Here is a 144,179-nt window from a genome sequence, read left to right as displayed (position 1 = left end):
TACATCAAGGCCGTATATTGTCACCCTGCTTATTTAACTTATATGCAGAGTACATCATGAGAAATGCTGGAATGGATGAAGGACAAGCTGGAATCAAGATTGCCAGGAAAATATCAATAACCTCAGATATGCAGATGACACCACTATTATGGTAGAAAGCAAAGAAGAACTAAAGAGCTTCTTGATGAAAGTGAAAGAAGAGAGTGAAAAAGTTGGCTTAAAACTCAACATTCATAAAACTAGGATCATGGCATCTGTTCCTATCACTTCATGGCACATGGGGAAACAACAGAAACAGTAAGAGGTTTTATTTTGGGGGGGTCCAAAATCACTGCAGATGGTGACTGCAGCCATGAAATTAAAAGACGGTTGCTCCTTGGAATAAAAGTTATGACCAACCTAGACAGCACATTAAAAAGCAGAGACATAATTTTGCCAACAAAGGTCCCGTCTAGTCAAAGCTATGGTTTTTCCAGTAGTCACGTATGTATGTGAGAGTTGGACTATAAAAAATGCTGAGCACCAAAGAATTGATGCTTTTGAACTGTGGTGTTGGAGAAGACTTTTGAGAGTCCCTTTGAGCAAGGATATCCAACCAGTCCTTCCTAAAGGAAATCAGTCCTGAAAATTCATTGGCAGGAGTGAAGCTGAAACTCCAATACTTTGGCCACCTATTGCAAAGAACTGACTCATTTGAAAAGACTCTGATGCTGGGAAAGATTGAAGGTAGGAGGATAAGTGGCCAAAAGAGAATGAGATGGTTGGATGGCATCACTGACTCAATGGACATAAGTTTGAGTAAATATCTGGGAGTTGATGATGGACAGGGAAGCCTGGCATGATGCAGTCCATGGGGTCACAAAGAGTAGGATGGGTCTGAGTGACTGAACTGAACTGAGTTTATCAATTCTTCCTTTCATGGATTGTGCCTTTGGGGTTATATCTTAAAAGTTATTGCCATACCCAAGGTCATCTAGGTTTTCTCCTATGTTATCTTCTAGGAGTTTTATAGTTCTGTGTTTTACATTAAGGTCTCATTTTGTGCTAATTTTTATGAAGGATGTGAAGTCTGTGTCTAGATTTCTTTTTGTTTTTAAATGGATATTCAGTTTTTCTAGCCCTATTAGTTGAGAGAGACATTATATTGCCTTTGTTCTTTTGTCAAAGATGAGTTGACTGTTTTCATGTAGGTTCATTTTGGGGCTCTTTATTCTGTTCCATTGATCTATTTGTTCTTTCACCAATATCACGCTGTCTTGATACTGTACCTTCAAAGTAAATCTTCAAGTTGGGTAATAGTCCTTCAACTTTGTCCTCATTCAGTAAGGTAATAGATATTCTGGGTTTTTTGCCTCTTCATATACTGTCTCACACCGGTCAGAATGGCTGCTATCAAAAAGTCTACAAACAATAAAGGCTGGAGAGGGTATGGAGAAAAGAGAACCCTCTTACACTTGTGGGAATGCAAACTAGTACAGCCACTATGGATAAAAATGTGAAGATTCCTTAAAAAACTGGAAATAGAACTGCCATATGACCCAGCAATCCCACTGCTGGACATACACACCGAGGAAACCATAACTGAAAGAGACACATGTACACCAATGTTCATCATAGCACTGTTTACAATAGCCAGGACATGGAGGCAACCTAGATGTCCATTGGCAGATGAACAGATAAGAAAGTTGTGGTGCATAGACACAATGGAAAATTACTCAGCTATAGAAAAGAACGCCTTTGAGTGAGTTCTAATGAGGTAGATGAAACTGGAGTCTATTATACAAAGTGAAGTAAGTCAGAAAGAAAAACACCAATACAGTATATTAACACAGAGATATGGAATTTAAAAAGCTGGTAACGATGACCCTATATGCAAGACAGCAAAAGAGACACAGATGTAAAAAAAGACTTTTGGGCTCTATGGGAGAAGGCGAGAGTGGGATAATTTGAGAGAATAGCAAGGAAATATGTATATTACCATATGTGAAATAGATGATCAGTCCAAGTTCGATGCATGAAGCAGGGCACTCAAAGCTGGTGCGCTGGGACAGCCCAGAGGGATGGGATGGGGAGGAAGGTGGGAGGGGGGTTCAGGATGGGGGACACATGTACACCCATGGCTGATTCATGTCAATGTATGGCAAAAACCACCACAGTATCCTAAGTTATTAGCCTCCAATAAAAATAAATTAATTTTTTTTAAAGATAAAAAAAAATTTTAGAATCAATGTGACAATATCCATAAAATAACTTGCTGGAACTGTGATTGGAATTGCACTGAATTTCTACAGATTACATTGGGAAAAAACTAGTATTTTGGTAATACTGAGTAGTCCTATCATGAACATGCAATCTCTCTTGATTTATTTATTCTTTGATTTCATTTATCAGGGTTTTGTAGTTTTCCACCTATTGAGGAAAACAATAAAGGTTTTGTACATGGTTTTATTAGACTTATACTGAAGTTATTCATTTTTGGTGGTGCTAATGTAAACAGTGTTTTTTTAAATCTATTCCCTTGTTTATTTTTTGTATATAGAAAAGCAATTACACAATGGAGTATTACTCAGCCATTAAAAAGAATTCATTTGAATCAGTTCTAATGAGGTGGATGAAACTGGAGCCTATTATACAGAGTGAAGTAAGCCAGAAGGAAAAACACCAATACAGTATACTAACGCATATATATGGAATTTAGAAAGATGATAACAATAACCCTGTGTACGAGACAGCAAAAGAGACACTGATGTATGGAACAGTCTTATGGACTCTGTGGGAGAGGGAGAGGGTGGGAAGATTTGGGAAAATGGCATTGAAACATGTAAAATATCATGTATGAAACGAGATGCCAGTCCAGGTTCAATGCACGATACTGGATGCTTGGGGCTAGTGCACTGGGACGACCCAGAGGGATGGTATGGGGAGGGAGGAAGGAGGAGGGTTCAGGATGGGGAGCACATGTATACCTGTGATGGATTCATTTTGATATTTGGCAAAACTAATACAATTATGTAAAGTTTAAAAATAAAATAAAATAAAAAAAAAAAAGCAATTACCTTTCATATATTAACCTTTATCCCGCCGCCTTACCAACATCACTTATTAGTTCTAGGAGTTTTTTGGTCAACTCTTTATTTTCTATATCGATGATCATGTCATCTGTGAACAAGGACAGTTTTATGTCTTCCTTCACAATCTGTACACTTCTTATTTCCTTGCCTTGCCTTATTGCATTATCAAGGGCTTAAAACACAATATTGAAGTAATAATAATGCTGGACCATCCTTGCCTTTTTTTTAATCTTAGTGCAAAAACTTAGTTTCTCTCCATTAAGTATGACATTAGCTATCGATTTTTTATAGATAATCTTTAATAAGTTAAGAAAGTTCCTCTCTTTTCCTAGATTATTGAGATCCTAACAAATTTAAGCTATTAATTAGTCTTATTTAAGTGTGTTTTTTATACATGGATACACCACAGCAGACCTGAGAGAATGGATCATGAATGGTAAAGCCTGAACTTACACTTCTTTTTTTATATCTTAGTGATCCCATCACTCAATAAGTGTTTACAGTTTATGTTTTTTTTTTATTTTGATATAATTCATTATATTCATTCATTCAATAGATTCTACAGCAAAGAGAGATTTCTAAGGAGGTAGGGTGCATCAGTGGGGTTGCAGGTTATTATAAGAAAACTATGAGTGAGTAAGTGAAAGTCTCTCAGTTGTGTCCGACTCTGTGCAACCCCATGGACTATACAGTCCATGGAATTCTCCAGGTCAGAATACTGGAGCAGGTAGCCTTTCCCTTCTCCAGGGGATCTTCTCAACCCAGGGATCAAACCCAGGTCTCCTGCATTGCAGGCAGATTCTTTACCAGCTAAGCCATAAGGGAAGCCCAAGAATACTAGAGTGGGTAGACTACCCCTTCTCCAGCAGATCTCCCCCACCCAGGAATTGAACCAGGGTCTCCTGCATTGCAGGTAGATTCTTTACCAACTGAGCTATCTGGGAAGCCCAAGAAAAATGGAGAAGGTGATATTTGAGAAAAGACCTATAAAAGAGAATGGATGAGTAATGTAGATACTGAAGAGATCTGCAATTTAGGCAATGTGAATAGCAAGTGAAAATGTCTGCTACTGTATTTTTTTTTTTTTTCAACACCAAGGACTAAAGAGTACAAGTTGTTTGGAAAAGAGCAAGCAAGGAGAAGAGGTCGGAGAAATAAGTCCAAGTATATAATATGGAGGGTAATCATGCAGCGCCTTTCCAGCATTGTAAGAACTTCAGCTTCAACTTTGATGACAGGGAAAGACACTGAAGTCATGTAATTCATCTGATTTGGATTCTCAAAGTGTTCTCTGGCCACTATGTTAAGGACAGTTTTCAGGAGGATAACAATCAGGATGAGAGACAACGAAATCTTAATCCTGAGTGGTAATAATAGAAACAGTGAGAAATTGTCAAATTCTGGTTCTGTCTCTAAGATAGGGATGACATATCTTGCTTGTGTATTGGGCTGTGAAAGGAGAGAGAAAGAAAGAAAAAAAAAATCACAGATGAACCACATTTTGTAACTGAATACCAGGAAGAATGGAGCTGTCCTTTTCTGTTTTGGAAAGTCTACAGAAGAACATGAGTGATTATGTGTGTATTTGATTGGAAGTTTGGGATGTCTATTAAATAACAAGACAGAGGTATTCTGTTAAGTAACCAGGCTTGTCTGGTGGACCCAGCTCATAAAGGACACCTATAAACCTATCTAACCTGTTCAATTTGAAGACCCAAAAAAGACTATGGGGCATCCGTATGAAGAGGGTACGTGTGTGTGCCTGTGTTATTTGTTCTGACTCTGTGATTAGGCTAAAGTAGCACTTATTCAGGGCTTTCATCTTTGGCAACTTTTTCTTACCAAAAAGTATTTTTACTGGGTTGACACCAAATGAGTATTTGCCTGATTTCTTCATATCCATTGAACTATTTTCCTAGTTTGTACAGCCACAAATTTGGTTGGTATTTGTTAATTCCACTCTTGAATTTGTACACACAAATTGATGTACACCACATTGAAGATAGATTCCACCTGAGTGTGCTCAAAAGAGCATAAAAGGCTGTCCACGGGAAGGGTATGATCACAGGCTGATCACCGGTGTCAGTGCTGTAGGTGGACCTAATGGCAAAAACCTCCTGTTCTTACGCTTTCCTGCTCCTGATGATAGTCAATAACAGGCTCTGAATCACAACGGCTGAACCCAGCAGGAATAGTGTCCCACTATATAAGGCATGACTATGCCTGGGGGTGTATATCTTATCTAGCATTTATCTTCTTCTTTTATGCTACACAAATATAAGGACTGTCACTTTCCGAGAAAATAAATGCTCTCTGGCTATGACAGAGTCAAAGCAGATGACAACTTAGAAACATTTCTGAATTATGTGATTTGGGTTCCTTGACCATGAAAAAAACACTGTTTTTCTTTTTCTCTCCCCACATTTAAACAATATAAAATAGTCTAAACTATATGACCAAAAAATAGAACTACTAAATAACAGGTCCTTATCACTGTTTTGAGATAATGCTAATGACTACAAATAACTACCAGAATTTACTAATTATAATCCAAACATTAAGAAAATATGTGAACTCATTCATTTCTTACAATAATTCTATGAGATTGGTACCATTATTTATCACCACAGATGAAGAAACTCAGTTTCAGATGAAGAAAGTAAGGCACAGAGAGGTTAAAAGTAACCAACCCATAACTGTCCTAGTCACTGTGCTAGTCCACTTCATTGACTACTGTCACATTTATTTAATTGGATTTTACATTCCGATAATTTTTCCTGGTTGCAAGGAAGTCATTTCAAAAGTTCAGAATGCAATGCTTGAAAGGCAAGTCTGAGCCCAAATCTGAAAACCCTAAACCATGTGATCACTAGAAACACTGTGTATCCATTCTGAGGCTTATGAGTTAGCATTTTCTCGGAAAGTGACAGTCCTTATATTTGTGTAGCATAAAAGAAGAAGATAAATGCCAGATAAGATATACACCCCCAGGCATAGTCATGCCTTATATAGTGGGACACTATTCCTGCTGGGTTCAGCCGTTGTGATTCAGAGCCTGTTATTCTAGGAGGGAATCTGTTCAAAAGGCACTTTAAATTCCTTCAGTGGCAATGAAAAGGTGTCAAGGCATTTCCTGTAACATTAATTGAGCCAATTTGATTTTGGTGGCACTATATAAGTTTGTTTACAACAAACTTATTGAACTTTGTTTACAAAACTTAAACCTGAAATTACTTTGTAAACACCCTGTTATTACTCTATTCAAAGGTAGCCTTGTTATATCCTTTAACAAATAAGAATGGTTAAGATACAGTCTCAGTTAGTATGGTATAGATAAATCACTTGCAGTCTTGGGTAAACCTGTACCTTAATGACTGTTTTCAGTTTTGGGAAGACATGAATTCACAGTTGCCATTCTCTATGTATATTACTGCCATATAAACTAATTCCAGGAAGATAAAGCTATTGTTACATAGATCCTTTCATAAAATGATGGCATCACTCAGGAATACTTTATAACCTAAAATGACTGGACAGTCAGTAGTCAATGAACTATCCTAACACTGACTCATCTGAGAGGTCCTTTACTCAATGACTTTCCCTGCTATCCTTCTCTCTTTATTTTGGGATTAAGAACTATGCACAAAATCTTACTTAATCTTAGGTTTACCCTTTAATGGTTCTGTCATACAACTCATGACTTTCCCCTTCATATGCTGCTGCTGCTGCTGCTAAGTTGCTTCAGTCGTGTCTGACTCTGTGTGACCTCATAGATGGCAGCCCACTAGGCTTCCCCGTCCCTGGGATTCTCCAGGCAAGAATACTGGAGTGGGTTGCCATTTCTTTCTCCAGTGCATGAAAGTGAAAAGTGAAAGTGAAGTCGCTCAGTCATGTCCAACTCTTAGGGACCCCATGGACTGCAGCCTACCAGGTTCCTCCGCCCATGGGATTTTCCAGGCAAGAGTACTGGAGTAGGGTGCCATTGCCTTCTCCGCTTCATATGCTACCAAATGCCAAAAAGCACTTTGGGGTCATGGAACAGGTATTTCTAAAGAGATGAACAGCTGTTCAAAAATCACTAATTCTAGAATAAACATATGGGGAAATGAATTGGGGACATGACTGGAATCAACTGAACATATGAGGGGTCAGCAGGGCAGATATGTGTGTCTGTATGTGTCTTAAATAATAATGTTCTCTATGAGACACAAAGGCTATTATTGTTCCCAACTTTAATCCAATTAATATCTAGGAATATACTTCAAGACCACTTGTATATATGTGCATGTACATAATTTAGCATTGTATATTATTTGTATTATCTTCTCCCTTCTATTCATGGGAATATGTTGCCTTTAAAGTTTAACCTTTCTTGTTGATTCTATATATGGCTGAAGGTTCACACAGTAAGATAAGTTCTAGGATTTCTTTCTCCAATACCACTGATATGAATTCCTATTACTTAATTTCCTTTGGATGGATTTACAGATGACAGTCCAAGATAGTTCTGCCAATGGAAATCACAAGAGAACCAAATATGGAAAAGTCTTGGGGACACTTACAGTGTGTTTTCATGGTCTGCATCAGAATTCTACACAAGGCTTTTGGCTAAACTAGCAGTGAAATGAGAATGGAAAGTTAATGTATCAGTTACTTGGAGTTTGATATATATTTTTTTCTACTATGTATTAGAAATTACATAAAAATCAGGAGAAGATAAATGATTAAGAACAAAGTATAATTTTTCAAATTAAAGACATTTGGCACTTACCTAGAGTCACTGGTGCACAGAATGTAAGAGCTAGGTTGTGAGAACTAACCTTGTTCCAATTCCCTCATTTTATTGATGAAAAGCTTTGAGACTCAAAGAAGGAAGTGACCCTGCCAGAAGCATACCGTACATCAGGGATGAAAGGGAGACTTCTTGGCTTCTGTAAAGCCATGTCTCTGTGCACAGGGTACTAAAGAAGCATTATTTAAGTGCCCCTTTACCTCAAAACATGAAGCTTAATCACAGGGTTTGGAGTTCTTGTCTCTTTGTTTTGCCTTCTTATTTACATCCTCAGGGGTCTTAGTTGCTTTCTTGAACTAGATATATAAGACATTTATTTCCTTTAGCCCATATATTTATATATATATATATATATATATATTTTTTTTTTTTTTGGATTGGAGGTTGAATTTTTAATAAGTTGGGTAAGGATACTGAACTGCCAAAAGTTAACTGATCTTTGGCAAAGAAATAAAAATAATTATAATGCCAATTTAAATCCCTGGGTGTTCCCTATGTACTTTAGGGGTAAAAACAGTATTTGTGAGTTGATTTCAAAATGTACAAATATTGCCTATGGCATATAACCTACTGGTTAAGAGCACTGACTCTGAAATCATTTTGCCTGGATCTTTTCCCCAGCTACACCTCTTATTAGTCGTGGACTTTTAGGAGTATTTTTCTTTGAAAAACGGTAGGTTAAAAACCTCACCCATTTTATAGAGCTGGGGTATGGAATTAAATACATGTAGAGAGCTTAGAATTCTGTGCTGCTCTTCAGTCTTTTCAAATCAATCTATTATTGTTACGATTATTATTGCCCTATAAGCTGTCCTTGAAAAAAATTTCCAGTAGTTCTCTTTTGTTTTTCTTCTTGTTACATATTCTCTACATCCCACTTAAGTTTCTCACAAACCCTATGAGGCTGTTTTCAGATATCTTACACCTCTGTACCTGTTTGTCACAGCAAAAAGTGAAAGAGTGTGGATCACCTTGATCGGCAAATTAGGACTTTGATTTTCTCTCACTCATACACATTGGTGAAAAGACATGAACAGAATGACTCCATGGAGCTTTCAGTTTGGAGCCAAATATCCAGGCTCTGTGTAACTCTACACTATTACGGACAGATGTCGGTCCTTTAGGACCCAAAAGAATGTCAACTAAGCCATCATTATTTCAAGGATATAAAGTATGCTATTTGTGAAGGTGAACATACAAAAAAAAGAAAAGGGAGAGGTGTTTTGTATCACAACTTTCTGAGAAACGTTCATAGCTCTAAGATGTAGTTGACAAATACCCCATCAGGTAAAGCTGTCAAAGTTACCATATATTTCACCATAAATACATTTTTTTTCCCCCAGCAATGGCAATAATGCTGTAACTATACTGCTCAATCCCTCACAGCATCAGCACTGACTACATTAAGAGGGTAAATGAAAATATCTATCTGGTTGTTTCTGACATAACTTCAAGATTACTTTTATTTCTATACTCCTACACTCCCTCAATTATAATGCAGAACATGAAGACACATTATTTCTAAATACTAACAAGGGTTGTAGTAATAAGTGACAGACAATCAAGGTGAGTTTTACCATAGTAGCGTGCTAATTTTGTTATAAGCATGAATGCAAACCCAAAGGATGTAATTTAGAGAAATTCTGTCTGGACTATCCTCTAGGAACTAGAACAAGGAGACTGAGAGAAGATGATTCTAAGTAAATCAGTTTTTTGGGTTTTTTTGTTTGTTTTTTTCTCCTCCCTTCCCCCCGTCCCCAATTACAGCTGAATAACAAGGAGCAAACTCCCAGGCAAGGCAGTGATTTGTTTGAAGGCAACTAGGAGGGTGCCCTGGTGAGTGTCTTTTGTATACAGTTACTCGAGTACAGACTTGTTGATTACCTGTCAGGGATGCTACAGAAGGAAGAGTTTTGCCACAGCTATGAGACGCAACAAGATCACTTCCAACTCTAAAACCTACAAGTGCAATTTAATCACCAACCCTAGCCATCATTAAGAATGACCTCAAATAACTCCAAATCCATGCATTTACTCACACATTCTTTTCCCAGTCAACAGACCTTGAATGATGACTACATGCCAAACACTATTCTAAGACACAGAATAAAGGATAAAAAAGGTAACAACCTCTATCATTGTGGGGCTTTTGTTCTTTGGGAAGAAATTTATCTAAATACATATAGAAACCAGAGATAATATTCATTTTTATTTTTTTATTATTATTATTATGTGAAATAAATAAGGTAATCTGATAAAGTTAGGCTGGCAGGACAATCAAGGACCAAATATCTTTAAGAAGTGAGTGCCATAGAAAGGAATCATTTACAGAGAGTTTTTCTGGAAATGGTATTTCCAAAAAATGGGAACAGCAAATACAAATGGCCCTGAAGCAAGATGAAGCTTAGCTACTATCAAGGAACAAAAAGAAGCTAAAAGGTTAGGTCAGGAGATAACCACACAAATTGACACCAGCTGGTCCCTAACTTCATGTCTACATATATTCTTGAAATGAGTTATTTGTGTATATCATCCAAAAAAAAGTTGAACTGAAAATCACATTGGAAATTCTGAGTGAGATTCTGGACAAAGCCACAACCCTATTAAAGATCATAGCCATCATTCTCAAAAGGTTCACCCTGGCAATCACTTGCAGGCATTTAACAGAGGTGTTTAATATCCTCCCGAAAACCGTGGGCAGGAAGAACAAACCTTCCAGCATGCCTGCAATGTGAACCTCGTGTCTCACAACCGAAAACTGGCTTGAGCTTACCCTGCTGACTGCTTTGCCAGCAGTCCAGCGTTTAAAACCTCGAATTCCTGTCCGTTCATCTGTAGTTGTGTTTATGTCTCTCACTTAAGCAGTTTTCAACACACTTCTGTGGTTCTTTTGATATAGTGAATGTGCAGGTGTATGTCTGACTCTGCCAGGGACTGTGTCCAGATCTGGTCTTTATTGCTAAAACAGACATCTTTGAGTATTTGAATCACTGCATATGCCATATTTACTCTTGTGTAGGTAGGCCAATTTTCCTCCAGCTAAAGATATAATTTAAAATTATTTCTCCCTGCTTACTCCTCCACTTTCTCCCATTGCCTATGCTAAATAATTCAGCTCACTACTCCAAAAGTGCTGTGAGTCACCCAGCCCATCTATATTCTTTCAGGGTTATAGAGAAGGTCAAAACATGCAAAAAAAAAAAAAAAAAGAAGCCTATATGGAACAGACTTAGAGAAAAACTGGAAAAATCTCAACAGATCAAAGTAATCGCTTTGACTGAACCAAATTTCATTTTTATTTTGATCTCATTTCCTGGAAAAGTCACACAATTCAGGAAGACTAGTTGGGCAAGGGAGTGAAAAATTCATTGCAGCTAGCCTGCTTCTCCTCTGAAGCTCAAGTTTTGAAACCTTTGCAATTATGAACTGGAAATCCATGTGTTACATAATGCATTTCTGGAAAAATGCCCAAGATACATATATGCTCTACGAAGCTCTAATACTAACATTAATCTAATGAACGGTATATTAGAAAATGATTTGTGTACATCCTAATGGAAAGCATATTTTCTGAGTGAAGCTTGTAGACTGAAATGCAAAAAATAATCCATCCCCTAAACACAGCTTCCAGCTACCACATCAACCAATAAGATAAGTTGGTGCACCTTTGCAGAATGCTGAATGATTGCTCTGTTTTCTGTCACCCAGGGGAAAGCATTTTCCAAATCTCGTGCAGGTGTCTGAGAGAGACTACCTAAAAGGAAAGAAGCTGAATTCTCCTTTTTGAGCCCCTGGATGACTTTTTTCATATATAAGCTTATTTTTTTTAATATCAGTTCATTTTTCAAGTGCAGCAAAATCCAAGCCCCTGTTTATCCCAGGGGGTTAATTTGGTTAAACCTGATACATCATATTGTGACTGGCCTCATATTTTACTCGAAAAGGCATAGCATCTTTTATCTTTTATTTATAGTGATCTTCATATTCATTTCTCAACTGAGGCAGGTATTTCAGGGAGAGCTTGCATTGATCTCTAATCTTTTTTTCTCTCTCTTTTTGTAACATACACTTTTGGCCCTTAAGAAATAGCTCTGATAGAAGTTTGCATTTTTTTTTTTAAAGGAAAAGCAAGAGTTTGAGATCATGGATTTTTTTTAACCTGCTGAAGAGAGAATCAGACTTTGTCACCCAGTAGGTGATGTGGTTTTAAATAAAATCTGCATCCCACTATTTTTTTAAAGTGCATTTGTCTTCAAGAGATGGAGCTTGACTTGACTCTTTCATGTAGCTGACTTCTGATAATTAACAGGTGAGAGTGAGGCCAGGCTCTAAAGAGAGGCTTAAATGATATAGGAGATGAGAAATTAAATGCTCCTTGCCAACTACAAATGAATTCGTGGGTATAACCTAGAGTCAAGACCAATAGACTCATAAAGGCATTTTAAGGAATCTAAATCCCATCTAGTTGTCCTGAGAACCAGCCAAAAGGAATTGCAAATCAAGGCATATACCTAACTCAGCTGTCTGGCAATCACAACAGCCTCATTTCTCATGTCTCAAGTTGCCAGTGTGTGTGTGCATGCTCAGTCGCTCTGTCATGTCCAACTCTTTGTGACCTCATGGACTGTAGCCTGCCAGGCTCCTCTGTCCTTGGGATTTCCCAGACAAGAATACTGGAATGGGTTGCCAGGTCCTCCTCCAGGGGATCTTCCCGACGCAGGGATCGAACCATCTCTCCTGCATTGGCAGGCAGATTCTTTACCACTGAGCCACCCAGGAAGGTGCCAGTACTGGCAGAGTAAAGTTTAAAACTGGAAACCCTGGGGATTCAGAGTCACTTTGAGTTGAGCCATGCAGATTAGTGCACACAAATTGAGCATGAGAGCCAGCAGCTCAATTTAGACTTATAGATGCAAATAAAATTAACCCATGACTTTTCAACAGGTCGCTCCTCTTAGGGCCTTATTTTCTTGACAACTAGCATTATCCTAATTCAACTGGCAGGTTTTTTTTTCTTTCCCAAACTCCTTTCTGGACTCCACATATCTTTTTGAGTCTGATAATCTGTTCTGTTTGCTCTTCTCTAGGAGAAACATGGATAATGCCCTCTGTGAAGCTCCAGAATCAGAGATACTCTGAAAATGATATCTGTCAAATGTTATTGTCATGCTGCACATAGATCTCTGGTCTTGAGTGTATGTTAAGAAACACACTCGTCTTTTACTGCTTCTGGCACAAATTAGCACTCTTCTAAGGGAAGCCCTAGAGAGCACAAAAATGGGAGTTTTACGAAGAGACTTTATGATAGGAGATAGCTTGATAAAAAGGATTGAGCACAGGAACTGGGGTCCATTAGCAGCTCTGTTGCTGGCTAGCTGCAAATTTTTGAGCAAACCACTTAGCACTCTCATCCTCAGTCTCCTCATGTAAAATGAGATGTGTAGGGTTAAATAATTTCTGCAATCTCTTCTAGCCTTAAAACTCTACAACACAGAGACGAAAAGGAACACTGTTTTGTTAACTCTTGCTCTAGGAAGAGATCCTTCTCACATTCCAGCACCACCTCTTGTTCTCAGACTGGATTTGCAGCAGGGTGTTGGAAGGCCTGTACAGGGTTAATTTCTTCCTCTTATGGTTTAGATTCCTCTGGCACATTGTGTCCAGCCTTAATATTTTACACTGTTAGCCATATCATCTTTTATCTTTTATTTATAGTGATCCTCATATTAATTTCTCAATAGCAGCTGATGCGGCAGCAGGGACAAGTCATTGATCTTCCAATTTATCCGCTACTCTTACATATCCTGAGGTTGAGGCAGCCTGGGGAGATTGATGGAGCCCTGATACCTGCCCAGGAGCTGGGTGTTCCTCATGCATGAAAATCAACCACAGGAAACTGAAATTCAACAATCGGCAGCAATATCAGCCACCTCTCTAATAAATATAACAGGGCATTCTTTAGTCATTGAAAGGGGTGTCTGGGATTCGGTAATGAAAGCACTCCTGCACAAGAGTACCAGTGCAACTCTGGGCCAGCCAGGAGGTGGTAGATTTGGGTAGGGGGAGTGGACGTGGGGAAGCTGTTTGCAGATACCAGCTTCACACATGGCAAATATTCTTATTACTTGAGTCTCAAGCAAGTCACAAGTAAGCATATACTCCTTCACTTTTGTAAAGCCAGATATTTATGAAATTGTTTTTAATTCTGCAAGAAAAACAACAGATCCTCCTCAGATCATGTTAATGCCCAATGATGACAAATGAAATGGTCCATGGAGGTGCATACACTCCACTGGTCAGAGACCAGGTGAACAGTTGTGCCCAGAGCTCTGAGTCATTTGCAGGCCCTCATAGGGACAAATCACTAACTGATTCTTAAGGGAAGGTCTCCATTCCTTGACAGGGCTAAACAGTGGCTTCCAGCAAGTCTCCTTGTGGTCTCAGTTATCTTGAGCTGCTTACCTCTTGCCCCTGTCTGCTCCTCAGCTAACCTGTCCTGCTTGAGATCAGTGTTGCAGACTTATTCAATCATCAGCTTTGTGCCTGTCTAGATAAAATCCCATCCACTGAGGCTTGGCACTCTCTTTTACAATCTGTAGCTGGGGAAACAAGTACTAAATGTGGAAGCAAAGTTTCCCGTGTTAGGCCACACACATGATGCTGAGGAGGCAAGTCAGCAAGAAGTCAACAGGTGGGGCGGATGTGGAACTATGTACAAGCAGAGCGTGCCCATCACTAGCCTGTAAAAATATCCCATTCCCTTGGTTATTACTCAGCATGCATACTACATAGACACACATATTACCTCTGCATTTTTAAAAATAATAGAGTGACTAATAATGTCCTCCAGCGATAAACTGGAGTGTCAAGCTGCTCAGAAATTTCAGGCACAGAATTGCCAGAAACAATTTACTTCTAACAAACTGTGTTATGAAGATTTGGAGTATACATGGGGTTTGGGCAATGTAATGATTTTCACAGACAGAGCCTCGCAAAGGGCTTGCCTGGTGTGTACCTTTTCTTCCTCTGATTAAAAGAAGCTGAGTGGATTCTTTGAGTGTTGAAATCGTAATAAGTATATCCAATGACTTTGTCTCATACGGAACCACGTTTGATATAAATTCACAATAAAAAATATATATCTTCTAGCAGGTTTGAACACTTTATATGCTTTTTTTTCTTTGGATTCTCTTTGCTCCTTGAATTTAAATACAATTTTCCCTTTTGTTTATCTAATCAGGCTTTATAGTTATTTATTTTTGTTACTGTTGTGCTTAGTTGTGTCCAGCTCTTTGTGACCCAAGGACTATAGCCCACTAGGCTCCTCTGTCCATGCAATTTCCCAGGCAAGAATACTGGAGTGGGTTGCTATTGCCTTCTCTAGGAGATCTTCCTGACCCCAGGAATTGAACCCATGTCTCCTATGCCTCCCGTACTACAGGCGGATTCTTTACCTGCTCAACTACCAAGGAAGCCCAACAGTTATTTATCAGTATCAATAAATAAAAATTCAAGTGGAAACTGGTTCCTCAACAAAATATAAGATATATAAAATGTAATATCATCTTGTACAAAGCATGACAAACTCACTGAAAATGATGAGCATGTTTTATGGATAGCATCTCACCCGGTGTTATTATTAGCAGTATGGTAGAAACAGGAGTAAGAACAATACAATAGTAATAATGATATTGTGTGTTGCTGCCACATACAATCATCTTCAAAACGTCAGTAACTACACGGTTTCACTTGACCTTCAAAAAAATCCTACACGGTAGACAGGCCTGGTATTCTGATTCCCATTTTGTAGATGAGGAAACTAAATTCCAGAGATATTAACTGATTCACCCAACTAGGGAGACAAAGAGTCAGGCTTTCTAAGTACTAGTCTAGACCCTTCCCCAGGAACTGGTGAGACATAAAGTAACAACACTAATAATCAAAAAAGAAACCAAGAACAAAACATCCCCAGAACTCTCCTGGTAAGAAGAGTTTGAAAGTAGCTATTGTTACAAGGTAGCTATTGTTACCTAGAGCTTATCAGAAACCAAAGAGCTCTGGGGTTCAGCAAAATGTGTCAGTTCAGGAAGTGAAGTGTAGATAATTACAAAATGGAATCTGTAAAAAGTCACAGAATTTGACATTTGCCTGAAAAATAATTTATATTTGGGGAAGTAAAGGCCAGATATGACTTGAAACTGTTTAAAAATATAATCCCTAAAGAAGTATCCTGCTTACCTGTGTTTTATAGCCTTAGCTTCAGAGTTTATGTGAACTATTTCTTTGGCTGTTCCCATCTAAAATATTACTTTCTATGAGACAGGAGCACTGCAATATATGACGATTTTATGGAAGAAGAGTTCTAGAGGATTTGGGGTCCATACACAGGAAAATCACTTAATAGTAAGCACATGAATGAGGAATAATAAAATGTGGAGGGTCAGGATACTTGATTGCAGTCATGAGGAAGGGGGGCTTTTTTGGGTCATAACTCTCCCTGCTGGTAGACTCCGTAAATTTCTAGGTGCTTGTTCAACACTGGCTTTATGCAGTAAAGTTGAGTCCTGGTGGGGGCGGGGGGTGGTGGCGGGCAGGGAGGGAAGTCAGCCCCTTCTTTCCACCTCTGAGAATCAGGATTATCTGCTGAATGATTTAGGTAGCCAGGGGATTCTACAGTAAAAGTTCAACCATGTTAGCAAATCTTTGAAAAAAGTGACCAATAAAAATATATAAAATGGTTGTGCACACGTGTGCAAACAGTTCAAGCTTACTGCACAAATAATTATCTTTGTTTTTATCTACATGCCCTTAAGATGCAGCCTGATGTTACCAAATGAATAAACCTTAAATATAGCAAAGTAAATCAAGCCATATAGAAGAGACAAAAAAAGGGGGGGGGGGGCAAGAGACAATACAAATTTGAATAATGAAAAACAAGCTTGATACATCTTTAAAATAGCCAAGAAGTCCCTGAAGAAGAAAACAAATGAAGAATTCTAAGGCAGAACAGCAAGAAAGAGTATTTACCAACACTAAGAATATTAATAAGAACTTGCAACACTGGTTATTTAGGAACTCAGTAAATTTTCTTTGCTTTATCTGCACTAAAAGCCACCTAACATAAATCCCAGAACTGCTGAAAAACATGCTTGTCAAACTCTTTGCAACAGCTTGGGACTCTGCTATATAAACTTTGGGAGACTATTAAACTTGAAGTAGAAAGCCTTTTGAAAATACATGTCCTTATCTGTTCTGGCATATTCATCCCCTGTAGGAGAGTTGTGTGATTCAAAGAATAGTAAAAAAAAAAAAAAAAGCAGTTGAGAAAACACAGCACTTCAAAAGGCTTAAATCTGGAAGCATTTCAAATATGAGGTTTAGGATTGCCAGTACAGTTTGTTAATCTCCTAATTATTTGAGAATGAGGGCACTTTTATGTATCTCTCTGTTTGGAATCACTGGAAATATCAATTAAACATAATAAATTAAGAGAATATCCTTTGGGAAGTGAAATCATCTTATACACATCATGGCCTTCTGCTAGTGGTTAGTGATTCTTTAATCAATCCAGAGGGGTTTCCTAAACCCAAGAAATTTGGTAAAAATGATTTAGGGCTCACTTAGAGATGCTACTATCATTAGAACTACATTTATCTTTGGAAAAAGAGATGATTTCTATATATAAGCCATGTTCTTCATAGTAATACCAACAAGATCTCTCAACTTATATAGAGAACATCCAATTTTATTCCACTTCTGTTCTCGCTACCCTTTCATAGTCCTTCTGTGCATAAAACATTGAGAAGGCATCTCACCAGAGTCACAGCAGCCATATGCAAACCACTTATCACCAGATACCACTGTTGCCATTGGGTGTCATGGCAACCAGAGACATGTACTACAGCCTCTGTTGGGTAATAGTGAGGCTATGATCCTCAAGCATCCTCAGTAAAGCCACAGATGTTCTGGGTACATGCAGGGTAAATTTTGTTTTCTCCTTTTCTCTAATATGTTGCTAGAGAGATATCAAAAACTATTGCTGAAATTCAATGAATATGGTTTTATTACCTTTTATTAAGAGTCCAATCTCTTTCAAGAACTGGGATATATGTTTTGAGGGAGATAAACTATAGAAATATTCAACTGACAGAGATCATAATGGATTTAACTTTTCTGTTCTTTTGTACATTTTTGTTAAGACAAACTTCTGTTCTTGCCTTCTATTAAAGGTTCTATTAAAATAAAATCAACATGATAAACTGCACATACTTAAAGAACATAATTTGACTAAGTTCTGAAATACATATATATATATATACCCATGAAACTGTCAACACAATCAAAAAAAGGAACATACCCATCACTTGCAAAAGTGTCTCCATACCTCATTCATAATGCCCCTGTTTTCTTTCCACATTCCATCACCCCACAACCCCAGATGACCATTGATAAGCTTTCTATCATTATAGAGGTGTTTCCATTTTCTAAAAATTTATATAAATGGATTCACACAGTGTCCACTCTTCTGCCTGGCTTCTTATACTCAGTGTAATTATTTTGAAAGTAATCCATATGTTTGTGGATATAATAATGTGAATATAATAATGTTTTGCTGAGTGGTGTTTCATTGTATGAGTATACAACAGTATGTTTATTCATTAACCTGTTGAAGGATGCTTGACATTGTTACAATTGTATTAAAAATAAAGATGCTATGAAGATACATGTACAAGTCTTTGTATGAACAAATGCTTTTATTTTTCTTGAATAAATATCTAGTTATAAAAAGGCTGGATCATATGGTAAGCTCTTACCATCTTTAACTTTTAAAGAAATAGCCAAACTGATTTCTGAACTAACTGTACCAACTTTCCTGCCAGGCTGGATGAATTGCAAGCTGGAATCAAGACTGCCAAGAGAAATATCAACCATCTCAGATATGTAAATGATATCATTCTAAAGTTAGAAAGTGAAGAAGAACTAAAAAGTCTCTTAATGAGGGTGAAAGAAGAGAGTGAAAAAGCTGGCTTGAAACTTAACATTAAAAAAAAAAACTAAGATCATGGCATCCAGTCCCATCATTTCACAGCTAATAGAAGGGGAAAAAATAGAAAGTGACATTTTATTTTTCTGGACTCCAAAATCCCTGTGGATGGTGACTGCAACCATGAAATTAGAAGATGCTTATTCTTTGGAAGGAAAGCTATGACAAATCTAGACAGCATATTAAAAAGCAGAGACATCATTTTGCTGACAAAGGTCCATATAATCAAACCTATGGTTTTCCCAGTAGTCATGTACAAATGTGAGAGTTGGACCATAAAGAAGATTGAGCACTAAATAATTGATTGATTTCATATTGTGGTGCTGGAGAAGACTCTTGAGAGTCCCCTGGTCAGCAAGGAGATCAAACAAGTCAACCCTAAAGGAAATCAATTCTGAATATTCACTGGGCAGACTGATGCTGAAGCTGAAGCTCCAATACTTTGGCCACCTGATGCAAAGAGCTAACTCACTGTAAAAGACTCTGATGCTGGGAAAGACTAAGGGAAAAAGGAGAAGGAGGCAGAGAATGAGATGGTTAGATAGCATCACTGACTCAACAGACATGAATTTGAGCAAACTTCAGGAGATAGTGGAGGACAGAGTAGCCTGTCGTGCTAGAGTCCATGGGTTTACAAAGAGTTGAACATGACTTAGTGATTGAACAACAACAGCAACAACCAGCACTGTATAACACTTCCAATTTTTACACTGTCTCACCATACTTAGTGTGGTTGGACTTTAATTTTAGCCATTCAACAGGTGTGCAGTGGTATCTCCCGTGGTTTTTTCTTTTAGCTAATAATTGATTACATTGAGCAACTTCATGTGCTTATTTGACATCCATACGTCTCCTTGGCAGGATCTCTTTTTAAATATTTTTGCTCATTTTTCTTTTAAATTTTCTAATTACTGAGTTTTGAGTTCCATTTGTGTTACAGATACAAGTTTTTTCAATTTGTAATTTGAAAATGTTTTCTTCCAATCTGTAGCTTTTTTTCAAAGATGAAACTTAATTTATCAGTGTTTTTCTTTTATGGATCTTATCTTTGGTGTCATCTCTAGGAAATCTTTGCTTAACCAAGGTCAAACAGATTTTGTCCAAGTTTAACAGATTTATGTTTTGATCTATTTTTAGTTAATTCTTTATATGGTGTGAGGTAGGGATCAAAACTCACAGTCTTGCATATGGATATCTATGGATATTACCCTGTACTACATGTTTCCAGTGCCATTTGTCAAGAAGATGATCCTTTCTCTTCTAAACTGGCTTTGCACCTCTTCTGTAAGTTAATTGTCCTATATGTGTGGATATGTTTCTGGGATTGCTTGATTGACCCATGATATCTGCCTTTTGGTTATAATATATCCTTTTGCTGATTTCTTTTCACTTGCTCATTTAAATAGTCTCCCAGTAATAGAGCCTCACCATTTTACTGGACATACTTAGGTATATCTGAAATGCATTTGCTAAGTTGATGGAATTTGCACTCAAACTTGAGTGCAAAATTTCCAAAGGTATTTTTGAAACGCTGAGATGAAAAACTATGTATTCTACAGCCTTCCTAATTCAATCCAATGTATTCTAATCCATCCCTGGAAGCTATTTTTGCACATGTATGGGGCTGTAGAGTCTGGGGAGTATGTGAGTGGTATACGCAGGTTATCGTAAAGATCATTATAGGAGGCAAAGGGAATATTAGAGAAAATAGGTGGGGAAACTCTTATGCCAACTGTTAAAACATTTCAAGGTTTTGGGGTTTTTTTTAGTATTTCAGTTCAGTTCACTTGCTCAGTCGTGTCTGACTCTTTCCGACCCCATGAATCGCAGCATGTCAGGCCTCCCTGTCCATCACCAACTCCCAGAGTTCACCCAGACTCACATCCATCGAGTCAGTGATGCCATCCAGCAATCTCATACTCTGTCCTCCCCTTCTCCTTCTGCCGCCAATCCCTCCCAGCATCAGAGTCTTTTCCAATGAGTCAACTCATCGTATGAGGTGGCCAAAGTACTGGAGTTTCAGCTTTAGCATCATTCCTTCCAAAGAAATCCCAGGGCTGATCTCCTTAAGAATGGACTGGTTGGATCTCCTTGAAGTCCAAGAGACTCTCAAGAGTCTTCTCCAACACCACAGTTCAAAAGCATCAATTCTTCGGTGCTCAGCCTTCTTCACAGTTCAACTCTCACATCCACACATGACCACTGGAAAAACCATAGCCTCGACTAGAAGAAACTTTGTTGGCAAAGTAATGTCTCTGTTTTTGAATATGCTATCTAGGTTGGTCATAAATTTTCTTCCAAGGAGTAAGCGTCTTTTAATTTCATGGCTGCAGTCACCATCTGCAGTGATTTTGGAGCCCAGAAAAATAAAGTCTGACACTATTTCCACTGTTTCCCCATCTATTTCCCATGAAGTGATGGGACCAGATGCCATGATCTTTGTTTTCTGAATGTTGAACTTTAAGCCAACTTTTTCACTCTCTACTTTCACTTTTATCAAGAGGCTTTTTAGTTCCTCTTCACTTTCTGCCTTAAGGGTGGTGTCATCTGCATATCTGAGGTTATTGATATTTCTCCCGGCAATCTTGATTCCAGCTTGTGCTTCTTTAAGCCTAGAGTTTCTCATGATGTACCCTGTATAGAAGTTAAATAAGCAGGGTGACAATATACACCTTTGATGTACTCCTTTTTCTATTTGGAACCAGTCTGTTGTTCCATGTCCAGTTCTAACTGTTGCTTTCTGACCTGCGTATAGGTTTCTCAAGAGGCAGGTCAGGTGGTCTGGTATTCCCATCTCTTTCAGAATTTTCCACACTTTATTGTGATACACACAGTCAAAGGCTTTGGCATAGTCAATAAAGCAGAAATAGAGGTTTTTCTGAAACTCTCTTGCTTTTTTGATGATCCAGCGGATGTTGGCAATTTGATCTCTCGTTACTTTGCCTTTTCCAAATTCAGCTTGAACATCTGGAAGTTCACAGTTCACGTATTGCTGAAGCCTGGCTTGGAGAATTTTAAGCATTACTTTACTAGCGTGTGAGATGAGTGCAATTATGTGGTAGTTTGAGCATTCTTTGGCATTGCCTTTCTTTGGGATTAGAATGAAAACTGACCTTTTCTAGTCCTCTGGCCACTGCTGAGTGTTCCCAATTTGCTGGCATATTGAGTGCAGCACTTTCACAGCATCATCTTTCAGGATTTGAAATAGCTCAACTGGAATTCTATCACCTCCACTAGCTTTGTTTGTAGTGATGCTTTCTAAGGCCCACTTGACTTCACATTCCAGGATGTCTGGGGTCTACATGAGTGATCACACCATCGTGATTATCTGGGTTGTGAAGATCTTTTTTGTACAGTTCTTCTGTGTATTCTTGCCACCTCTTCTTAATATCTTCTGCTTCTGTTAGGTCCATACCATTTCTGTCCTTTATCAAGCCCATCTTTGCATGAAATGTTCCCTTGGTATCTCTAATTTTCTTGAAGAGATCTCTAGTCTTTCCCATTCTGTTGTTTTCCTCTATTTTTTGCATTGATCACTGAGGAAGGCTTTCTTATCTCTTCTTGCTGTTCTTTGGAACTCTGCATTCAGATGCTTGTATCTTTCCTTTTCTCCTTTGCTTTTCACTTCTCTTCTTTTCACAGCTATTTGTAAGGACTTCACACAGGCATTTTGCTTTTTTGCATTTCTTTTCCACAGGAATGGTCTTGATCCCTGTCTCTTGTACAATGTCACAAACCTCAGTCCATAGTTCTTCAGGCACTCTATCAGATCTAGTCCCTTAAATCTATTTCTCACTTCCACTGTATAATCATAAGGGATTGGATTTAGGTCATACCTGAATGGTCTAGTGGTTTTCCCTACTTTCTTCAATTTAAGTCTGAATTTGGCAATAAGGAGTTCATGATCTGAGCCACAATCAGCTCCTGATCTTGTTTTTGTTGACTGTATAGAGCTTCTCCATCTTTGGCTGCGAAGAATATAATCAATCTGATTTTGGTGTTGACCATCTGGTGATATCCATGTGTAGAGTCTTCTCTTGTGTTGTTGGAAAAGGGTGTTTGCTATGACCAGTGCATTTTCTTGGCAAAACTCTATTAGTCTTTGCCCTGCTTCATTCTGTATTCCAAGGCCAAATTTACCTGTTAACTCCAGGTGTTTCTTGACTTCCTACTTTTGCATTCCAGTCCCCTATAATGAAAAGGACATCTTTTTTGGGTGTTAGTTCTAAAAGGTCTTGTAGGTCTTCATAGAACCATTCAACTTCAGCTTCTTCAGTGTTACTGGTTGGGGCATAGACTTGGATTATTGTGATATTGAATGGTTTGCCTTGGAAATGAACAGAGATCATCTGTCGTTTTTGAGAATACATCCAAGTGCTGCATTTCAGACACTTTTGTTGACCATGATGGCTACCAATTTCTTCTAAGGGATTCCTGTCTGCAGTAGTAGATATAATGGTCATCTGAGTTAAATTCACCCATTCCAGTCCATTTTAGTTCATTGATTCCTAGAATGTCAACATTCACTCTTGCCATCTCTTGTTTGACCACTTTCAATTTGCCTTGATTCATGGACCTGACATTCCAGGTTCCTATGCAATATTGCTCTGTACAGCATCAGACCTTGCTTCTATCACCAGTCACATCCACAACTGGGTATTGTTTTGCTTTGGCTCCATCTCTTCATCCTTTCTGGAGTTATTTCTCCCCTGATCTCTAGTAGCATATTGGGCACCTGCTGACCTGGGGAGTTCCTTTTTCAGGTCCTATCATTTTGCCTTTTCATACTGTTCATGGGGCTCTCAAGGCAAGAATACTGAAGTGGTTTGCCATTCCCTTCTCCAGTGGACCACATTCTGTCAGCCCTTTCCACCATGACCCACCCATCTTGGGCGGCCCCACGGGCATGGCTTAGTTTCATTGAGTTAGACAAGGCTGTGGTCCTAGTGTGATTAGATTGACCAGTTTTCTGTGAGTATAGTTTCAGTGTGTCTGCCCTCTGATGCCCTCTTGCAACACCTACTGTCTTACTTGGGTTTCTCTTACCTTGGACGTGGGATATCTCTTCACGGCTGCTCCAGCAAAGTGCAGCCACTGCTCCTTACCTTGGACGAGTGGTATCTCCTCACCACCACCCCTCCTGTCCTTGAACATGGAATAGTGTAAATATTTTTTAATATTTACATTAAGATAAATAAGCAAATTATTATAAAATAAAACAAAAATTTAGATAACATTTCAACATGCTTATTTTGCCAAATACAACAAGATACCAGGAATAAACCAAAGAAATTTCTAGAACCATCCTGTCTTTTGTTTTTCATCACCATAGGGTGATTGGTTATATTTTATTCAGTGCATTGTACATGTGGGTGTGAATAAGATGGAACTTGTCTCAAAAAGAAATGAGCAAAGAATATATGTTGTCAACTTGTCTAAAACATTTTTCATGTTCTGACTCATTTTTCTTTGTATTGTCATTTCAAGATATTTTGATTTTTGTTTTTTAATTTGACTATTATAAAAATCTTGATAACTTAAGTAAAACCTCATGAGAATAATATAAACAACTGTAATGGAAAGTGAAAAGATGATAATAGCAATCAGCACTGCAATATTTCTTGTCAGAGTTCTTTATCACTAGAATAGTCACAAATCCCATATTAATTTGACTTTTTAACCTTTAGTTTTTACTTTGGTGGAAGAATTTCTTTAGAGAAGCAATTTCTTTCTCTTTGCTATTATTTATTTGCAATTAAAACAATTATTAGCCATACTTTGATATGATTATTTTAGAGTGGTATAGAGGAGGATAATTATGCAACTATTTATTAATCTATGGGTTCAATGAAGTTTAAAGACTTGATGTTCGAATCTTATGGAATGTAACCCCTTTTTCCAGAGGGAAATGAACATATTCACGCACTTATGTCATTTAAAATAAATCAACACAGGTTTGTAGAGGCACCTCCTATTCTAGGCATGGTCAGGTACAGGGAAGAGGAGCAAGAGATATACCCAACTAAGCCTGAATATACTGAGAATTAAGATGAAAGCCTAAGGGGGTTCTCTGGTGGCTCAGTGGTAAAGAATCTGCCTGCCAGTGTAGGGGACCTGGGTTTGATTCCTGTCTGGGAAGATCCCACATGCCATGAAGCAACTAAGCCCCTGAGCCACAACTACTGAGCCCGTGCTCTAGAGACTGGGAACCACAACTACTGAGCCCACACACCACAATGACTGAAGCCCACCCATCCTCGGGCTCATGCTCCACAACGTGAAAAACCACTGCAGTGAGAAGCCCACGCACTGCAAATAGAGAGCAACCTCTGCCTGCCACAGCTAAAGAAAAGCTTGCACAGAAATGAAGATCCAGTACAGCCAAAATATAAATACGATTATAAAAATTTTTAAATTAATGGTAAAATAATTTTATAAAAAGATGAAAACCTAAGATGGAAGTGAAAATGTCACCTAGAATTAAGGATACACTTAGGCGGAAAGTGAACATACTGAATCATGAATCAAAGCAAATTGGAAGTGGTCAAACAAGAGATGGCAAGAGTGAATGTCGACATTCTAGGAATTAGCGAACTGAAATGGACTGGAATGGGTGAATTTAACTCAGATGACCATTATATCTACTACTGCGGGCAGGAATCCCTCAGAAGAAATGGAGTAGCCATCATGGTCAACAAAGAGTCCAAAATGCAGCACTTGGATGCAATCTCAAAAACGACAGATGATCTCTGTTCATTTCCAAGGCAAACCATTCAATATCACAGTAATCCAAGTCTATGCCCCAACCAGTAACACTGAAGAAGCTGAAGTTGAACGGTTCTATGAAGACCTACAAGACCTTTTAGAACTAACACCCAAAAAAGATGTCCTTTTCATTATAGGGGACTGGAATGCAAAAGTAGGAAGTCAAGAAACACCTGGAGTAACAGGCAAATTTGGCCTTGGAATACAGAATGAAGCAGGGCAAAGACTAATAGAGTTTTGCCAAGAAAATGCACTGGTCATAGCAAACACCCTCTTCCAACAACACAAGAGAAGACTCTATACATGGACATCACCAGATGGTCAACACTGAAATCAGATGGATTATATTCTTTGCAGCCAAAGATGGAGAAGCTCTATACAGTCAGCAAAAACAAAACCAGGAGCTGACTGTGGCTCAGATCATGAACTCCTTATTGCCAAATTCAGACTTAAATTGAAGAAAGTAGGGAAAACCACTAGACCATTCAGGTATGACCTAAATCCAATCCCTTATGATTATACAGTGGAAGTGAGAAATAGATTTAAGGGCCTAGATCTGATAGATAGAGTGCTTGATGAACTATGGACTGAGGTTAGTGACACTGTACAGGAGACAGGGATCAAGACCATCCCCATGGAAAAGAAATGCATAATAGCAAAATGGCTGTCTGGGGAGGCCTGACAAATAGCTGTGAAAAGAAGAGAAGTGAAAAGCAAAGGAGAAAAGGAAAGATATAAACATCTGAATGCAGAGTTCCAAAGAATAGCAAGAAGAGATAAGAAAGCCTTCTTCAGCAATCAATGCAAAAAATAGAGGAAAACAACAGAATGGGAAAGACTAGAGATCTCTTCAAGAAAATCAGAGATACCAAAGGAACATTTCATGCAAAGTTGGGCTCGATAAAGGACAGAAATGGTATGGACCTAACAGAAGCAGTAGATATTAAGAAGAGATCTTCATGACCCAGATAATCACGATGGTGTGATCACTCACCTAGAGCCAGACATCCTGAAATGTGAAGTCAAGTGGGCCTTAGAAAGCATCACTATGAACAATGCTAGTGGAGGTGATAGAATTCCAGTTGAGCTATTTCAAATCCTGAAAGATGATGCTGTGAAAGTGTTGCACTCAATATGCCAGCAAATTTGGAAAACTCAGCAATGGCCACAGGAGTGGAAAAGGGCAGTTTTCATTCCAATCCCAAAGAAAGGCAATGTCAAAGAATGCTCAAACTACCGCACAATTGCACTCATCTCACACACTAGTAAAGTAATGCTCAAAATTCTTCAAGCCAGGCTTCAGCAATATGTGAACCGTGAACTTCCAGATGTTCAAGCTGCTTTTAGAAAGGGCAGAGGAACCAGAGATCAAATTGCCAACATCTGCTGTATCATGGAAAAAGCAAGAGAGTTCCAGAAAAACATCTATTTCTGCTTTATTGACTATGCCAAAGCCTTTGACTGTGTGGATCACAATAAAGTGTGGGAAATTCTGAAAGAGATGGGAATACCAGACCACCTGATCTGCCTCTTCAGAAATTTATATGCAGGTCAGGAAGCAACAGTTAGAACTGGACATGGAACAACAGACTGGTTCCAAATAGGAAAAGGAGTACATCAAGGCTGTATATTGTCACCCTGTTTATTTAACTTATATGCAGAGTACCTCATGAGAAACGCTGGACTGGAAGAAACACAAGCTGGAATCAAGATTGCCGGGAGAAATATCAATAACCTCAGATATGCAGATGACACCACCCTTAAGGCAGAAAGTGAAGAGGAACTCAAAAGCCTCTTGATGAAAGTGAAAGTGGAGAGTGAAAAAGTTGGCTTAAAGCTCAACATTCAGAAAACTAAGATCATGGCATCTGGTCCCATCACTTCATGGGTAATAGATGGGGAAACAGTGGAAACAGTGTCAGACTTTATTTTTCTGGGCTCCAAAATCACTGCAGATGGTGACTGCAGCCATGAAATTAAAAGACGCTTACTCCTTGGAAGGAAAGTTATGACCAACCTAGATAGCATATTCAAAAGCAGAGACATTACTTTGCCAACAAAGGTCTGTCTAGTCAAGGCTATGGTTTTTCCTGTGGTCATGTGTGGATGTGAGAGTTGGACTGTGAAGAAGGCTGAGCACTGAAGAATTGATGCTTTTGAACTGTGGTGTTGGAGAAGACTCTTGAGAGTCCCTTGGACTGCAAGGAGATCCAACCAGTCCATTCTGAAGGAGATCAGCCCGGGATTTCTTTGGAAGGAATGATGCTAAAGCTGAAACTCCAGTACTTTGGCCACCTCATGCGAAGAGTTGACTCATTGGAGAAGACTCGATGCTGGGAGGGATTGAGGGCAAGAGGAGAAGGGGAAGACAGAGGATGAGATTGCTGGATGGCATCACTGACTTGATGGATGTGAGTCTGGGTGAACTCCGGGAGTTGGTGATGGACACGGAGGCCTGGCGCGCTGCGAATCATGGGGTTGCAAAGAGTCGGACATGACTGAGCAACTGATCTGATCTGATCATACTGAAAAAAGATGCAGAAAATGGTAAAGATTTCACAAAAGAACTATTAGAACTAATAAACTTGGCGGTGTGTTTGCAGAATGCAAAATCAGCATACACACATTACTTGCACTTCTGTTCACAATCAACAATCTAAAAAAGAAATCAGGAGAACAATTTCATTTACAATAGTATCGAAAATAATAAAATATGAATAAACTTAACTAAAGGCATGAAAGACTTGCACACTTAAAACTACTAAATGTTATTGAAAGAAATTAAGGAAGACATAAATGGAACGATATCCCATTTTCATGAATTGGAAGACTTAATATGTTAAAATGTCCATATTATACAAAGCTATCTACATTTCCCCTAGTTTTTCAGAAATAGAAGAAATTAGTTAAAGTGTATATGTAACTGCAAAGAACCCTCAATAACCAAAGCAATCTTGAGAAAGGAAAACAAAGTTGAAGACCTCACTTTTTTTTTTTTTTTTAAATCAAGTGTCCTTGTTATGCTGGGTTAAAAATCTGAAGTCCTTAAATGTCCAGAAATAATCCTCCCAAATGTATGTTTTAATTCATTCTCAGTGGCAGGGCTTTCAGTGTCTCAGTGGACTGAGGGATCCTTCCATATCTACAGCTTGGACTTCTGCCGCTGACATTGGCCTGGTCTCTCAGGATCTTGGCTTTTCTATCAGTTTATCAGGTCTTTCATGAACCATGCTTTTAATGATTTTAAAGAGTTACTAAGATTCAATCTGAGATTATAGCATTATGCCCACAATTTTAAAAATCTCAAAAGCAAGCCAGTCCCCACTCCTAGAATAATGAAACAAGGTACATTTTCATTCCCAGAATCCAGTACAGAAATTATCAAAGAACATAGCTGAAACTCAATGGCATTTGAAAGAAAGATAAAGTCTCTCTGATTTTAGCCTCACTAGGATGTCCACTAGTCTGTACCATTTATCTGAAAGTCCTGACCTGCAAACTTAGAACCAGGAGGACGTTTCTGGCCTAACGTTGACTGGTCGCTATGAATTTGCCATGTGCAATGCACAGCCCTGAGCACCTATCACACATGGACCCTGGAGTTATCCTTCCTCTTTGATGATCTGTTCACACTGCAGTACTGACCTGATTATGGGTTCTATCCAGGAACATTATACCTCCAGTTATGATGTATAGATTCTATGGTCCTATGGAGCCATAGCCATTTCCACTGCCTCTGGCTATGGAACTGCATAGACCAAAGAAGCCTGCCTTTTAGAGAACAGTTCTTTCTCCAACGTAACTGACAAATTCCATGTCAGCTTGGGTCCACATATAAGGGGATTAACTTGAGCCTATGGTAACCAAATGTGTCAATGCTGACAAGTTCTGGAAAACATACTTTCCTCACAACTAAGTCTTTGTCTCAGTCAAGCCTGCTTGGGAAAAAACTACCTCAAGAGTAAGCCAAGGTGAGTAACTGCCTGAGTATTTCCTGCCCTGAAAACTCCTGCCCACCCCAAAGTTAAGAGCCAGGTAAAGTTCTCTTTATACTAAAGACCCTCCAGGTACCCTATTCATTCTGCTCCAGGCATTCGCTCAGCCACCTGCAATTCCCTAGGGCCCCTTTTCTTTATACCAGACCTTTACTTAAGTGGCTTGACAGAAACAGCCACTCTCCCATGCGGTAAACTACAGCCAACTGCAGAGTCTTATTGTTGGTGTAGTGGGTTGAATGATGACCCCCAAAAGGACACATTCATGTTCTAATTCTCAACTGTTACCTCACTTGGAAAAAAGGTCTTTGCAAGTTTCATTAAGGATCTTGAGATGGGATTTCCATATTAATCAGATGGGTTCTTAATATGATGACAATTGCCCTTATTAAACAGGAAGGGCAGAGGGCAATTTGGACCAGATGAAGAGAAGATACAGAAACACAAAGGGAGTGAAAACAGAGACTAAGTGATGTGGCCTCAAGCCAAGGAAGCTACTAACCACTGGAAGCTCAAAGATACAAGGAGTGGACTCTCCCCTAGAACACCTTTAGGGAGTGCAGCCCTACTGACACCTTGATATCAGACTTTTGACCTCTAGAACTCTGAGATAGTACATTTTTATTATGTTAAGACTCCAAGTTTATGCTGATTTGTTACAGCAGGTACTGGAAACTAATACCGCATACATTAAACCTTTTCTAGACTTCAGCAGTTAACAGCATTTAACTGCATAAGCCGAAGTATTTTCAAATAGTCAAAAGTCCCAACATCCCACCACACATTAAAGACCAAGGCACAAGACTACCTTGCATGGAAGCATGGAAACATTTCCACGTGGACATTTTCCTCTCCAAAAAGTCTGCTCCTTTCTTTTTATTTCTCAGTGTTTCCAGGTAACACACCAAATGATGCATTTGTGCAAGTACAACAGGTACAACACCTTAATTACATCTGGGTATAGAGTTAATTAAGAAACAAGATAACAGAGCGAAGATGGAGGTCAGAATATTCCTGGTACTGACCTAACCCTGGCTTAGAATCCAGTTTGAATGAAATCATCCCACAACTGAACCCCAGAAATTACTAGTCCATAACTGAACTAGTAATACACAGGATGACAGAAACAGAAGACACCAACTCCCACTCTCAAGGGACAGAACAGAATTAGTTAAGACAAACATGTCCACTTAATTCTTTTCAAGCTTCCTATATAAGTCACTTGATCACCCCGGGGTGGAGTAAGTAAAGAAGCAGGGCTGAAATTACCTTAAGATCTCTCTTGACAGGATTGAAACATCAAGATGGGAAAAGACCATTCCTTCACTCCCCACCACCACCACTCCCAGCATTAAAAAATAATAGCCTACATTTACAATGTAAAACAAATCAGAAACTACTTTAGTTCTGATTCACTCTTAGTATTATTAATAGCTAATCAGGAGCCTTGTGCAAAAACATCTTGATTAGTTGCTAATAAAACTCTTTAGAGGCAGAGCCCTCCATATGCCTCAAAGGGAAGATGTAGACCTCTTATGCGTCAGGATTTTCTCACCAAAAAGCCACACGTCTTTACTATTCCAGGCAAGTATAGCCTAGCCCTACCCTCATTCCTGCTTTACTTGGATTACCAATAAATATATAGATGGAAATAAAGAAGAGATATCAGGTAGAAATACATAAAATGGTAGGTAAAACATTGCAAGTGGAGTCAAGTACCACCACCATTCACTACAGTAGAAGTGAACATTTAGCACCAACAGTAATGTTTTTTCCTGTTATGTCTGGAAAGTGATAATAAGTCATATGTACCTACCTTTTTAAATTTATTCAGATCTCATTTTTGTATTAACTACTGCATACCAAGTAACATGCTAAGGCTGCATCAATGGATGAAGAAAAGGTAGTCCTTGGCCCCAAGGAATGTTGCCCAGAAGAAGCCCGAGATATGTAAAAAAATCCAACTACAATACAGTGTAGCAAGTGCAACAGTCAGGTATGTAAAAGTGTAATGAGAGCAAAAAGGAAAGAGTGATCACAACACTAAACAGAAGACAGCATAAAAGAGATAATATGTAAACTGAGTTTTGACAAATGAAGTGGGTTTTCCAGGTGCCCAAGAGGGCGGAGAGAATTCTTGGAGGAGGGAAAAGCATAATTCAAGATAGTGAATTGTTCATATAATCCTAGAAGAGAAGCAGGGAATAACAGAAGAAATACTTGGATACAGGCATCATGAATATTTGTATGTTTCATTTTGGCAAAACCATTCTAATGGAAATTTTGAAGATCAACTATAGACGGAATAAACAGAACTAGTAATTACTGCAGGAGACACTAGAACCAATCTCTACTATAATCTACCAGAAAGAAACAAAACTATTTCAACGACAACACGGTATCACAGAAGGGGCTTTTTATTTTATTTTTTTATTTTTTTTAGTGTATTAGGTGTCACTTAAAATTCTGACTCCACACTGTACTTGCTTTGGGATCTTGAACAAGACTCATACCTTCAGCTAGTCTCAGTATAGTGAGTGTATGTGATTACCTACATCTGTATCTGCAATGCAATCTTAATGTAAATTCAAGTTCAGGTCCAAGCCTAGGTTCTCTGTGACTCCTCTGGTTAATTCAAAAGCTATCTCTCTCTTCTTCATTTGGCTTCTCTATGGAAATATCATGTCTATGACTTCTTGGGGTCTTTTGTTGTCGTCTGTTTTTTAAATTGAAGTATAGTTGATTTACAATGGCATGTTAGTTTTAGGTGTACAGTTCAGTGATTAATTTAAATATACGTCCTTTATCAGATTCTTTTCCATTAATAAGTTATTCCAAAATATTGAGTATAGCTCCCTGTGCTATACAATAGATCCTTACAGGTTATCTGTTCTATGCCTTCTTTGAATTACTGTAGCGCTCGTTGTCTGTATCATTTATATGTTTCAGTCACGTTATGACTGAAAACAAAAAATTTATATTTGCCCATGCCCTGGCCTGTACTTAAAAAGTGTGTTCATTGATTTCATATTCATTGGCTACATTTTAGACACCGTGTTAGCTCGTGGTTCCAGATATTAGTAAAATATAGATATTCCTGATCAGAAGGTCACAGTCTTTGTGGGAAAACAAGCAAAAATAAACAATCTGTGTCTCAAACAGCTGTGTACTTTCCAAAAAGAACACACCTAGTTGGTACAGTAAATACATATATCACAGATAATGTATCAACAGTTATTTGGTGTTAATAACTTCAAATAACTGCTTTTCTACTTTGAAGAAATAATGATTACATTTCACCAGGAGCTCAATACCCCTCTGAGACTGAGGGCTTCACTTCCATCCTCACTCACCACATTGCTTTCTTATATGAAAATATACAAGTGTGTACATACTCTCTATTAAAAGGACTATCTGGCATGAATTTCTGACAGCATGAAGAAAAACTCAAGAGGTTTAGAATTTTAGTTCTGAGATCCATCCAAAAGTTCAGATGCCCTAATTCAACTTGCTTGGCTGGAAAATAGAGCTGTAAACTCACAAGAGTAGATGATCTTTTAAGAATTTCAAAACTTCCTGCTACTAATTAGAAATCCTAGAAGAATCAAATTAGATTAGATCAGTCACTCAGTCATGTCCAACTCTTTGCGACCCCATGAATCGCAGCACGCCAGGCCTCCCTGTCCATCACCAACTCCCGGAGTTCACTGAGACTCACGTCCATCAAGTCAGTGATGCCATTCAGCCATCTCATCCTCTGTCGTCCCCTTCTCCTAGAAGAATAGCTTCTTTTAAAATACACTGATAATATGCTTTACAGCTTAATATCCAGCAGCCTATGTTTCAGTTAAGTGAGCTTCAGGAAAGAAGGAAACTTGTGGTTTAGTTGCATTTACTTTGGAGCCTCTGGTCAAAACAGCTACTTCTGTGCTCAGCCATTTTTTCATCTTTAAAAAAACATGGTTACAGAGATGGTGCACAGGTTCATGTGTCATTGTATTTATTTGTTTCAGAATGCCAATAACATTGAAGCTATTACTGCAAAGAGTGGGATGTTATTTGGTGTCATCTAGTGCAACTCTGTTGAAATAAAGAAAAGGAAAGGGGTCTAGAATAGCTACAATTTTCCTGAGAACACAATTATTTTATGGTAAATCTGGGACAAGAATCCTGATCTCTTTGATCCCATTCCATTCTTCTTTCACTGGGATCTGAACAACCCAGAGAAATAAATGTGCTGTGTTCTGTTACTGGTGCAGGACTTGGCAAGATTGGAATTGTAACACTATGTATGAAGAATTATCTGGAAATTCTTAGAACTAAGTGAGATACATCCCAGGTATATAGAACACTATGTTTTATGAAAATTCTGTGGAATGAACCAAACTGGTAACTGAAGTGTGCGTGCTGTGCTGCAGTTTAAAGTAGGTAGGGTGAATTCAGCATGAAATTCATTCAGCTGAATTTCATTCAGCATAAAAATTAACATCCAAACAAACTCTTCATTGCTGAAAGTGTCCAAAGTTGCTAGCTTCATCTTGTACCTAAGGCATCTGAAAGAATCATGTTAAAGGACTTCTAACCACCCAAATGTCCCATATCTGACTCAATAAGTATCATTATACATTATGGGTATTTTTCTGAGTGACAGAGAACAATATCCTGGCTGAACATCCCTCTGCCATGACATAGAGATGATGGTTTCAAGCTATCTTGAAGGTGTTGGAACCCACTTTATCCATTGCTAATATTAACACAGGACAAAACTTAATATTCTCTTTGCTCTCTATTTGTTAAATCACTTCTTGCCTTTATTAAAATGGATGGACCATAATTGAGTCTGTAGTATGTGTATCTTTGGAAGCTGAACACATATTTGTCGGTTTTATTAACATCACAGATTTCTAGGGAGCGTCTACTCAAAAACTAAGTCTGCTTTCACAGTCGCAAATAAATTATGATATAATTTTGAACAAATTAAGCTCATCATAAAGGAAAGATACTGATACTTACTATAACCCTGTCCTTGAGGGGCTCTTGTAAAGCACTAAATAAAGTAATAGAGGCATGCACACATGCATAGATTTTCAGTGATATCTGTGCACACTTAAAAAGAACTCTACACAATATATTATAAAAATCTTGATGCTGTGTATCCCTAGTTCCCAGCTCTCTCATTAAAACTATCTAACTTAACAAGACCTTATCTATTAGGATACCTATCAGAGTATTCCAAATTCTACTTCTTGTAGCACCCTGTCCCAATCATTTGCCTTCCTCTTTTCATTAGACCTCATCCAGAAGCCCTGGAGATTTGTTCATTAATTTATGTACATATTTAGTTATGTGGCCAATTTCTTAATCCCTTATCAAATTTCAGGCACCATTCTTTAGTATGTTTTATAGGTTGATGACACAGCAGTGATCAACACAGATGAATATACCCTCTCTCCAATTGAGGGGGCAGACAAAAATATACAAGCAAATATAAATATATAAGTATAAATAAGTAAATAAAAATTAAATAGATGCATAGAATAACTAGTATATCAGGTAAGTGCTAGAGAAAAAATAGAAAGCATGGTTGGGAGATGGAGATGGCTGATAGAAGGTACCTGCCACGTGAAATTAAGTAATAAATGAAGGCTTTATGGGGAAGATAAAATTTATCAAGGAATTTAAGGTGGTTGTGGAAGGGAGCAAGGTGCATATCTGGGGAATAAATATTACCAGCAGAGGGAACAGTCATATGGAAAGAGAAGGAGGCAAGAATGTGCCTAGAGTATTCAAGGAACAGAAAGGATGTCAGTTTGTGGGAAATAGAGAGAGCAAAGTAGAGAAGAGAAAGAACAAGTCAGGGAAGAAACAAAGGCCTAGATTTGTAGGCCCATGGAGGTACTCTGAGGACTTTGCTTTCTGCTTAGAGTAAGTCGCTGAAGAGATCTGAGCAATACAATCTGATTTATGTTTTAACAGGATCCCTCTGAATGCCCTGTTGATTAAAAACTGCAAGAGAGTAAGGACAAGCTCCGGAAGACCAAGAGTTGACTCAAAGACATGATTTACTAAAAAATGCACCTCTTACTCAGTGACAATGTAGAGCAGAGACTGGCAAATAACTGCTCACAAATCATTGTGAGCTCAGCCTGTTTTTTTTATGACCCGTGAGCTAATACTGAACCTCACATTTTGAAAGACTGCTGAAGAAAGAGGAGGAGGAGAAGCTACAGAAACTGTATACGGCCCACCAAGTCTAAGATACATATTTAAAAATCCAGAAAATGTTTTCCAACACCTGATGTAAAGCATCTGGTTGGTAGTAGGTCCACAATAAAATTGGGAGGAGGAATACATGAATGAATTAGCTGCTGAAAATATTGTAAAGTGACAGGTATCAAGAAACATTTACAGCTTCACCCTTAACCTTCAGAAATGATGTTATTTTCATTGAGCTGTTGAAAAATATAATCTAACTTTCAAAACAACAAATCAGAAAGCATCTTCTCACATAAGCAAGGTCATAAATCACTGTCAAGTAAAACTGAAGTAGCAACAAATCAATTACAAAAAATATTTTTATGGACTTTTAAACTTTAGAAAGCATTGTGTGTTCATTATCTAATGTAATCCTCAAATAAATTTCATGAAATAGTTATTATTTTCCCATTAGAAATTAGGAGAAAGTAATGGCAACCCACTCCAGTACTTTTGTCTGGGAAATCCCATGGACAGAGGAGTTTCACGAGGAGTCAGACACGACTCAGCGACTTCACTTTCACTTTTCACTTTCATGTACTGAAGAAGGAAATGGCAACCCACTCCAGTATTCTTGCCTGGAGAATCCCAGGGACGGAGGAGCCTGGCGGGCTGCCAGCTATGGGGCTGCACAGAGTCAGTACATGACTGATGCAACTTAGCAGCAGCAGCAGCATTAGAAATCACCACATACTAAGTCCTTAGTGATTACCCAAGAAAAGCTGAAATCTTGAGTTGTTACACCTATTAATGCCAAGGGTTTTTTTTTTTTTTTTCCCCTCTATGGGAATGTTGGATGCTAAAACTGACAGGGATTTTCAGCTCAAGATAGCAGACTAGGACACATATTTACTTTCTATTCCTTCTGAAACCATATTTAAATAAAAGTGTAGAAATACCAAAGTTAATAAGCCAATAAAAGCCAAGATGTTGTGGAAGTCATCAACTACAGAAAGATTTCAACATATTTCTAGAAGGCAAAAAATGAAACAGAGTGATGAATAAAATAATTAAGGAAAGATTGTCCTAAGAAGGGTCTGCACAAAGCCAGTCAGCTTTTGGTGAGTTCTGGTTTTAGTAAAGGGCAAGGAAAGACGAGGAGCTGAAAAACAAGGAAATTAGAGTTATTTTAGGGAAAAAAGTTACTTGAATGAGCTCCAGAGACCACTCAGCCTGATGCCATATTAATTCATGGATTACAATGGATTGTTGGTAAGCAAGACAAGAAAACAAGGAAGAAACAAAAATCAAGAGATCATTCCTTACTGAACTTCTCAAACAAGATCAAGGAATTATGGTTAAATGCCACGGCTGTAAATCATTTCTGCTCCTAGAGAGGTCAGATAGAGCTTATGATATTTCTCGCTTTTTTCAGACATAACTTAGGTCTGAGAAAAAGCTTTTGTGTCCTCCAATCTCGAATCTTATTGGGGATAGAAGTCCAAATTTGCTCTGACATACTATAAAAAGAATCTCAAGAGCAGAGGGCAAAACTAATTTATAATATATGAATTATGTCCAGTGTTATTTTAAATAGATTTTAAACTAAAATATATAAAGTTTCACCGATCAATACAATTCTGGGTTCTGAAACCTCTACATGTCACATGCCTGATGTATAACACACAATGTCAGCTCAGGAGAAAGAAAATATTCCAATGAAGTAAGCCAAAGAAACAAGATTCAAACTCAATAAAACCATGTTAGACTAGGATTTTTAAGTTCTTTCCTATTATTTTGAAGCTTCTACTTTGTGAATAATAACATGTTTCCCTTGTCCTAGACACCCAAGAGTGTGTCTTCTCTCCTGGGCATAAGAATCTCTAGAATTACACATAGTAGTAAAGAGTGGCCCAAGCTGACATGCTCACAGTGACCAAATTGTACTATTTTAAACTGACACAGGGCTCCACTATGAAGCTGCAATAAATGATGTATTTGCTTTCTAGACATGAATGAGTTGCCTTACTGAACATACTCCAGGAAGGCCATCCATAGAAATTGGCTTCTAATCCATACAGAATAATTCATTGGTAAATTTCTTTCAGGAAAGCCCACGATTTATCTAGACTATGATCTTTACATATCTGGATCCTTCAAACTAGACCAAAGGGAAAACCTCCGCTGGTGCTATGCTGACAACTGATGGTCCCTAACCTGCATCTTCTGAGATCAGAACCCAGTGCAGTAGGTGATCAATTCATGAATTGAGCAAAAGAAAACCTTCTACAAGGTAGGATACAGGCTCATTCTAGGTATGACACTTAGGGCTAAGTGCCATAAGGAGTACAAGAAAAGAACAGTAACACATGAAGCATGTATGACAAGGAGGCACCACAGCCCAAAGCAAGCTTGGTTCAAATCCTGGCTAAGCCATTACCATCTGCACACCCTGAAGAACAGTCTAAAGTTTAACTGTTGTACTAAATTTCTAAAAAGAAGTGAAGAAAGAGCCTTACCTGCCAGGAAGGGAGGTTATGGGGTGCAGCATCCAGCCAGGTGAGGGCTCTGCATTCCCTGCGGGCTGGAGATGATGGCAGAGGAGCAGCAGTGAAGAAGGTGCTCCTGGCTCCAGGCTTCGCAGAGAAGCTGGGAAGGTCCCCATAGGTGCCGGACCACCCCCCGACAGGGTGGGTGGCTCCTGCACTCAGCTTTGCACAGGCCTCTGAGACCCACGCAGGGAAGGGCTGACCGATAGAAACGCAGGCACCAAGGTGGCTGCATGATGAGGTGCTAGACAGGATGAGCTCTGGAGGAGGAGGCCCCCACAGTCCTGAACAGTCTCTGCATGGTGGCCCATCTGGTGCCAAACTCCTGGCACCCACAGTGGGAAGCCTCGGCTGCTAGAGAGTTCAGGAGGGGTCATGCGCTGGGGCCCCGCCCTTTGCCCCGTAATTTGCCACGTGTGGGCTTGCAGCCCAGTTTCTCTGTGATGCGTATACCATGGACATGTCACAAGTGCCAGGCTGAGAAATCCTGCCTCCAGTGCGTATTTGACCACGAGAGGAGTCAGAAGCTGGGTAGACGCTCTCCCAGTTTCACACTCTATTCTCAGGGCGTTTGGCGCACAATCTGTCCTATATGGGCAATTTACTGTGTAAATTTGTTTCCGCGCTCCGCCGCCGGAACCCGCTGGGCCGTCGCTCGCTGGTTTTGCCCTCTCGGGATGCCATCACATCTGGCCGGAGCCACCCCGCTGCTCCAGCTCCTGCTTTACACCCTGGTCACAGGCTGCTCAACCAGGATCGATTACCTTTATCATCCAGCTTTTACATTGCGCCGAAAAGGCAGTACCCCATCCAGCAGGCTGGGTACTCCCCTGTGGGCGTCCTACCCGTGACGAACTTGAGGAACTCGCCAAAGAAGCAGCCTGTCTTGTCCACTCGTAATTCCATGATGTTCGGACCTTCGAGAACCGTCAGAATTCCTCCACCGGGGCGCAAAATTACTCTCCTGCGTTCACTAACTGAGCTACCTGCCCGGGTAGTCAAGGTTGGGAACCCGGTACCAACCAGGCATCTCCCACTTTGTTGCACAAAGGAGAGTGAGGCGATGGTCCAAGAAGAGCCCAGGGAAAGCATAACAAAGGAGGAAGGTCACACAGAGGCCGAAGGAGAGAACAATGGAAAGATAAGTCTGTACTGCGACCGGGATATAACAATGACACCCAGGCCCCAGGAGCCCAGCGGGGTCCTCACGTCCCTCCAGTGCAGTCCTGAGCCTCCAAACCTACCCCCGGTGCACCCAGAAAGCAACTTCAATGAGAAAGCCCAGGTGTCTTGGAAGAACTCTTCCTCTGAAAGCCTCGCCATCTGCTTAGACGACACTGCTGGAGACGGCCAGCCTCCCTCGCAGCCCGGCCCCCTGGCCAGGGTGCTCTCTGCCTCAAGTCCGTGCTGCAACCTGCTGCCCGAGAGGCCAATAGAAGAAGTGCTGGGTGAAGACCACCGACCCAGCTCCCCGGAGTCACTGATGTCTGGGAAGGCGCTGCAGCGTGAACAACCTTCAGACACCCCACGGAGCAGTTCTTCTGCCCTGGGATCTGCCCGCAGTAGGCACCCCCTCAAGCGGAAGAGACCCCTGCCGGTGTTTCTGCCCCTGCCGCCACTGCTGCCACCACTACCACCACCGCTGCCTCTGCCGTGGGGTCGCAGTGACCTTCCGCTGCCTCCGAAGCTTCCAGGCATGACTCTCGCCAAAACCTGGGGCACCCTGAAACAACGCATGGAGCGTCAGCGAAACAAAATCCTGAAGGATGTAAGGAAGGCTATGCGATGCTGCAGTGCCCCTCCACCTGCCCCAGGGACCACAGGCTCCCTGGCTCCGGTCAGTCACATTTTGGAGGTCCCTCCTACCACCACCCACTTGGCTGAACTGTCCTCCAGATTCCCCAGTCTGGCTGGCCTTCCACCTTATACGGATCAGGAGGCAAGATACACAGCCCCTGCATCCTCTCATTCTGCAATTCCTGCAGATTATCTTTTTCCTCCAGTTTGGAATCCCATTGTGGGAATTACCCTTAAGGAGGATGAAGGCACTCGGTGTTCAGTCAAAGCAACACCACCTTTTACTTATGACCTCTCTACACCTCTGAGCACCCCAACCCTCTCCTTCCAGCCACCCTCCTACAAAAATGAATCCCCAACACCCATGTGTGTAGATTCTCCCCCTCCCTTAAACTTACTCACCCCTCTTCCAGACCCTCCCGTCCCTCCCCCTGTTCTAACTGAGCAGCCCATTACTTCTACTGCCATCCCTTCTACCACCACAGTCATGGCATCTACAAGTGTGCCCTCTCCTTCAGATTCGGGCATCACGGACATGGACACTACTCCCCCTTCTCAAGCTGTAATTTTTCAGTCTCCCCCAGGTATTGGGGTGGAGCAGACACACACTGCAGAGAGACCAGGCACCACCATCCAATTTGTGCCCATGGTCTCCCGCCACGCTTCAATTTTTAACTATCCCTTTGACTCCCGAAACAACCCTCAGCCCACATTTGCGACCACTGATGAGCAGAAGAGAGCCTCTGTCTTGCCCAGCCCCCCACCTAGGACTTCGGCTGCCGTCTTCCCCGGGCCCCCACCGGGGAACCAGGCGGCCGTCTTTCCCGGGCCCCCACCTAGGACTTCGGCTGCCGTCTTCCCCGGGCCCCCACCGGGGAACCAGGCGGCCGTCTTTCCCGGGCCCCCACCTAGGACTTCGGCTGCCGTCTTCCCCGGGCCCCCACCGGGGAACCAGGCGGCCGTCTTTCCCGGGCCCCCACCTAGGACTTCGGCTGCCGTCTTCCCCGGGCCCCCACCGGGGAACCAGGCGGCCGTCTTTCCCGGGCCCCCACCTAGGACTTCGGCTGCCGTCTTCCCCGGGTCCCCACCTGGGAACCAGGCGGCCGTCTTTCCCGGGCCCCCACCTAGGACTCCCGCTGCCGTCTTCCCCGGGCTCCGACCTGGGGATCAGGCTGTTGTCTTCCCCTGGCCCCCACCTAGGACTCTGGCTGCCATCTTCCCCGGGCCCCCACCTGGAAATCAGGCTGCCGTCTTCCCCGGGCTCCGACCTGGGGATCAGGCTGCTGTCTTCCCCTGGCCCCCACCTAGGACTCTGGCTGCCATCTTCCCCGGGCCCCCACCTGGAAATCAGGCTGCCGTCTTCCCCGGGCTCCGACCTGGGGATCAGGCTGCTGTCTTCCCCTGGCCCCCACCTAGGACTCTGGCTGCCATCTTCCCCCGGCCCCCACCTGGGAACCAGGCTGCCGTCTTCCCCGGGCTCCGACCTGGGGATCAGGCTGCTGTCTTCCCCTGGCCCCCACCTAGGACTCTGGCTGCCGTCTTCCCCGGGCCCCCACCTGGGAACCAGGCTGCCGTCTTCCCCGGGCCCCCACCTGGAGATCAGGCTGCCGTCTTCCCCAGGCCCCCACCTGGGAATTAGGCTGCCGTCTTTCCCGGACCCCCACCTGGGGCTCCAGCTTCTGTCTTCCCTGGGCCCCCATTTGGGGATCAGGCTGCCATCTTCCCCAGGCCCCCATCTGGGGCTCCAGCTACTGTCTCCCTTGGCCCCCCATCTAAGGCTCTGGCTGCTGTCTTGCCCAGCCCCCCACCTAGGGCCCCAGTTGATGTCTCCCTTGGTCCCCCATCTACAGCCTTGTCTTCCCCAGCCTCACTATTGAGGACTCCTGCTGGTGTCTTCCCCATCCCTCCATCTAGGGTTCTGGCCACTTCTCCCCTGGCCCCCCATCTATGGCTTTGGGTCCTGTCTTCCCTGGCCTCCCCATCTAGGGCTTTGGCTGTTTCCCTCAATCCCCAAATCCTGCCTCAACCAGCACCCCAACGATGGCTTCAGCTCCTGTTTCCCACAACCCCTCATCTATGGCTTCAGCTCCTGTTTTCCCCAGCCCCACATCTATGGCTTCAGTTCCTGTTTTTCCCAGCCCCTCACCTATGGCTTTGGCAGTTATCTATGCTCCAGCAGATGGCATCTCTACAGATGTCAAACCAGTCTTTGACATCGATGCTATGCATACAACACCTCCTCCTCAGACTGCTATTTTCCAGTCTACCTCTGACTCCAAGGAGAACCACTACCCATATCACATGGCTATTCTTGGTTCTGAGAACACAGCGCCCAGTGGTGGCAATGCCTGGACCCAAGCCTCAACTTATTTGCCTGTGGATTTGGTCAACAGAGGTACCCATGTTTCAAGTGAAGCTTGAAACCAGAACTCACCATTCAGCCCACATCTGGGGCCAACAATAGGAAGAAGCCTAACAAGTCTATTCCACTGGGAAACCCATTAGCCCTAGAACAAGATAGAAAGCTAACGTCTTCTGCAGTCCAGCCACCCAGAGGAAGCAAAATGGATTCAGGTTTGCCAGATCCCCTGTCTGCTATCACCACCATCAACATGCAGCCGGCCTTTGTCTACAACTCAGGTATTTTCCCCAGGGATGTATTTGCTACTACTGGTTTTGGAGTGGATACCACAGTGCCCAGTACTGGAGACAGTAGCTTGCTGTCTGCTAGTACCATATCAGGCCCACTGTTGATGGGACCTGCAGCCTCTATGGCTGGTGGGAGTTTTGGGGTTGGTATGAATGCCCTAGGCCTCACTTATTCAGAAGCATCTGGCCCACCTAACTTTTGGACAGAACTGTGTGGGGCACCCAGCACCACTTGTGTTCCTACTGTGGGCCAGATCACCTGGGGGTCATCTCATTGCAGCATGGCTGCTGCAGTATGAAGGGCAAGCCACCATCCCAGCATCCAGGCACATATCTGCTTTCAACTTGAATCCCAATGCCTGGGGTCTACCTGAGCCGAATCCAGGTGATAGAGTGATGGCAGGGGACACCACCATCCTTATGGTTAGAGGTCAGGGTGTTACCACTTCCCATCACTGCACCTAGGACCCATATGAGTGTAGAAAATCTACAGTTACAAATCCCATCACCATGGAGAAGAAATTTGTGTTAAGGAACAAGTCAATTTCCACTTTCCACCAGAGCAACACTGCATCCATTGGATTTGCAAGTGTGAGACCCACCCCTGGCTTGGAACCCACCTGTCCAAGATGCAAGTGGTGGTGGTATAGGAGGGAACAACATCATTCCCAGGATTGGAGGACCTGGTATCCACACTTCCCATCAGTACAACTGGGGCCCACCTGGCCAATACACCATGGGTGGAACATATGGGAGGAGCAACATCTCATCTAGGATGGGAGGCCCCAGTGTCAACACCTGCCATTGGACTTGGAACTCACATATGCAAAGCACAGAGCGGGCGTTGGGGGACAGCACCACACTTGCTATGACTGGGTACACGTCTGGTGTTCCATTCACACAAAGCACCCAGGCCTCCGAACCCAAACCCACACAGTACGACGGGGGATAGCACCATATATACTTAGAGAGGAACTTCTATGCTCAAAACACCTGGGACCCCAACTCAGGGCACCCTTCTGACTTAGGAGGAGCACAGCGTTGTGTTTAGCGGCTCCTGGTCAGGGAAGCTGCGTCTGTGCTCTGGGTCTGGTACTTTTATCACCTGCCCAGGATTTCATTGGAGCATTAGCGAACTCCTTTCTTCTGTGAAAAAACTCAACAAATAAAGAGCATATCTTGTTCTGCAGATTCTGCGCAACGATGAACGGGCTTTGCTGGAAAACAACTCTGCCCATTTGAGTGAAACTGTTAACCTGCTGTCTTCCTACAATGAGCCAAAGGACCACACTCGCAGCCGTGTGCAGGAGTGTGTGTTGTATGTGCATGGGTGAGGAATGTGGGTGTGTGTGTGTTGCAAAGTGAGAAACATATGAGCCCAGTTCAGAACTATATACCAGACTTGAGAAGTTCCATTTGGAGGATGGAAAATAAACTGCATGTATCATCCACTGTGCCATCCCTGGTTTGACTGTAAACTTGGCTGACCCAAACTTCTGGCTATTTTCTCTACACGTGCAACAGGCAGGGTGCCCACTGCTATCTTTAGCTGCTTCCTCTCCACTTATCCATTTGCCTCAATGGGCCCTTATCTTTCCCAGCTTTATGTACAAACATGTATATATGTAATTTATATATAAATAACTTATTCTTGTTAATCTACTACTGTTTATGTGTCTTTACTCTTTGATATATATGAGTCATGATGTGTTGAGGCAGACTTGAGGTTGCAAAATTTTCTGGGTCCCAGTGACTGGGTTGTGGAGTGAGGCACACATTATGACCATGTGTGCAGACTCCTGAAATCTGCTTTGAGTGTAAGGAGTGACAGTCCAGGAAAAACTAAGGTCCAGAGGAGGGAGAGACAGGGCAACTCATCCTTTTCTGTCTGTCTCTCCCCCCGCCCCCCACCCCACACTACTCTAACCACACTAAAGGCTAGATAATCTCTGATATGTGAAGAGGAAACGCAGTTTATGGTTTTAGTTTTTGAAAATGTTTAAATGTCTCTTTTGTGCATCTTTTTATCCAAATGAGACTTAGGCCAGTCATCTTTGTACATTCCCACTTCACCCAGAGAGGATGGATTTTGTATCCAGGTTCATGTGTCTGGTGAAACAAAGGAAGAGTCCATGCCTGCTCTGTAATTGTTGAAAATTTAAGTTTACTTCAAGTTTATCATACTGCTTAAAGTATCAGAAAAGATTCTCTTGAATAACTGGCTTGGTTCTGAGATAGGCTGCTAAAATACCAAACATAAGAGTTACAACTGTGTCCAGTTCTTGCAGACCCTAGAGTTCTGCTGGGCCTCCCTTAGGTTCAATAAAGGCAAAATTCCTGACTCTATGCTGCCTATCTTTTAGTCAGAGGGGAGAACAGAAATCAACGTAAATTATCTGACAAGTTGGTGGTGTGGTTTAGTTGCCAAGTTGTGTCAGACTCTTTGCAACCCCAGGGACGGTAGCCCACCTGTAGGCTCCTCTGTCCACAGGATTTCCCAGGCAAGAATACAGGAATGGGTTGCCATTTCCTTCTCCAGAAGCTCTTCCTGACCCAGATAAAAGACCAGGTCTCCTGCATTACAGGTGGATTCTTTACTGACTGAGCCACCAGGGAAGCCTAGTAACAAATGCAATCAAAATTAAGCAGTATATGGGAAATTGACCTTGTGGGCAGAGAAAAAAGTTTTCAAGTTAAACCATAGACAGGATAAGTCTTACTGGGAAGGTGGAATTTGAACAGTGTAGAGGGAGGCAACTGAGTCAAATATCTGAGGAAAAAGCATTCCAGATAATGGGAATAACCTGTCCAAGGCCCAGAAGAAGGATACCAGTGTCCTCAGGGAAAAGCTAGTAAATAATGTGGCTGGAATAGAGAAGAGGAAAGGAGGATGGAGAAGATGTGGATTGAATTGTGGCATCATCATTTATTGATTGTGTGATCACAAAGTTAATTCAACCTTCAAGTGTTTCAGTGAAATCAGTGATTTTCCTATGGCCAGTTTACCTCACATGAGTTTTGGAAGGATAAAATAACACAGGGAAATGAATTATAAGCCACTGTTATTATTCTACACATAAAGACAGAGACAGATACAGAGCGTTAAGACTGAATTCTTTTGTTCCCCTCCACAGATTCATATATTGAAACCCTATCCCCTTGTGTGTGATGGAATTAGGAAATGGAGTTTTTAGGAGGTAACTAGGTTTAGAAGAGGCCATGAAGGTAGAGCTGTCATGATGGGATTAGCTCTTATAAGAAACAGAAAAAACACTAGAGCTTTCTCTCTCCACCACGTGAGGAGGACACAGCAAGAAGATCGCCATCTACAAGCCAAAAATGATGGACTCACCTGGAAGTAGATCTGCCTTGATCTTAGACTTCCCAGAAGTGTGAAATGTCTGTTGTTTAAGCCACTTAGTCTATGCTATTTTGTTATAGCAGCCTGAGCAGACTAATACAGGTAGGTAAGTAGGGAAAGGATGATTGATAGATACATAGATGGAGATAGAGCATGCATGTGTATACTTAATGAATTACTTCAAATGTCTTCACCAGGTAATTCAAATAGGAGATTCCCATTTTAAAGGGAGCGTAAAAGTGCTTGCTTTCATGAAGTATACAGATGGAAAAATACGGTAACTCCAGCCTAAAAATGCACAGCACTGAGCCTAATGCAATATTTCTGAGATTAGTCCCACAAAAACAAAGAACACCATCACAGAGAGCCCGACAGCCTCCTCCCGGCACCCTGCCGCCTGATTCATTTACTCTAAGTTGTTTGTTACAACTCCAGAGGATCAAAGCTCCTGCTCCCTGACTTCAGAGACTCTCCTTCCCTTTGTTGTCAGAACGGCCTCCCAGAAGCAGGGTTGAAATCCAGTTTGCTTCTAACAGTCCCACACCTTCTCTTGGCCTTGCTGGCAATATTACCAGGGACAATTTTTAAATTTTAAAATTTATAATGCTTTTCATTGAAAAAAAGAACCCTTCAAAACTGAAAAGAACAATTCTGATTAGGGAAGCACTTAACAAATGTACGAGATGTAAAGATGCTTTTGAATTTCACGTTTTAATGCATTTACACAGTTGAAGCTATTTCTAAACAAATAGATATATTTTTATGAAAATAATATGTGGACATGATAGCATTTCAAATACAGAAATTCAACTTTTCTAACCCCAGTTCCCCTCTCCAGAGACAGTTTTTGGCCACATGAATGTTACCCCCATAATTCTAAACATTATGTTTATCTGCTGTATCCATTGTAGATGGATTTTAGCACCCTAGCGTGAGGCAGGAAGATAAACTCCTACCCCTACTACTTCTCATCCCTCTTCCTTTCAATACATCACATTCATTTCATTACTTATGCGGCTTCTCTTCTGTAATACCACGCAATTTTTGCTAGCTTTTACTGAAGTGGTAGCACAGTGGCTAAAAGCCTTGGTTCTGGAGATGGACTTGGCTTGGAAGCTTTGTTCTTCAGGTTATTAGCTCTGCAATCCTGAGCAATTTCTCAACCTTCCTGGGCCTCTGTTTCCTCACCTGTACAATAGGGAAATGGATGATAACCACTACTGCATGGAGTCGCTCGTGATGATGCAAATTTAACACATTTGCAGCCGTCAATGTCCAACACACGGAAGCTCTCCAGAAATATTAGCTATAGTACAGAGCTACAGTATTCACTTTCACTCTAATCTCATCATTGTCTTTATGCCTGAGACTGCTTGTGCCCCCAGTTCTGTCTTTCCCCTTGTACAACTCACCTTTTGTCAACAGCATGCTTGCTTTGTTTACCTGTGATGATAATATTTACAATTTGTTATGCAATTACAACAAAGTGTCCTGTGTTTTATTTACAGATTGATGCTATGGGTTGAAAACCAGTAAGTTAAATTAACTAAGTTCTGCGCAGTCCTGGGGACAACAGGATGGTAGAACTGTATTTTCCTCTCTGTAGGTATGATGCTCCTACTTCTGTCTCTAACATCAACTGTTTAAACTCATGCTGTATTTCAGTTTGCTTTTTCCTCCAACCGCTATTTTCTCACAAAATTTCATTACTTTTCCTAAAATTTGACCCACCTTCTTTTGTTCTCCTTGCACCATTTTCCCAGAATAAACTATTTTTTAAATGTTCAAACTGAACACTGTTTCCTTGCCTGGATCCCCTCCTTTTTCAAAATCCTTGTCCCTCCCCCTCCTCAGTTTGGAAGCTGTAAGACCAAAGCAAGGATAAGCTCCTGAAACAAAAGAGACCAAATTGCTTTCAGGTTAGACTGGAAATAATGACTAGTTACTAATCATGAAAACTGCATAATTCTGGCCCCATCACTCTTAATTTTCTCACTTTGTGGGAGAGTTAACAGTCTGGATTTCATCCAGTACTGCAGGTAATCATGAGCCAGGTAGTCCTTATTCCATATTGTGCCCAATACTGGTCTAGGCCACAAGTTAGGTCTCACCTAGGGCCTCTTATATTTCTTAAGATTAGAAATTTTGTGTGGAACTTCAGGCTAAAACTCTAGTTATTACTAAGCAGGGCATTGTTCCCTGCATATATCTCTCAAGAATTAGAAGGTGGCTTGTGGAAGATTTGAGAATCAGACTCATGAATGCATGTCTTTCTTGTCTCTAAGAAGAAAATATTTTATTCTTAGAGATCCAGAAACAGCCCTTGACTGTGCTGAGCCCACCCAGGCCCTCCCTGGACCAGTCACTGCCGTGTACCCAGGGTGATGTGATCCAATGGGCTGCCTGGGCAGCACTTTATACTTTACCTAAAACAGAGCTAGGTGTGGTCCTCTCAACAGTCCCGGGACAGGAGTGTTGCCCTCAGATGCTCCTTTCAGGCTCGGAGAATGGCACAGGTGCTAAGTGTTGGAGCCATAATATGGATCTCCTGTGTTTGTCCAAGGTTGAAAGGCTGGGAGAGACAGAAAAACAAAAAAAATATTTGAAAAACAAAACCAGTCTTGAAAAGTTGTCTCTCTGAGGTAAATGGTACCTTTGTCTTAAATTCATACTAAACTGGAGATCATACACCTTTGTTTTTTAAATTGGCGGATAATTGTTTTACAATGTTATGTTGGTTTATGCCATACAACAAAGCAAATCAGTCATAACTATATATATATATATAATTGAGCCTACCTCAGCCCTCCCCTCACACCCCTCTAGGTCATCATAGAGCACCAGGTTGGGGTCTCCGTGTTACACAGTAGCTCCCCACTAGCTAGCTATTTTACACATGATAGTGTTTATATGTCAATGTTACTTTGTAGTGACATGGATGAACCCAGACACTTTCTTAGAAGTAGGTTTTCAGAAGATGGAGGACAAATGAAAGTTTATGTCCAAAGAGATGGGGATTTGTGTGGCGGGGGTGGGGGTGGTGGGGGGGGGACAGTGAGGTAAAGGGTGCAAAACATAAGCTCTGTCCATTTTTAATTGGCTATTGGACTACCCCAGGTTGTTGTACAGAAATATGGAAACACTAAATGTGGTGAAATAGCCACATGGACAATTGTTCAAAAATACTTTTCTGTTCCCCTTGAAACAGAATGATTTACTGATTTCATCAAATACATACATCAAAGATATGACAGAAAGTTGAGTAAGTTATGTGCTTGGAATGGCATTTATTATTATTAGCAAGCATAATTATAGTGCTTACACTATAACAAGTGCTATTTTAAGTGTTTCAGTTCAGTTCAGTCACTCAGTCGCGTCCAATTCTTTGTAACCCCATGAATCGCAGCACGCCAGGCCTCCCTGTCCATCACCAACTCCCAGAGTTCACTCAGACTCATGTCCCTAGAGTCAGTGATGCCATCCAGCCATCTGATCCTCTGTCATCCCCTTCTCCTCCTGCCCCCAATCCCTCCCAGCATCAGAGTCTTTTCCAATGAGTCAACTCTTCGCATGAGGTGGCCAAAGTACTGGAGTTTCAGCTTTAGCATCATTCCCTCCAAAGAAATCCCAGGGCTGATCTCTTTTAGGATGGACTGGTTAGATCTCCTTGCAGTCCAAGGGACTCTCAAGAGTCTTCTCCAACACCACAGTTCTAAAGCATCAATTCTTTGGCGCTCAGCTTTCTTCACAGTCCAACTCTCACATCCATACATGACAACTAGAAAAACCATAGCCCTGACTAAATGGACCTTTGTTGGCAAAGTAATGTCTCTGCTTTTCAGTATGCTATCTAGGGTGGTCATAACTTTTCTTCCAAGGAGTAAGCATCTTTTAATTTCATGGCTGCAGTCACCATCTGCAGTGATTTTGGAGCCCAGAAAAATAAAGTCTAACACTGTTTCCCCATCTATTTGCCATGAAGTGATGGGACCAGATGCTATGATCTTCGTTTTCTGAATGTTGAGCTTTAAGCCAACTTTTTCACTCTCTTCTTTCACTTTCATCAAGAGGCTTTTTAGTTCCTCTTCACTTTCTGCCATAAGGGTGGTGTCATCTGCATATCTGAGGTTATTGATATTTCTCCCGGAAATTTTGATTCCAGCTTGTGCTTCTTCCAGCCCAGCATTTCTCATGATGTACTGTGCATAGAAGTTAAATAAGCAGGGTGACAATATACAGCCTTGACAGACTCCTTTTCCTATTTGGAACCAATCTGTTGTTCCACGTCCAGTTCTAACTGTTGCTTCCTGACCTGCATACAAATTTCTCAAGAGGCAGATCAGGTGGTCTGGTATTCCCATCTCTTTCAGAATTTCCCACAGTTTATTGTGATCCACACAGTCAAAGGCTTTGGCATAGTCAATAAAACAGAAATAGATGTTTTTCTGGAACTCTCTTGCTTTTTCCATGATCCAGCGGATGTTGGCAATTTGGTCTCTGGTTCCTCTTTCTTTTCTAAAAGCAGCTTGAACATCTGGAAGTTCACAGTTCATGTATTGCTGAAGCCTGGCTTGGAGAATTTTGAGCATTTCTTTACTAGCATGTGAGATGAGTGCAGTTGTGCGGTAGTTTGAGCATTCTTTGAAATTGCCTTTCTTTGGGATTGGAATGAAAACTGACCTTTTCCAGTCCTATGGCCACTGCTGAGTTTTCCAAATTTGGTGGCATATTGAGTGCAGCACTTTCACAGCATCATCTTTCGGGATTTGAAATAGCTCAACTGGAATTCCATTACCTCCACTAGCTTTGTTTGTATTGATGCTTTCTAAGACCCACTTGACTTCACATTCCAGGATGTCTGGCTCTAGGTCAGTGATCACACCATCGTGATGATCTGGGTCGTGAAGATCTTTTTTGTACAGTTCTTCTGTGTATTCTTGCCATCTCTTCTTAATATCTTCTGAGATTTTAAGTGCTTAGCAAATATTAAACTCATTTAATCCTCACAATTGCAATCTTAGCTAAGTATTATTTATAATACTGACTTATTTTTTCGAAACTGAAGCCCAGAGAGATTAAAGAGCCTGTCCAGTGTCACACAGTAAGTAGATGACAAAAACCCAGGATTAAAACCAAAACATCTATACTTTCATCACTTTGCTATGTCACCTTATTACAAGTTGTGTTTAAGGAAGGGACTAAAATGACAAGACTCAACTAAAAGGAAAAGGGAGAAATGAGAAAGTGAGTGATCCTAGAAGCTAGGGAGGACTTAGGCTCAGGAATTTCTGGTGATGAGGTCTGGAAATAAGAACAAGAACTTACTGGCAATCTTAATTTAGGGTAGTATCTGAATCCATTGAGAAATGACTTTGTTTTCTTTAAAATTTATAAAGACCACATTGGATGTGGTATCATGAAGGAAAGGAAAAGAATAAGGTGGCTTAAGTAATGTCTTACTTAAGTAACCTCTTCCCTCTAATTAGGGCTTCCTGGATAGCTCAGTTGGTAAACAATCTGCCTGCAATGCAGGAGACCCCAGTTCGATTCTTGGGTTAGAAAGATACCCTGAAGAAGGGAGACTACCCACTCCAGTATTCTTGGGCTTCCCTGGTGGCTCAGTTGGTAAATAATCCGCCTGCAATGCAGGAGACCTGGGTTCAATCCCTTGGTTGGGAAGATCCCCTGGAGCAAGGCATGGCAACCCACTTCAGTATTCTTGCCTGGAGGATCCCCATGGACAGAGGAGCCTGGGGGGCTACAGTCCATGGGGTCGCAAAGAGTTGGACATAACTGAGCAACTTTTACTTTCCTTCTAATTAATAGAGGTGAGAGGACCTGTGGAGAAGGACTGAGCTCTCACTGCTAGCTGCCTAGACACGTTACCAGGATGAACAAGGAGAAAAATGATGACCACTGTACTGAATTTGATGATCCCACAAAACCAAGGATTCAGGTTTTTAAGAATGGCTTATGATGGCATACCTGCTGCATGCAGATATGCCACTAAGTGTGCTTCCAGTCACACATTTTAACTGGGGTAATAGTTCCTAAGAGGTACACATTTGTTCACTATGGCTGCTGTAATATTACTACAAACTTGGTGGCTTAAAACAAAACACATTTTCTTATGGTTCTGGAAGACAGAAGTCCAAAACCAGTTTCACTGAACTGAAATCAGGAGTTGGTAGAACCATTCATGCCCCCTCCAGAGGCTCTAAGAGAGAATCTGTTTCCTTGTCAGCATTCCTTGGTTTCTGGCTGGCATCAATCCAAACCCAGCTTCATCATCACTTTCTCTTTGAAGTCAAATCTCCCTCTACCTCTCTCTCATGAGAACACCAGTGACGACTTTGGGCCCATCCAGGTAACCCAGGATAATCTTCCCGTCAATAACCTTAATTTAATCCCATTGGCAAAATCCCTTCTGTCATTTAATGTGACATTCACAGGTTCTGGGCATTAGAATGTAGACATTTAGGGCAAGGGTATTATTGAGTCTACAACAAGGTAGATACTGTTATTTTTCTCAGATGCAGGAAATGAAGTTTAGGGAAGCAATTTTTCCCAGGTTTTACAATTTCCAGAGTTAAGATTTAAATCCTGGCAGTCAGAGCTTAGGGCACATTCTAAACAATTTCAATCTGTGTCCTTAACTACCACATACTCCTTGGTTAAGAGTCACACATAGGTATCAAGACCCAATTGAATAAAACATGATGTACTGTCTCCTCTTTCACTTGTGTATTTCTGAATCTGGCCCACAGCAGAAGAGTCCAGAAAATTGTTAAGCAGGTTCACTAAGAGAAAGCATTTATTGTTTGATTTGCACTGAGTAATGACAGGTTGTTGTTATTGTTGTTTTAATAGAATATGCCACCAAGTAGTGTTATCACCATTTTATATATTTAAACAATCAAACAACAACAAAAAGCTATAGATGCAAAGGTGTCAGGGACATGTCTAAAGGCATCCTGCTGGAAAAAGAGCTGGCACCAGATGCCGAGACCCGAATTCAGCCCATCCAGTCTTGATTAAGCACCTATTCAGAGAGATTGTGATTCACCACCCAGCGCCTGAGTCTTTATATCCCAGCTTCAAGATGGAAATTAGTTGAGGGATCACAGATACTTGTACTAATCACTAATTCATAATCTGCTAACCCCTTCCTTTGTGGGAGAGAACTTGGCATTTCTAAAATCCTTTTCTGCCTGAGAGCAAGCAGAGCAGCCTTTGCTCCTCTGGCCATGACCTACTCTGCTTTGAAAAGGTGATTTGGCAAGTGCAGCTGCAAACGCATCTCCAATATCACACATCTATGGAAAATTCCAGTCAGGTTTTAGACCCAGTCACAGTACATTTTTCTGAGGATCAGTAATGATTTGCTGAGGATCAGTAATGCTCTCTGTATGCTAGCTGACAAGGGCATGATCTCTGTGCTTATTATATTCCATTTGTCAGCTCCTCTCTGACACAGTTGTCCACAGGATTCCTTAGGAATATTTGAGTTATTTAGGCACTATTTCAGGAGTTGCTCCTGCCTGTATCCTCTCATTTCTTAATCAACATTTCCCAGTTGAGATATTAAGTAATTCAGCTGAGGTGGGTTATGAGAGGCATTCTTCCCTACTCAACTTCATTTGAATCTACACCCTGTATATCTGAATCTCCATACCCTGTAAGTTTCACATATGTGACATCACATACTCCCCATCATCACTATTTTCAGGAGTCATGACCACACGGTGACTAGCAAGTTCATCAGCCTTTCCATTTCTTTCCCTTTTGATTGTTTAAGAGTGATTTGCCAGAGACTGTGCGTTTCGATTTTTTGCAAAGCTCAGTGGTCCAGAGACAATACCAGAATTCTGCCCTGGAGAAACACACATTCTGCTAATTGTTCTCTCTCTCTTATAGAACAGAAAAGAGACTCATCCATTACACAGTTATTCAAGGTTTACCTGTGTGCATTGTAAGGATTTGGATAAGACTGGTGATACTCCATATTTCCTACTGGAAGATATTTTGCATTCCATAAAATTAAATCCACACCATATGAGAAATTTAGTCTAACCTCTCATCTATTGATTCACGAGGTTTGGCTCACTGAGATTTCCCCCCTCATTCTATTGTGAAGAAAAGGAATTGTTGGCCAAAGACATCGTCATATGTTTATGTTTCCAAGTTTGCCAGTTATCTTTATCTCTATTTGGGTTGCCTTTTGCTATACAGAATTCTTTCATTTTTATGAAGTCAAAGCAACTTTTTCTTTATATCTCAGTTTCACATTCCGCTTAGAGAAAGACTTCCTCATAACAAGATATGAATTCTCATCCTATAGGCCTTTAGGTATTTATTTCTTACCATGGAACATTACTCAATGTATGCTATACAGGCAGTCCTCACTCTGAACAGTTTGCTCATGCATGAATTTCAGTTACCATTATTTAATTAAATAATGCCTGTCCCCCAACAGAACAAACGAATTTCAGATACCAGCATGTATTAACTGTGAGGAAGTGCCAAACTTCACAGCTGTTATCAAGTTCACAAACCACCACAGTAATGATAGATGTATATCACAATTAGAGAACAACCAGACCCCACCTTTCAAAGTCTCTGGGTGCTGGGTCACTGTGCATGTTCACATACAGAGAGCAAGACCCATGGAATGTTTAGAACCGAACAGCTTCATTTCCAGGTATTTTGGAATTTTCCACCTCTGTTTTTACTATTGATTTCAAGTTACTCCTATCATGGTCTGAGAATAGACTAAACTTCATATGATTTCTGCTATTTTAAATTTGTTAGAGCATGCTTTATGCCCCAGAATGTGGTCCATCTGGGTGTATATGCCATGTGAGCTTGAGACCATGTGCATTCTGCTGTTGTTGGATGAAGAAGTCTGTAGATGTTTATTACATCCATTTTGTCAATAGTGTTGTTGAGTTCAGTTATGTCTATGCTGATTTTCTGCCTGCTGGATCTCTCCATTTATGATAGAGGGGTGTATAAACCTCCAGCTATGACAGTGGGCGTCTTTCTTTCTCCTTGCAGTTCTGTTTTTGTCTAATTTGATGCTTTGTTGTCAGGCACATACACATCAAGAACTCTTATGGCTTCTTGGAGAACTGACCCCTTTATCATTGTGGAAAGCCTTCTTTGTGCATGGTAATTTTCCATGCCCTCAAATCTGCTTGGACTGAAACTCATACGGCTTCTCAAACTTCTTTAAATTAGTATGATATCTCTTTCCACAACCCTTTGCTTCTAAGTTATATGTACCTTTATATTAAGATTTAAAGTAGATTTCTTATAAGTGGATCTTGTTTTTAGGTGCTCTGTGACAATCTTTTAATTGGTATAATCATTGGTATTTAAAATGATTATTGATATCATTGGATTAATATCTATCATATCTGATACTGTTTCACATTTATTGCCATTGTTCTTTGTTCCTATTTTTATATTCCACTCTTTTTCTGCCATTTGTGGCTTTAATCAAGCATTTTATATGATTCAGTTTTCTCCTCGAAAAGCCAGACACAGTATACTGGTGGAATTAACTGCAGTAAACAGATCTTCAGTGATGTGGTGCTGTAGAAGCATTCTATAGTCTTATGATTAGGTCTCAGTCTTATAATGAGCATGTGTTCCTCAGCACTGAATTTCAGAAGTGCCTCTCAACATTAAAGTATCTCATTTTAAGTGAGACAAAATGGCTGGAAGGGACTTGGGTTAGGGTATTTCCCTTCCCTCAGGTCAGTCAATCTCAAAACTTAACAAAACCAAATAGATTAGACCTCCGGTAAAAGAGTCCCTCCTAAAGGCAGGACTTATTAAGAATAAGTGATGGAAGTAAAGTCTGATGCTGTAAAGAGCAGTACTGCATAGGAACCTGGAATGTTAGGACTATGAATCAAGGCAAACTGAAAGTGGTCAAACAGGTGATGGCAAGACTGAACACTGACATTTGAGGAATCAGAGAACTAAAATGTACTGGAATGGGTGAATTTAACTCAGATGACCATTATATCTACTGCTGTGGTCAAAAATCCCTTAGAAGAAATGGAGGAGCCATTATAGTCATCAAAAAAGTCCGAAATGCAGTACTTGGATGCAATCTCAAAAATGACAGAATGATCTCTGTTGTTTCCAAAGCAAACTATTCAATATCAAAGTAATCCAAGTCTGTGCCCCGACCAATAATGCTGAAGAAGGTGAAGTTGAATGGTTCTATGAAGACCTACAGGACCTTCTAGAACTAACAACCAAAAGAGATGTCCTTTTCATTATAGGGGACTGGAATGCAAAAGTAGGAAGTCAAGAAACACCTGGAGTAACAGGCAAATTTGGCCTTGGAGTACAGAATGAAGCAGGCCAAAGGCTACAAAGTTTTGCCAAGAGAATGCACTGGTCAGAACAAACACCCTCTTCCAACAACACAAGAGAAGACTCTACCCATGGACTTCACCAGATGGTCAATACCGAAATCAGATTGATTATATTCTTTGCAGCCAAAGATGGAGAAGCCCTATACAGACAGCAAAAACAAGACCAGGAGCTGACTCTGGCACAGATCATGAACTCCTTATTGCCAAATTCAGACTGAAATTGAAGAAAGTACAGAAAAACCACTAGACCATTCAGATATTACCTAAATCAAATCCCTTACAATTATACAATGGAAGTGACAAAGAGATTCAAGGGATTAAATCTGATAGACAGTGCCTGAAGAACTATGGATGGAGGTCTGTGACATTATACAGAAGGCAGTGATCAAGACCATCAACAAGAAAAGAAATGCAAAAGGCAAAATGGTTGTCTAGCAAGGCCTTACAAACAGCTATGTAAAGAAGGAAAAGGAAAAGGAGAAAAGGAAAGATATACCCATTTGAATGCAGAGTTCCAAAGAATAGCAAGGAGGGATAAGAAAGCCTTCCTCAGTAATCAGTGCAAACAAATAGAGGAAAACAATAGAATGGGAAAGACTAGAGATCGCTTCAAGAAAATTAGAGATACCAAGGGAACACATTTCATGCAAAGATGGGCACAATAAAGGACAGAAATAGAAGATATTAACAAAAGCAGAAGATATTAAGAGGTGGCAAGAATACACAAAAGAACTATACAAAAAAGATCTTCAAGACCCAGATACTCATGATGGTGTGGTCACTCACCTAGAGCCAGACATCCTGAATGCGAAGTGAAGTAGGCCTTAGAAAGCATCACCCTGAACAAAGTTTGTGGAGGGGATGGAATTCCAGTTGAGCTATTTCAAATCCTAAAAGATGATGCTGTGAAAGTGCTGCACTCAATATGCCAGCAAATCTGGAAAACTCAGCAGTGGCCACAGGACTGGAAAAGGTCAGTTTTCATTCCAATCCCTAAGAAAGGCAATGCCAAAGAATGTCCAACTAAAACACAATTGCACTCATCTCACACGCTAGCTAAGTAATGTTCAAAATTCTCTAAGACAGGCTTCAACAGTACATGAACCGTGAACTTCCAGATGTTCAAGCTGCGTTTGGAAAAGGCAGAGGAACCAGAGACCAAATTGCCAACATCTGCTGGATCATGGAAAAAGCAAGAGAGTTCCAGAAAAATATCTATTTCTGCTTTGTTGACTATGCCAAATCCTTTGACTGTGTGGATCACAACAAACTGAAAAATTCCTCAAGAGATGAGAATACCAGACCTTCTGACCTGCCTCTTGAGAAACCTATATGCATATCAGGAAGCAACAGTTAGAATTGGACATGGAACAACAGACTGGTTCCAAATTGGGAAAGGAGTATGTCCAGGCTGTATACTGTCACCCTGTTTATTTAACTTATATGCAGAGTACATCATGAGAAATGCTAGACTGGATGAAGCACAAGCTGGAATCAAGATTGCTGGGAGAAATACCAATAACCTCAGATATGCAGATGATAGCACCCTTATGGCAGAAAGCGAAGAAGAACTAAAGAGTATTGATGAAAGTGAAAGAGGATCGTGAAATAGTTGGCTTAAAGCTCAACATTCAGAGATCTAAGATCATGGCAAAAAGATGGGGAAACAGTGGAAACAGTGACAGACTTAATTTTGTTGGGCTTCAAAATCACTGCAGGTGGTGACTGCAGCCATGAAATTGAAAGACACTTGCTCCTTGGAATAAAAGTTATGACCAACCTAGGCAGCTTATTAAAAAGCAGAGACATTACTTTGCCAACAAAGGTCTATCTTGTCCAAGCTATGGTTTTTCCAGTAGTCATGTATGGATGTGAGAGTTGGATAATAAAGAAAGCTGAGCACTGAAGAATTGATGCTTTTGAACTGTGGTGTTGGAGAAGACTCTTGAGGGTCCCTTGAACTGCAGGGAGATCCAACCAGTCCATCCTAAAGAAAATCAGTCCTGAATATTCATTGGAAGGACTGATGCTGAAGCTGAAACTCCACTACTTTGGCCATCTGATGGGAAGAACTGACTAATTGGAAAAGCCCCTGACGCTGAAATGATTGAAGGTGGGAGGAGAAGGGGACAATAGAGGATGAGATGGTTGGAGAGCTTCAGTGACTCAATGGACATGAGTTTGAGTAAACTCCGGGAGTTGGTGTTGGACAGGGAGGCCTGGAATGCTACAGTCCATGGGGTCACAAAGAGTCGGACACAACCGAGTGAGTGAACTGAATTGAACTGAGGGCAGGCCTTATTATGAATAGTAGAATTTTCTGGTGTATTTCAAAATTGTTCCTGTCTCCTCCCTCAGCCAGAAGAGGAGTTTACTCTGACCTTCTTCACCCAGTAGTGACAGCTGGCAGAGCTCAAGAGACAAAACTCACAAAAGTACAGAGGCCTCCCTGGAATTTTTATCATATAGACGTTTGCACACTGAGCCTCTAGCAATTCATCAAATACAGTTCCATTTTTCCTACCTCAGTATTGGTTTCCACAGTGATTTCTGCTCTTGCATTTCTGTTCCAGTAAGCTGTTATAGTCTGTGTTCGCCTCTCCAATTTGGGACATGGTGATTTTTCCTGTGACCTCACTTCTCTAATGTATCTAAGAATTGTTGATTATTCAGTTTGTTCAGATATTTACTTGTTAGTACAGAGTGGCAACTTCCAAGCTCCTTTCATGTTGGACTCAAAACTAGAAGTCTCATAAGCTTTTTTGACAATAGAATAAAACATGCTAATTCTCAGTATTTCTAATGTTTTAGGTTGCAGTCTCTTAACTAAGAATAACGTTTACTATATTTTGAAAGCTTAAAAGAATGTATCTTTAAGTAAAATAAAATTTGTAATATCCAAATATGTTAGCGTTATTATATAATGACTTGCAATTGTCATCTAAAACAATTATATAAATCAAGCTCTACATTTAGTATTAAAAACATTTTTTAACTTTTGATTTTATATTGGAGTACAGTTGATTAACAACATTGTGGTAGTTTCATGTGTACAGTAAAGTCTCTTTTTTAAAGTCTATATATATCTCTACAACCAACAAGAATGTTTCTAGTGTTTTCTCAGCAAGATTTTAAGATCAAGGAACAATAATATTTTCCACATTGGTCATTAAGATCAACTTTGCACAGTGTAATTTGTATGACCATTTTTGTAGTTCTACAGTAAGGATAGTCTGTACTTTATTTACCTTATATTTTATTTCTTATATATACATGGGTTCCTATACAGATTTAATAATATATTGATGTACTATTATAGTTTAGCAGATTTTTTTTAAACCACTGAAACTTTGGAGTATGTTTTTATATTGGATATGCACATTTCTCTCCTCATTCCAACTTTACCTTCCCTTAAAAAAATCTGTTTTATGGTGATAAATGCCTCTTGATCATTATAACTTTTTTAAAAAATGTGTTGCTGGAATCTATCCGCTAATATTCATTACAACCTAATATCATAAAAGAAATGTGCTTCTGATTAATTTTAGGGTAAATTGCTAAATCTAATTTTTGTCTTGGAACTCTTAGCTTTTTTAATAAATTGGAAAACAACTGATATCTTTCTAAAGTGTAGATCTTTGATTATATTTTCTAACCTTATAAAGCTACTTATATTTTCTACTCAAAATATGAGTCAATATTGGATGCATATAACTTATTCATTATCATCTAGTTTGTCCAGATTTTCAAGTGTATTGGTATAAAGTTAGTATAGTATTCTTTTGTAATTAAAAGAATACTGCTGTATAGCTAGTCCCATCTCTATTGTATTTACCAAATATTGCTTATTTTACTAGTCTTTCTAAAGAACAAGCTTTCGGTATTGTCAAGTTTACCACTTTTCTTCTCTATTTTTGTCTTTGCTCTTTATTAATTTTGTCCTTCCACTCTTTTGGATTTACCTTATTCTTTTTCTGTGTCTACTGTCCAACTCCTGTAGCTTCAAGAGCCATTTTCAACAACTCAACCAGCTCTGCCAGCTGTGTCATGGCCACTTCATCATATGCCATTAAAACTTAATCTCATATACTGGGTGCAGACACAGCAGCCTTATTTTGCTTTCAGAATTGTTCCTTAGCCTTGGATCCTTCTTCTTCTAAATTAGCACTATCGTCAGAGAAAATTCTAGCAGGCCACATCCACATGCTGCTTATAAGGCTTGCCTTTCCTCCAGTTTCATAGTAAAAGACAAAGTATTTCCATCCTTTTTATTTATTTATTCTTTTGATATTTATCAAAAATTTTGCAACACTTCTTTGCAGTGTATTCAAATTCAGAAAAAAAGCAAGACTTCATGCACACAGGGTCACTGAAATGTCATGATTTTAAACTGTGTATGACCTTGAAAATGACCTTTCCTCTAACATCTTTAACACATGGTCAACTTGTCATAAGCTCTTCCTCACTACCACTTCCAAAGGACACACCATCATTATTTGAAGAGATATCTGCACTCCCATATTTGTTACAGCATTATTCACAAGAGCCAAGATATGGAAAACAGCCTAGGTGTCCATCAATACATTGATGAATAAAGAAAATATGATGTATATATAAAGTGGAATATTACTCAACCTTAAAAAAGAAAATCCAACTGTTTAAGACAACATGGATAAAACTGGAAGACACTATGCCCAGTGAAATAACACAAAGACAAATAATGCATAATGTCATTTACATGTGGACTCTAAAAAGTAACTAAAAATACTCTACTGCCACAGCATATTTTCCTCAGCAGAATCTAGCAGCCCCTACTATGAGTTCCATCCTTTTCTTATTGTGTGTACCAGATTAAAACCACAGGGAAATATGTATCTACTGATGTAGCTAGATTATATTTTACCATTTTTTTTTTCTTTTTAAATCATTCCTTCCACTTCTGGCATCAGAATCTCATTTTTTTCCTTCAGAGAAGTCCTAGTGATTCAGGTAGATTCTCTCTAGGCTGTGTGACTTGGGCCTGGCTAGAGACAGTACTGTTACTGTTAAGTCACTTTAGTCGCGTCCACCTCTGTGCGACCCCATAGACGGCAGCCCACCAGGCTCCCCTGTCCCTGGGATTCTCCAGGCAAGAACACTGGAGTGGGTTGCCATTTCCTTCTCCAATGCATGAAAGTGAAAAGTGAAAGTGAAGTTGCTCAGTAGTGTCCGACTCCGAGTGACCCCATGGACTGCAGCCTACCAGGCTCCTCCGTCCATGGGATTTTCCAGGCAAGAGTACTGGAGTGGGGTGCCATTGCCTTCTCCAGACACAGTAGTTTGTATATATATTCCATATGTCTTTTGTACTCATTTCTCTTTTTTTTTTTAATAATATTTTATTGAAACACTTTCTCAATTAACAATGGAACAAAGTAAATTTGACTCAAACCTGTCCAATCAGCCTCAACTACTAGTGAAACACCTCAAATATATAGGACAGGATAGGACCCTTATAGGTCATATTTCTGCCATTATGGCAAAAAATAAAAAAGAGACAGACACAACCAGGCTGTCTCTTGCCCTGGGAGATGGGGTGGTAGCCCTGGCTTCTGCTATTTAAGGCATCTTGGAGGGCAGGCTCCTTAACATTTTGTATGGTGGGTAAAAGGCCCCCCTCCCAGCAAATGAACTAAAAGCAGGCCAGCCTGTTCCCTCTTTGTCCCGAGAGAGCCGGGTGGCGTTTTTACATTCATGCCATGGTCTTTCCTGCCCCCAGGGTCTTGGGATGGATTCTCTGTTTTCCATCATTTTCCCTCCAAATTTTAGTCATTATTTTTTAATTGACATTAGTAATCCTTTATTTTGTTTGACTATGACACCGTCAAACCATGCTTCTGAGTGCTTAATTTCAGCTACTGCTTTTTTAAGTCTAGACTTTTTTTTATTATTTTATTTTATTTTTTAACTTTACAATATTGTATTGGTTTTGCCATATATCAAAATGAATCTGCCACAGGTATACATGTGTTCCCCATCATGAACCCTCCTCCCTCATCCCTCCCCATACCAACCCTCTGGGTCGTCCCAGTGCACAAGCCCCAAGCATCCAGTATCGTGCATCAAACCTGGACTGGCGACTCGTTTCATATATGATATTATACATGTTTCAATGCCATTCTCCCAAATCATCCCACCCTCTCCCTCTCCTACAGAGTCCAAAAGACTGTTCTATACATCAGTGTCTCTTTTGCTGTCTCGTATACAAGGTTATTGTTACCATCTTTCTAAATTCCATATATATGCGTTAGTATACTGTATTGGTGTTTTGATTGCATTTCACAGTGTTTGCTTAAATTGTGTATGTTGCCCTTTATTTTTAATAACTAATCATAATTTTAAATAATACCTTCAATGAGATATAATTTACTTTCCATATAATTTCAAATGTACAATTTAATGTGCTGTGTATTTACCACTACAATTTTAAAGTTTTTGTCCACCTCTCTCCAAAAAAGAAAACGAATCTATTATAAGTCACTTACTCCCCATTTTTCCAAACCCTAGGCAGCCACTAATATACTTTATCTTTATGCTGCTGCTGCTGCTGTTGCTATAGATTTGCCTATTCTGGATATTTCATACAAATTGAATCATACAGTTACTTAGCATGGTTTGAAGGTCCATCCATGTTGTAGGTCCATTCAAGAAATCATGTATCAGTACACGATTTCTTTATATGGCTGAACCATATTTAATGGTATGGTTATTATTGTGATTTATTTATCCATTAATCAGTTAATGGACCTTTGGGTTATTTCCACTTTGGAATTACTTAAATAATGCTGCTGTGGCTGGATTTATCTGCAAGTTTTGTATGCAGGTCTAGACTTGTTTTTAAATTAATAGATTTTTGAGTAATCTCTGATTTACATAACAATGAAGCAGAAAGTATAGAGAGTTCCAGTAGTCATGGATGGATGTGAGAATTGGCCCATAAAGAAGGCTGAGCACCAAAGAATTGATGCGTTTTGATTGTGGTACTAGAGAAGACTCTTGAGAGTACCTTGGACAGCAATGAGATCAAACCAGTCAATTTTAAAGTAAATCAACCTGAATAGTCATTGGAAGGACTGTTGCTGAAGCTGAAGCTCCAATATGTGCCCACCTGATGCAAAGAGCCAACTCATGGGAAAAGACCCTGATGCTGGGAAAGAGTGAAGGCAAAAGAAGGGGGTGGCAGAGGATGAGATGGTTAGACAGCATCACTGACTCACTAGACATAAATTCAAGCAAACTCCGGGAGATAGTGAAGGCCATGGGGTCACAAAGAATTGGACATGACTTAGTGACTGAACAACACATAGAGAGTTCTCATACCTCCTGACCTTTATCCAGTTTCCCTTATTATTAACATCTTATGGTAGTATAACATATTTGATATAGTTACTAAACTAATACTGACACATTATTACTAACTAAAGCCCATGGTTTACTTTGGACTTCACTCTTTGTTTTGTACATTATGTGATTTTTGACAATGTATAATAACCTGTATCCATCATCACAGAACCACACATGGAAGTTTCACTGCCTTTAAATTTCCATGGTTCACCTACCCTTTTCTCCCTCTCACAACCTCTAGTGACCACAGATCTTTTCATTGTGGCCACAGTTTTGCCTTTTTCTAAATTTCATATAGTTGGAATCATGCAATATGTACACAGCCTTTGCGTACTGGCTCTTTTTCACTTAGCTATATGCATTTAAATTTCTTCCACGTCTGTTCATGGCTTCATAGACTTTCCTTCTTATTGCTGAATGCTACTGCTTTGTATGGAGCCAAGGAGTTCAAAAGACTATAAGCAGAGAAGCCAAATGGTTCATCTATTGGAAAACATCTTAGTTGATTCCAAGTTTTGGCAATTAAGAAAGAAACTGTTATAAAAACCCACATTCAGGTTTTTAATATAGATATAACTTTTCAGTTGCTATGGGCAGATACCAAGTAGCATGATGACAAGATCACTGTATCATAAAAGTATGTTTACTTTTATAAGAAACTGTCATGTATCTCACTAGCAACAAATGAGAATTCCTATTGTTCTATATCCTCACCAGCTTTGGTATTTCATTTTTTGGATTTTAGCCATTTGAATAGGTATGTATTGGTATCTCATCACTTTAATTTAAAATTCCCTAATGTTATATAACATGTAGCACTTTTTAATAAACTTATTTGCCATGTGTATATTTTCTTTGTTAAATCATAGTTGTTTTAACTAATGACTGAAAACTCCAATATCTTGTCCTCCTGTGTTGACTTATATTGTCTTTTTCTTTTGGAGCTCTTGACCATTTAGTATTTTTCTGGTATGTCAAATTATGTTTTATATTAAAACCAGGCTTATTTTAATGGCAACCCACTCCAGTACTCTTGCCTGGAAACTCCCATGGACAGAGGAGCCTGGTAGGCTGCAATCCATGGCGTCGCTAAGAGTCGGACATGACTGAGCGACTTCACTTTCACTTTAGGAAACTATAAAGATACCTCTACTCTGGATGTTGTTATCTTTCTTTTGAAAAGATCTCTTTTTGCTCATAGCAGACAGTTACGATGGGGACTGGTAACCTTAGTCCATTCTCAGTTTGAGCTCATTCAAAGGGGTTCTCAGTCTTGGTAAGGTTGGTCTATTTCTGGCTTGTCCTTCCTCCATGGGTGCTGCCCTTTGAAATTACCATGTGAACATTCCCAAGTACTTGTACTGGTCAGGCTTTATATGCAATGGTTCCCTCAGCCCTGTTGAGACTTAGCTTGTCATTCTCTTAGTTGTTGCTTTTTGCTTGAGTTTTGCCACTTGGCTTCTCTGCTTGCAGTCTTTTGAACTCCTTGGCTTCTCAGCCCCTAGACTGTAAGATTTGAATCAGCAAATGCCCCAAGGAGAAAAGCTGGGCCAAATGTCATTCCTGTGTCTATTTCCCTTCTCTCTAGAACTTGGCCCACACGTCTTTGTGTCTCTAACATTCTGATGCCTTCAAACAGATGTTTTTCTACTTTATCCAGGTTTTCTAACATTTCTTCAGACTTCATCTGATCTTATTTTATTACTGAACTATCACCACAATTATCCCTAGAAAGAAAATTTTATGTTTTAAGTTACTTTGTTTTTGATATTTACTCAGTTTCTATATATACCTTTTACCTGATCCTTCCACCTTATTCCTGTATTACCAGTAAGATGGAGGTAAGGTGGAGGCTAAGAATATTGGGAGGAAATCACTGATGAATTATTTGTCTTGTTCTTTTATTTCTCCTCTCCTTGTCTACTCTGGCAGCCTATATTGGCCTTTCTTGATTTGACCCAGTTGCCCAAATAAGGAACCCAGTCTGGCAAAGAAAGATCTGATTTCACTCTCAGAGATGTCTGCATGTTAGGATTAGCTAGATGGTGAACACCATGCCAGATTTCTTTGGGTGAGACATTGGCAGAATTGTGCAAGCTCTTTAATGTGCCTTCTGCCAACATTGCTCAGACTATTCAGATTTTCTAAGGTGCTAGAGGTCTAACCTTTCTACTTGCATATCAGATGAGCCCTTCTCTCTTTCCTGAGCTTATTTGTAGGAGGTCAGCCCTTGGTTTTTCTCTTTGCCCATCCAATCATATTTGTTCATGAATTTCAAAAAGTCTTCAAGATCTCTCTCTTCCCTCCCTTTCTCTCTTTTCTCTTTTTTTAACCAATGCTGTTAAATATTAACTATATATTTGCATATCTCTTAATTACAAAGGAATATTAGAAGGCTAAATCATTAAATATGAACCCCACCAATCTATGACTCGCACAGCACTCTCCCCCAGGCATAAGGTTGTGATATCCATTGGCTTTCTTATAGTATCTTATATGTTTCTAAATTTGTAATGATTTAGTTAATTCCTGAGTTATGTGACAATAAGAAATCAATCAAATTAGCATTACAGTACTGTGGCTTAGACCCAAGGACCAGAACCAAGGGCTACAAAAACCTGTAAACCAGTAAGTTCCATGTATGCTTTATGCTTAATGAGTGCTGAGCGTGAATGGGAAGTGGGGGAAATGGATGTTAACTTCATATCACAGACCCTTGTACGAAAATGAAAAAGAAAATGCCATAGCTCCTAGTTAAAGTCATTAAAACCTTTTTATATAAAGAAGAATAACACATAAGAAAAACAACATACCCTATATGATGGGGTCAATGGATAATTAATTACCAGGTCAGGGAGGACAAATTAGACTTGCTATGGGATTTCATTTAAAGAAGGGTTTCAAAAAGCACTGCCTTCTTCTGTGAGGACCCCTTAGATGAGGTAGGATTGAGTCTTGAATAAGTTTATAAGAAGGACAGCAAAGAGCCTTCAGGGAAGGGACAATACACAACATCAGGAGTGAGCACAGAGGGCTTATGGAATAGGGAACAAACCTGGCTGAACATATGAGTACCACATGTTGGGGGACCTGAGGGAAAGGCTGGATGAGGTTAAATGAAATACAATTAGATTGAAGAGAAATAGAGGGAAAGACAGATGGGAGACTGTGAAAAGCTCCTGAAAATGTAGGTCCACCTAGTTAAAGCTATAGTTTTTTCAGTAGTCATGTACGGATGTGAGAGTTGGAACATAAAGAAAGCTAAGCACTGAAAAATTGATTTTTCTTAATTGTGGTGCTGCAAAAGACTCTTGAGAGTCCTTTGGACAGCAAGGAGATCAAACCAATCAATCCAAAAGGAAATCAGTCCTGAATATTCATTGGAAGGACTGATGCTGAAGCTCCAATACTATGGCCACCTGATGCAAAGAAGCAACTTATTGGAAAAGACTCTGATGCTGGAAAAGATTGAGGGTAGGAGGAGAAGGGGGTGACAGAGGATGAGATGGTTGGATTGCATCATCAACTCAATGGACATGAGTTTAAGCAAACTCCAGGAGACAGTGAAGGACAGAGAAGCCTGGCATGCTACAGTCCATGGGGTCACAGAGTCAGACACAAACTGAGCGACTAGACAATAAGAACAACAAAAGGAAAAAATAAAAACAAACAAAAAAGAGGTTGATAATTCATTAAAAAGAAAGAAGAAAGAGAAGAAAAATAAAAATAAAGGAAAGCAGAGAGATACACTGAAACTTGGGCTTCTGATTAATGCTAGCTGGGAAGAATGTACCAGCATCACAGTTAAATCAGAGGTGCAGGACTCCTAATCCATATTCTCTCTTATACACGGCAAATTCAAATGTGGAAAGGTTCTGAGGGACAAAGTTTCTTGGGACTTAACCCTGCTTCATTCTGAATCTCCTTCCTCTTATCCCCAAGCAAAATTATGGTTCAGTTCAGTCAGTTTGGTCGCTCAGTCATGTCAGACTCTTTGTGACCCCATAGACTGCAGCACGCCAGGCTTCCCTGTCCATCCCAACTCCCAGAGTTTTCTCAGACTCATGTTCATCGAGTTGGTGATGCCATCCAACCATTTCATCCTCTGTCATCCTCTTGTTCTCCAGCCTTCAATCTTTCCCAGCATCAAGGTCTTTTCCAATGAGTCAGTTCTTCGCATCAGATGGCCAAAGTTTTGGAGTTTCAGCTTCAGCCTCAGTCCTTCCAATGAATATTCAGAAATGAATATCCTATTCCTTTAGGATTGACTGGTTGGATCTCCTTGCAGTCCAAGGGACTCTCAAGAGTCTTCTCCAACACCACCAAGATTTGACCAGCTGAGAACTGATCCTTTGTTATCTGAGACCTCACTATCTCACAGAGGCGTCAATTCAATTGTTGATACACTTGTAAGAATATATTCACTAAAGGATAAAGGATGGAGGGGCTTCCCTAGTAGCTCAAGGGTAAAGAATCCACCTGCAATGCAGGAGACCTGGGTTCAGTACCTGAGTTGGGAAGATCTGGAGGAGGGCATGGTATAACCCACTCCAGTATTCTTACCTGGAGAATCCCCATGGATAGAGAGGCCTGGTGGGCTACAGTCCATGGGGTCACAAACAGTCAGACATGACTGAGTGACTAAGCACAAAGGATGGAGATAAAGTCATTTGTAGTACTAAATGCTTATCATAGTCACTACACACACAACACACCTCAGCTATACTGTGTATACTATTATGTATAAAATATTACATATATCGGAGCTAACTTTATTGACAAGGAAGCTAAAGCTTAGAGAAGTTTCACAATTTGCTCAAGATCACTCGGCTGATAAATGAGAGAGTAGCTCTAATTACCCAGAAACACAAGGTGTCCAGTTGTTCAATACTTCAGAGTTTCTGAGAGCTGAAGGTCCACCAACAAAATACATGAGTCACATTTTCAGAGAGCTATAACTCCAAGTTTAAATTACAATTATTTTGAAATGTTCCCAGTAAGAGAGGTTGATAGGGTCAAGGAGTTTTGGAATAAATTGAAACAATTGGAAAGTTTTGTAGGAGTTAGATCTTGACCTCTGGTTTAGAGGAAAGACCAGCAAATGTTTTGCCAAATGAAGTAAGAAAAGTTATCTCAGACAACTGACAGAAAAACTATAAATCATTAAAGAGTCATCCTCACTACTCAGAAACAAAAGGTCTTCTTAGGGCAACCATCCATCCAAATTTCCAAGGTTCTTTTGAAACACATGCATCTGTGATTCAGAAATTAAAGTTTCAAATCATAAATGACAACTTCAGTAGCTATTACCCTTTGCCCTTAGAAACCACCACCCAAACTTTCAGGAGAATTGTCCTTACTGTTTATTCTGGAGAGTCTTAGCCCCTGGGTTTCAGAGATTTCACTTTGTTTTTTGTAATTTCATTGAGGTGTAAAATACACACAGAAAAGTTCATGAATCCCAATTGCTTTTGACATCCAGATCAGTCAGAGTACACTTCAAAGAGATAAAGAGTACTCTGATTTCTTTACTTTTTTTTTGCTTATCATTACATTCACAACTTGCCATTCTGTTATTACACACTATTTGTGTTTGCTGATTTAATGTGAGTCCTCCCGTGGGAAAAGAGATTGTATTTAGAATTCTAAAAATTTCATGTTTCCAAACCCTAAAACTGTGGGAATGCCTCTAGGCTTTGGCAAATTCATCCAGGTGAAAGATTTCAGCTTCAGACATGAAAAACCTTATTCTGTCCAGATGTTCCTACCCAATTCATCTTGCTTGATTTATCTTGAAATTCAAAAGACCAAGTATTAATCACAACTAATATAGGACAACTCTGTAATAAACATATATTTCATACATATTGAATATATTACACATATAATTCATAGAAAAGTATAACTATTAGAGCTGCATTTCTCTTCCATCTGAAAACTATCTTTTTAAAAATTTTGAGAGTGATGGGTGGGTGGCAGGGAAGGTCAAGAGAGAGGAGATACATGTATCAGTTCAGTTCAGTCAGTCAGTCGTGTCCAACTCTTTGTGACCCCATGACCGTAGCACGCCAGGCCTCCCTGTCCATCACCAACTCCCAGAATCCACCCAAACCCATGTCCATTGAGTCGGTGATGCCATCCAACCATCTCATCCTCTGTCGTCTCCTTCTCCTCCTGCCCTCAATCTTTCCCATGTATACATACAGCTGATTCATTTTTGCTGTACAGAAATAACATAACATTGTAAAGCAATTGTACTCCAATAAAAATAATTTAAAATTAATATTGTAATTTAAATTTGAGAACATAAAACAGGTATCACTATTCATGAAAATTTTCATTCACATAAACACTCAGTATCTTTCATATCCCACCTCCTTTATCCTCTGGTTCTTATAATATTCATTGATGGTAATTTTTACACCTTTAACAAATGAGAGGGTAGCTTCATTATGGAAACTAAAAATATAACTCCATGCTGTTTTTTTTTTTTTTTTTTTTTGATTTGTAGATTTTTTTCCCTCATTCATAGAAATCAGAGTTGATGCACTGGTAGTAATGAATTACATAAAGCAGAAATAAAAACAAAAAGCTGAGTAAATATGGTATTTCTTAGACTGTAATGAGGGAGATAGTTTTTCAGAACCTTAAGATGTTATACATCATAAGAGACACCTAAAGTGAGTTGAAGTCAAACCAGTCTTTCATCCATAGATAATTAAAATGACCCCATGTTTCAAGACATAAGTCAAGGATTTTCAGGAGTATAGTAATCTTCAATGGCTAACCTTCAGGAAATTTTCTTTGCAACCTGGGAAAGGTACTGAAAAGAAGCTTATGGACCAAGAAGAGAATTTAATGGGCTCTTAACCCCTTTCAATTGAGGTACAAGATGTGGGATTAGGAAACGGAGCAACTATTTAAGTCTCTTCATTCTATTTTTCACTCAGCTCAGAAAGAGTCCAGTTCGCAAAGCACAGTCTCTTGAAATTGTATGTGCATCTTCATTCCTTTGAGTACTGAACTTTCACATTTATGAGAGTCTTCTATAGATATCTCCAGAAACTAAAACCTCCATTTCTTACCCATAAATTACTGTATTATAGTGACATGAAAAAGAGAGATTTTTGATGTTGCAACAGTATCACAGAATATTACATTGAAATAAATGAACATTTCTGCTGGGCTGAGAGTACTATAAAATTAAAATGCCAACTGTAAATGGTAAAAGGGTTAATTTCCTGACCTTGGCTATATTTAATCATTACTAATGGGTATTATATTAATTAAACATGCCTTCTCAATAATTATACGAAGAAGCTGCAAAGCTTTTAAGACTCCTGCTAATCCAGCACCCTCTGGTTACTTGTTTTCTAATTTGTTCATTTTAACTAATTATGTGAATTAGAGCAAATAAACATGTGAAAAATCTCTCTGAGACTCTGACCTCCAAATGTTTTGAATCAGATGGAACAATCCCTGTTCTAGCTCAATTATTCAATTTCTAGAGTAGATTAAAGGGTTAAAAAGAATGATTTATTTACTTATGAATAAGCAGATATATCTTGAGCTTTCATACTTTTCATGGTGACTTCTCAAGCACTAAGTATTGTCATCCTGATCAAGTCCAAAGAGGATTAAAATAAGATAAATGCATAATGAATGACTATACCAATTTTTACCAAAAGTTCCATATAGGATATTATGATAATGCCAGAGAAGAAAGAATAAGACAGTTTTGCATGTACTGTTTTTGGCAAACATTAATGACCTCATAAATATTATAGAACACATGAGAGGAACATCCTGCATTTTATCTTTTTTAGAGTAATGAACTTAAAATATAGGCTTATATTTTTAGTTGTTTATGTTGTGTACTTCTGTTTAACCCTTTTTTATGTTTAACCCTTTTGTTCAGGGCCATATTTCCAACTAAGGATATGAGGGCAGATTTCTTTTAATGCTTCCATGGTAGAATATAGAGAGAGTTACTGGATACCCACCCTCTCCAGGTCACCTAGCAGATAATGATCATTATCCCAACTTATAATTGTACACCATCCTGCCCAGTGCACCAACATGCCCAAAAAGGCTGGCATGTTTTTTTCTCCTGTGGAGTAATGCACAGTGGGAAAATGAAACCGTCCCAGGTAGTAAAACTTCCCTTAGCCCAATAACTGAATCAATATTTGTGGGAAGCTGATCCAATGCTTTTTATTGTTTTGCTTTTTTTCCCCTTCAATTATAAAAACATAGTATGCCCAGTGGCAAATTTGGAAATTTTAAAAAATAATAGTCACTCATAACTCCATCACTGAAAAGATCTACTATATATATTTTAATATAGTTTCTGCTCCTTTTATTTTTTAATATGTTTGAGATTATAATATATACAATTTGGAACCTAGTTACCTTGCTTCCATTAATATTACAATGAGCATTTTCTGATGTAATGAATAGCACCTGAATAATATAATAACATTAATGATTTTAGGGCTATCCAACAGCCCACTATATTTAATGATGTATAAATCTGTTAGTTCCTCTAATGTTGTACCCTGATATTGCTTTCAGTTTTTTGTGGTTACATATAACATTGCTCTACATACAAACTTTGCTAGGGAACAGCGTATTTTGGTATTGTTGAATAGGGAATGTCTTTATATATGTAGTGCAGATCCTGGCCATATGATAATTTTCAGTATTTGGACACCCTGGACAATTTGAGCAATTAAATATATATAGAAACAAATTATAACCATTGAATAAAATAGAAAGTCATGAATACATGCCAATATAAGCAAACAGATGAATAAAATAATGTGGAATAGGATACTCTTATAGTTACAAATTACCTCCTGATATAATACCTATTACAAAAATGGCAAAATAGTAAGTTTAGAATGGTCAGTAGCATTTTAGTCAACTTATCGAAGGTAAACACTACCAGTAACAGAACAAAGGAAAAACATGTGCATCTGATCAGATCAGATCAGTCGCTCAGTCGTATCGGACTCTTTGCGACCCCATGAATCAGAGCACACCAGGCCTCCCTGTCCATCACCAACTCCTGGAGTTCACCGAGACTCACGTCCATCGAGTCAGTGATGCCATCCAGCCATCTCATCCTCTGTCATCCCCTTCTCCTCCTGCCCCCAATCCCTCCCAGCATCAGAGTCTTTTCCAATGAGTCAACTCTTCACATGAGGTGGCCAAAGTACAGGAGTTTCAGCTTTAGCATCGTTCCTAGAATGGGCATATAATGAGAACACAACACTGTTTCTAAAATACTTCAGCCAATGACGCATTAACTTGAAACTAACAGGAATACCCCAAATTAACAGATGTTCCATGAAATAACTGATTTATAGTTTCCTGTAACTGTCAAGGTATGAAATACAAAAAAAAAAAAAAAAAAGAGGAACTGTTCCTAATTGAAGGAAAATGCAAAGACATAACAAATAAATGTTACATGTCAAACTCACTGGAATCCCTTTGCCAACTGAAGAAGCTTGAATGAGGTCTACTATCAGATCTATTAATTTCCAGACTTTGTTTTCAGGAAATATAATCATAATATAATCTGAAAATAATAATTTAATGTTTTCCTCTTTTCAAATCTTTAACATCTTATGCACTAGTTGGAACTTTCATAAGTTTTTTTCCTTAAATAATCATGAAAATAGAAGATATTCTTATACCATTTATGACTTTAAAAGACTATCTCTGACGTTTAACTGTGAGAAACATCAGAGTGTGTATGCTGTTTGTGGCATACTAAAAATATACTTTTACATTTCTAGATTAATATTTTTCTATCATAAAAAGAGACCAACTTTTTTTGCATCTATTAAGATTAATGTATGATTTCTCTGCTTTGGGCTATGTGATGTGATTAGGTATATTAGCATATTTACTTATAGTAAATAATTTATATACCCTGGAATAAATTTTCACTTGGCTGCAGGTAATTAATAGTTAAACATACTGCTGAATTAGATTTAATAATATTTACTTTCAATACTTCACCTGTATGTGAGAAACGTATCTGTATTTTTTTTCATTATGCTTTTCATTCAGTGTTTTAGTATGAGATGATGCTAACAAAATAGGATAACATTACATGGTTTTCTATGCATGTTAGAACATGCTAAAACAATGGACATATCTCAGATTAATTTTCAAATCACTCATTTATAATTTTATTTTTAATAATCCTTTTCTTTACATGCCCTAGATTAAGGTTACAGTAAAGGGCTGTATGACTTTGCAGCCTAATAGTCCCTGTCACAATGACTTAACACTACCCTTGTAGCACAAAAGCAGCCATTGACAATTTAAAAGTCAATGAGCATAGCTATGTTTCAATAAAATGTTATTCACCAAAACAGGTGGTGGGCTAAAAGTGACCTATGGACTAGAGTTTGCCAACCTGTGCTTTACTTTAGCTATTCTTTTTTAAAAATCTTCAATGAAATTTTAAATTTAAAAAAATTTCTCTTTTATTCTTTAGTATTTAAAGCATATAGAGACATTTATTTTCTTCTGAGTGCAACTTTAAAAATCTCTCATAAATGTTGATATGTAATACTTACCACTGACCTTTTTATATATTATATAACTTACATTTATATTTCCTTTTGGTCTAAGAACCAGTTAGAAAGATTATCAGTTTAATTTTTACCTGTCAAAAAATGAAAAGGGCTTTGAAAATAGGGATATGTATAAGAATAAAGGAACAAAATTAAGTGGCATTTTAGTGCTGACAATGGCACACTGTATTCAATGCAAGTGTGAAAGGCTCAGATTTTAACCCATTGTCTTGTGTTACCAGAACTAGAGCTATTAGGAAAGAATTATAGTACATAGATTATTAACCACAAAAGAAAAGTACTAAATGATGTCACTGTGATGGCCATAGAATGTCTTTAGATAAGAAATTCTCTGAAAACAAATACAAAAAAGAAATATATATATATATACACTTCTACAGAAAGAAAGTCATAACACAGTCCTGCAAAACTTGGGAGATGGTCAAGTTATTGAGTATTATTCATTTTATTATTTCCCTCTGTATTATGGTCAGACAATATTTTCTCTTAAATGGCTGCATTTTGTAGTATATTGATGCTTCCATTATAGCTCAAAATAAAACCAAATTTTTCTAGTGTTTTATAAGAGATGAGGGAAAGAATCCTACTCTGAAGGGTATTGGCTTACTTTCTAGCTTATTTGTAGATTACTGATATCCCCAGGCCTGTAAAAATACTCATCTATTAGTATTGTGTTCTTTTCACTTTTCATGTGTGTGTGTGTGTGTGTGTGTGCACACGTGCTTAGTCACTCAATAGTATCTGATGCTTTACAACCCCATGGCCTATAGCCCACTGGGCTTCCCTGTCCATGGGATTCTCCAGGCAAGAATACTGGAGTTGGTAGCCATTCCCTTCTCCAGGGAATCTTCCTGACACAGGGATTGAAACTGGGTCTTCTGCATACAGATTTCTTTACCATCTGAGCCACCAGGGAAGCTCTTTCAACTTCTTTTAGATTTATACAGATTGTGTATTTTGATTATTTTATGTATTTTTATGTTGGTTATTTTAATGCAAGGAATAATGGTATTTATATTTTCTTGGAAGATTGTGTCCTTCATCAATAATGCAGTAGTATTGGTACATTTAATATGTTGGGCATTTATTTCTACCTGTTTGGCATTAATATAATGACTCCTTTATTTAAATGAGTTTGTATCTCTTTGTTCATTCTTTGCTTTCAACTTCTGTGAATACTTTTTTGCAACAGTGTATACTTTTTCTTTTCTATGGTGTAGTCATATAATCTTTTCTTTTAGTAAGAAGCATGGATGTGAGTTTTTCCCTATTATTAAATATATTTGGTTATTCTAATCAGGATCTGAGAGGGAGAGAGAGAGAGACACTAGCATTCATATAACCACGTTACTTTGAAGTTAATTGATAATCTCTTTCATGCCATAAAATCACTCAGGTTTTATGGACTTAATTTTTTAATGTCTGAACAGAATTTTTAGTCTGAATGGCTAATTGTTGAGTCAAATTTATATTTTGTGTTATTTTTAGCATCTTCTCTAGGTAGATAATCAGTAACAGGGCTGAAGGTGGCCTAAAAGCACTGGATATGACTAAGCCCAAAAGCTTCAATGTTCTGGACTCCTGTAGACTCCATCAAATGTACATATGCTTCTACTATCAAGAACATGCAAATGGCTGAGAGAGTTAATCAGATCTGTGACAGAAAGTGAATGCTTTCTTGATGACATACTTTAAAAACACAAATTGTCAAGACCCCAGGAGACACTAGGATTAAACAAACAAACAAAAAAAGAAATCCTTTTTTTACCCTCATTCGAATAAAACTAAAAGGAAGCTACTGGCTGCTTCTTCTCATGATACATATTTTTACTTACTCAATCACTTTCCATAACAATGATCCAGACTCAGCCACCCTTTGGGGACTGTCCTTCTGATTGAAAATTCACAAAGCAGTCCTCAAGAAGGTTAGCTGTTACGAGTTTCATGGATAAGAACTTAGACGGTCTCTGGTTGTAAACGCTATGGCCATATCATCAATTTAGTGGCTCTATTCTCAAATTCTGTAGTAGCTGAATTATGGGGACTGAAGTTGTTCTGCCTCTGTCAGACCATATACCTCTAACCTTTCTGAACATAAAGATGTCTAGCTCCCATATTACAATCTCAAGAGACTGTGTTTTTTTCCTAAGTGTGTACCTAATTCTTATAGGAGCTCAAAAGATAAGAAATATATATATGTGCTTCCCTTGTGGCTTAGCTGGTAAAGAATCCGCCTGCAATGCAGGAGACCTGGGTTTGATCCCTGGGTTGGGAAGATCCCCTGGAGAAGAGAAAGGCTACCCACTCCAGTATTCTGGCCTGGAGAATTCCACAGACAGTCCATGGGGTCACAAAGAGTCAGACACAATATGAACAGAAAGACAGTAATTCATACTTATAGCCACAACTCAAAATAGAGAAAATTGGAAGGTTGTAGATTTACTATATTCTTTTATGACTTTCCGCTATCAGGCTATTTCTATCAAAAACAAAAACAAAAACCCAGATGCATAAGCTGGATGTCACTAAGGCACACTCTCACAAGGTACTATAGCACTGAAGAGCTATGGAATTTTTGAAGAGAGAGGCTTTCAATAAAGGAATTGCACTGAGGGAGGCAACAAGCTATACAGTCCTGTTTTCCTTTTTGGAAAGATCATTGCAGTGAACTCTTCCTCCTTTATGTTAGGAAGAGGAAATCAAAAAGAAGATTCCTAGACACTAACACTACAATCCTACTGCCATCATCAGCTTTCCCAGTCAGTCTGGGGGTGGGGATGGGGGGTGATGATCCACAAGTCCAAGATATGTTATATATAATAAACAGTAATGCAACAGCAGTATCAAATCTTTCGTCAGGCAATTAAACTTTATGCCAAGCTAATTCAATTTTGTTGCTGTTTTATTAAGTTCTATGGAAAAAAATCTGTTCTCTCTGGTAAATCACAAGTTTCACAACACATTTCTTAATACAAGCTCCTTGTTCTGCTATTTTGATATATTAAATATCCACCAACGAATTTCTAGGGTCATAAATCTACAGTGATAAAATTAATCCTATTGCTGAAGACAAATAAATATTTTATTGCAGTTTTATGAGCTTTTGTTCCCTCTTCACTTGCAAGTAGATGTTGTTTAGTGGTCTGAAGATATTTTGCTCCTGTGAAATGTATTGGAAACAATAGAGTAGTAGTAGAATTCCAATCTATAAAACTGTTGTGAACCCTAAGACTGAGAACTCAAGCACATCTTGACCCCCAAAATTATAAAGACTAATTTGTCAACAGAAAATACCCAATCACTACATATTCAACTCAATTTATATCCCAAGGTCTTTTGCATTTCCAATTGTAGACACCAATTCTATTTGTGACACTGGGTGTGTATGAGCAAAAAAATTGAGTTGTAGGAGGGAAGAAAGAGCAACAAACCAAATTCCTAAATGTAGTTCTTTGAATTCTCCAGAGGCCACAAACCTTGGAGGTTACCAGGAATTGCAAAAGTTTGGACAGGGGAAAGAAAGCTCACGTATAAAGAGGCTCTGTGCTGTATATAGAAAGTTTAATTTAGTCCACTTAAAACAGAAAACCTTTCATAAAAAATAGAATTTAGTACGTAAAGATCAAGTAACAGGATGGCTGTAAGTTTGAGCAAATTCCAGGAGATAGGGAAGGACAGGGATGCCTTGCGTGCTGTAGTCCACGGGGTCACAAAGATTTGGACACAACTCAAGTGACTGGACAACAACATATGCAAGAAAAGGAAACTGAAGTTTAGAGATGGGAGATTACCTATCCTGAAAACATTTTATGCTAGAAAATGAAGTCATTTTCTAAAACCAGACCTGAATTATATCTCAGTCCCTTAAATTCAGTGTCATGCCTATCATGATACATTAACTGCTAAACATTATACATACACACACACACACACACAAATTGCAAATCTGAATCAGGCTAAAGTCCACAGGAGTGTTATCGAATAAGTATTCCAACTTAATCTGTTCTTCATACACCCTGGCCTTCAGTCATTTCTACAAAGGTCTGTTCAGGGTGTTGCTTACTGCTTTCTGGGTCCACACCATTTCACTCCAAATACATTGTCTTCTTGAACTAATTCCCATCCCCCCAGGCTCAAATTCTATGGGCAGGGAGGCCTAATTAGTAAGTAGAGACAGGACTACTCACAAGCAGTTTTATCTCTGACAGGAAGTAAAGTGCATATGCTAACTTCACTTACACTTCAGCAAATTACAAATACCAAAGTAATTTGCAAAGAACTCACCAAGCAGATGAGAGATATGAGTACAATAATAAATAGGAGGGAAAAATGAATAGAGTAGGGAGCTTCCACTCACAGCCTGTACAAAATAACAGGGACCCCATTAACCCTTCTTACTTGAAACACACAAAAAATAAACAAAGGTTTTTAAGACACTGGGTATCAGGCAATGAAGGAAAAGGATCCTTCATGATGGGAAACAAACAAAATGAAACCCAACATAGATTTAACTTACTGATCTGAGAAAAAGTCAAAATTGTAATGCAGGCAGGGAGAATCCGAGTGGAGCCCAGGATACTCTGAGTTGAGAAGAAGGAGTTAAGAGCCTAGCGAGAAGATTACTAGAGTTTCCAGGATAAAGTGCCGGAGTTCCACAAGAAGAGCACTCCTTAATATAAGCCCTTAATAAGAAGCCTAATTTTAATCAACCAAACACATCATCATCCCACTCAACACTGTGTTTTCTTGCCTATTTTTCAGTTGGTATGGCTATACAGGTGGTAAAGAATCTGTCTGTCAATGGAGGACCAAAGAGACTTGGGTTTGATCCCTGGGTCAGCAAGATACCCTGTAATAGGAAATGGCGCCCCACTCCAGCATTCTTAGTTGGAAAACTCAATGGGCAGAGGAGCCTATTGGGCTACAGTCCATGGGGTTGCAAAGAGTCAGAAACGACTGAGCAAATAAGCACACATGGCTATATAGCTATTTTGGCCAATGAGATGTAAGAAAATATCATATGAGAAACTTGGTAGAAAAGGAGTACCTTTTACCTACTAATAGAAAGTAAGTGTGACAGCTCAAGTTTGAGCAGTCTTATTGGACAATAAAGAAAAGCTATAGGCATCTGGACCTTTGTGTCTTTTGTCTACACAGCTAATCCCTAGTCCTGTTTGGGTCTCTGTCATTAGTCCACACAGATTACCAAGGTCATATAACTTAATTTCATATACATGGTTCATTCATGTCTGACAGCTCTCTTCTTTCAACACTCCCTTGATTTGAAGTCTTGGACATAGGGAGATTATTCTGTCACTCATACAACGTAATGGTAGGTTATGGGAATCTTGAAGGAGAGGAAGAAGGCGGAGATAAAAACAGAGCTTCTTTACACTTGGAACTTGCTGTGTAGGATCAACCTGGGCATGGAACAAAAATCTGGTTGGGATTTTCTGCCTCTCCATTCTACCTCTCCAGGAATCAGTCCATGAAGATAGCACAGGGATTCTCTCTATGGGATCCACCACTGTTGAATTATTCTCTATCTGTCCTTTTTCTTATAGTGGGGAGCATAAAAGTTTTGTTCTGACTACAGTTCTCTCCTAAATAATTTGTCTATGCTTCAAATCCTTCCTATATCATTAAGGATCCAGATTTTTGAAAATCAAGTCAGGAAAAGGCAACCTCTCAATCAGTATCTATTGTTAGATCCATTCCTTGATTCACTGACCAGTGACAGGGCTGGATGACTAAATTAAAAGAAAAAAGTTGGACATTTCAGGAAAGACTAACCAGTAAAATATTATTCTAACATACCAGATTTAATGATTCTCAAAATTTTCTCCTGGCTTTTGACCTGATGAGTGTTCTGATCTGGGGAAAGAATGATTAACAATTTTGGTAGTGTTCTCATTTTATTACTTTTTAGAAAATATCCCCATTTGTTTCCTAGTAAAAATTACTTATAATGAATTCTTTGCCTCTTTTAGAGGGAAAATTTGCCCTTGTTGCTCGGGTGGTGTTGACTTTCAGACATATTAAAAAAAAAATGTGGCATGAAACAATCAAGTAGAACTCACTTAAAAAATAGAGAATGACAATGTTCAACTGAAGTCTATGCAAACAGGGCGAAACCACAACATTCTATAAATGCAAAAAAGATGAACATGGCATGTCACAGACGTTCAGGGCACTCTGGACTCTTCATACAGGAATGGAAACTCTGAAAAGAGCTAAGAGAAAACAGGCTTTAGGAATCATAATTTTAAAAGAAACCATATGAAAGTAAGTAACTCACTTCTTTATTCTTCTTTCTTTTCTAAATTATATTTGGTTTTTACAGAAGAAAGGAACCAACCGAGCTTTTACTAGCAGCCACCCTTACCATTCCACAGTCCCCCTCCTCCAAATAAAAACATCATGTGATTTGCCAAGTAATTCTAAAGCAATAGCAAGATAATATTATGAAATGTTAATTGACATTTTTGGTCCAAGTTTCCTTGTGCTCACTGCTCTCTCTACTCCTAACAGTTGGACAGAGGCTATAGCTTTCCATTTCCCTTGCCCTTAAGGGTAGGCAGGAATAAACAGCAACATTCTCTGTCTTGGTTATTGAAAACTTATTGAAAAGACAATTTATTGAAAGTAAAAATACTTGTGATTTATAACAGTTGTGACTTTTGAAAGAAAAAGGCATTGTAAAATGATTTAAAATTTAAGATCCAGAGCTTGTAGATTTAACACATAGCTTTTATTTTAAAACAAAACAAACATAGTGTGGAGGATACAGGCAGATGACATAAGAGCTGACTTCCTATCAAAGAGCCAAAAGACAGACAGAAGCATTTCCAATACTCAAGCAATGAGCCAGGAAAGGACTGGAAAATAGGACTAGAAATAAAGTCTCTATTCTCTTCCTATGCCCACAGTTACTCCTTGACAATACAGTGGCTGAAACCTCAATTAAGGATGGAAATAAGGAAGCAGAAAAGGCTTTCATGTCTCAGTTTCCAGTTAGAACTCCCAACATGAAGTGACCACAATAGATTATAAAGGATGATGTATGTTCTGTCACAATACAATTTTTTGAGAAGTTATCAGAGATGGGAAAAGTATTTAGATATACAGATGTTATAAACAGCAAAACATCCCAGAAAAGTCAAGTCAGAAGCACTTCTAGAATAGTGATGTGAGGAACTCTGTGGATCCTCTTCCCAATAAAAAACAAGTGATCAAAGTATGGAAAACAATTTAAATATCTCTGGAAGTCATCCTAAGGTCATATAACAAATGGAGAAACACTTATTCAAGAAAATCTACTAACTTTTGGAAGAACAGAGTCAGTGCCATTTGAACTATGACTTGCCCCCTTCCCTTCCCAGATAAAGTGACAGGAGATCTACTCTAGGCACGTGAAGTTAAGAAGATGGAGTAAGTCTTTCACGACAGTCCAAGCCAAGAGTTATGGTATCTGCCCAGGAGGAGCAGACCACCTGTTTCTCATCCTTTCCTCACCCAGCTTCATGTGGCAAAAGCTCTGTTTCAGGCAAAAATGACAGAGAAGGTAAAGGCCCTCTTCCTCTACATAGGCCTTGTCATAGGACAAAAGTTCTACATCAGGCATGACAGGCTGAGAATGCTGGACCTTAAGCATCCTTGTCTTAGTTCACGAGTATAGCTAAGGTTCCATGTTAGGAGAAGAAAGCCAAGAAGACCATAGAGTATCTTTGCCTAGAACTCTGTTCATAGAACATGGGTGTCTCTGCAAGAGAAATAGGGTGCTGTCCTCACCTTAAACTCTGAAGCAGTAGCAGTTACATTCTGCCCAGGAACAGGAGGAAGGCTAAAAGAACAAAGCACTCCATACTTCTCCCTAAGAGGCTCATCATATATGGAACGGAGTGTGAAGTTCAAGCCTAAGGACCCTGGATACAACAGTGGTGATTTTGGTGATGAGTAAATTAGTTGGGGGCTTATAGCTCTGTAACAGCAATAAGAGAAAAGGCAGGACAGCTAGAAGGTTAGTAGAAATAACTGAGGAAAGAAGCAGCAAAGAAGAGCCCTCCTGGGGGTGGAGGAAGCCTTAAAATGTGGCCTCAAAGACAACTCCTCAAACTGGAATCAGATTGTTTCTGTTCAAGCAGAATCAGATCAGACTTCAGAGTAATTTATTTACCAGGGTGTTGTCAAAACAATAGAGCAATCAGCTAGAAATTAGCATAGGCTAACTGCGGCATCCGATACCAATGCAGATGATATTTCATCTGCAACTAAAGCAGTAGCATAAAAGGGAGTTCATAGAAAGAGATAGTCAAAGAGGACAGAGATAAAACCCTTTTAACCTAGTCAGGTAGGAGGAGTCATACTCAAGCATGCACTCTCTGAGCGCAACATTAAGGGTTGCACATTTGGGAAAAACTAACTTCACTCAACTAAAGCAAGCAACTAACTAGAAAATAAATGCAAACAAACAAGTAGACTAGCAAACAATGATAGTCCTAGAGAAAGGGTGTTAGTATCAGAACTGCTATAATATATTATCAAATATCCAGTTTGGAACCAAAGAGAATACCAACTATGAGAAAGGCAAATAAATAAAAAAGCATATTTTCAGGATTTAAAGAACAGGCAAAAGAAACTGCATTTTAGAGAGTCCAAATGTTGTACTTTGAGGACAGAAACTTTAAGGTAGCTATTACAAATACATTCAAAGAACTAAAGAAAGTCATACTTACAGAATTAAAGGAAGATATGATAATAATGTCTCACCTATTATAAAAGATCAATGAAAAATAGGAATTATAAATTGAACCAAAAGGAAATTCTGGAGTTCAAAAAGCCCAATAACCAAACAAAAATTTTGCTTCAGGGGTCAACAGGAAATGGGAGTTAGTAGAAGAATAAACCAGTAAACATGAAGACAGATTGACAGAGATCATAGAATCTGAGAGCAAAAAAAAAATAAGAATGAGAAACAATGAAAAGAGCCTTGGAGAAACGTAGGACACTATTGAGCATACTAACGTACAGTTGCTTCTCATTATTCATGGATTCTGCATTTGTAAATGTGACTACTTGCAAAATGTGTTTGTAACCCCCCAAATAGATACTCAGGGCAAGTTCACAGTCATCTACAAACTTATATAAAGTAATGAATCATCTGAGTCACCCAACACATGTTCTAACTGAGGTCAAATCAGGCAACACACTGCCCTGTCATGTCAGCTCTCACACATCACAAGTTTCTTTTCTGAAATACATTTAGTGTCAAGTTTTTCATGTTTTTGTGCTTTTTGTTGGTGATTTTGCTATTTTAAATGGCCTCAAGTATAGTGAAGTGCTGTCTACAAGCACAAGAAGGCTGTGATGTGCTTTTTAGGAAAAAATGTGTGTTAGATAAGTTTCATTCAAGCATGACTTGCAGTGTTGCTCACCATGAGTTCAATGTTAACAAATCAACAATACTTTACATTCAGGAAAAAAAAGAGGGGATTTGTTTTGCATGTGACACTGCTCCATAAAGTGCTAAGGTAATATCCATAGTACATGATGAAGCTACAGAAAGGTAGAGTTTTATGGATAAACTTTTTAGATACGCTTGTAGATTTGTGAGTTGATGAACAATTTTTTTAAAAAATGTAGTGTCCAGATTGCTTTGAGGCTGAATTCCAAAGAATTTTGTGGTCAAACATTTAATGACAACATGACCAATTCCTTACAAAGTCTTCTAAAAAATAGAAGAGGATAGAATACCTCTCAACTCATTCTATTATTTCAATTTACCCTGATGCCAAAACTGGACAAACATAAGAAATATCCATATATAATTTGAGATAAGGTGGGTGTGGGATTTGATCTATTCTTAAGAATGAGGACTATTTCTGGCTTAGAAATGAACCATAGTTCTGATGATAATAATTCATATGTGTCTGTGTTATAGTGCTCAATTGTGTAATCTTCAGTCTTAAATGTTGTTTCATGGCTGCAATTCCATCAAACAATATTTATATAATAAATTATCTTCCCCCATATAGAAGAAAATCTTAAACACCTGCAGTGATTATTATCAGAAACTTTATATGCAACCATAACATCAAACAGTGTTGCTGTGTTCAGTGGCTAAATCATGTCTGACTCTTTGTGACCTGAAGGACCGCAGTATAGTATGCCAGGCTTCCCTGTTCTTCACTGTCTCCCAGAGTTTGCTCAAACTCATGTCCACTGAATTGGTAATGTCATTCAACTGTCTCATCCTCTGCGGCCTCCTACTCCTCCTGTACTCAATCTTTCCCAGCATCAGGGTCTTTTCCAGTGAGTTGGCTAACTCAAACAGTGATACATATGTAAATTTATCATGTGATCAGATGGTAATAGTCTTCTTCAGCCAAAGCTGATAAATCACAAAAATGAAGGACTGAAACCTGATACCAAAATAATTTTCTCTTCCTGTGTTAAACCATACAGAGACTGAGCATACTTCCTCTGACTATGTTAAACAATACTGAGAATAAGCAAAGTAAAATTAGATTTTTGCTCCAGGGAATACTTGCTCCTGGAAGACAAGACTGAGCAAATAAGAGCAGCTTACTTATGGAGACTAAGTTTACTTGTCATACCTTACTTCAAAACCCTCACATGCCAAGCCAAAGCAGTTATGTCATAAACTCTGTCCAGTCCCAGCTAGTTCCCCTTCTTGCAAGATTCACCTGAAAATTACTCTTTAAAATTCTAAAATCATGCAAATATTTCCCATCTCCCCAGTTTTCCCCTTCAGAGATGTTAACAAGAGTGTGACAGTTATAGTGTATTTTCCCTTATTGCAATATGTCAAATAAATTTAGCTTTACTGAATTCAGGATTTTCTGTTGGTCTTTTGGAGCAGTTGTCACACCTCTTAAGATTTTTATATCCTATTGGACAGTGAGTTTTTAAAGACAGACTCTTATACCCTACTCTCCATGTCAGAAAGTACCCCCCAAAATAATGACTGCATTCACCAGGCAGTTAGAGAAACCTATAAAACTGAAACAGTGCCTTTTATTTTACCAATAGCTATAGTGGAAGAACAAATGCATTATAGTCTCAAGCTTTAGAAACTAAAAATATTTTGTTTCATTGCTTTCTAATTAATGTGAAAATTATCTAAAATGAAACTCAGAGGATCGTATCAGCCTAGAAAAGCAGTAAAATTTGCCATGTTTTATAAAGACGCATTTTAAAGAGAAAAACAGAGGAACATGTAGAAGGGCTTTGAATTAAATCATTCATAATATGATAAGTAATCTATTCCTGAGAGGTTTAAAGGTATTTGACAGAATGGAAATGTACTTATTTATTCAATAATATGTTTTAATAAGCTCTATAGGCTGAGTCAAGTTTTTGGAATTGGTGCCTAATGGTTAATAAAGCGAATGTTCTCTCAATACATGGGACTTGTATTCTAGTTGTAAGAAGGCAAATCTTTCAGAAGTAATACATACATAAATATAGAATTACCATTTGTGGTAAGTACTATGAAGTGTAGTGAAAGTGACTAAAAAGAGGCTCAGTGGGTACAAGGAGATTAAGTAGACTTTGCAGAAGACCAGGGAATGTTTAGATATTTTTCTCTACCTTGACCTCAAGGATTAGGCTAAAGCTCCCAGCAAGTTAGAAATGTACAATTTTCCCAAGATAGAGGAGGAAAAACAAAAGTGAAATTTCAATTATCTTACATAATGGAAATAACAGATGACAGGAATGACATATGTTTCATCAATCTTAAACAACACACTAGATTTGAGGAAGAAGGATTGAGACCATGTATAACTCAATATTCCATGGTTCTGCAAAGAGTTAGACAAAACTTAGCACATGACACACAGGAGATACAACTCAGCACTAGAAATTCTATTTCCACACTGCATTTCCAAAAGCTTTAGACAAAGTTATTCTGAAAGAAGTTGCAATTGGGACTTGTTATGAAACCCTAAAAGAAACCAAAGTTACTGATAGGATACAGCATTCTAACTTACTGAGTGAACTATGCATTTTCAGTAAATACACATCACATTGCTTACCTAAAATGTACAGGACATAACCTGTTCTGTATTAATGCATTTAGGTATCTAAACTCCAAAAGAACATACAAATAGGATAAAAATCACTTAAGCATGAAACATACACATTTACCTAATCATAATTTAGTACTAAATAAAGAGTTTAAATTGTTTCTAAATTAAGTCTTATATGCATACTAAATGGCAGGTACTACATAAGATTTTCAGTAAATTTCACAATTCAGTAATTCTATTTACAGAAGAGAAAACTAAAGCTCAGAGAAACTAAATAAATTACCAAAGGTCCACCACAAAGTAATTGTGTAAATGGGTTTTTAAAACAGGTTTCCACACTTTCTTTTCTTCTCCACTTGTTTTCCCAAAGTGACCCTGAACTTATTATTTGTCAACAATTTTTAGGTATGTTCCAATAAAACATTAGAAGTAGGAGAAACTAAGATCCAACCAATTACACCTTTAGGCCGATATAAAGCCTACAAAAACATATGAGTTTTCACTATCACATCAGTGAAAATAAAAAAGTTTAAGAATACACTGTTTTGATTTGTAAATCTAGGGCAAAGAGGTCATTTTATACATTGTGGATAGATGGGTGAATACATGAAATATCTAAGGAGGTAAAACTGGAAGAATCAATCAAAATTACAAATACACAAACACTTAATTCCAATAATTCTAAATTTATTATTATTTTTTTTTCTTTTGGCTGTGCCACTCAGTATGCAGGATCTTAGCTCCCTGACCCGGGACCAAACTTGTACCCCCTGCATTGGAAGCATGGAGTCTTAACCACTGAACTGCCAGGGTATTCCTCCAATAATCCTAAATTTGAGTTTGACATGCCTCTGTCCTTCTGGTAAAGAAACCCTCTGGTGATACTCTGCCCAACTCTCACAAGGCTGCACAGTATTTTCACCAGTTTCTCAGCCACTGGCTCATTTCTCTTCTGAACACACTGATTACCTGGAACCATACTCTTAATAGTCATGACCTTGATTATTGCTTGGAATCCCTGTCTACCCTGCCCAGTTCACTTGATGAGACTCCCTTATGTATAAACATTTGCCTGAATGAAGTCTGAATTCATCACAACCTTCCTACAATTAGCAACAGCAGCTGGTTACCACTGCTCCTCAACAGTCAAATTTATAATCCTCCCTCCATCTCCATTTTCCCAGTGCTGTTGGGAGGTCAAAGCATACTCTCCAACTCAGCCTGTCCAATATATAACACCTTTAAAAATTAACTGTATTACATCCCATTGTGCATAGCACTAAGCCACCAAGGACAAGGAAAGGGAATTTTTGAAATACTTTCCAGAAATGGTCATTGGCTAGAAACTTCAACATATTCTACCTGATTCAATCTTCATTGCAGACCTGTAGTGTAGATATTATTTTCTTAATTTTCTATTGAGTAAACCAAGACCTAGTGAAAGTACCTTTCTTAAGGTCATGTATTTAAGGTTGAGCTGTGATTATAGCTAGCTCTCTTGACTTTCTATCTAGTACCATTTTTAATTAAACTGCATGGCCTTTAAACCACCTCCACTTTAATCAGAAAGGGATATGCAATCAGAAGTATTTCCATTTCAGCAGCTTCAAGGAATATAGAAGAATTAATGTTTTATTTTTCCATACGGAAAATTTTTTTAATTCTCAGGTACTGTATAAATTCGTTGTCAAATGGCTTTAACATCCTTTAAATATTCCTTCATATTTTCTTACACTGGCCCTTTTTGTTTGTTTTTGTTATCTACCATATACAATCTAGATCAAAGTCATAACATGATACTTTCTTCATTTATGGAAACTTGTAGATCATTTTTCCTTGTAAATCAGTTATATGTTGTCTTTTCTAGGTGTGAAACATACACAATCTCTATTTTGGCTGCACATGAGACACTTACTCCTTGGAAGGAAAGTTATGACCAACGTAGATAGCATATTAAAAAGCAGAGACATTACTTTGTCAGCAAAGGTCCATCTAGTCAAGGCTATGGCTTTTCCAGTGGTCATGTATGGATGTGAGAGTTGGACTATAAAGAAAGCTGAGTGCCAGGGTCCAGACCCAGCTGATCCAGGGTATTCGAAGCGGGGACGGCGTCGGTGAAGATCAGGATACAATAGCTTCAATTAGATATTAATTAGAGATATAAACAGTAATAGAATGAGGATAGCTCAGCAGGAAAATTCAGTGGAGAAGAGAGGCTGAGTAGCTTGGTTTACGCGGGAGACCAATAAAACTTGAAGATAAGAAGTTTGCACCACTTACGCAGGCCGCAGGCATCCTTCCATTCTCCCAAAGGAAAGGAGACACTGAGGCCTCCCCGGTCGGATCTTAGAAGCCCAGGCATAACTAGTAAGCATGGCAGGCTCTGCGCTCCAGATGGAGACTCAGCCAGAATTTGAGAGAGAGAGAGAGACATGGGGAGACCAGTATTTCGAGGAACTGATCCCAATTCTTTATTTTCCAGAGTCTGTTTTTATACACTGAGATGTTATACAAAAGTCATGCGGGGACAGCTGTCCTGACTTTTATTAAAGTCAGGTGCTTCATACAAATGTATACAGAGGTCTTAGGGGTGTTACATCATCTTCTGGCCAGGGGGGCCTGCTGACAATTTATGACCCTCTCCTTGTGACAGCGGTCAGTCAACACTTATTTCTCCAGGGGTGATTATTTTTGAAACAGACGCCACCTTCCGAAGGTACCAGATAAAGTTACATTCCTATAGGGTGAGGGTGTAGTGGGTTTTAATTAAGGAAAGAATTTACTTAGCCTAAGGTCTAACGTGATTAATATCAAAGGTTAATACTTTTTTGTTCTATATATTCATTAATGTGTGTAAGGGCAGGGGATGTGGAGACTTAGCAGTAAACATTGGCTCAACAAATGAAAAACCCTTCACCAATACATTTTCTAATCAGCCCACTATACCTATACTAATAGTTTTCTAACTTCTCTAAAGAACCTGCTTTTAGAAGGTTTAAAGCATCTCGTGCCTCTCACAGTTGGGAGGCTGTGAGCAATCACATGTGGCCGGACAAGCCTGTCAGGCAGGCTAGAGAACCTTCAGAGGAGTTTGTAGGTTGAAACACTCCTATCATGCCCAGGAATTATTATTAACTGGAGCTCTAAGTTAACTCCTTCTCTGAAAGAGGTGGTGGGGGACAGCCCCCCGTAAAGTCAGAGGTGTAGGTGAGAGCACAAAGTAGTAAAGTAGGCAGGCTCTGGTTATGGGGGTAGATGCTTGAGGATTTCCAGGGGGACTCCTGAGGCTCAATCCCGCCTTTGCGTATGTCGAGCCTCCTTCCTCATGACCTTTGCCACTGGTGGAGTGCCTCCCGCCGGCTCCCCAGCTGAGTGCTAAAGAACTGATGCTTTGGAACTGTGGTATAGGAGAAGACTCATGAGAGCCCCTTGGACTGCAAGGAGATCCAACCAGACCATTCTAAAGGAGATCAGTCCTGGGTGTTCATTGGAAGGACTGATGCTGAAGCTGAAACTCCAGTACTTTGGCCACCTGATGCGAAGAGCTGACTCATTTGAAAAGACCCTGATGCTGAGAGAGATTGAGGGCAGGAGGAGTAGGGGACGACAGAGAATGAGATGGTTGGATGGCATCACCGACTCAATGAACATGGGTTTGGGTGGACTCCGCGAGTTGGTGATGGATAGTGAGGCCTGGCGTGCTGCAGTTCATGGGGTCGCAAAGAGTTGGACACAACTAAGCGACTGAACTGACTTATGAAGCTTTACAAATGGAATGTGCCATCTGTTTGATATCTAAGGATTTCAAGCTATGTTTGTCATGAAATATATTTAATCTGAATTGATAATTGCATATCTATTTGATCAATTTTAATTTTCATGAGTTTAGAGGTTATCTCTGAATGTGACTTTGCTCTTCGTCTTTTTTTTATTTAATTGCTACTAGCTTGTAATTCCAGTTGGTATGGACTACTTCATCAAGTATATGTACCTGGTTTGAGGCCCTTTAAAATGCCCCATTTCTGCTTTAGATTTTCTCATCAGTGTAATAGTTAGCTTTCAAATCCTCAACAGAATTCATGAAGTTTCTTCCTTTGTTTATTTTATCCTTCAGTCTTTCATTCAACAAAAATGCCTTAATACCTACAATGTAGCAGGGACTAGCAGTCATCTGGTTATATAATGTTGAACTGAAAGAGGCACAGTTCCTGACATGAGAATAAAGACTGCATGGAGAAAATTCAAAAACATTAAAGAGTTTAAGCAATGGCCCTAAGGTAGGGGGAAAAAATGGATATTTTTAATGAAGAAAATGATCAATAATGTAACTGGACTACAGTAAAATTAGGCAGGTTGCTCAGGGTGAGTCTGTTTAATGGTCTGCTTGAACTTCACAGAGAATTTGATTTTATACTAACTATTGTGGGAGTGACAGAGTGATTAATTTTATAAGAATATAATTCTCATTATTAAATGGAGAATAGTTTGAGAGTCATAAGGTGGATAGCAAGAGATTCAGTTAGGAGATAAGCAGAGTCAGGCAAAAGATAATGATAGCCTAGTCTAAGCAGAAGACAGATTAAAGATGTAACTTGAAAAATAAGATTAGCATAATCTTATTTATGCTAATCTTATTTTAGCATAATCTTATGTATTATGAGGAGTATATGAAATGGAAATTGAGGACAATAGAGATTCAAGGTAGATTCAGATGTAATGACCACAGCAGTATCAGATAGGATAAAGTCACGTGACATTAATAAATAATCACTGAAACCACATGGCCAGAACTTCCATATTTATTTTCTGTTCATGCTACATGTCTATTCAGGGGTTGGTGGGGGTACTCTGCTCATTGTAGTCACTCAGAGATTTGGGCTGATGAAACAGCCAACCTCTATGACCTGAACACTGCAGGTTCATGGTGCTAAAGGAAAAAGAGCTCTTCACTTTCTCACACACATCAGCTACTACATATCCTAGCCCATAAGTGATCTATATCACACTCAAAGAGTTCCATACACAACTCTTTGGCCAAAACTAATCACACGTTTCCACCCAAACACAAGAGTGATCGGGAATACAATTCTACACATGCTTGGAAGGCAGAATGCTGGAAAATATTTGATGAAAATATTAATGATTAATATCATGTTCCCTCTTTGTAAGATCCTATTTTCATTTTTGAGAAAAACTTGGGAAATTTGTTGAAAATTGTAGTCACACTGTTCAGATGGTATGAACACATTGGACACTGAATTCGTAGACTGTAAATAATTGCATGTCCAGAAGGGCACTTCTCTTTTGATGATGTTTCCCAGGCATGCTGGAGTCCTACTTTAGACATCGCTTATATTCAGATTGTCATCTGTGCTATTATCTGTGATATTATAGATACAGTAAAGTACATGGCTAGGTCTTGGCATTTTGGGCAAATGATCTTTTGTAAAAGAAGTATAAAAGTTGACTTTTCCAATGTACATTTGTAAGAGTCAATTTACATTACATTTCAAATACTTTCATGAGTACTTAATATATTGATATAACAGATACAAAGGTATATTTTCTGTAGCATAATAGACTGCAACTTGGTCAAGACATTCTGTTCACCACTGCATTCACTTATATATAGGACAGTGCCTGGCACATTGCTAGATGACTAGCAGTGAGTACTTAAATATTTATAATGACATATAATAAATTCACATGCAGAACATGATGTTCAAATTCCATAACATATGTTTATGTTTCCTGTAAAAAAAAATGGTATGTAATGTATATAAAATGCATATTATTAATATGTCTTATACAAGTAATATTGAGTATGTATTATATGACAGGAGCAGTGTTGGTGGTTTGGCTTCATTTTATTTATTCTTTGTGACAACAAGTTGGTTTTAGTATTTTTATTCCCATTTTAGATATGAAACTACTAACGTTTAACCTACGCCTTGCATTTTTAGAGGATATATGTTTTAGAGAATTTCCTGGACTTTACTCCAAAATTGTACTTTCTATATTGGATAAAGAGTGATAGGATATGCTATGAGAAGTCAGAGGATGAATGCCCCAACAATAATTAGATCACCAATTTTACTTGAAGAATGTTTATAAAAAATTTAAAAATATGGCATTTTATATTATAATAAAATATTTTATATTATAAAATATAAATTTTATCTTTAATGTCTCTCCTAGTGACAGCACTAGGAGTCTGACTCCTTCCATCACTGAGCTCAAACATCCCATTGTGTGCTTGTAAACTTATAGTCACATGTTAGTTCTTATTCTGCATCATCATTGAATCTGTATTCAAAAAATAAAGGAGACTGGAAAAGTCAATACCAGCCAAGTCTGTCCCATTTCAGGGGATTTCTTGGAAGCACTAACAGAAACTTTCAAATTCATTGGTTAGAACTGTTTCACACAGGAAACTTCAGCTGCAAAAATCATTAGAAAAAGATTTTTGGCTGGGCAACTAACACACCCAATACAATTGGGATTGTGATAGTAAGGGAGTAAATAAGAACTAGATATTGGGTGGGGAGCAGTTAGCCACCCAAACATTCTGAATGTAAGTGATGGCCAGAGTGGGGCTCCATCATGCCTTAGAAACATGTCCATTGGTCATCACAGAGTGGCCACCCTAAGAACTGGGCCTCTTGGAAATGAAATGAGTTTTAGTTTAAAGGTTTAATAAGGACTGATTTACAATATATGCTATTTGGATGGCCCTTCCCTTGCAGAATCTACTGACAGTTGCTTGAACTTGCAAGCAGCTCACTGATTTAACCCTCCATAATGAGTCGAGAAGGCAATGGCACCCCACTCCAGTACTCTTGCCTGGAAAATCCCATGGATGGAGGAGCCTGGCGGGCTGCAGTCCATGGGGTCTCGAAGAGTCGGACACGACTGAGCAACTTCACTTTCACTTTTCACTTTCATGCTTTGGAGAGGGAAATGGCAACCCACTCCAGTGTTCTTGCCTGGAGAATCCCAGGGATGGGGGAGCCTGGTGGGCTGCCGTCTATGGGGTCGCACAGAGTCGGACACGACTGAGGCGACTTAGCAGCAGCAGCAGCAGCAATGAGTCGAGGCTACATATGTCTGAAAATCACTACAGATATCCAAGTTTAAGAGTTCTCCATTTTTCTGCTGACCCTATGAATGTACCCTGCCTTTTGTTGGAGCATTTACAGTGAAGGTTGTTTCCTTAGTTTCTGAGAACTTGGACTAAAGAATTTAACTGTAGAGTGAATTTACCTGGGCCATGAAAACATCTACTGCAGTTTAGTTAAAAGAACTCTACTGTTGACTAATGGCTCAGAAGGCCAAACTGGCTCACTGACAGTGCTCTGAGGTAAAAGCAGCACTGCCTTGGGGATGACTATAATATTCATTCCCCTCAGAAAATTAAAATCTCTGAACCAAGATTGATAGGACTGTTCTGTCTTCAGGTGCTTTTTGGTACTCTTATGATTTAATCACGTTATGGTGATAGGTGAAACAGGCCCTGCTGATGACAAGGAAAAGAGCATTTATTTTCAGAAATCTTTCAGGCTGACTTCAAAATACAAGGAATGCTTCTCAGTATACAATGCCTAAGATTTGGATGTTCAACAACAAACTCTGGGATGTGCTCAGGCCTGGCTATTCTAGGGGAAACAAAACTCACTTTTCCTAGTGGAGGCTGGATTCAGCTATTTCCTAGATCAACACCCCACTATAACCTAGGGTTTTTAGTTCAACCAAATCCCACCAGAAAACACAGAATTTGAAGGGTACAGGGAAAGTAGTTAGGTAAAAACCATAATAAAAACTCTGTAATTAACAATATAATACTTCAGCTTTCACAGAAACAGGTAACTAAAATAGACAAACCACGAAAAACTCAAAGCGACAAGACAAAAACGGCCCTGCAGTGCCCCCTAGCAAACACTGCAAAATTCCTCTCACTAACATGGCTTCCTTGTTACTGCAAACCTGGCGCAAGCTATTTTGAAGCCACAACCCAGACAATTCTTGTTCCTAATTACCAATGAAACAATTTGCCAAACTGTTGAAAAATATGCTGATATCCATTTAATATTAGGCAAGCAAACCAGAACAATATTCTTTGATTGCGATCTGTAACCATACACTCATTGAGCTGACTTCTTTCCTACTTCCATCTTCTGTCCTTTTTAAAACATTGTGCTCAGCTTGTGATCTTGAACCTAAAGCACACTAAAAGTAAAAAAAAGCTGCTAAGATTTCAAAACTGTATTTTTCTCTTCTGGAAATTCACATGTGTTAGTTTAGCTTATCATTCAATTCTCCTAAGCTGACTTTTTATATAGGACTAGCTGAATTTTACAGTCTATTTCTCTTATACCTTTTAATTAAATGGCCTCTACCTGGTTCCTAGTCCCTGTTCCACTGTTTTATGGAATGGATCTGTTCACATTTTCCTTCTGATTAAGAATAAGATGTGGCTACAGGGAGTGAAGTGGAAACGTGAAAAATCACAAGGCACAGCAATTTCATTTTTCAACCTGGATGGGTCCTGGGCTTTTCATTAAGGTCAGCTGAACTTCTAAATACTGTGAGTGATCACTAATCCCACTTGGTTTTCCCAGTGAAGCTAAAGATGATGAAGGAGGGAGAACTTTGGGGGATAATTAAGAGATGGATAGAAACATAAACCAATAGTGTTCTATTTCAAGAAAGTCAACAGAAATGTTAAAAAATAGCTAATTCTTCTGGGTGTCATGGAAAATTGTAGAGTGGAAATAACAGGTAGATGACATTTGATTAAATATTTAATTAAGCTAAATACACACAAGCCTCTTAATTCTGAATCTGTTCTGTGCGATGGTATTCCACCAAAGTGAAGTAGGGAAACGTTCTTAAACAATTCTTTCATACATTTAACATTTGACTTGGTCAGCCAAGCATGTCATCCAACATTACTATCAAACAAAGTCATACTTCATAGCGTTATTCCACCTATTAGACCCAGTTTTACCAATGGGATGATGCTCAGGAATCAAATTTCCCCTGCTTATTTACAGTACTGACTTATTAACATTTTGCCTTCTCAATTAATTTAAATGACTTTGGAAAGGTTTGTCCTTTGACACTCAGGGATCAATGTAATCGCATGATAGGCAACTCTTACCGCTGCTGATGTTCAACAAGAAAGCAAAAAAATTATGATGATTATCTGGATAATGTTGAACAGGTGATCAGTAAGAACCAGGGAAGTATCCTGGATTAGATACTGAAGCTCAGTGCTTTTTGGTTAAAGGAAGCTCTGAAGTGGAGATCTAGCATCTTGTCCCATCAAATTCTACTCCAGAAAATATATTCACACAAATGAATTAATATTCTCATTTCCCTTTCCCATTCCCATTCCATATGAGATTAAAAAAAAAGAATCCAAAATCACTAGAAAATGGTGACAATATGTGCATGAGTACAAGGCATTTTTAAATGTTTTAATGTAAAAATTTAAACTTTTACATATATACTCTCATGTACATTATCCTCAGGTATAAAAACTTGCCCATGTGATCAGTTCACTTCAGTTGCTCAGTAGTGTCTGACTCTGCAGCACACTAGGCTTCCCTGTCCATCATCATCTGCCGGAGCCTACTCAAACTAATGTCAATTGCATCAGTGACAACATCCAACCATCTCATCCTCTGTCATCCCGTTCTCCTCCTTCCCTCAATCATTTGCAGCATCAAGGTCTTTTCCAATGAGTTGGTTCTTCGCATCAGGTGGCCAAATGATTGGAGTTTTAACTTCAGCATCATTCCCTCCAATGAATATTAAGGATTGATTATCTTTAGGATGGACTGGTTGGATCTCCTTGAGCGAAATTCGGTTCAGTTCAGTTCAGTCATTCAGTTGTGTCCGACTCTCTGTGACCCCATGAATTGCAGCACGCCAGACCTCCCTGTCCATCACCAACTCCCGGAGTTCACTCAAACTCATGTCCATCGAGTCAGTGATGCCATCCAGCCATCTCATTCTCTGTCGTCCCCTTCTCCTCCTGCCCCCAATCCCTCCCAGCATCAGAGTCTTTTCCAATGAGTCAATTCTTCGCATCAGGTGGCCAAAGTACTGGAGTTTCAGCTTGAGCATCATTCCTTCCAAAGAAATCCCATGGCTGATCTTCAGAATGGACTGGTTGGATCTCCTTGCAGTCCAAGGGACTCTCAAGAGTCTTCTCCAACACCACAGTTCAAAAGCATCAATTCTTCGGCATTCAGTCTTCTTCACAGTCCAACTCTCACATCCACATATGACCACAGGAAAAACCATAGCCTTGACTAGACGAACCTTTGTTGGCAAAGTAATTGTCTCTGCTTTTCAATACGCTATTTAGGTTGGTCATAACTTTCCTTCCAAGGAGTAAGCGCCTTCTAATTTCATGGCTGCAGTCACCATCTGCAGTGATTTTGGAGCCCAAAGAAATGAAGTCTGACACTGTTTCCACTGTTTCCAGATCTATTTCCCATGAAGTGATGGGACCGGATGCCATGATCTTCGTTTTCTGAATTTTGAGCTTTAAGCCAACTTTTTCACTCTCCACTTTCATCAAGAGGCTTTTTAGTTTCTCTTCACTTTCTGCCATAAGGGTGGTATCATCTGCATATCTGAGGTTATTGATATTTCTCCCGGTAATCTTGATTCCAGCTTGTGCTTCTTCCAGTCCAGCATTTCTCATGATGTACTCTGCATATAAGTTAAATAAGCAGGGTGACAATATACAGCTTTGACGTACTCCTTTTCCTATTTGGAACCAGTCTGTTGTTCCATGTCCAGTTCTAACTGTTGCTTCCTGACCTGCAGACAAATTTCTCAAGAGGCAGATCAGGTGGTTTGGTATTCCCATCTCTTTCAGGGGACTCTCAAATGTCTTCTCCAACACCACAGTTCAAAAGCATCAATTCTTCAGTGCTCAGCTTTCTTTACAGTCCAACTCTCACATCCATGCATGACTACTGGAAAAACCATAGCTTGAATTGGACGGACCTTTGTTGGTAATGTCTCTGCTTTTTAATATGCTGTCTAGGTTGATCAAAAAACAACAGACTGGTTCCAAATACAGAAAGGAGTACATCAAGGCTGTATATTGTCACCCTGATTATTTAACTTATATGCAGAATACATCATGAGAAACGCTAGGCCAGAAATGAAGAAATGAAGCACAAGCTGGAATCAAGACTGCCAGGAGAAATATTAATAAGCTCAGATATGCAGATGACACCACACTTATCGCAGAAAACAAAGAAGAACTAAAGAGCCTCTTGATGAAAGTGAAAGAAGACAGTGAAAACGCTGGCTTAAAACTCAACATTCAGAAAACTAAAATCATGACATCTGGTCCCATCACTTCATGGCAAATAGATGGAGAAACAGTAGAAACAATGACAGACTTTATTTTGTTGGGCTCCAAAATCACTGCAGATGGTGACTGCAGCCATGAAATTAAAAGACGCTTGCTCCTTGGAAGAAAAGTTATGACCATCCTAGACAGCATATTAAAAGGCAGAGACATTACTTTGTCAACAAAGGTCCATCTGGTTGAAGCTATGGTTTTTCCTGTGGTCATGTATGGATGTGAGAGTTGGACTATAAAGAAAGCTGAGCACAGAAGAATTGATACTTTTGAACTGTGGTGTTGGACAAGACACTTGAGAGTCCTGTTGACAGCAAGGAGATCCAACCATTCCATCCTAAAGAAAATCAGTCCTGAATATTCATTGGAAGGGTTGATGCTGAAGCTAAAACTCCAATACTTTGGCCAATTGATGCGAAGAACTGACTCACTGGAAAAGACCCTGATGCTGGGAAAGATTGAAGGTTGGAAGAGAAGGGGAAAACAAAGGATGAGATGGTTGGAGGGCATCACCAACTCAATGGACATGAGTATGAGTAAACTCCGGGAGTTGGTGATGGACAGGGAGGACTAGCATGCTGTAGTCCATGGGGTCGCAATGAATTGGACACGACTGAGTGACTGAACTGAACTGATGTTGGTCATAGCTTTTCTTTCAAAGAGCAAGTGTCTTTAAATTCCATGGCTGCAGTCACCATCTACAGTGATTTTGGAGCCCCCAAAAATAAAGTCTCTCACTGTTTCCCCACCTATTTGCCATGAAGTGATGGGACCAGATGCCATGACCTTCCTTTTCTGAATGTTGAGCTAAGCCAACTTTTTCACTCTCCTCTTTCACTTTCATCAATCTTTAGTTCTTCTTCACTTTCTGCCATAAGGGTGGTGTCACCTGTGTATCTGAGGTTATTGATATTTCTCCCCTAATTCTTGATTCCAGCTTGTGCTTCATCCAGTCCAGCATTTCTAATGATGTACTCTGCATATAAGTTAAATAAGCAGGGTGACAATATACAGCTTTGACGTACTCCTTTCCCGATTTGGAACCAGTCTATTGTTCCATGGCTACTTCTAACTGTTGCTTCTTGACCTGCATACAGATTTTTCAGAAGGCAGATCAGATGGTCTGGTATTCCCATCTCTTTCAGAATTTTCCACAGTTATGTTGTGATCCACACAGTCAAAGGCTTTGGCATAGTCAATAAAGTAAAAGTAGATGTTTTTCTGGAACTCTCTTGCATTTTCCATTATCCAGTGGATGTTGGCAATTTGATCTCTGCTTCTTCTGCCTTTTCTAAATCCAGCTTGAACATCTTGAAGTTCACAATTCATATACTGTTGAAGCCTGGCTTGGAGAATCTTGAGCATTACTTTGCTAGCATGTGAGATGAGTGCAACTGTGTGGTAGTTTGAGCATTCTTTGGTATTGCCTTTCTTTGGGATTGGAATGAAAACTGACCTTTTCTGCTACTGTGTCCACTGCTGAGATTTCCAGATTTGCTGGCATACTGAGTGCAGCACTTTCACAGCATCATCTTTTAGGATTTGAAATAGCTCATCTGGAATTCCACCACCTCCACTAGCTTTGTTCGGAATGATGCTTCCTAAGGCCCACTTGACTTTGCATTCCAGGATGTCTGGCTCTAGGTGAGTGAGCACACCATCGTGATTAACTGGGTCGTGAAGATCTTTTTTGTATTGTTCTTCTGTGTATTCTTGCCACCTCCTCTGAATATCTTTTGCTCCTGTTAGGTCCATACCATTTCTGTCCTTTATTGTGCCCATCTTTGCATGAAATGTTCCCTTGGTATCTCTAATTTTCTTGAAAAGATTTCTAGTCTTTCCCATTCTATTTTTTCCCTCTACTTCTTTGTACTGATCTCTGTGGAAGGCTTTATTATCTCTCCTTGCTATTCTTTGGAATTCAGCATTGAAATGGGTTTATCTTATCTTTTCTCCTTTGCCTGTTGCTTCTCTTCTTTTCTCAGATATTTATAAGGTCTCCTCAGATATTTTGCCTTTTTGCATCTCTTTTTCTTGTGATGGTCTTGATCACTGCCTCTTGTACAATGTCACAAACCTTCATTCATAGTTGTTCAGGCACTGTCTATCAGATCTAATCCCTTAAATCTATTTGTCACTTCCACAGTATAATCGTAAGGGATTTGAATTAGGTCATACCTGAATGGTGTAGGGGTTTTCCCTACTTTCTTCAGTTTAAGTCTGCTTTTGGCAATAATGAGTTCAAGATCTGAGCCACAGCCAGCTTCTGATCTTCTTTTTGGTGACTGTATAGAACTTCTCCATTTTTGGCTGCAAAGAATATAATCAAAATAATTTCAGTATTAACCATCTGGTGATGTCATTGTGTAGAGTTGTCTCCTGTATTGCTAGAAGAGGTTTTTCTATGACCAGTGCTTTCTCGTCACAAAACTCCGTTAGCCTTTGACTGTTTCATTTTGTACTCCAAGACCAAATTTGTCTGTTACTCCAGGGTAGCTCTTAGCTTCCTACTTTTGCATTCCAGTCCCCTATAATGAAAAGGACATCTTTCGGGGGTGTTAGTTCTAGAAAGTCTTGTAGGTCTTCATAGAACTGTTCAACTTTAACTTCTTCAGCATTACTGATTGGGGCATCATCTTGGATTACTGTGATATTGAACGGTTTGCCTTGGAAATGAACAGAGGTCATTCTGTCATTTTTGAAACTGCATCCAAGTACTGTGTTCTGGACTCTTTGTTGACTATGAAGGCTACTCCATTTCTTCTAAGGGATTCTTGTCCACAGTAGTAGATATAACGGTCATTTGAGTTAAATTCCCCCATTCCAGTCAATTTTAGTTCATTGATTCCTAAAATGTCAATGTTCACTCTTGCCATCTCCTGTTTGATCACCTCCAATTTGCCTTGATTCATGGATCTAACATTCCAGGTTCCTATGCAATATTTACAGCATCGGACTTTACTTCCATCACCTGTCACATCCACAACTGGGTATTGCTTTTGCTTTGGCTCCATCTCTTCATTCTTTCTGGAGTTATTTGTCCACTGAACTCCAGTAGCATATTGGGCACCTACCGACCTGGGGAGTTCATCTTTCAGTGTCCTATCTTTTTGTTTTTTCGTACTGTTCATGGGGTTCTCAAGGCAAAAATACTGAAGTGGTTTGCCATTCCCTTCTCCAGTGGACCACAAATTGTCAGAACTCTCCACCATGACCCATCTGTCTTGGGCGGCCCTACATGGCATGGCTCATAGTTTCATACAGCTAGACAAGGCTGTGGTCCATGTGATCGTTTTGGTTAGTTTTCTGTGATTGTGGTTTTCATTCTGTTGGCCCTATGATGGATAGGGATAAGAGGCTTATGGAAGCTTCCTGATGGGAGAGACTGACTGAGGGTGAAACAGGGTCTTGTTTTGATGGGTGGTCCCTGTTCAGTAAATCTTAAATTTTCTGTTGCTGGGTGGGGCTGTGTTCCCTCCCTGTTGCTTGACCTGGGGCCAAACTCTCATGGAGGTAATGAAGATAATGATAGCCTAGTGTAAGTAGAAGACAGGTCAAAATGTCCCATGCACACACTGCTAGACTCAGTGCCTCCAACCCTGAAGCAGGCCACTGCCAACCCCACCTCTGCCACAGACTCCTGGACACTCATGGGCATGTCTGCCCCTGTGACAGTCACAGTGTTTTCTTTTCCATATCAGTCATGACTGATATGCTTAAGTAGTCATATGTTTACTCCTACTAGACTATGAGTCCTTCAGGACAGGATCTGAGTTGTAGTCAAATTGTATGGCAAGTTGTGCACAATGCACAATGTAATTGGTACATGGCTATTGATTGAATTAGATTAAACTGAATTAAGTTAATACTGGTAAGTGTCACAGCAAGGAGATCCAACCAGCACATCCTAAAGGAAATCAGCCCTGAATATTCACTGGAAGGACTGATGCTGAAGCTGAAACTCCAATAGTTTGGCCACCTGATGCAAAAAACTGACCCATTTGAAAAGCCCCTGATGCTGGAAAAGACTGAAGGTGGGAGGAGAAGGGGATGACAGAGGATGAGATGGTTGGAGGGCATCAATGACTCGATGGACATGAGTTTGAGTAAACTCTGGGAATTGGTGATGGACAGGTAGACCTGGCGTGCTGCAGTCCATGGTGTCGCAAAGAGTCAGACACGACTAGCAACTGAACCAAACTGAACCAGTCAGCAAGGACTGGAGGCTTGTATAAGGCAAAACATACTGGCTGGTCCTATGACTAGATATTCTGTTTAAAAAACAAAAAGAAGAAGAAGAAGAAGGTGGGTTATGTAGTTTTGATTAAAAACTGATACTTGATTTTTCTGAGCATATTAATGAACAGTTAATTGATTCCACAATTCCCCTCAACCTGAAAGGGAACTGGGTATCTATCACGTAGTCATCTTCAACATTCCAGTACTCTGTCCTACAGCATAAAATATCCTAGCCCTACAGAGACCATTTATGAATGTACTTTGTGGAAAAAGCACATTTATCTTGTAAATCAATGTTACAGGTGCTGTAATTAGAGATTCATTGACCTCCAAGTATCCCCAGAGTGCTTGACACTCAGCAACACTTTTCTTAGTGTCATAGCCTGTGGTGCACTAAAAGAAAATAAAAATCATAATTGCAAGGCTAAGGCACAATCAGACAAACAAGAATGCTTAGCTAACAATCGACATAACTAAATAAAGACTCTTAAGAGAAGAATTAAGAAGAAATCTTGTGAGGCACATGAAGTGGTCTGTTTCATGATTAAGAGGTGTTCAACGCTGGATCCCTGTATCAGGAAAGAGGATTTAAATTAGGCTCTTTGTGTACTGATGTTGGGGGCCTCACTCATATGGTTGGTGTTGTGAGCAATGTGCTAGAAATAGTCTGGAGGGACCTGAGCACACCAGGTGCAACGTAGGTGAGAATAAAGATAAAGAAACTAGAAATGATGCAGAAATGCTGTCAAATGTAATGGGTAAAACTTCAAAAGACAGGAGCCACTAGACCTATCTAAAGACACAAAGAGAGACTTTCCTCTGGCATGTATTGCCCCAAAGAAAATAATGCTATGGAATAGAACACATTTCATCCATAAGCCCTAGGGATCAGAAGCATCAATATACTAATCCTTGGGTCATAGGAAAGTTATGCGATTCTTGTCACTCTGCTTTTCATTATTCCTCCAACACACACACAGACACACACAGTTTGTCTCAGGGTTAGTTTCATGTTACAAATTAAGATACATCAATATTTGAATTGTAATCCCCTTGGTTAAGATTATTCACCAATTCAACTAATGTCTATAGCAAATTCTTCAAAATCTGAACAATCTACCATCCACTGGGTAGATGTCATACATTCAGATCTTGTAAACTCCTTACCCAATTCCTTAGGATAGAACAAAGTTCTTCCTTTTGTAAAAATGTCATTTACAAGAAATAAAGGTATGACTCAGGATAATTTTCTTAAGCATATATAGCACAGTTTGTCTCAAAATCATGGGTAGTATTGACAGCATCAAATGATCTACATTTCTATTAGTAAATTAAAACATTATACCTGGGAGTGGCTATGTTTCTTTCTTTTTAAAATCATTTTTAAATTTTTAGATTCCAATAATGAATGCACATAATTTTAAATCACCTATTTTCTAACAGTTCATTACACATATAGTTGACCCCTTCACTTTTTCTGTACTCAACTTCTTCCCCAGAAGGTCTAAATTCTTTGGGTTGTTTCTTACAATTATCACAATATTATAAAATAATTGATTGGCATTACTACTTTTTTGGTTGTCAATTTCAGATATCATCAGTTTAATTTTGTTACAGGAGTTAAGCTCACCCTGTCCCCAGTCAAATATACATATTAGCATGTAGATATATAGACGGACACAGTTACACAAACACCCTTCTCAGTCTCTCAATGTCATTTAATATTTTTCATGGCAAATCAGGGTTGCATTGTTTAATATGCCTTTGTAGTATATATTATGATTGAATTTTCTCCTATATTTTGCATGGAGTTAATAATTGCCTCTTCATATTTTCTCAGCTTCATTTAGAGTCATTATTACATTTTGCAAATATTTCAACTGACCTTTCAAATGCCTATTGGTAAATTTTTAAGGTAACTAAACCAGATTCTTTTTTTTTTTTTTTAATTGAGCATGATTGTTTTTTTGGAATGCCTTGGCTCTGCAGCAATCCAGCCCACTGCTCCAGTCCACACCAGCTGCTGACTGGTGCTCCTGTATAACAGTCAGAGTGAAACTCCACAGCTCTATTGCTATGGATTCACCCTTTGCCAGATTTCAGGTCCTTCCTGTATTTGTTTACTTCCTTGTTTTGCAGAAACATATCCTATAGTAACTTCCTAGGAGGAGAATCAAGAATGATTAATTTTAAGAACCTATATACTTTAACAAGAATTTATTTTCACTTCATATTCTACGGATAGTTTGCCTGAGTATGAATCCTGGATTGAAAATACTTCCCCTCAGAATTTAAAGACATCATTTCTTTATTTTATAACAGCCAACATTTCCATTAAGAAATCTACAGCTACTGAATTCTATTTTATTATATTTGATTATTTTTTGATAATTATTGTTTCTTCCCATCAGAAGCTTCTAGTATTTTTTTCTTCTGTCCTTAGATTTTCTGATAGACGTAAGTACTTTTTAAAAACCTGATGCATTTGTCTGGCAAATGTATTTCCAACATAAGCTTTTCCAGTATGAAGATGTATGCTCTTAAGCTCTGGAAATACTATTTCTTTAATAAATTTTTTCCCCTTAGTATCTTCTGTAGACCTTTTTCTATCTCCTTGTGGTATAACTCCTGAAATAATCTTTTATTTTCTCACGTATATTATTCTTTTTATCTTTTAATTTAATTTTCAAGGTTTTTATGCTTTATCTTTTAATCCTTCTATTGAAAATTTTACTTATCATATTTTTAAAATTCCCCAATCTCTTCCTGTTTTCTGAATATTCTTTCATTCTTACAGTTTGGTCTTGTATTATAGATGTAGCTTGTCTCATGTTTTGGAAGAAACTAAATATACATGTTTTAGAAATGTAGTTCTATTGCCTGCATTGTGTCTGCTTATCATAGGTTTTAAAAATGCAGTTTGTTTCTTTTCTCCTTGATATTGCTTTTCCTCTTAGAGGACCTGTACCACAGATCTCTCTTAGATATAAATGTAGGAGGAGAAGGGGACGCCAGAGGATGAGATGGCTGGATGGCATCACCAACTCGATGGACGTGAGTCTGAGTGAACTCCAGGAGTTGGTGATGGACAGGGAGGCCTGGCGTGCTGCAATTCATGGGTTCGCAAAGAGTCGGACACGACTGAGCAACTGATCTGATCTGATCTGATCTGAAAGTGCATAACCACATTGAAATTAAGGTGAGGACAGAAAAAAGTCCATTCCTCTAGTAATTCCCCTGTCTCTCATTTTTATGTGTACTCAATCTGTTTCTTCTCTTCTTCTATTATTTTATACCTCCATCTCTTCTTCCTCTCTTTTCTGCCTTTTTGTGAAGTGTTTTCTGTTTATATATCTCCTGTCATCTTTTTCCCTTTTATCTTAATTGATCTCCCTTTCACTTTCACTCTGTAACTGTCATAACATTAGTACCTTGAGTGAAATGTATTTGTGGGTTGCATCTTTGCAAGCATTATACTCATTGAATACAGGCTAATACTTTACTAAAAATTTTGTAATTAAATTTCTTCCCTCATCTCTTTAAAATAAAGTCTAACTCATTTAATTATTGATATTTTAAAACATCCACACGATACTTAATTGATTTGCTTAATATATTAGCAGTTAACAGAATAACTACTTTTCACTTCTGATTTATAGTAATAAAGAGCGTTAAGAAATAAAGAGTTCCCAAAATGGCAGAGCAGGAAGACTCTGAGCTCACCTCCTCTTACGGGCATGCCAAAATTAAAACTATTTACAGAAAATTATTTATGAAAAAGACCAGGATCTACCAGAAAAGATCTTTACAACTAAAAGTATAAAGAAGGAACCACAATGAGGTAGGCAGGAAGAGAGGAGTAGTGGTAGAGTCAAGACCCATACCCCCAGGTGGGTGACCCATAAACAGATTACAATTGTACAGCTTCTCCCCACAAGGAGCAAGTTGTCTTGAGGCCCTCTGTGCTGAACAAATTCTTAGAAATGTACATTCTCCCAAGTCTGACTCAGGAAGAAATACAAAATATGAACAGGCCAATTGCCAGTAATGAAACTGAATAGATAATTTTAAAACTCCCCCCAAAACAAAACTCCAGGACTAGATAGCTTTACAGGTGATTTCTACCAAACAGAGAAAAGTTGCCATCTATCCTTTTCAAGTATACTCAAATACTGTTAGCCCACAGGCCATACTTTGAGAACAAGTGTGTAGGAACTACAGCAATAGGTATGTATAAGCCAGTGTCAGTTCCCAAGGAATTTAGATAGCAATCAGCAGGAAATAATTGAGCAGGTCTGCAAATCATTTTGGATTTTTCCTACAGAGGTCTTGATCTTCATCTGGAAAATGTAGATACCCAGAGTCTCTGTCCTGGTTTAAGTAAGATGGACCAGAGAAAACAGGCTTTATGTAGTATATCCTCAACCACCATAAATGTTGTTGATAAGATCAGCAAGAGTCAGAATTGGTTTTGTTTTCTTTTTATTCATCTATATATGCACAGTCTTTGAAACAGAACCTTCCTTTAATAAGAGTTCAATAAGTGTTTGTTGAATTAGATTGAAAGTAAATGAAATCTTTCTGGTCTTATTTTCTAGTTCACCTTAAATTATTAAGAATTCTAGTGACATACGGGCTGATTCTCAAAGAGTGTATTTGCTGGAATCATGCTTTCAGATTCTTGCTGTTCATACAGATAAGAAATGTCTCAATATTTTTACTAACTTGAATTTAGCAGCTTACTCTTACTGGTTTTCTGACATCAGCAATACCTAACTTTACTACTTTTCAAAATCATAACATGGATAAATCTAAAGAGCTTTTCTATTTAGTATCTCATGATCATAAAATTCTTGTTGGAAAGATTATTTATTAACAATCCAACAGCAGTCGGTAAACACATTAAAACTTCTTAATAAAAGGTATAATTAAATAATATTTTAATGATGCTAGTATCTCCTTAGAATTTTTAATGTGATAGAAAACTCAGTGCCCTGAGTTTATCATGGAAGCCTAGATAAAAGCCTGTCTCATTCTTCAGCAGTGTAGACCCTCTGTAAAATAGGAAACAAATATTATATATATGTATATATATTGGTCAGGCCCCCAGTGCCTGACACAGAACTCTTGAACTTGTAGATAGAGATACTATCATTACTCTTTGACCCAAGTTCCTGACACAAAGCTCTTGAGACTTTTGTTAATTTACTGAGTGATGGGACCATCTGACACAGAGCTCCTAAGTCCTTTGTGATTTCCTAGGTGATAGGAATATCTTTCTTTTCTAATGAGATTACTCTTGGTGGGCTCTTGGATGGAGGATGGTCACCAGAAAAATCAAGCTGTGAGCAGAAGCCTGAGACTTTTGGTCCCATCTCCTATTCTCCAGGAGGGGGAGAAGTTTGAAAGTGCAGTTTGTGATCATACTAACATAATGAAGCCTCCATAAAAACCCTAAAAGTACTGGGTTCAGAGTATTTCCTCATTAGTGAACACATCTACATGCCTGGAGGAGAGTGCAGGAACACATGTATACCTGTGGCAGATTCATTTTGATATTTGGCAAAACTAATACAATTATGTAAAGTTTAAAAATAAAATAAAAAAAAAAAAAAGGTAGACTCTTGCACTCAAGATCTTTCCAGACCTCATCCTATGTATCTCTTCATCCAGCTTTTCATTTGTATCCTACATAAAATAAGTTAACTGTTTTCCTGAGCTCTATGAGCTGCTCTATCAAATTACTGAAACCAGAGAGGGTACTGTGGAAACCTCCAATTTGCAGCCAAGTTGGTCAGAAATTTTAGGTAACCTGAAGACCTACTACTAGTGATTAGCATCTGAAGTTAGGGGTTGGGGGCGGGCCAGTCTTGTAGGACTGAACCCTTAACCAGTAGGCTCTACGCTACCTCTGGTTAGTGTCAGAATTGAATAAAGGATATCAAGTTGGTGTTGGAGAATCAGCATGGGAAAAATCCCAGACATCTGGTGTCTGAAATGTTATGAACACTAATAAAGAAAAAACACAGCAAGCTGGCCTCTGTTGCTGCTATTTAGTCGCTGAGTCATGTTGAACTGTTTTGGGACCCCACCAGGTTCCTCTGTCCATGGGATTTTTCAGGCAAGAATACTGGATTGGGTTGTCATTTCCTTCTCCAGGAGATCTTCCCAACCCAGGGACTGAACCTTCAGTTCCTGCCATGTCTCCTGCATTATAGGTGGATTCTTCACCGCTGAGCCACCAAGGAAGCACTAAACACCCACATATCAAGTGGAAATCACAACTCACTTGAGACTTTCATGTCAAGCAAAAATAATCACAAAAGTCATTCTAAAAGTCAACAGATTCATAAATGTAAAGAGTATACCAAACTCAGGGGTTGGCACAAGAGTCAGAGTTTTTTTTCAGCTTGCAAAGCACTTTAACATTGGTTATCCTGTTTGAATTACCCCATGCATTGGAGAAGGAAATGGCAACCCACTCCAGTGTTCTTGCCTGGAGAATCCCAGGGACAGGGGAGCCTGGTGGGCTGCCGTCTATGGGATCGCAGAGAGTCAGACACGACTGAAGCGACTTAGCAGCAACAGCGGCAGCAAGAGCATTTTCTAATGGCAGTGTGTAAGGGAAGGAACAATATGAACAACGCTTTTTATTTGTGAATATACACATACAAGCATACCTCATTTGATTGTGCTTAGTTTATCAAGCTTCACATACATTGTGGTTTTTACATATTGAAGGTTTGTGGCAACCCTGTGTTGTCAAATGATGGTTAACATTTTTTAGCAATAAAGTATTTTCAATTGAGGTATGTACTTTTTTAGACATAATACTGTTGCACACTAGACTACAGTATAGTGTAAGCATAACTTTTCTGTGCATTCAAGAGACCAAAAAAATTCATGTAATTCACTTTATCATATTTGCTTTATTGCAGTGGTCTAGAACTGAATGTAAAGAATCTCTGAGGTGTACCTACATACAAATACACTGAAGCCCTAAAAGCCTAAGTCTAAGGGCAGAGGACTTCTCTTTGAGAATTATGTCATTTTGGTATTTCTGAAGCATGTGAGCAATGCCTTGTAATTATTTTTCCCATCATCATTATTTTATTTTTAATAGATTTAATGTGTGCCCAGATTTCTAAAGTCAGTAAACAAACAATATATTCTAAAAAGAAATGGCCCTGAGGCAAAAACTGCTGGCTAGTTTGTTTTCTATCATATCTATTGACACTTAACATAATATGCCAATGGTTATGTTATCAATGTCATTTCAAATTTGTATCCTTATATTCTCAAACACAGACATGAGTAGACATGTTATTCATACAAATGGAATCTTTTTAACTACTTTTAAACTTGAAATCATAGTACTTATAATAGTGAGAAATCTACAATTTAATTAATTACAGTACAATTCATTTAAAACCTTTTTCGAGAAAACTCAATTTTTGAAATGTTAGTGTGAGAATCATATAAATCAGGCTCCCCTCTCTGTAGAATTCTGGCCTGGAGTTTTTAATAATTATTTCAGGAAATATGTTAAGTGAAATAAATTATAAACACATTTCACAGAACTTCTTATATATATGGCATTATAGTATATCAAACCAAGAAAACAATTCTGCAACAATAAGCAATAGTCTTATGACCTGAGATATGCTTACTGATCATTTCTGATCAAGTATGTAATATTTAGTATTTTGATAACAAGAATGGCATAAGACCATCTCTGTTTCTTACAATGGAAAATAAAACAAGTTATTATGCATGCCTCCTTCTTATTTCTGTATAATGCTTCCCCCACATGCATTGTGGAGCCAAAACCTGACATGAAAGTTTATGACAGAGTGAGATTGTAAAAATGTATTTTTTATTTGAGACAATTTTCCAATAAAAGCACATTTCAGTCCTTTAAAATAACAGTCGACAAGATTTACTGTATCAAATGTAAGTTTCACACCTCAGTCAGTGGTTAAGATTTCAAAAAAACCCCAGCCGCTAAGCTGAAATTGGCTTTTAAAATCTTTAAGTTAGTTTGTTCCCTGATGAACATTTTTTTTTTAACCTGAAAAATCACACTTATCATGCAGCTTGCAAATTCTCTGGTTTCCATTTATCCATTTTATTATCTTTTTATTATTGACAGAGACAGGAGCCAAGTCAGAGCTACATTAATCCAGAAACCAAAAGTAAGTAGACAATATTGTGAATATTAATGCAAGGTGGCAGCTCTTATTTTTCACCATCCCATCCTATTTTTTCTTGGAACCAATTTGTACAAAATGAATTTAAAAATCAGAAAGTTAAAGACAACCAATTTTCAACTCATTGACCTACAAATTTGTCTTTGATTGCAGTGCACTTCTGTTGTAGCAGGGAGATTAGGAGTGGGTGCTTGAAACTGCAGATCCCTTGGGGAGGGTATAATCACATGCTGACAATGCACCCGAGCTGTTAAATGTCCAGGATAGGAATTGGAGGACATCTAGCCAGTTTATGAGTCCCCAGAGACGGGGGCAATGGATATCCATAACCTAACCATAACACCTCACTCTGTGGGGAGCATGTCTAGTTCTTGGCAAGAATTTTAAGCTTAATTTTTCCTGGATAGCTTTCCCTTCTCTCTTTTACTTTCACTCTCTTGTTGTCTAAGAAAATAAAAGTAGACCTAAAAGTACATTCACACATACACACACAGATAGAGGAAAGAAAATTAAATGAAGAAAATCTCAATAGATTAGACCCTAGATTTGTTTTAGCTATTATTAACACTCAGACTTAGCACCCACTTGCTTTGCAAGTTTATCCCTAATAATGACCAATATTTGTGTACTGCCCTTAGGATTACCAAAGGCCTTCACAAATGTAATATCTACACAATAAGTTTTTGCAGCAGGAATATAACTCCATCATACATATTGCAAATTTTAGTCTTGAAGATGGTTTTTTGAAACAAAGTCCCTGAGATAGAAATTAAATCTACTTTTCCAGAATTCAAAGTCCGATGATCTTTTCTCTATACTAAGTTGATATTTTCAACTTTGAAATGCTTATTAATTTTTGTGTATTTTATATAAAAAATAAATTAAAATTAGACTTCCTACATTTAGCATATTCAAAAAGGTAAATCTATACAGAGTATCCAAGTAATAAAAATACTAAAACACACAGTGTAAAACGAGATAGAAGATGGATGCCAAGTGTCCTCTGGTTGTTTTCTTTCCTTTAAGAATAAGTCCAGTGAAATGTGAAGGACTGGAATATAGGGGAAGACAGCAAGCATGAGACACCGTGCCCTTTGGTTTTTTCATTTGTGTGCTCCTTTGGGAAAATGTGGGACTCACTGAGTATGATTATTTCTAATAAACCCAAAGTGAAAACTACCCAAGTGCCCATGAGTAGTAGAATGGATTAATAGATTGTGATATACACAAACAAGAAGATAACAAACAGCAATGAAAAAGAATCATCTTCACTTCACCCAACAGTAAGACTTTCTTAAATACACATATTAGCAAAAAAAAAATAAAAAAGAACCAGACACAAAAGAATACATACTATATTATCAAACTTATATAAAATGCAATGCAGTCAAGTTAGTCTATAGGTTAAAAGAGGCTAGGAACAGTCCACTGTTGAAAGGAATTAGTACAGGGAATATGGAGGGCTATGTCTTTATCTGCATGATGGGTACATCAGTTCAGTTGCTCAGTCGTGTCCAACTCTTTATGACCCCATGAATCACAGCACGCCAGACCTCCCTATCCATCACCAACTCCCGGAGTTCACTCAAACTCACGTCCATCGAGTTGGTGATGCCATCCAGCCATCTCATCCTCTGGCATCCCCTTCTCCTCCTGCCCCCAATCCCTCCCAGCATCAGGGTCTTTTCCAATGAGTCAACTCTTTGCATGAGGTGGCCAAAGTACTGGAGTTTCAGCTTTAGCATCATTCCTTCCAAAGAAATCCCAGGGCTGATCTCCTTTAGAATGGACTGGTTGGATCTCCTTGCAGTCCAAGGGACTCTCAAGAGTCTTCTCCAACGCCACAGTTCAAAAGCATCAATTCTTCGGCACTCAGCCTTCTTCACAGTCCAACTCTCACATCCATACATGACCACTGGAAAAACCATAGCCTTGACTAGATGGACCTTTGTTGGCAAAGTAATGTCTCTGCTTTTGAATACGCTATCTAGGTTGGTCATAACTTTTCTTCCAAGGAGTAAGCGTCTTTTAATTTCATGGCTGCAGTCACCATCTGCAGTGATTTTGGAGCCCCCAAAAATAAAGTCTGACACTGTTTCCACTGTCTCCCCATCTATTTCCCATGAAGTGATGGGACCGGATGCCATGACATAGTTGCACTTTATTTGTCACAGTCTTTGAAGTGAAACATTTATGATATTTGTACTTTACATAGAATATACTTCAAAAAAACTTGCAAAGGAAGAACATGGTTGGACCTTAAGACTGCCTCTGTACCACCGTGGATATCTTGGAGTAACTAAGCGCAGGCTTTTTCAGGCAGAAGAACATTGGAAAAGTGTGGGCTTTGGATCCATTTGCCTGAATCAAAAATCTCCACTGCACTGTGACACTCAACTAGCAATGTGTTCTAAGGGAAGTTTCCTAAACCTTGGTTTCTCCAGTAACTTTCTTATGGATTTGTGCCCCTCAACTACTCAGTAGGGACAAATAGCATAAATAGGAAAAAACCATAAACACAAACCATATAAACTGAGAGACTGCAAACAAATTGATGGTATCATTTTTCCTTAGCCCTTAAGTATCTTTGAGTTAGTGCTATCATTAGCAAAAAAAAAAAAAAAGAATCAAATTCTGTATTAGGAAGGTTTGGTAATAATTCAGTATGGCCAGCAGCTTTCCATAGTTTAGTGGCTTCACACAACAGATATTACTTCTGACACTTGAATGTCCAGTTGGGGTTTCCTCATTTAATGGCCTTCAGGAATCCTGTCCCTGGCTCAGTCTTTGGGATCCTCTCACTTTTTATTTGAAAAAAAGAGACCTTAGGAAAGGTACATCTATTTTTAACTGCTTTGATCCTGAAGATGTACGTGTTTTCTCATTTACATTCATTTTAGGGGAAAGTAGCCACATGGCCCCATTTCTCTGCACACAGTCTCAGGAAAGTATGACTTTTCATTAGTCCATTAGCCACATCTGCCACACTGTCCTTATGTTCTCCTACACAAACTACAGATAATTTCTGAGGCTCCATCAGTTAGGCGTTTCACAACAAAGTCATAGAAATGCCAGGATCATTTGATCTACAAACACATGTAACTTCCTGAAATATATATTCCACTTGTTGACTTTAAACTCAATCTAAATACCAATGGATCTACTTGCACTTCTGAGAGACAGCTTACATTCATTAACAAATATTAGTTAGCCTAAGTCTCAATACCAAGGTGTCAGTTCATATCAATCTTAATTGAACACACTTTACTTTTTTGATCTTTAAGGTGAGAGATATCTTGGTGTTGTAGAAAGTACCCAGCACTGGTAACTGGGGTCATGATCCACCTTCTAAATTTATAATCAAATGTCAGTATAATCAAAACCAGAGGGAATTCTTATATAGGACTTTAAAAAAATCTTCATAAACTTAAACCCACTGTTAAATGTTGTTCTCTAAAACTTTGGAAATGAAAGTTTTACTTTTACAACAGAAGGCTTATATAAGATACAGGACTTAGTCCAAATCACAAACTTGGAACCAAAACTTGAGGCTCTATATTACCAGTCTATTATATACTTTACTTCTTAGCAGAGCAGGAAAATGTCAAAAGTAAAAATGTAATAATGTTTGCATGTAGGATACGCTAATGATCAAGTTTAAGAAAAAATTTGATAAATCTGATAAGACTGTTTTACTGCTGAAATTCTCCCTGCTCCTTGATAGTTGACCCAAGTAGTACCAGGAACTGCAGTTATATCAATAACCATCATAAATTGTATCTGTTTCTCATTCTTCAATCTTTTTTTTGTACTTGCAGGCTTAGGATTGCAAAGCATAAGGCAAAAGGTATCACTTTGAAGAGTTTTCATCATTATAAACTTTTGGTCCCAGGAAGTGGTTATTTCATTTTAATAGTCCTGTTTCTATATACATAGGTGTCTCATGCCTGAAATGAATTTTCAAGGCTGTCTTTATGCTAAGTATTTGGCAATCCAAAAACTATTGCTTCTGAAAATATGTATAGACCAGGAATGAAGTGTTCCATTTTTACAATGAGTTGCAGATTTCCCATTAAAAAGTAAAGCTTTCATTTCCAGTGTTATAAACGACAGTATTTTAGTTTTGGTGAATTAATTTAGGAGGCTATAGAAGTCCTATAAAAGAATTTTTTCTAGTCTATGTATTTACTGTTAATTATAAATTTGAACATTACTATTAGTGTCCAGCTTGTGACTTTGAATATTTGGGTCAAATAAATATTGCCAGCTGGTACTTAATCATTTTCAGTAACACTGTTTTCAATTAAACTTGATCTCACAAGTTTATACAATTTTACAATTTAATTATACAATTATCTCATACTATTTGTACAATTTCAGGGATCAATTATCAAAATGTATTGATACTATTTTTTCAGTTGTCTCTGTCTCAATAATACTGTTTACTGTTTTTAGTGCCCTTTCTTCCATAAAGCAAAAAATGAGGGGAAAAAAAAAACAAAACAGAAAAGACACATGAGAGTGTGGAGGTTATTTCAGGGCTGAAGTAAGATACGAAGACTTGTTCTAATCTTTCCTCCAGCTTTTAACAGTGTTTCAAACTCTATCAAGTAAGAATAGATGACTGTTATGCAATGTAGGGCATTGTGGGCCTGGGATCTTCAATATTTCTCTAAGTTTGTAGATTTCATGGTCACAAGAAAGTACAAGTAGTTAATAAGTTCTGTGCACCATCTTCACTAACCCTACATACCTGTGAACTAGCAAAGTGTCTAGTACATAACACTTGATTAAAAATTAATGAAGTATGGTTGGCAGCAGTTCCTCTACCTCTTGGCCAGTCCTGACTTGTACATTCTTGTCTCAATATTATAGGTAAGCCAAATAGACAATCACCCTGAAAGTTATTCAAATGGCTAAGAAAACTCCTATGTCCCAAACTATACTGTCATCTGAAATTCCACTTTTGAGTTTCATTCATTTAGCTAAAAATGTTGGTCTTGTTAAAATGCAAAACAAATGTAGCAACAGAGAGTCAATAACACTTGAATCCCTTTTAAATTATTTAAACTTATGACAAATGAGTATCAGATTTGTTTTTCCCTAGTGCAGTCTGGTCAGAGGAGGGAGTCATTCTGTGGTCATAGAAATAGGATGAGAAAAACCCAAGTCAGTAAGATGAGTTTAGATGAGTCAAAACAAAGAAACTTCTTATCTCACACTGTTGCCTATAGATGAAATAATACTAAAAGCATAGATATTATCTGGTTATTACCAGTACTTGTACATAATGAAAGTGAGATCCACTGATGTGAACTAGTTAAACAGCTAATCATTGTCAGAGTCAAGGTTAGTTTTTAAGAGACTTGACTTTTAGTTTGGTGCTCCTTCTTTCAACTTTGATTACTTATTTATAAATGCTAATCCTACTTCAAAGTAACCTAAACCTTATAAAATATTTTGGAAATTCAAAAGAACCTTAAAAGGAGTATCAACAAATTTCCTGCCTCTGTAATTTTGTATAGTATACATAAATAACTACTTAGGCTCCTTAAGAGTGATTTAATTTCCCAAACATGTAAACTATGATTAATTAAGTGTGAAGGTTTACGATTATGTAGTTGGAATTTGGTTTAAAAATATTCTCCATCATTTTCATCAATATTAAATCAGCTAATTGAAATAATCATTGGGATCTACATCTGTGGAAAAAAAGAAAAATTTGTATTGCTGCAAATATAAAGAAAATATCTTTCCTTCTAATTAAAAAATGTATTCAATAAGGAAATTACTGTTAAATAAAAAATTATTATACCATGTTCCATAGTAGAGTGCTGAGGTCAACAGAGTCAAAATTAAGAATATCAGGCAATGTATTACAGTTTTCAAAAGAAATGGGACCACTAAGGCATAAATAAATATGTATACATGTGTGTTTATAACAATATATGTATATATTTATATACAAACACATTCATTACAGGGAATTAGCTCCCATGATTATAGAGATGCAGAAGTCTCAATATTTGCAAGGTGGTAAGCAAGCTGAAGACTCAAGTCTAAGTCCACAATCCTGAGAATCAGGAAAGCCAATGATATTGTTCCATTCTAAAAACTAGCAGGCCTCGAGGGTGGGATGATTTGGGAGAATGGCACTGAAACATGTATATTATCATATGTGAAACAAATCACTAGTCCAGGTTTGATGCATGATATAGGGTGCTTGGGGCTGGTGCACTGGGATGACCCAGAGGGATGGGACGGGGAGGGAGGTGGGAAGGGGGTTCAGGATGGGGAACACATGTACACTCATGGTGGATTCAAGTCAATGTATGGCGAAACCAATACAATATTGTAAAGTAAAATAAACAATTAAAAAAATAAATTAAAAAACAAAACAAAACAAACTAGCAGGCTTGAGATCAGGAAGAGCTAATGTTTTAGTTTGAGTCTAAAGGCAGGAGCAAAATCAGTGTCCCAGTTCAAAGGACATAAGTTGGCAAAATTCCCTCTTCACAGGGGAAGGTCAGCTTTTCTGTTCTTTTTTGATTAGATGAGGCCTACCCACATTATGGGGCGGCAATCTGATTTACTCAATATCCAGATTTAAATTTTAATCTCATCCAAAAACACTCTTAGGAAATACTTATTGTCTTAATCCACTTGGGCTGCTATAACAAAATACTATAAATTGGACAACTTATAAATAACAACTTTCTCACAGTTCTGAAAATTGTACATCAAAAGATCGGAGTGATAACATGGTTTGCTACTGACTTTTTCTGGATTGTAGACTTCTTATTGTATCCTCATATAGCAGGAAAAACAAGGGATCTCTGTGGGGCCTCTTTTATAAGAAAACTCATCTCATTCATAAGGGTTCATCTCATGACTCTTAAGTCACCTCCTTAGACCCCTAACTCTTAATACTATCATTCTTGGAGCATTAGAATTTCAACATATGAATTCTGGGGAGACAGACATTCAGAGTGTAGAACCAAGAATAATGTTTAACCAAATACCTGGAAACTCCATGGCCCAGTCAAGTTGACACATAAGATTAAGCATCACAGGAATGTTACACTTTCCAAGTATCTTTCTGCATCACATTTTAAAATAGAAATACAAGAATTTCTTGGGAAAAAGGTTGAAACAGTTCTACAATTAGGATTAAGACATACATAGACATATATGGCAACTGGATATTCTGGGATAGATGATAGAACCATACTTTCAAGATGTTACATAGAGCTGCTAAGAAAGACACGTCCTAAATGTAGACTAAGTCAAGCAACATCATTATCATCAGAAAGAAGTGGCTTACCAGTTACAGATTAGTGACTATTTTACAAAATGGCCTGGATTCAGCCACCCTAGGATCTAGTCTCACAAAACAGAAGGACTAACTGCGAAACCAAAGCAGCTGTCCCATTAAATCTGCTATTCCAGAGCTAGGCAACTTGGCTCTAGACATCTTTTACCAAGCACAACAGAAAGAAAAGAAGTAACTCTGAAGACGATCTCCAAGCTCATGAATTGAAAAAGTACTAGATAACAGCAGAATTGGAGGATACTAGAGAATATGGGAGCCAAGACTGCTCTGTCATGAAAAGGGTAGACATCTCAATGGTAGCTGCATGCATGCTAAGTCATTTCAGTTGTGTATGAGTCTGCAGCCCCAAGGACTGTAACCTGCCAGGCTCCTCTGTCCATGGAATTCTCTAGGCAAAAACACTGGAGTGGGTTGCCATTTCCTCCTTAAGGGATCTTCCCAACCCAGGGATCAAACCTGTGCCTCTTATGTCTCCTGCTTTGGCAGGCAGGTCCTTTACCACTAGTGCCATCTGGGGAGCCCCCTATGGTACCTGGCATCTACATTAATCAGGGAGCACTCTAAGTGAGCCCTCTGTGATATCCTAAAACAGTGGGGGCAGCAGGAACATTTTTCATAGTAGGGTGATTGATTCAAAATTTTATGTAGCCAAATAGTCTACTGATAAATTAATTTTCATTTTGTGTTTTACTGCTCTATACTCACAAAAACATAAAAATGAGCTTCCCTACAATACTCCAACCCTAACTCCCTTCTCTCCAGAGGCACAGTCAGCCCCACAGTTCTAGTTCTTAATTCTCCATATAACAAGGTGAATAGTAAATAGGATTCTCTTCACACTCCTTTAAAAGAAGACATACCCAGGACCATGGACCATGATGCTGACAGTTCTTACAATGGCTCTTTGTATTTGAAGATTAAGGACACTCAAAGGCTAAGAATCTGCCTGCCATGCAAGAGACCAGGTTCAATCCCTGGGTCCAGAAGATCCCCTGGAGAAGGGAATGGCAACCCACTCCAGTATTACTGCCTAGAGAATTCCATTGTCAGAAGAGCCTGGCGGGCTCCTCTGAGAATCTAAGAAGAGAAAGACAAATGATAGTGTACTACAGATAGCTCATATTCTCTTGTCAGAACCACTTATCTTTTTCAGGAATTTTGTGTTGTTAAATACAGTCATCATTAAAATTTAAATGATATAAACTTACTGTGAAATTAATTTTATTTAAAAACAATACTAATGGATATTCAAAACTCATCACTTCCTAATTACTATACTGCATTTTATTATAATCTATGCTCTTTCTTGAGGTTATTTACATGTCTTAAATTTGTATGGTGGAAATAATAAAAAAAATCTGTTCCTAACTCTGCCTTCACTGACATCATGTTGGTAATGTGAAACTGACCACAGTGGGAGCAGTCACAGTACAGAAATTGGCAAACACGACAATTGTGGGTTCAGTTTCACAGTGAGTCAATTATGAAACTGGCATATCAGTGGGTTGACAAAGTGAATGTCAAGGTCTAACAAGGATGATCTGATCCTAAGTTATTGTGAGGCAACTGAGGATGAAGAAGAGGAAAGTAGTTACAAATTGAACATGGCACCCATGTATGGCAGGATTTCTAAATGTGCTGTGTCTATGGAGTGTATTCTAAATCATGATATTCTGGAATCCCCTCCACCTTCAAAGGGATCATTCCTGGTCTGATCAAAAAGTATTGGCAGGTATGACCTTTGCAAATGACGACCAAGTCTCTCTTCACTTTTTCTAGTATAGAAGAAGCCTCCAATCTCTTCTACCAAATAATGGAAGGGTTTCCCACTATTAGATGATACTGTACATTTGCCCAACTTGGTGGTTTGTGTCTGGATCCAAAATAAATGTTATTTATATGAAAAAATCTGATATTACTTGTACCCCCAAGTATTGTGTAATGATTCATATTTGTTACTGCATGGGGAAAATGCCTTGTTAGTAAAAATTAAGTGTGGTAGTAGGCATATCTCATAGGGATGTTGATTATAAATTGCATTTATTACTAGGTTTCATATAGGCCAAATATTTGAACTATTTATATTGTCATAGAAAAAAACAGGTGTGATTGATGTTTTAAATGTTTGCATCTGATTGCAGAAACTATGCTGCATAGTTATAATTCCCCCTCTATCTCTTGGAGTTTGTGAGACTAAGAAATGATTATACATGTGACATTGGGAGGAGAATTTATGAATTGGTAGAAAGGTCTTACAACCTTTCTCAAGACCCCTCAAATCATGCTACCTTAAAGATACTCTAAGGATGGCTCAGATATTGCAGTTAGTCAAATGCAGCTGAGTTAGTAAAATTAGGGTATTAATGTTACTGGGAATTTGTTGATCCTCACTGATTAGTGACTTAGTCATGAGAAAAACTGCCCTATCCATTGTATCCTAGGGTCTAACCAAGGAAAGAAAACCATTTTACAAACAAGAATAAAAGGAATTAAGTACAGAGAATTGGTTATACCAGTCATGGAAGAGCTGTGAGACCAAACAAGGGATGTGTGACAATCTAGAGATTATCACCAACAGAAGACTACTATTCTCTTAGGCTGGAGGTCAAAGGAAGTAGGTGATATCACCAAGAGTCAAGACAGCATCTATGGTCATCTGGCTGACAGGCTTTTTAGGACCTGGAGTCACAGAGTTGAAGACATTCCTGCCAGAGATGCCAGCGAGATCAAGATAGAGAGAGAGAAAGATTCTGGTTTCTCCCTTCCTCCTGTTCCTCAACTACATATCAAAGATTCTCATTAAATCTAACCATGTTAACAGTGGGTACTTGTATATGTAGCTTCTAGGGGTCAGAAGAGCAAGAAAGGGAGAAGGAATAGATCTGATGGGAAACAGATATGGGAATAATAAAAATAATAATAATTTTAGCAAATCCAAAATATGTATCTATATCTAGATGGATAGATAGATAAACACAGATTCCCCCCAACATCCACTAATGCTATGACAAGGTAAAGAAAAATAATTTTTTTTCCTTACCTAGGTATATTATCTAAATGAGCATTTAATTAGTTACTGAATTAGAAGTTGACACATTCAATTACTATTTAGCTTCCTAAATGAGCACAAGATTGACCAAATATCATGAGAGTCTATTACTGATCCAAGAGACTCTTTTTTCCCAGTATTCTAAAGCTCTCTATCTATTCTCAAACTGTGAGAGGTACTATAAAATAGAAAATCAGATTGATTTGACAGTTAACCCACTCTTTTTCACCTTGCCTTCTTTCAAATATGCGGAGAAAAGTAAAATGGCCAAAAGGAAAGAAGAAGAAGCACAAGTATACTCTACAAACTTGGTGATGGATGATTGAGAGCTGACTCTTTCTCAAGTGCTTTTACTGGCCCACATGTTACCCCTGCATCCCATGAAACAGCTTGATGTAACATGCCAATATTAGTGTCACTTCTTTGCCATATCCTCTTTTCACCATCACAAAAATAAGAGTCCATAAGAAAATACATGTTTCCTAGAGTTACTTCTGTTTTATGCAGATCCTCTTTAGAAAGCTATTCTTAGTATCATATATCTTCAGTATCATAAGCTTAAACTAAGAAAATTACCTTTCCTTCCTTTCTGAACATTATTTCATGAGGAATGAGTCCTATTACTTACAAAGATAGGCAGAATTCTCTCAAAGCAGAAAAGCCATCTATTTTGCTTGCTTTCCACATGCTATCTATGTTCCACAGTTAAGAACTTCAAGCACACAAATTTGTTCTAGAGAACTGGCAACTCAAAAATACAAATAATCTTTATAGTATTAAAGTAACCCTTAAACTCTTTGAAAAATAAACTTGCTTTAAAAGTTAGAGTGCAAAAATATTCAAAACAATTGGCACACCCCCTCCAAAAGATTCTCTAACGTTTAGCAGAACTGAATTCACACTGAATCTGGTTTATGAGTAAAAGACAAGTCAACTTGAAAGCCAATCATAGATGACAATGTTTCTTTTCAATGTGCCTGCTTTGGAGCCAAATTCTGCTGCTGCTGCTGCTGCTGCTGCTAAGTCGCTTCAGTCATGTCCGACTCTGTGCAACCCCATAGACGGCCTCCTACCAGGCTGCTCTGTCCCTGGGATTCTCCAGGCAAGAACACTGGAATGGGTTGCCCTTTCCTTCTCCAATGCATGAAAGTGAAAAGTGAAAGTGAAGTTGCTCAGTCATGTCCGACTCTTAGCGACCCCATGGACTGCAGCCTACCAGGCTCCTCCATCCATGGGATTTTCCAGGCAAGAGTACTGGAGTGGGGTGCCATTGCCTTCTCCATATAATCCTGCTAAACACTCAAAATTTTCCTATTGAGTATTTTGTGATATATTAGAACCAGAAATAAGGGATGTTAGTGCTAGAAGGCCAATCAATGGTCTGTAATTTAATTTACATATTCTTTCTGCACCAGACTCTTTAAGATCATTGAGTTAGCTTAAGAATTTTGAAGCTGTAGAATTCAGGGCAGGACATTACAGTATGCCAATATTACTATTCTTCTGCTCTGACATTCTCCACTGATTGACAGATGAGGGAGAAGGAAGGGCAGTCACCATTAACTGAGAGTAAATGAAACTGGAATATTAAAATTCAGGATTATCTGAGTTGACTGAATTGGCTGGCAGAGTGTTCTCCAGTTAAGAGTGGGGAAAGATTAATTCTGCATATGACACCACTACTGCATTTATACAAGTCTACTGGGACATTTGTTTGCCTTGAATTGTTTTCTTCATTTATTTCAGTCAGACAGTGGTGTTGACTGATTTTTCTTTTTGATGTATGAAATGACTGTTTGACTGAATTTACCATTTAATTTCCACTAATGCATTGTAAAAACAACAGTCAAATTAGATTGGCAGGTATGAAAAAGTCTACCACAGAACTAGACAGAAATATTGCGTTCTATAGGTATGTATGTCATATGCCCTGGGTTTTGGAAAATTTTTCCAATTTCAACTATTTTGCCACATGCTTCAGAGGTGTGGGGCCACTGATTTAATAGTAAAAATAAGATTTGTGAAGTTCATGTAAAAATAATTTTGTGTGAACCTGAGAATCACATAATGGGATCAGAAAAGAACTATTATGAGAAATTTTACTGTTTCTTACTTATCAAGAGGTGTTTCTATGTCAAACTTTTGAGCCTTCTTCTAGAAAATGTTTAGGAACAAAAGATTTGAATATATTCATAGCAAGTCCTTATTTATAATTTCATTTTCCCAATAATTATGGTTACTAAGATAGGCCATTTCCCATGTCCTGTCTCATGATTCTAAGCTCCTATTGAACATCTGGAAATTGGTGACATGAGTAGGAAAGTAAAGCAATTTTTGAGATTGTTATTGAGTAATGCTGATTTTATAATGAGTGCTTCCTTACATAGTTGACTAATTTATCATGGTGCAGATGGCTGGTTACTACTCTTAGAAATGAAAAAGGTCTTAAGAAATTTTCCGTATTCCATTCACCAATCTGTGTTCTTCTTCAAAGCAAAATTAATTCCTTGAAAATTAACATATTAGCTTAATTATAATTTTTAATTTTAAAATTAACTGTGAGAATGGGAATTTGGGGTAGGAAAAAGTGATGCAAGATGTGACAAAATAAAATAAATCAAAGAATTCATAGAAAGATAAAACAGAATTTTTCAATAGTAGGTAAGGACTTCTGCTTCCAACTATATCAGTTTACCTTAGGAAAACACACTAGAAAGTCAGATAAATCATAAGCAACATTTGACTGTGAGCACTATAAAGCTAATGAGGTAGTCATGACATAGAAAAGTAAAATAGAAAAGAAACTTACTGAAGTAATAACAGTATTCTGCACATGCTTTTCTAGCCCAGTCATTTAGAAACTATTGATGAAAATCAAAAGTCTGAGAATCCAAATGTGACTCCTAAGAGACAGAAAAGCCAGTGGATCTTAGGACAATGTCATAGGACTGAGGAGAGAGCAAAGTTGGAATTTAGAAATAACAAGGCAGCTAGAATTTTAAGGATCAAAATCCCAGAGGCAGGAAAAGTTCAGAGACTTGAGCTCAATTCAGCAACAGTGGTCCCTTGATGTATCACATTTTCCATGTAGGTAGACAAGGCAAGATGCTAAGAAGTCAAACAAAAGCTAACTGAAGTCAAAGCAAAGACTTAGAAGTCTTATAATGCTGAGGAGATAAAACTGAGGTTCAGATCCCACCAAAGAATAGTGGCCCAGTGGAAAGCTAATGATGTGAATTAGGACACTGGAGGTTTCTATATGTATGTGTCTCTGTGTCCATGTGAACGTGTGTTAGGAAGGTTGATGAAACAGTTACATTGAAGGAAACATCTATAAAGAAGGAAAATGAGTATGATGTTTGTGCAATGACTGAAGATCAATGAGGTGATCTTTCCTTCTGCTCCTTACTTGGGAGTAGGAAGTTCTCTCTTGAAAAAAGTACAGTTGACCATTGAACAATGCAGGAGCTAGAGACACTGACTCCATATGCAGTCAAAAATTCACATATCACTTTATAGGCGGCCCTTCCTATCTATGGTTCTGCATCTGAGGATTCAACCAACCAGAGATTATATACTGCTTCAGTTATTGGAAAAAAATCCATATATAAGTGGGTCTGTGCAGTCTAAATCCAGGTTGTTCAAAGGTCAACTGTAATGTCATTCAGATTCTCTACAACTTGTCATATCCCAAGTCTGGTATTCATTGAAGAACCACCAAGACTACCAAGAAAAGGAGAATTAGAATAAAAAACAGAATCAGAATCATGGATGATCTAAATATTAAAGTTCAAATTTATTTTAATAAATATTACCAAGTTCAGGAAAATAGATGACAAGGTAGAGAATTTAACTAGACAACTAGAAACTGATGGAAGCGGAATTGATAGAATTCAAAATTATACTAAAATTAAAACTCAGTAGTGGACTGACACAGGTGAAGAAAGATAAATAAACTGGAAGATAGAGTAACAGTAAAAATATTAAGGCTAAACATGGAAAACAAAAAGGATAAAAAAGTACAGAAAAGAGCATTTGAAACATATGGGCCACAGTAAACATTTTAATCATATGCTTAAATTGGAGTCCAAAGGGAAAAGGAGAGAGAGATTGGGGTGAAAACAATATTTAGAAATAATAGCTGAGAGTTCTCAAAACTAAAAAGAATACATCAAACCATAAATTCAATAAGCACTAAAAAATGCAACAAGAGTAAATATAAAGAAACCATATCTAACACCACCACAGTACAGTTCACAAATAGCAAAGAAAAACAGAACATCTTAGAAGTAACCAGAGGAAAAACAACAACAGTTGACCTTTGAACAATGCAGGAGATTGATTACAGCTTACGTCTCAACAAAAATGATTAATTCTAGAAAATAATGGAAAGTGCTAAAGAAAATAACTGCCCATTGAGAATTCTAGAGGCAGAGAAAATGTTTGGAAGATGAAATAGGGGAATCTTCGAACAAACAAAATTTAGAGAATATGTTCTCATCAGAACCAACTGAATTAAATTATAAAGAGAGACCTGCAGGCAGAAGGAAAATTATCATAGATGAAAATAAGGACTTTACAAAGGAATTAAATATAACAGAAAGGATAAATAAGTGAATAAATCTAAATAAAATCTAACTGCACATAGAGTAATAATGAAATACATAAAAAATTAGAATGCATTAAAACAAAAGAAGGAGGGAAAAGTAATAAAATAAATTTAAGGTCTCAGCATTGCTTGAAAAGCAGTAAAAGAGCTAATAAGTCATGGTGCATGTGTAATTGCTACTTATATAAACATTGTGAGCTAATAAAGGGAAAATGGAGTTTGATGAATTTAGAAGGAAGAGCCAAAGGAACATAAAAAGGTAGGACAAGTAGAAAACAAGGAGTAAATGGTCTATAATAAGATACATTAACTGTAAATATTCAAATTAAAGGGTAAAGATTTTTTGAAACAAACAAAAATCTTAATTCTATGCCCCTTACAAGAGACCATAGTCCAACTGCAAGTTAAATGATGCAAAAAATTATGTCATAAAAACAATAAGCAAAATTGGAAAAAAATTAATGTGAGATTTGAAAGCAAAAAGTATCACTGGAGATAAGGCAGGATAATAAAACCAACCATTACTTTACAAGGAACATGTCATAAAACTAAACTTCAATGCAATATATGAAGGGAAATTCTAAAAACTAACTAGAAATAAAATCTAAATTACCTAGATCAGTAATTCAGAACAACAACAAATCAGTAAACTACAGAAAATCTGAATACCACCGTTAAACTCTTTGGCCTATACACCCTGAGGAAACCAGAATTGAAAGAGACATATGTACCCCAACAATCACTGCAGCACTATTTATAGAGCTAGACATGGAAGCAACCTAGATGTCCATCAGTAGATGAATGGATAAGGAAGTTGTGCTATACACACAATGAAAAATTACTCAGCTATAAAAGGAATGTATCTGAGTCAGTTCTAATGAGGTGGATGAACCTGGAGCCTATTATACAGAGTGAAGTAAGCCAGAAAGAGAAATACAAATACTGTATATTAACACATATATATACAACTTAGAAAGATGGTACCAACAATCCTGCATGCATGGCAGCAAAGAAGACACAGATGTAAAGAACAGACTTTTGGACTCAGGGGGAAAAGATGAGGGTGGGATTATTTGAGAGAATAGCATTGAAACATGTACATTACTATATGTAAAATAAATGACCCGTGCAAATTTGATGCATGAACCAGGGCACGCAAAGTCGGTGCTCTGGGAAAACCCAAAGGGATATGGTGGGGTGGGAAATGGGAAAGGAGGTTCAGGATTGGGGGGGGACACATGTATACCTGTAGCCATTTCATGTTGATGTATGGCAAAAATGATCACAATATTCTTAATGCAATTATCCCCCAATTAAATTAACTGAAAAAATCTTTGGCCTAAATTTGCATAAAACACTGCATCAAGAACTAAATGCACATTTATACACAAATTTTGAGGTGTATAGGACACTTTTTTAAGTTGACTGTATGCTGGTTATAAAACAAGACGCAGAAGAATCAAGAAATTTAAAAATATATAACCAATATTTTATCAAATATTTGGACATTAAAAACATACTTCTGGACTTCCATGGTGGTCCAGTGTCTAAGACTCCATACTCCAAATGCAGGGAGCCTGAATTCTATCCCTAGTCAGGGAACTGGATCCCACAAACAAAGAGTTTGATTGCCACAACTAAACAACTTTGCATGCTACAACGAAGATGGAAGATCCTGAAAGCCACAACTAAAACCTGGTGCAGCTGAATAAACAAATTAAAAAAAAAAAATACTTCTGATAAACATGTAGGTCAAAGATAAAGTCATAATAGGAATTAGAATTTTATTAATTGAATGATAATGAAACACTCACCTAGAGCCGGACATCTTGGAATGTGAAGTCAGGTGGGCCTTAGGAAGCATCACTACGAACAAAGCTAGTGGAGGTGATGGAGTTCCAGTTGAGCCATTTCAAATCCTGATGATGCTGTGAAAGTGCTGCACTCAATATGTCAGCAACTTTGGAAAACTCAGCAGTGGCCACAGGACAGGAAAAGGTCAGTTTTCATTCCAATTCCAAAGAAAAGCAATGCCAAAGAATGCTCAAACTACTGCACAATTGCACTCATCTCACACGCTAGTAAAGTAATGCTCAAAATTCTCCAAGCCAGGCTTCAGCAATACATGAACCGTGAACTACCTGATGTTCAAGCTGGTTTTAGAAAAGGCAGAGGAACCAGAGATCAAATTGCCAACATCTGCTGGATCATTGAAAAACAAAGAGAGTTCCAGAAAAACATCTATTTCTGCTTTATTGACTATGCCAAAGCCTTTGACTGTGTGGGTCACAACAAACTGGAAAATTCTGAAAGAGATGGGAATACCAGAGCACCTGATCTGCCTCTTGAGAAACCTATATGCAGGTCAGGAAGCAACAGTTAGAACTGGACATGGAACAACAGACTGGTTTCAAATAGGAAAAGGAGTACGTCAAGGCTGTATATTGTCACCCTGCTTATTTAACTTCTATGCAGAGTACATCATGAGAAACGCTGGACTGGAAGAAGCACAAGCTGGAATCAAGATTGCTGGGAGAAATATCAATAACCCCAGATATGTAGATGACACCACCCTTATGGCAGAAAGTGAAGAGGAACTAAAGAGCCTCTTGATGAAAGTGAAAGAGGAGAGTGAAAAAGTTGGCTTAAAGCTCAACATTCAGAAAACGAAGACCATGGCATTTGGTCCCATCACTTCATAGCAAATAGATGGGAAAACAATAGAAACAATGGCTGACTTTATTTTTCTGGGCTCCAAAATCACTGCAGATGGTGATTGCGGCCATGAAATTAAAAGATGCTTACTCCTTGGAAGGAAAGTTATGACTAACCTAGATAGCATATTAAAAAGCAGAGACATTACTTTCTCAACAATGGTCTGTCTAGCAAGGCTATGGTTTTTCCAGCGGTCATGTATGGATGTGAGAGTTGGAATATAAAGAAAGCTGAGCACAGAAGAATTGATGCTTTTGAACTGTGGTGTTGGAGAAGACTCTTGAGAGTCCCTTGGACTGCAAGGAGATCCAACCAGTCCATCCTAAAGGAGATCAGTCCTAGATGTTCATTGGTAGGACTGATGTTGAAGCTGAAACTCCAATACTTTGGCCACCTGATGCGAAGAGCTGACTCATTTGAAAAGACCCTGAAGCTGGGAAAGATTGAGGGCAGGAGGAGAAGGGGACGATGAAGGATGAGATGGTTGGATGGCATCACTGACTCAGTGGACATGGGTTTTGAGTAGACTCTGGGAGTTGGTGATAGACAGGGAGGCCTGGTGTGCTGCAGTTCATGGGGTCACAAAGAGTTGGACGTGACTTAGTGACTGAACTGAATGAAAATATACTGTAGCAAAACCTGTGGGTTGCACAGAAAGCTGTGGTCACATAGATGCTTCATTATTAGAATTATATAATATATGTAATCATATATATATGTGTGTGTGTGTGTAAATGATGAAAGAATAAAACTTCTAAAAGATACCCTATTACCTTGAGGTAGACAACTACTGAACTATACCTAATGGTGGAGGCAGGGCAGACTTAAGAACTTCAGGAGACCAGCAGAAGGCAGCATTTGGAAACAGGAGTAGCTTCCAAATGAGGCTGTTTGATAACGCAGTGAAGGCCAATGTCAGAATCAGTCTCCAGGAAAGAGCATTTAATGTATAAAGTGGTAGAGAAACTAAAATATATTTAAGATTTGACACTCTAATTCCTTTTAAGGATGATTTATGTTGCTAGGGAAAAAATAAGAAGTACTTGATGTAAAAGGTGAATAAGTTTATTTTTTCCAGGAGAATCTTGGTACCAGGACTACAGAATGAAGAACTTGGGAGTCCCCTGGCTAACCTAGCAGAGAGAAAATGAAAACAGAGATGAGAGAGAGAAATAGCAGGATATTTGTGCAGTTTGGCGCTGCTGCACACCAAAGCCTAGGTATGCCCTCCAAATCTTAAATAAATGCCACTATGTTCAGAGCTAACCCTGAGACAGTGATTAATGTCCAAGAGATTAACAGGGACAACTCTTGGAATCAACAATGTATGGAAGAAAAAGGACATCAGATTGGGCAAGGGTAGAAGTAAAGCTGTGTTGCAGCCTCAGGAAACCTCAGGTGACCCTTTGAGGGAGAGTTCTTAAAATGAGATGACCCCTTCAGGAGAATGTCCCACTTCAGTAGGATGTCTTAACCTTTATATTCTTACACTTGTCATTGGATGAAGGGCGTTGTAGGAAGGGGTGATGCGACCCTGGGCTAAGTGGCTCCCTCTAGCTGAGACTGGCTGCCTGCAGCATTTCCAGGGCTGGGGTAAAAGCACTAGAATCTGAAAATGGATCAAGTTTCCCTGTCTGGGGTGCCAAAGTACAAAATACAGGCAGGGTATATTACAAATAGTTCTTTAGCCTGGAGAAGAGGTCTTGAAGCTGTGAGCCACTCACTGGGAACCAGCAGGACATGAAGGATTCTTGAATAGGTCTGAAGCTACTAGAAGGCCTTTCAGGAGTTCAATCCCATAATAAATACTGTACCTTCAGTGTAACTTTGCCCTCTCTGCCAGTCTTCCTCAATTCCCATGCGGGATCTTTTGGAATTAGACTTGGTTTTCCTAGAGGTTGAGTTGGAGACTTCCGTGAAGTCTGCTTTCCATCTACTGGCTTTGATTTCTTGCTCTCTCTGCTCCAAGATAGTCTCTTCAAACTTCCTTTTCCATTTCTGGCAATAATAGCCCTCTCAAGACTAACTAACACTTTTCTGGGGCAAAAGGAAGAGAATTAATAAGGATAACTTATATTTCTAGGAGGGAAGTTACCATATTCCTTCACAGTATTCATCTCCTTGATTATTTAACTTTTACTCTAGATTACTAATGGGTATTTCTGCTCCCCTACCTTCAACCCAAGGAGGTTTTAGAACATTGTCCTATCTCAGCATCAAGTCTCTCTCCATCCTCCCTCTCTCTCTTTCCTTACCCACCTTTGTCCACAGATTCATAGGCTTTCTGGACCTCTGAGGAAGATAAGCACTTCATAGAATCTCTGCTATAGGACCAAACATATTGAAATGACTTTTTATGAAGATATTGAAGCAATAGAAAAAGAATACATGAGGATTGTTTCTCCTGAGGGTTCAATTATTTAGAGGGCCTTTATCAAACTTTGATTGATAAATCTAACCTTTCCTTTCTTGACAACAGTTGATCACACTGTGATGAAAACAAGTTAGAAAATGGAAAAATAATATTTGGATTTCAATGAAATAATAAAAATGCAGGGACTATCTTTGACTTTTGCAAAGTGAGAAAAGAGTTCACGTTTCGACTATGTGGTGGCAGAAGTCCCTTTTAAAACAGGGCCAGTCTGCACGATGCATTTAAAAATCAACCTTTTCAAATATAGCCGTAACACCCACAAGATTTTTTCATTTCTTGGGGTCAGATAAACCAAACTTCAGAGTGTGCCTTGTATATTAAAATGATAAACATAATCTGGAAGCACAGCAATGGCTAAAAATATGGAGCTGGCAGCTTTTCATTAAAATTGAAATAGTTGTCTGTTTTTAATTCATTGCATAAAATTTTAAATGTCCAAATTCAGTCAGGTAGGTCTTCCTAATGATCATGAGCTTCAATCCTGCTAACAACTAAGCCTGCACTGTTAAACTCTACCTTATCTGTTCCAGAAACTTCCTGGGTTTCTTTAATGTCTCTGTTACTACTTCCTTTGTGTCATTCTGTGTTTCTTTAAAAGCATAGCTGTGTGACCTCTGAAAGTTTTATTACTTCCTTGAGACTTGGTTGCCTCCTCTGTGAATATCTGGGTATCTATTTAGTATTGCTCAACAGAATTTTCTATGATAATGAAAATGTTCTGTATCTGTACTATCCAATGCAGTATTTACTAGCCACATGTAGCTAATAAACATCTTTGAAATATGGCAAATCTAATTGAGAAACTGCATTTTTAATTTTAAAATTTGTTTAAATACAAATAACCTCATGTAGTTAGCATCTCCTGACAGTATAAATCTATGTAATATTTTAAGGATATTCTCACTCTAAAACTCTACCATTTGTTAGCTCAACCTAAATATTTTTGCCCTTTGACAAGCAGAAAATAATTTATGCTTCCCTTGAAATTATTTTTCAAGACCTTTGTCAGTTTGGGGACATTATATTCTTAAAATTGACTTTGCTTTATGAAACTTTAATAATGTTGAAGTTTCCTGCCCTCGGAAGCACCTTTGTTATTATGGGAAATATTGTGGATGAACAAGGACCATTTCAAGAGATCATGGAGGAAAAAACTCCTTCTGGACTTAATTTCATTATGAGGATGCTCAGAATGTCAAAATACTAAATTGCTTATAGTAAGAATCATACATTTTTTACACTATTTTCTGCATGTAGCTGGAAAATGTTTAAAATATTTTAAAATAACTGCACATCTATTTTTGAAGCTGATTTGACTATTCAAGGCTTGCTAGCACTTTATCCCAGAGAAGGCAATGGCAACCCACTCCAGTACTCTTGCCTGGAAAACCCCATGGACGGAGGAGCCTGGAAGGCTGCAGTCCATGGGGTTGCTAAGAGTCAGACACGACTGAGCGACTTCACTTTCACTTTTCACTTTCATGCATTGGAGAAGGAAATGGCAACCCACTCCAGTGTTCTTGCCTGGAGAATCCCAGGGACAGGGGAGCCTGGTGGGCTGCCGTCTCTGGGGTCGCACAGAGTCGGATATGACTGAAGCGACTTAGCAGCAACAGCATTTTATCCATCTCACTATTTCACTCAGTAAACCAATGCAGTTGTTACATATGTGTCTGTATTCCCTTCTAGATTATGTGTTTATGAAGTTAGAAACTATATTTATGTCACAGTCCCTATGTATACAGCACAATATTCATCGCTAATTCAGATCATGTTTTAAGATGAGACAAAATTTAACATTTTTATTGTAGTCATAAACATTTAGCAAACCAACCAGAAAATAAAAAGAATTTTTTTAATTGGCCAAGAACAAAAAAGACAAATACTTAGTGCAAATCCATATCTCTAATAACTACCACTGGAATTAGAACACACACAGGCTAAAATTATTTTAAAATATTTTATCAAAGACTTTGAGGTTGTACCTAAAAAGGTTATATCAAAAGTGAACATAATCATGTTGTCTGACCAGCGTGGATCACACATTCAAAGTAAGTGTGTATTATATATAAAACAATAAGAACCCACTGTATAGCACAGGGAACTTACTCAATACTTTGTAATAAACTGTAATGGAAAAGAATACATACACACACACACACATAACTGAATTACTGAATTACTTACCTGTACACCTGACACCCAACATTGTAAATCAACTACACTTCAATTTTTTTTTAAGTGTAAAAGGTAGTATAGCTTCAAAAATTTACCTCTGATATCCAGTGAACTAACTGAAACAACAGAAGCTACAACTTTCTTGGAGACAGGACATGGCCAGCAAACTGGGCTGTTACATTCGGTAACAGTCATACCTGTGCAAAAATATACAGACTCATTAATACATAGGAATTCTTCATTTTTCTGGCATTATTAGTCAATGAGGTATGCATATTAGAATTTTTTAAATGACAAATTTAAGAAGAGTATTTTAACCTTCACTCATTAATTTTTTCTAAAATTAAGAAATGTATTCATCAGTGTATTTAATGTTTCCTTGATAACTTGGGGTCATCAGTTCAATCAACGTTTGCATGAATAATACAAATGGAAGCAAGACAAGCACTCATACTGAAATTGAAGATGACATGATATTCTATCAACTGGAATAACTGATGAAGGAGTAAGAAAAAAACAAAAATGAAAACAAACCATGATCAAGAAACAGTCAAGTTCTGACTTCTTCTATTTAGTTTCAAAAAGTGAATTGAAAGTGCTCAGTTGTGTCCCACTCTTTGTGACCCCATGGACTGTAGCCCACCAGGCTCCTCTGTCCATGGAATTCTCCAGGCCAGAATACTGGAGTGGGTAGCTGTTCCCTTCTCCAGGGGATCTTTCCAACCCAGGAATCGAACCCAGGCCTTCTGCATTGCAGGTGGATTCTTTACTGCCTGAACAACCAGGGAAGCCATTTCAAAAAGAGATATCACAAATCCCAGTGGTATCTCCAACATTATTAGCTGTCTTTATCCCTTGTTTCCATTTTCCTTTCCCTTTTCTTCTACCCTAGAGGGGTTCCAGGAAATGTTTATAGCTGCTCTCAAGACAAATTCTAATACCTGCTTCTTCTCAAAACTTCACAGTATGTCCAGGAGATAAATAGTGTGGAGGTCAAATACAATTCATCACAGGGAGATCTGTTGTGAAAATAAAATCAGAAACTAGCTTCTAAGCATGCAAAGATAAGAGTATGGTGTCAGGCACTAATTTCCTTCCAAATTCCTCTCCATTTCTAAAAGATGTTTTTATTTACCAAGATCCCTTTTTATTGGTTCCCTCTTCCAGACTGCCCCACTTCACCCACCCATCCTCACACTAAAAATACATTCACATTCTTTTTGATTCCAGTTATTTGCTCATTAAGTAATCATAGGACTGTTGAATTAAATACAGAGTAAAATTAAAATACTGGAATCATTTGGAAGGTTTAAGTGCCTCCACCAATACATACTGGGTGTGGAATTCAAGAGGCTGCACTTGACTTGGCCTTGTCCAAGTTCTTCCTCAAGAAGTATGAAAGATAAACCTAAACTCAGAGTTAATCAGATTGTCCTGCTTTCTCAGGTGGACTAGAATTCACTGCTTATTCCACCCACTCTGAGGTCAGTGGCACTTTTCGGAGATGGGATGGACTCCTCTGCCCACTGCAAAGGCTCAGTTCCCCCTGGGCCCACTCTCTGTCTGAAATCCCACACTGAGGCCAGATGCCAGCCTTCCCGGAACATTAGTGGTCTCCTTTCAGTGTTTGAACTGCCCAGACTGAGTCCCCATAGACTCTTTCTCAGCTTGAAACCTGATCTTCAACCTCTTTACCTGACCTGGATGGTCACTTCCTACTCTAGGCTTCAGCTGCTTTAGCTGTAAAATGATATATCTGTTCTTAATTCTAAAGTCTTCTTTCTAAAGCTCTAGAATGTGGTGACTCCATAAAAGCATTGTTCTCTGCTGGTTTCAACTTTGTAGAGAATTAAAACCACAATTACTCTAAAAGACAGTGAGTTATACTTGATAAGGAAAGTGTGACTTTATAGTTAGATTTATAGGGATGAAAGATGATTTACTATGTTTTAAGGTACTCATGATCCATTCTCATTAGACTTGGGAAAGGGGAAGGGAGTGAGTAAAATACTAAATGATTCTGACAAATTAAGTTAGCCACGGTGTATCTAATTAGTTACAACTTGAATAAGTCACACATATCCAATTCAAGTTTTCTTTTATTTTTCTAAGAAGGGATCCCAGTAAACAGAGTCCCATGTTCAGTAAACTCACATTCAGTGGTTTAGTCTTAAAAAATACTTACATTGCTAGAAGAAGAAATACTGCCCATCAGTCCTAATTGATGTTTAGCTATCAAATGCATTTGAAATAAATTTATTACTTTGGCTGATCTCTGTTTAATACATTCCGAAAGGGGAAAGAAGCATACAAAAATTTATGGACTCTCTGTCTTCTACACTAAAGTGTGTGATAAATTACATATTATTTGGCCATGAAATTAACAAGCCAGAGAAACCACACCATTAGCAAGGTATATAGTGGTAAGCAGCAGGCAATGATATTGATGTAAAACAAAATAGAGTGTGTATGTTGGCATAGCTGCCAATAAAGTAATCATTATATGCATGCATATGCATCTATGATCGGTAAGCTCTTTGAGGGTATTTCCTATGAATTCTATATACCTGTCAGGATATAGCCCAGTTTCTAGGGCTGAGAAAGGGTTATTATAATAAACTCAGACCTTCCCTCAATATAGAATTTGGCCAACATGTATTCTGAACATCAAAATTTCACACTGCTTTCAATGTTCCTACACTAGCTGCCACCTCAACAAATGCAAGATAAAGTATAATGGATTATAAGAAGCTAGAAACAAAAAAATGAAAGCGAGAAAAGTAGGAAACAACATGGGTATAGAGTACTTCAACATTTATGTAAAGAGAGGACCCCAAACTAACCAGAGGTTACCCTAAACTATTAGCATACACTCTAGAAACTTGAGTAAACTCCAGGAGTTGGTGATGGACAGGGAGGCCAGGCATGCTGCTGTCCATGGGGTCGCAAGGAGTCAGACACGACTGTGCAGCTGAACTGAACTGAGTAGAAACTTGAATGAAAAACAATACAAGGGAAACTCAGAAAGACTGTTTTTTCACTTTACTGCATATGCATGCCCATCTTAAATAATTTATATGTTTATATTTAACAAGAAAGCACTGTTGTGCAAAAAATATTTGGGTTCTATCAGAAAGCATGTAAGGGTTAGGCAACTCAGCCTTCGGGTGAATAACTGTATCTTTCAGGTTGTGAGCATTTGAATTTTCCAGAAATATTACCCCAAAGTTGAAAACTAAAAGAGTAGGAGGACAGTATCCTTTAGAAGTTTTACACTGTCAAGATTTTTCTAGGAAGAATATCCTTATGGATTATCAACACAATGATTCCAAGTAGATCAACTTATGCTGAGAAAATTATATAACAACATTCACTTCACCTCCATCATATTAACAATAAGTTTCATTACTTCAACCTTGTGCTTCTTAGTAAAGTTTAAAACATTGAGCCAAGAACAGATAGTGACAATGTCAGGGATTCAGGTGTACCTATAGGTGTCTTCAGACAAAATCAGCCACCTAGGCTAAAGTCCTGATTTAAAACATTCCAGCATGAATGAATCTCAAAAACCATATGCTGAGCAAGTGAAGGCAGATCAAAAAGGTACCTTCTGTATTATTCAACTTACACAAATTTCTAAAATCAGCAAAATTAATCTCTAAAGATAGAAATTAGATCAGTGGTTACCTGGGGGTGGGAGATGGGGAGATTTTTGCAAAAGGTTAGGAGAAAACTTTCTAGAGTTTTAGAACTGTTATCTACCTTTATGGGGGTGGTAGTTATACAAATGTATAAACTAATTAAAAGCCACTGAACTGTTGACTAAAAGAGGCAAGGCCTCTTCTCCAACTCAGCTCTAGCTCCCATTTCACTCTGAAACCAAAGATTCACACCTTCCTGGTTTTTTGGCTTCCTTGGTGGCTCAGAAGGGAAAGAATCCGCCTGCAATGAGGAAGACCTAGGTTCAATCATTAGGTCTGGAAGACCCCCTGGGGAATGGAACGGTATGCACTCCAATATTCTTGCCTGGAGAATTCCATGGACAGAAAAGTCTCGTGGGTTGCAGTCCATGGGGTCACAAGGAGTCGGATTCGTCTGAGCTACTAACACTTTCACTTTCAGGTCATTACCATATTGTGACAGCCCTGAAGAATAGCCAAACAATTGTTACGTCAGAGCCATTTGACAGTTTATAGCTCTAAAAAAAAAAAAAAAAAGAATCAAGTAAGTACAGCATTTAAGTAGCAGTAATTCAGAAGTCATTTACGACAACCTGTGTGGGAAGCACCTCCCTTCGGGAAAATTCTTTGCCATACGATACTCCTTCCCCGACAGGTAGTAAGAAAGCGTGGCCATGGAAAGTTATAATACCTTTTGTGGAAAGAACACTCAGCTTCAAGAAGGCCTGAGGTTCATGCATTTTTTTTTTCTTGAATAAGATTCCCCATTAATTACTTTATCTGAAAGAAACTATCAGAATTATGTAAGCAATTAAAGAGAAGCTAATCCATGTGCTTTCAGCTTGTTGACCTTTCCCACTTTACGTCATGTGGCTACCTGAAACATCAGCAATTTACATGCCTTTCTTTTTTTTACAGATTTGTACATATGTGTCCTCATAATGAAAAGATCATTAAAATAAAATATCATGAGTGCAATCTTAAGAAGCAGAGTCTTTTTAAAGTCTTGGAAAATGTGAAAGCACTGATATTCATGGACAATTTTACACTCTGAAATTTACCCCCAATTTTGTAAATCTCTATTTTGTCTAGCAGATTTTCAAAATTTCTACCATGGTCATTTGTTAATTTTATAATTACATAATAAATGCATTAAACATACAATTTTCTGTTGTCAATTGCAGTTTTTAAACTATTTCTCTCCTTATCTTCAGCAGATATGTCATAGACTTGTTTCAAGTAAAGACTCAACATACAGAACTATATAGTGACAAGAACTCTACTGAGCCCTCTCCATCCTAAGACAGTGTACCATAAAACCACAATATATAAAACTCCAAGTGTTTCAAAATTACAAAACACTTAGCTACTCAAAAAGAGTATACAAACTTGCACAGAAAATAAACATGTAAAGCTCATAAATAAAACACAATATAACTTGCTTCACAGAATATGCTGACTGTAATGTCCTGAGCCTCTCCCATCCTTAGGTAGCTGGAAATTACAACAAAATAATATTTCACCTTTGGAAGTCACACCATCTCTCATACCAACCACCCTATTGCTTCCTTGGAGAAAACAGGAAATTAACCTGAATATCATGCAAAAAAATATATATAGCATTACTGATGTAGAATCTCTGTTTAAAGACAATAACTTCAATAGCAGAGGGAATTTTACCATTACAGGCTTCAGATAACCTCTATATTTCTCAGATTTCAGGCTAAATCATAAAATGCTATATTGTGTCTAAAGCTATTTTTTCAATAGTCTATTTTATAAAATGCACTAGCAAAGCAATAAACACTGAGGAATATTCTGGCTCCCAAATCCTAAAGTCATTCTGATTATGTATGGGTGATCATGGGACATCACTGGACCAACCAGAAGACTGGCTGAAATGCCAGTGTCTGATCAACTTATAAACTAGAAATTATACAGAATCCAACCTTATTTTATTTCTTGTTAAGTAATTCCTATGAGAGATTTAGGATGTCAATATAAAGTCCTATGATGTATAACCTTTATCCATGAGATGGGGAACAATGTCAATCCCCATCATAAATACTTTCAAAATCTGACACGGAAAATCCACTGGAGAGCATAGGACCAGCCAATCGGATATGAATCACACATATCCATTCATTTGGACAATCTGCAAATATTCATTTTTAAGTCTACTATATGCCAATAATGTACTGGGCTCTGAGATAATAAAACCATGCTAAATGCTAAAAACAGACAAACTCAGTTGTGGCCCTCCTGGAACTTATTACTCAGAGACATGCCTTCACTGTAAATGGTTCGGTCTCAGCCAACGCTGTTAGCATCAGCAAGTGACCAAGTGATACAGCTTGATTTCTAAACAGCCTGCACACTCTGTCACTTGCTTTCAACATTTTTGCTTTCCTACAAGAAACATAACCCAGTGGTCCCTTTCTCCTTGTTAGTGAGGTTTAGGGGAAATTCACCCGGTGAACAATTCCTTGCAGCCTGTTTTGTCATCCTCTCCTCTGTGCTCTTGAACTAGAGAGACCTGGATTAAAGTTGCTTGCTTTAATCCTATTATTTTAAAATACAGCTGCCCCTGCTTTGAGGATTTCTACTGGACCAACGTGGTGGCAAAGCAGCAATGAACGACAGGCAGGTAAATTTCAAAAAGACAGCTCTAAAAATATCCATTCTCCTGTTCTCCTCCCATCCCTCTGCTCTGAACACCTCTGCCCTGATGCACTGCCTTTATTCTTCTCTGCCCCAAAAGGGTTTCTAAGAGTGGGGAGTATTTATGGTTTCATTTGCTCCCAAGTCCTTGGTGGAAGAAAATGGTTCCTCATTCTTACTAATTCCACATTCCCATTGGTAACACAAAAATCATTGTTTTTAAAAAATATTTCCTCAGCTTCCCATTTCTTCTGGGCCAACACTGAAAGAATATTTTCAAAGAAACAATATTCTCTCCCCACTGCCCTTCTGGGCTTCAAGTTCCCACCTCTCGTCTCATTTTCAACCCTTATTAAGGGATGCAACACAAAAATACAAGAACATTCTTTGTGCCTTCCTTGTACCAGCCAATTATTCTAATTTGTTCTGTCTCTAAAGAACAGAATGCGAAATCAACACAAAAGCTGATTATGTGATCTCTTCCAAGGGAAAGATCTGAAAGTTGTCTATTTACTAATGAAGCTCCATGTGTTTTAAGGGTTGACTGAAGCAACTATCAGGAATTTTCATCCTTTAAATTAGTTTTTGCCACCAGATGCACGTCTTTCATTTTGGATAATGTATCTTTTCAGTTCAGGATACAACTGGGCAAAAGAAAAGAAAAAAAGATAATCAACACCATGTTTTTGAGTAATAACCCAGTAATAATATAGCTACCATCCTTCCCTGAGGAATTTCACCTACTTTATGAACACAATTTAGTATAAACTCATAAGAAAACTAACAAAGCCCAAAACCACTTTACAATAGCCTAGAGAGGTAAAGGTCGAAAATGATTATTGCCAGGCCCAGCAGACAATGGCACCTACTAGAAAGGGCACAGGACAGGAAAATCTCAGAAGACTGTGTTCCATTTTCAGTTATTCCTGTAAGTACTAGTATGATCTGAGTGATCTCGGCCTGCCCCATTTTTTCCATTTATAAAAACTTGCATCATCCTCTCAACAGAAGGAAATACAAGATCCAAAAAGCTATAAACCTTTTTAGGAAAGAAAATAAGCAAGCCTTCTAATGAAAAACAATAATTCAGTCAATGGAGACTTAGTAAAAATCTGCCATAAAGCAATTGTTTTCCTGAAATTTATCTTTCATGGCATATTTATTGGGGTAAGGAATTTAAGGAAACCATACTTAGAGTTACCAATTGTTCCAGAAATCAAAGTCATTAAGTTCAGGTTCCAAGTTTGAAATATAAGATGTCCCTACACCACATATTCACCATAAATGTGAGAAACAAGATATGCAGACACATCCTCATGTAAATATCCCATATGTAGTGGTTTTAATACAGGGCCCCAAAATCATTGCCATTCTTTCCATCCACATGTGGGCACCTCTCCCCATGAATTTGGGCAGACTTTCTGTGGCTTCAAAGAACGGAGCAGGAGTCAGTAAATCATGGCTGGTGGACCAAATCTAGGCCTCTATTTTCTTTTATAAATAAAGCTTTATTGGAACACAGCATGTTCATTAGTATAGGTATTATCCATAACTGTTTTCATATCACAGCAGTGGAACTGAGTATCCGCTACAGAGCCTGTATGGCTTGCAAAGCCTAAAGTACTGACTGCTAACACCTTATTGAAAAAGACCTTAAACTCCCACACTAGAATATAACAAGAGTGATGCTATGTAATATCTAAGACTAGGTCATAAAGGTCGTGCAGCTTCTGCATGATTCTCTTGGAAAGCTTGAACTCTGGACACTCATTCTTGAGACACTCTACCTTGAATCCTAACTATCATGTTATAAGAAGTCCAAACCACATGAGCAGCCTTCTGCAGGCACACCAGTCAACAGTCCTCGTCAGGCCCAGTCTTCAAGTCATTCCATCTCAGGTGCCAGACATGAAATTCAGATTATCTAGATGATTCCAGCCCTAGCCACTCAAATCCTCATGAGCTGCGGTTTCAGACATCAATTATGGAGTAGAGACAAGCCATCTCCTCTGGGCACTGTTTGAATTGCTGACCCATAGAACCTGTGCACATGTTAAAATTTCTGTTTACACACTACTAGGTTTAGACTTTTTATCATGTAAGCAGTAGATAACTGTAGCACTGTGTCTGTACACAGGAGATCTACATTTCACAGCATACATACAAGAACTGATAAATCCCTGCATTGTATAAATTTTCTTTTAACCTCATAGAAACTCCCTGAGAGAAGCAATATTGTCTCTATTTTATAGATGAGAAAACTGAGGCAAAAACAGGTAACATACTTGAGTACTCAACAAGTAAATTTTAGTCAGGGTTTGAATCCAAGCAGTCAAGTGTCAGATCCCTTTCTCTTAGTCATCAAGCAATATGCTGAGAAAGGGGATGCAAGCTGAAAGCCATTACTTCATCAAGAAGACAGAAAGTTAGCAGGCATGGTTGAAAGAATATAGGACTTGGGAGCTGTAAGATCAGAGCTCAAGTTATGCAATGAATTCTCCTCTCATCTAGATATAGGTTTGTTTTAGACTATGAAGAAGAGTACTACATATTTTGGTTGTTAATGTCTGTACTTAAGAAAATGATTACCAAAGATGAGCATTTCACCAAGGAGTTATTTTGCAATGACACAAATTATTGTTCAAAATCAAATCTTTATTAAGTATCCATTGTGTCAGAAGTCTTTCCCATTCTGCATTTTTAAAATTCCTTTTCTGTCTATTCTTGGCTAAAGCCTTGAAGCCTAACATTTGGAAAGACAATAATTTAGGGGAGACTCCTATTTGCTAAGGTTAGAAGCAAAAGAGCATGGTGGGTAAAAAGCTGCCCAAGGATATAAGTTCCTGCAGCTGGGAGGAGACAGAATGAATATCTGAAGATGTGTACTGAGCCAACACTAATTCCACAGCATAAAGTTAGAATTCAGGGAGCCAAACTGCTGGCAATTATTCCTTATTTCCACCTCAAAAGGGGCAAAACAAGCACATTGGCAAATGAAGAGCATTAGCCGTCACAAATTCCTTTTTAGAGGTCATCTATCAAATGATCTGATGCAGTGTAGACTATGATTTGGGTCTATCAAATGATTTGATCTATCAAATGATTTGATGCAATGTAGACTATGATTTGGGTCCAAAAACCATAAGTCAGGCCTTTTATAACAGGTCTATCCTCAAATACCCATGATAGAATCTTCCCAGGTGATTATATTAATAAAATTCAAATAGGGTTAAGAGCCACCAACATAGCCAATTCTAGACACATAATATGTAGAGAAAATTTAAACCGAAATTTAGTTTAACAGCAAAACAAACTGTGACTCTACTGGCTGGAACTAGATAAGGGCTGTGGATTTAGCAGGATGAGGAAAAAAGATGACTAGGGAGTAAATCAAATGCTTTACACCTGTGCTTAGCTAATTACTACTCATAATTCAGTCTCATAGTAACTGCGGAGAAGGCAATAGCAACCCACTCCAGTACTCCTGCCTGGAAAATCCCATGGATGGAGGAGCCTGGTGGGCTGCAGTCCATGGAGTCACTAAGAGTTTGACATGACTGAAGCGACTTAGCAGCAGCAGCATAGGACCTGAACCTTAAAATCCCTTAGTTCTGTTAAAAAGAAAAACTCTTCAAGTAAATAAATTCTGAGAATTATATAAATCATAAAGAAAAAGAAGAAACCTTACTTTCTGAGTTAGTTGCTTTCATATTTACTAGTTCAGTTTCATGACATAAACTAGATTATTTTTCTCTCCATTTTATATTTGAGGAAAATAAGGCTTTAAAAATGGTACTGAAACAACTGGACATCCCTCCAAAAAATAATAATAATAACTTCAACCTAAACCTCCACACCTTATATAAAAAAATAAATCAAAGTGGATCATAACCTTAAAAAGCAGGGGGAAAAAAATAGAAAATCTTTGGCATCTAGAGCTAGGTGAGGAATTCTCAGACTTGACAACAAAAGTATGATCAATAAAAGCAAAAACAAGAAATTGGATCTCATCAAATGAATTAAGAATGCTTCATATAATATCCTTTTTAAGTGGATGAAAACTCAAATTACACACTGAGAAAACACATTTGAAAATCCCATATGAGAAAAATGACTTGTATCTATAATATACAAAGAATTCTCAAAACTGAACTTCAAAAAATCCAAATCAGAAAATAGACAGATGAAGGCAGAATACAGGGAAAGACATTTCCATGGAATAGAATATACATATGGCAAACAAGCACACAAAAAGATGTTCAACATCATTAGCCATTAGAAAACCACAAACTAAGTCCATAATAAGATATCACAGAATAACTAAAATTAAAATACAGTGACAACATCAAGTGCTGGTGAGTATGAGGAAAAACTGTATCACATCACTGGTAGGAATATACAATGGTTTAGCCACTCTGAGAAACAGCTTGACAGTTTTGTTTTTTTAAATCCTAAAACTAGATTTACCCTACAAACCAGTAATTGTATTATTGAGCATTTATCCCAAAGAAAAACTTAAGTTCCTGCAGAAACTTAAACATAAATATTCATAGTAGTTTTATTTTTAACAGCCAAAAACTGGCAACTACCCACATTTCTTTCAATGGGTAAATGTTTAAACAAATTGTGATAAAATACTGTGATAGAATACTACTTAGCAACAAAAAGGAATAAATAATATATGCAAAAAATTGAAATGAACTTCAAGGGAATGATACTGAGTTAAAAATTTTAAAAAGCCAATTTCTGAAGATTAATTCATGATCGTGTTTATATATCATTCTTAAAATAACAAAACTGTGGAGACAGATAAAGATTACAAGATGCCAAGGGTTAGAAATGGGGGTAGAAGGTAGACAGTGCTGCACTCAAGCAGTCCGCAGACCTGTCTCTTGCTTCAACAGTGTTTGGACGGAACCGACCCACATATTCCCCGTCCTCTAGCCTCCACCACCCTCCAACCTTTTTTCCAGATGCAACCTTTGGAATCCACCACTCAGCTCTCCTCGGCCTTTGGA

At 38.5% G+C, this 144,179-nt stretch overlaps 1 protein-coding gene and 1 long non-coding RNA gene across 2 annotated transcripts; one reads left to right on the top strand and one right to left on the bottom strand.

The window, feature by feature from the left end:
• Positions 1-38,893: 38,893 nt before the first annotated feature.
• Positions 38,894-44,519, top strand: NPAP1 (nuclear pore associated protein 1). The gene is made up of 2 exons (XM_061425606.1): positions 38,894-42,848; positions 44,048-44,519. Exon 1 carries the CDS (start codon positions 39,004-39,006, stop codon positions 41,845-41,847), a length of 2,844 nt encoding a protein of 947 aa, XP_061281590.1. The 5' UTR covers positions 38,894-39,003; the 3' UTR covers positions 41,848-42,848; positions 44,048-44,519.
• Positions 44,520-46,910: 2,391 nt separating this feature from the next.
• LOC133253419 (uncharacterized) lies at positions 46,911-134,555 on the bottom strand. Its single transcript, XR_009738298.1, has 4 exons — positions 133,762-134,555; positions 132,916-133,017; positions 48,645-48,790; positions 46,911-47,406 (listed from the first exon to the last, which is right to left on the bottom strand). It is a non-coding gene; the product is annotated as an uncharacterized LOC133253419 (long non-coding RNA).
• Between the last annotated feature and the right edge of the window lie 9,624 nt (positions 134,556-144,179).

Source organism: Bos javanicus, chromosome 8 (assembly GCF_032452875.1).
Source record: "Bos javanicus breed banteng chromosome 8, ARS-OSU_banteng_1.0, whole genome shotgun sequence".
In the NCBI taxonomy this organism is placed as follows: Eukaryota; Metazoa; Chordata; class Mammalia; order Artiodactyla; family Bovidae; genus Bos; species Bos javanicus.
Note: the sequence above shows the minus strand (reverse complement) of the source record. Positions and strands in the feature narration are given on the sequence as shown.

Coding starts and splice junctions, on each gene's coding strand:
- NPAP1 (XM_061425606.1), top strand. CDS start 39,004: ATGGGCAATTTACTGTGTAAATTTGTTTCCGCGCTCCGCCGCCGGAAC.